The sequence below is a fragment of the Pollachius pollachius genome, assembly GCF_949987615.1.
Source record: "Pollachius pollachius genome assembly, chromosome: 8".
In the NCBI taxonomy this organism is placed as follows: domain Eukaryota; kingdom Metazoa; phylum Chordata; class Actinopteri; order Gadiformes; family Gadidae; genus Pollachius; species Pollachius pollachius.
In genome coordinates this window covers 25654622-25798800 of record NC_136941.1, presented here as the reverse complement: position 1 = coordinate 25798800, position 144179 = coordinate 25654622, and the positions used below count along the sequence as shown (strand labels likewise).

The 144179-nt window shown below is 43.5% G+C and overlaps 1 protein-coding gene across 1 annotated transcript; it reads right to left on the bottom strand.

Annotated features, from left to right (window-relative positions):
* Positions 1–36035: 36035 nt before the first annotated feature.
* On the bottom strand, positions 36036–136425 carry LOC307079018 (integrin alpha-3-like; the record flags this gene model as incomplete). The annotated part of the gene is made up of 27 exons (XM_079741070.1): positions 36036–36125; positions 36410–36532; positions 39838–39939; positions 51814–51927; positions 90473–90547; positions 91287–91463; positions 91531–91633; positions 91722–91796; positions 91979–92058; positions 92143–92211; positions 95305–95473; positions 98661–98758; positions 99380–99481; positions 104064–104209; positions 106095–106156; positions 106429–106506; positions 107863–107996; positions 112371–112459; positions 113418–113605; positions 113769–113913; positions 113999–114058; positions 116350–116442; positions 116619–116725; positions 117536–117672; positions 117761–117852; positions 120060–120187; positions 136220–136425. 27 exons carry the CDS (start codon positions 136423–136425, stop codon positions 36036–36038), a joined length of 3042 nt encoding a protein of 1013 aa, XP_079597196.1.
* Between the last annotated feature and the right edge of the window lie 7754 nt (positions 136426–144179).

The window sequence follows — 144179 nt, the reverse complement described above, 5'->3', positions numbered from 1 at the left end:
CATAAGCTGTAATTACGGTACATAGCCACTAGGAAGCAGGATCCGACATAAGTTGCAATAACTATTCCAGCCACAGAGGGCAGCGCCTTTAGACAGGTGAGGAGGGCGAAAGAAATACGTCATATAGGCCACGCCTACTCGGTATTAAAGCAGGAACTGAAGCCAACGAGATCAGAAACATCCGGCAGTCCATAGGCTAATTGGCTCCTTGAAACTTTGTGGCGGGCGGCATTGGGCCTGTAATAACCCCGCTTTTTTCCACCACCGCCCCAGGAAACGATAGCTTCCTCTTCACCACTCGACGTTTCAGTGGGCGCCCCACTTCAGGTTCCTCTGAGTAGGAGTCCTCCAGCTCCAGGGAGGCCATGTCCTCATCACTGGGAGGGTCTCGCTGTGAAGCAGGTGACGTGGGTGTGGGCGGGGTCCCGGTGTTGAGGTCCTCGTCACAGGGAGGGTCTCGCTGTGCGGCAGGTGTGGGGGGGGTCCCGGTGTTGAGGTCCTCCTCGATAGTCGAGTCTCGCTGTGCACTGGGTGACCTTGGTGTGGGCGGGGTCTCCGTGTCATAGCTGTCATCGTAGGATGGCTCTCGTTCCTCCACACTGCTGGAGTCCTCTTCCTCTCTGGTGTCAGCGTCCTCCATTAGCGCCTTCATTCTTAGACCCCTCACCTGAAACAGTTCCGTCACATTCGGGACAGGGCAGTAAAACCGGTCAGCAGTCGCTACGTCGTGGCACACTGAGCTTGCCACCCTGGTGCGCTCCTCTTGTGTCAGGTGTTTTTTTGCCTTGGAAGAGGACATAAAAGTTGGTGTTGAATTTCAGACAACTTTGGTGTAAGTTATGTCCACTTTCACACTCAAGCCTGATGGTGGAGAATGCAATGCAGGGTTCCACACTTACCTGACTGCTGACACTGGATCGCACCATGTTAAAGTTGATGCTGCCATTCATGCCAGCATTAACCCAAGCACCAAGGAGCAGACGACTCAGTTTTGAATGTTGCTGCCCATCATGCCTGTGGATGAGGTAAGGCGAGTCCTTGTGGAGGCAGTTGGATATGTCCATCAGACGTCTCAGCCAACCGTACTCCTCAAAGAGAGCCATCTGGGCATGCCCAAAGCTTCTTTGAGTCTTATGCTGAAAGACAAAATAAACATATGGTAGTCAAACACACACTTGAAAACAAGCAAGAAAAACAACCATCTGACATGTAACTCACCCTCACTACATATCCTTCTCCCTCGTGTTCTGCCTCCAGGACCTCCTTCTTCTTCAAAGAATTGAACACCACTGGCCGGTGTCCAGTTAGAATGGCCAGGTAGCCAGTAAGGTAGCCCTGGACCAGGTCAAGGTCCAGCGATGTGGCCTTTTTTTCCAGTCGATCTAATAAGAGGAAAAATAGAAACCCTAAATGGGGCACCATCTGTTCATGGTCCTTCAGAGGACTTCTCCTCATTTTCCCTAGTATGTTTCCTTATTGCCTGCTATAAGGAAACATACTGGGGAACATGGTATGTTTCCTTATTGCCTGCTATAGGGGTTGAAGTCGGGGTATCGTATCTGAATATTGTACTGAACTGTGAGCATGTAAAGCTCTTTTAAACTGTAAAAAGGGATTCAAGGCTATAAATAAGCTTGTACCAGAACTTGAATTGAACTATATTGAAACCTAAACAAGGCAAACCAAATGAGAATATGTGTGCGGCTTACTTACTGAGCAATTTGGGGATCTTTCGCTTCGCCTTCTCTAAGAAGCGGTTTTCCTCCCCGGCACTCAGCACGTTCTCTGGACACACGAAATGATAAAAATAAAATACATATTTATATTTCTGTAATAACAATAAGTCACATATGGAGGCTGACATCTTTAGACTGGCTCCAGTTTCTATTGAGTCCTAGTCCCACAACTCTCTCCATATTGAACACACTTCCAATTTTTGACCTCCCTTCCTTTTGGAAGCGGGACAAAAAGGGTATGGTTAAGGAAACCATGGGACCAAAGTAGTTTAGTGAGGCACACACTTCAAAATCATTAAAATTACTTTAAAAACAAAGATTAAAAAAATGGAACTTACGACTCTTCTTCTCCTTTATTGTTTGGCGGTGGCTCACCACGTCCCGCAGAATGTCGCTCTGGAGGGCTTTGATGGTCTGCTGTATCTGCCCCGTCTGCACCCCAGTGATTTCGCTTGTTGAGCCATGGAAGAGCTCCACATGCTTAATGAACCCCTTCACATTGCACATCATATTCTTAATGGTCGCCACTTGATAGTTTGCTCTTTTCAGCACAAGTGGCCACCTGCAGAAAGAACAGTTATAAACAGTTGTAAACAAACATTACTTAGCATTTTCTTTGAAAATATATATATTTTAAAATTTTAATCAATGGGGTGCTCCGAAGTAATGTTACTTACTCTTGCAACTTCTTCAGGTTAAAGAGGAACCTCATCCCCCTCTTGGCTGGTGCCCCCTTCTGCATGTATGTACAAAAACGTTGGGCATGGCTTCGCACGGTCCTGGCGTTTTCCTTGTCCTTTTTCCCTGTCTTGCACCCCAGGAAAGCCCGCTGGTACATCAGCAGTGCATTTCCTGTATGGAAACATGTCCCAGTTAATGTTGAGACCAGAATCCCTGTACTGCAGTCCAAGGGGGCCTTCCAAGAACACACACACTCTTTGCAATAAAAACAAAATAGATACTAGCAATTACCGAGAGCAGTCTTCTTCAGCATGGGCGATCTCTGGGTTTGCTTGAATTTCTTTCCAGGGCTGGGGCTGGCAAGGGTGGCTGAAGAGGAGCCCTGTGCTGTTCCTGTCCTGTTATACAGCTGCAGGGACACCGTGGCCTGCAGCTGACTAACTGATAACTCCAGCCCTTCCACTCTCTTCTCCAGTGCACTGCATGACATGCAGGAGTAGACTGGATGGATAGGCATGGGGGCAGGTGTGGATGGCGAGGAAGCCAGGAATCCAGTGGCAACTGGTCCTGGAGAAGGTGGGGGAGGAGCAATGGAGAGCGCTTGGGGGTTGAGCGGGGTTGGTTGCAGGCCAACGGAGAATGGTCTGACTGGGTCGACAATGTAGAAGGAGGTGCGGGAAAAGAAAATGTCTTGGGGGTTGAGTGGGATTGGGGGGAAAGCATCGCGGGAGAGGGAGACTGGAGTTCAGTTGGGGTGGCTGGATCAACTGAAGGCCCAGGTTGGACTTCTGCCTCCTCCTCAATTGCTGAAGCCAGTTGTTGCTGTGGGTCATTGATGTAGCAATACATTTAGTGGAGGTCGCCTGATGGGCATTTGCATTTTCACAGATATCATATACCATGCGCTCAGGACATGAGTGATTAATGCAGAACAAATTCTAAAAAAATTCTAAATCACCACTGACTTTTAAATCCAACCTGGACACCATGGGGAAAGTTGGGCTTGTTGCCCTCAGCTCCCCAAGCTTCACCACAACAAGCTTCTGCTTTGAGAGCATCATCTACTCTTTGACCTCCTGCAAGGTAATGAATACAAATATTGAATCAATTATAATGCAATTATAAACACAATGCAGAGACAGTTGCAAAAGTATAACAAAAGTTTTTATTCTATATCTTTTTCTTATTTCACTGTTTTATATTTGTGCATTTTATAAGAAGCTCTTTTCTTGATAATCACGGGTTATTGAACAAATTGAAAGTCTAGAAGTTTCGATATTTAAATGCAGTGTGTCCTGGGATCCCCTCACCCGTGATTTTATCATTTCAATTCAGACATTTCCATTCTGTTCTGCTGTGTCATGGATTTTTGTGGATCAATAAAGGTTACATATTATTTTAAAATGTCACTTCAAATGTCAGTCTCTTTCCTTTAATGGGTGTTAATGAAAAGCAAATCAACAGACAGACTTATTTTAAAGAGGTGTTTACACTTATTTCATTTAAGAAAATTATTTTGAATCAGTAGCCCTACATATAGTATCTCATATCGTGTACATATATCATTCAATATGGTTGTATGGAAGAGGGCGTTCAACTATAAACAAATTATAAATCAACTGGACAAAATGGACGCCACTTGATGCAGAGTAAGATAGCATTTTTTTTTTCTCCTCATTCCCATTAGCTCAGCACACGGGACACCTTCCAACTTCCGACTTCCAAATCTACATATGTTGAATGGTGAGACTAATTCTTGAGTAAGCGAATCAACTAAACTATAAACGAATTATGAATAAACTACAATTACACAAAATGGCTGCCATAAAGGCATCTGTTTTATGTCAAAATCAAAGCATTGTGACAAACACACCAAAATCTACAGGGTTTTATGTGTATTCTGTATATAATATATGTTGAGATGAATGAGATCATAATTGTTCCTAATTAAAAATGTCACTTCAAATGTCAGTCTCTTTCCTTTCATGGGCGTTAATGAAAAGCAAATCAACAGACATAGGCTTATGTTAAAGAGGTGTTAATACTTATTTCATTTAAGAAAATTATTTTGAATCAGTATCCCTACATATAGTATCTCATATCGTATATATATCATACAATATGGTTGTATGGAAGAGGGTGTTCAACAAATTGAGTTAACTCACATCTGGAGGAAGTTGGTGGAGGTACGCCAGGTGTTTGTCCAGGCGGGACAAGCCCACCTTGTCGCAAACATGGCAGTTTAATTGACCTGTAACACTAAAATGAACATGAACAGCTTCCATCAAGGCCTTGGCTGGGGATAGGGTTAGGAATAATTACATCTGAAACTAGAGAATGCATTTCTTGCAGACAATGCAGTGAGTGCTGTAGTGGAAAGTAAGGTTAGATAAAGAAAAAGAAAGATAGAAAGAAAGAAAGAAAAACAATAGTTGAGCACTGCTTGCAACACCCAACTATGACTTTGACTCACCGCCCACTGGACCAGTTGAGGAGCAGGGTTTTTTCCTGAACGTTGCTCACTTTATGAACTCCGATTAGGTGTTGGCTCAGGCGGGAAATTAACTTCCCGCAAATTGGGCACTCTGAAGTCACTTTTTTTTCTCGATGACTGAGGAGATGGACAGATGATGGACAACAATAAAATAGAAGTAAACATTCAAACAAATTACAAATGCTTCTCAATATGAGGTGAAGATGGTATTCCTATGGGAAGCCGACAGAAGAGCACATACCATCATGATGGTCCGCTGGGGTTAATAACAATGTTGTGCAGCTCTCACTTTTATAGCAGCGAGGGTCTGCCCAAATCGACACCAACTTCTAACTTCCAAATCTATATATGTTCAATAGTGGACTCTGACAAAAAATCCAACTTTCAAATCGACACATGTTCAATGGTGAGACTAATTCTTTAGTAAACGACTGATCCGCTGTTTGACCGTAGAAGTTTCGGAGGTGTTACGTATTTTAAGCACATAAGCTGCCCCCACATAGCCACAAGGGGAGCAGGACCAACATATAAGCTGCAATAACTACTCCAGCCACAGATGGCAGCACCTTTAGACTGTTGAGGAAGCCAGAGCCAATACGTCACAGGCCACGCCTACTTCACAATCATAAATGACATGTAGACGGATTCCGCTATTTGTTGGGATGTTTTATTTTTTAAGGTGTCAGTGATCACTCCGGCGTATGTCGGGTTTACATCCATACCGTTCTTTTTCATTAATGTGATCAGTGATTTAAATTTGGTGAACGGTAACTCTTCCTTTGCGATGTTATAAGCAGTGTTAAACTTGATCATGATTTCTGAATGCTCACTTGTTCGATTTGTGGCTGCCTGGCGCTGAAAAGCTGCGGGGGGAGAGGAGCTGCTTTGCCAGTGACACACCTGTCACGGCACAAGATATGCTTTCTGGACTTGTTGTGCTTTTTTAGTGTTTCAATCCTGAATGTGGTCGACGAAACAGCAAAATCACTTGAGCCAGACCCAGGCATGCTTTTGCTGCACTCCCTGCAATAAATGCAATGCATCGATTCGTTCTCTTTGTCATAGCGGAGCCATGTAAAGAGCCCGAGCCATTCCTTTCTAAACGCATAGGTTCTTTTTTTTCATGTTGTGAGTATTTTCTGGGTCTGTCTCTGACTCTGAAGACATGTCCACGGAAGATGGTAGGCTTACATGAGGATTAGGAGCGGAGGCAGGTGTAGTGTTACGTATTTTAAGCACATGGGCTACCGTACATAGCCACTAGGAAGTAGGATCGAACACATAAGCTGCCCATACATAGCCACTAGGAATTAGGATCGAGCACATAAACCGTAATTACCATACATAGCCACTAGGAAGCAGGATCGAACACATTGGACTACTTTCTTAAAGAACGCGGCAGTAGCTACTGGGCTGAGAGATGCCGATGTTGTGGGGTCTTCGCTGGGCATTTCAACCTCGAGGACAGGTGCAGGTGAAAGGGGCACTGCAGCATTTTTTTGGAAGAAAAATGAATCAATTGTTCTCAGTGTGTAAGCTATAACTGATTTAGGCTATCCGCTCGTTTTTTTTTGTAGGCTTGCTTGACTTCAAGGAACGTGGTGTAGCCAGGGCCGGCCCAAGCCTCCATGGGGCCCTAAGCGAAATTTGATTTTGGGGCCCTCTATTACTGCCAATAATAATGATTATTGATCCTTCACACACCTACTATAAACGTATTCTACTCCGTCATTACGAATACACTTGTAAAACTAAATGTGAAAACTTTTTGTTGTAGTTAGATTGTAATCAACAGTGATTAATGCAATGGAAGCAGACACAAGATTTGCAAACTTACAGAAAAATCTTTCAATTAATATTTGGCAAAGTCAGCAACTCCCCCTACTGGCCACACAGAGAATCAATACATAAAACCTCAAAGAGCATGTTTTACCCATCTATGGTAGCAAATTCAGCTACAAGAGCAGCCTGGGGTTGATTAACACTTAATATTCAAAGTGATATAGTACTAAGTGGGATACTGAATGTCATCTAGGTCAATTAAAAGTAACAAAATAAACTAATCCGTTACTGTGAACACAATCTGCTTTATTATTATTATTATTTTAAATAAACTGCAACACAATATACAAAAACAGACAGTATTAAATAAAATAAAAATACAACAACAAATACTTAAATAATGATGAAAATCAACAGGCACCTAAAACAAGGTAACACACAAATGGTTGATAAATAAAATATTAAGTTGAGTTAGGTCTGACAACTATGTAAAAATGTGCAAAATCTTTGGTAAAAATAGGGAGGGAAATACAAAATACACTCCTTAGAACCTGTGTTTCCTGGCCTTTCTGGAGGCAAAGTCATTTATGACATCACAGTAAGAAATCCGATGGCCAACTTTGTTGTTTATACTCATCACTGCCAGTCCACTCAGTCTTGTGCCATGGATGATCTCAAGTAGTTCTTGATTAACTTGAGTTTGGAAAAGCTCCGCTCTGCAGACGCAACAGTAACAGGGAGAGTGCAGGCTATCCGTAGAGCTACCCAAAGATTTGGGTACAACTCACAGATCTCATTTTGAGAGAGGTAAGTGAGCAGCTCAAATGGGGTCATCTGTGCTTTGGGGAGTTCTGGAAGGCTCTCCATCTCTGTAGCCAGTGCACTCCCATCAATATCAGCCTGTTCCCCTAAGGTGAGTTTGTCTCCAAGAAGTTTACACTGATCACTCCTTGTCTGTGCATCAAGCTGGCCAAAGTTGAGAAGCACTCCAAAATGGCTTCTGACCTCCCCTAGGGACTGAAAGCGGTCCTCTAAAGACTGGCTGCTACAGTCTACTGTAGCATTAAAAAAGGACACTTCCAGCCTCTTCATTGCATCAGCTTGTGGCTCATCAGGCATCTCATAGGCAAAGTGCCTATTTGTGGTTCGCAACCTCTTCTGCGTCAGTGTTCACTTGTTCACACATGTCTTTTGCTGAGACCTGTGCATCTTTAAAACCAGTTGCCCTGTAACGGATTCAATTTTGTTTGTTTTTCTGAATGAGGCTCACTGCAACATCAATCTGCATGTTGGGCGACTGAAGTAGTTTGCTTGTGGTGTTAATCTGGGAGAGAATGTCATGCCAAACCACGCAGCAAATTTGAAATCTGAATGATCCGATTTCTTCAGTAAAGAGTCAGTAGTTTTTTCCCTGACTTCAAGCAAAGCTTCTCTCACCTTGTCTGCTTGGTAGCGTAATGGTTCTATACTTTTAATCTGGCCCTCCCATCGTGTTTCACTCCAGGACTTGAGTGTGATGTTCACATGCTTCAAGATGGCCCACCTTTGAGGGGAACCTGAGAAGAGTTTGTAGATTTTTTCCACATTTCCAAAAAAACAAGTGGCATCCACGGACACTTTGGCAGCATCTGAAACCACAAGATTTAAGGTATGGGCTCCACAAGGCACATAAAAAGCACGTGGATTTTTTTTAAAAAGCCTAGCCTGCACATCTTTATTTGCCCCTTTCATGTTTGCACCGTTGTCATATGATTGTCCCCTACAGTCCTCAAAGGGGATGTTCAATTCTTCAAGCCTCTGAAGAATTAGTTCAGACAAGCCTTGACCTGTAGATTCAGGAGCTACAAGAAACCCCAAGAAGTGTTCCTTTATCTCTGGTGTTTTGACAAGACTTAGAGTGCGGACAACAACAGACATCTGTTCTTGATGACTTACATCTGGGGTGCAATCCAATATTATTGCATAATATTTAGATTCCTTGATTTCTGAAACCATTGTGTCCAGTATTTTATCAATTACACAGGTTATCAACTCATTTTGAATTGTTTTCCCCAAATATGTGATATGCTCAGCTCCACTGTCAATTCGTCTCACGTGATCTTTCAACACTGGATCAAATGTAGCCATGAGTTCCACTTCTTTTAGAAAGTTCCCATTGTTGGCCTGATGTAATGTGTCTACAGATCCTCTGAGTGCCAGGTTCCTTTCTGCCAATGACTGGATAATGCTGATTAGACGTGTGAGGACATCTCTCCAGCGATTCTTTTCTGCCTCTAAGAGGCCCATTTCTGTTTCATCGATAGTTTTCCCCTTTGAAAGACGCAAGGCAAATTCCTTCCATTTAACCAGGTTGTTACAGTGATCTCCACTGTTTTCATGCTGTTTCAACAGTGCACCTATGTTGACCCAATCCTGCTGTCCCTCAGTTGCCAGTTTTATGGACTTTTTTGAAAACAATTTGCAGCAAAAGCAATAGACCGCATCTTTACTTTTTGAATATGCCGCTTGACTTTTTCCCCATTTACTAGTTGTCTGTATGTGTAATGATGGTGGAAGCTTCGGCCATCGTGTCTCTTCGGGAATGTGAATGTGTCCTTTATAGGCAGTGGCCCTCTTAATACCTGTTCAGTCCTTTCTGAGTCCGTCAGGAAAGAGGGACACTCAGCTGGGTCCACTGGAGGAGCTGCTGCAAACTGGATGCTGAAGAAGACACATCAATCTCCATGACCAAAGATGAAGGACCTATAGGGAAATTAAAATAATATTTTTGGACAAAATTATTAATATCAGAATATTCTGCAGTACACTGAGCAATTATAAAGGCTGTTTTGTTAACTTACCAGGTACAGCTGAGGTTGCAGAGAGGACAGTGGGTACAGTGGATGTAGCAGAGGATAGATATGGACCTGGGATGAAAAACATGTCCCTTGTCATTTGATTATATATTATATCTTATGTTATAAAAATATTAATCTCAGTATGGTCTGCAGTGCACTGAGCATCAAATGCTGTTTTGTTAACTTACCAGGTACAGCTGAGGTTGCAGAGAGGACAGTGGGTACAGTGGATGTAGCAGAGGATGGAGATGGATCTGAGATGAAAAAAATGTCCCTTGTCATATGATTATATCTTATATTATTACATCTTAATGAGATAATTTGACTAGAAATTAAATATATATGGTGACAGTTTTTCGATTACCTGATTCATCAGCCTGGGCTGATCCTGAGGAGGTGGATTGCTCCTGGGCTGAGTCACTGCCTCCTCCAAAATACTTTAACAGTGCTCCTGGGGAAGTTTCATATAACGTATCAGCAAAACAGGGAGTTGATGTAAAAGGAATATATTTATTTACTCACATAAATTACTGTGCTCTGCAGCAAACAATTGCAAACAACATACCTCGAACTATAAGTTAACTAAATTAATTCATTAATGCAAAACCATATTGCTAGCAATCGCACCGCGTTTGTAATTAACGTTAGTTATTAAACATTTATTATCAGAAACGTTGTTTTGAAAAAGCGACCCAGAATAATATATATACACTGAGAATTAACTTATCAAAGTATTACACAAACACAAAAACGTTAGCTTGAATAGTAAGCTAAGCTATCTAACCTACCCACAAGAGAGAAGTAGTAAGACATTTTGAACTAATGTTAGCTAGCAAATTTGCTATTATAGGCTAACGTATTTGAAACGAAATGTCAACAATAATTAGGGACTTTCCTAATTTCATGGAACTTTTCAAATTCTCCTTGACACCAAATGTTACATTACCGAGACATACCTTTATCTTGTCGTTTTTTCTCCTCTTCATCTTTCTTCTTTTTTCTCTTTTCTGCCCCTGAGGGGTAAGTCCTTTTTTGCGACATCTTTCACCTGCTCCTAGATGCTGAGCGCGCACCGCACGGTTGGGTGCACTGCACACGTTACTAGCGGAGGTCAAATGTCAAGCAGCGAGGCAGTAGGAAACTACACTGTGCTTGATATCATGTTAACATGATACTGTTGGTTTTTTTGTACAAGAACGGTCATTTGATAATATATGTATCATCATCACACACACGTGAAAAAAAAAAGCTTTTTTATTTTTTTAGTTAGTTGCTCTTGGGGGCCCCCTAGTGGTCACGGGGCCCTAAGCAGCTGCTTATTTCACTCATGCCTTGGGCCGGCCCTGGGTGTAGGTGTACATAGGCTACAGCGCGGGGTCTCCCGTCTGCACTCTAAGCGGATAGGCTCCTTAAGCATGCCATAAAAATACAGCCACAGGCTGACCAAAAAATCAATAATTTGGGGCAAACACGTTAAAAAAAAAAATATATATATTTATACCAGATACATTTTCTGTCGCACCGGCCAAAATAAAATATTTGGTCACACTACCCCGAATTCTAGGCGCATATGCACCCAAAATAGGCACACTCTGGAGCCCTGTTTAGTAACGCATTTAGGCTAATAGTCATTCAGTGCCAAACCTTTAAATGTCACGGCTTGGTACACAGGAAACTAGGGTGACTCAAGTGCGAAGCAAAAACAGGATTAGTGTAAGGTATTTATTCCTCATTAATAAAGTTCCAAAAGCTCAGAAGATCCAAAACACAAAGGCCAAGTAATCCAAAAGGCAAAAACACAAAAAAACTCAGTCCAACAATCCAAAAGGGCAAAAACACAATCAAAGTAGATCCAAAGGGTAATCCAAAACTCAGAGTATGGGAACAGTCCAGGGTCAAACAACAAGAAATCCAAAACGTAGAGCTCAAGACCAAGGTCTACTCACATGGGTTCAGTGAAGACTCAACAGAGACAGAGTGAAAGAACCAGGCTTAAGTACTGTGAGACAAACACGGCGGAACCAATCACATGACTAATTAACAGGGCCAGGTGAGTCTGCTTAACAATCGACATTAGGTGGAAACAACACAGAGAACAGAAAGACAGAATTGGCGCCATCTAGTGGTCTAAGACACAATAGTCCAACATTATGACATTAAAAAGTAATGATAATAAATAGGCAAGTTATTTAGTACATTCAAAGTCCTTTTTTTTTGTAAAGTGTCAAACCTGTAACAAGTGGGACCAATTTCTCCAATACATATGCATGAAAAGTGTCGAACCCTTACAATTTAAATCAAGTCAATCAATAATACATTGACATTAAGTTAAGTGTCAAATCCGTGAAAAGTAGGACCATTGTCCGCTATACATAAAATAAATCACATTGTGTGTGTGTGAGAGATGTGCTTTGAGTCTGTAAGAGGACAGAGAGATTCATCACTTTAGCATGAATCACTCTGCATCTTCATCACTTTGGCCAGCATTGTTGTCAGTGTGTGGAGATATGGGAGAACACATACAAAACAAATACACATCCAATTTTCCTCCTGCAAAAAAGAGCTATGCGAATTCTACATAAAACTGCTTACAGAGAACCAACAAATCCATTATTTGTTGAACTAAAAACTCTTAAATTTCCAGATTTGATTGACAAACTATTCAATCAAATCTGGAAATTTGATTGGGGGGCGGGTTGGGTTATGTTGCGTAGGGGTTGCCAATTTGTTGATATTTTCATATAGTGTTGTGCATGTATTCATTTAAAATAACTAGTTCCAGTTATTTATGAACAGTGAAGGTAACAAACTTAAAAAAGAGCGTGAACTTGAACAAGTAAAAAATGAACAACTATGAACATAAATATATTGAACTAAACTTGAAGTAACATCTATCAAGTGTAAACATGCACAACACAAAATGTCAGTAAGGGAACTTCGCCGTGGATCTTTGGAGGATGGGAAGTAACGTTTGAATTAATTTGAAAGCGCAACAAGGTGATCGCGCACCAGCTGCGAGAGAATGGGCCCTGCCTCAGTCTCTCCAAAAATCCCCACTAATGTTTGGAACATATTGAATACTCCCCTGTCCACTCGTCGTTCCCTGAAAAATTAAGCTTGGCTTTAAATGCAGCAACTTTATCTGCCAGTTTAAAGACAGTCGTCATTCTCCCCTGGAGTGTCAGGTTGAGCTCATTAAGCAATCCGAATATGTCACACAGGTAAGCCAGTTTGGACATCCAGTGCTCATCACTAAAATGTGCTGCCAATGGTGACTTTTTTTCTGTAAGAAACCTCTGCAGTGGCTCTCGCAACTCAAACACTCTGGCCAATGACCTGCCCCTTGAGGGCAGGTCATTGGCCAGAGTGTTTGAGTTGCGAGAGCCACTGCAGAGGTTTCTTACGTTTCTTACGTTTGTGCTCTGTGTCCATTTCTTCACAGAGCTGCTCAAATAAACGAGAGTTGAGTGTGTGCTTTTATGCGGTTGATTATTTTAACTACAACGAGCCCACACAGTTTGTGGGCTCGCAGTCAGGTGCAACCTCTCTAACCCTTGCAGTGAAACCGGACAGCCGTCCAGTCATGGCTGCTGCCCCATCAGTGCAAACGCCAATACAGAAAGACCAGACTAATTTTCCTGACACATAACCATCCAAAGCCCGGAATAATTCTGCAGCTGTGGTGTCCGTTGGAAGTGACAGCACACACAACAAATCCTCCAGCACATCGTCTTCAAAACTGTACCGTACAAAAACAAGCAGAATTGCCCTGTTTTCCACATCAGTGGACTCATTGACCTGGATCGCATACCACGGTGAACCATTCACCCTCTCCAACAACTGTGCTTCAATATCCTCTGCTATATCATCAATTCGTCTATGGACGGTGCTGGCTGAAAGAGGTACCGAGCCTATCTTTTTTGCTGCAGCCTCCCCAAGGAGTTCATTGCACATGTCTTTTGCAGCAGGCAGAATTAGCTCTTCCCCAATAGTAAAGGGCTTCTTACACTTAGCAATGCGACTAGCCACTAAGTATGAAGCTTTTAGCGCAGCCACGTTCACAGATGTGGTTGTTTTAAGCACTATTTTTTGTGATTCTTGCTCATGTTTTTTACGCTCGAAGAAGTCAAGGGGTTTGTCTTTAAGTGTAGGATGCTTGGATTCTAAATGTCGAATAAGCTTTGACGGTTTCATAGCTTCATTCGACAACGTATTGCCACATACCACACATAACGGACTTGGTGCATGTGACTCACCGGTCTCTATAAACCCATATTTTAGGTACGACTCGTCATACTTTCGATTGAAAGACCCTTTCTTTTTCTTTGTGGTTTCTTGCTCATTATCGTCAGTGGGTCTTTTTCCCCCGCTACCCCTTCCAAAGAAACTTTCTAAACACGTCTGTTTTGAGTAGCTCATTTTCGCAGTTTAGCTAACTTAGTGTGACACTACTGTTGAACTGAACAAGTGAAGTGAGCTTAGGCTGCACAACCGCTGAAGCCAATCCGTGTTGAGGGCGGGACAGACAGTTAAGCCTAAGAAAAGAAGTTAAGACCTTGCCAAAAATGCAAACATGTTATATGCAATCTAACAACTGCATATAGACTTATGGCATGTAAAAGAGTGACAGTATTGCGAAGTAAATTGAGTTTATTAAGTATGCATGCATTTTGCATTTATTTTTTTTACTCATGTCGTAGCCTACGAATCTACGGCCCGGTTAGGAATGTCCCGCGGCCCGGTATCGGGCCACGGTCCGGTGGTTGGGGACCGCTGACCTACAAAACTAATCCTATAGTAATGAAAGCCCCCCCCCCCCCCCCCCTTGTACATTAGATTATTATTCATAGATTAGAAAACAAAAGGAGATTGTTAATACTTACCTAAAGAGCGGAATAACATGGGAAGGAATGAAACTTTTTTTTTACAGGAAGTGCGTAATTTTTGCGCATTTAGTACCCCGAGTCGATCTGGCAGCCGAGTCAATCCGGTGCCCACACCGGTAAAGGTTTTGTGCGGCACTTTACAGAGTGCAACTACAGCCGCTATGACTGGCTAACGGCTAGCACCGTTCAGAACAACCTGCTTTACGCGGCGTGTTTGCTGTTCAACATCAGTGAGGGGACATGGAACAGCGCCGGATTTAGCAGTCCTAACAGCTTCACCAAGGCAGCTTTAAAACATCAGGTCATGGGTGATGGGTGAGTTTTACTTTGCACTGTGTAGGAGCGATAATTCTGTTTCTAACGCATTTTTTGTACCGCTGGCAGATCCGCAGCTTGTGCGCTTTGCGGCGAGGGGAGGAGGGGCCGCCAACCGGCCCCTCCTTCCTGCGGGCAACGTTCCACAGGGTGGTCCTGGGAACCTTCCCGGCGTCCTCCGGTGACTGTTGGCTGCTGAGCCACTCGCGAGCCGTGGGGCCCCCAGGGCCCGCCTCCGTGTCGCAGTACACACTGTTTTTGTACAGCGCGTGCCGCACGTGGGGCAGGGGTCCCCCGGCTGGCATTGGGGCTTCCCCATGTGCTTCTCGAGCACCCGGGTGTCCTGCCTCAAGCGTGCTTTAATGCCGCACAGGGTGACCCTGTGCGGCGTCCACCTGTGCTTCCTCTTCCTCTTCCTCTGATGGAGGAGGAGGAGCAGCAGAAGCAGTGCTGTCGGACTCTGAACACAAGGCAATATAGAACACTTTTAGTCTAGGTCTGTCTGCTACACACACACAGACACACACACGCACACACAGATTGAAAACAATTTAGCAAGATAGATACACACCTTGTGGCTCCACGGCCTCTGGCTCAAGGTGCTCTACGAGGGTGCTGGTGTTCCGAGTGGCTTCCATCGCAGTGTGGTGTAGAGACATTTCCCAGCCCTATTTGAACCTTGAAAGGGAAGGGGGTGGACCTTCACCTTCACCTGTGCACACCTCTGGGAGACTTTCCCGAGGCCAGCTGCCCCGATCTTTTGTCTTAGCTTGATGAGTCATCCTGATGGACAAAAGAGTCCAAGTTGGAGGTGTGAAATGAACTCGGGGGTGGTGGGCTCTCGCGCTCTCTGCGCTTCAGTTGTATGATCCACTGCTCCAGTGTTTCCCACGTCGGACCGGGCGTCCCTCATCTTCTCCTTGCTCCTCTGGATGTGCAAAACAAGAAATAAAAACAATGCATTATTTATCATGACAAAGATATTAACCCTGACGACAATCAGTGCTGCGAGCCAAAGTATATGGACTTGCCACATGGGCATGGTCCGCAGATCATGTTGGTGAGAGAGCTGGATCCGGGTGCTCTCGTAGCTTGATGGGCCATGATGACAGGTGTGTGTGTTTTTTATGTATTGCTTGTTTATTATTCAAATAAATAAATTGCTTGTTTATTATTCAAATAAAGGTTGAAAGAACAAAAAATGTGTTATTATTCTTGTTGTTGGACTTGTTGCTTAAAATAAAAAGAAGGGACAAGCGTGTGTAATACAAAACGATTTATTTATAAAAAAATACAACACAAACAACCGTCAGGAGGGGGGGTGCCCGAGAAAAAGCTCAGGGTGATGGCGGGGGGGGGCGCCTCGCGGTCTCTGTTTATTTTTTCTCGGCGCCACTCCTCCACCGTTCCCCCATCGGCCTGGGCGCAAAAGGACTCCCGCTTGTAGCGGCTGTGGCCGTACTCCCTGGTCCTGGGCTGGCCACAGCGGCTGCAGTTACATGAGGAGACCTTCTTAAGGGGCTTGAGGTAGAGCCCTAGCTCCCGGGCACGACGCTCCTTCTCTGCCTGGACCCTGTGCCTCCAGGCAGTGAAGCGGGACATGGCTCGAGGAGCGCCAACGGCTGGAGCGGCGGCAGGATTGTGACTTCCGTCAGCAACACGCAAGCTCTGTGTTCGCCAATCTACTTATCGAGTCTTAAAAACAAAATGGCGTCGACGGGTGATCTACTGATGGTATTGTGTGTATAAAATGTCATTTTTAATAAACAATCTGTACACTTACAAAGTTTTCAATGCCTTGTTTTATATGTTAAGACAATTATTTTACTACCAAAGAAGTGTTGGGCTACTTCTAGCCTTTTAAGTGGTTTAAAATAGCGATTTAGTTTTTACCATAACCATTGCACCCTTCGTTCCAAGTTTATAGCGTTTTGATAGAATCGGCTAAAATCAGCCAACTGAAGAAAGCGTCTATATGCGTTTTTTGTGCTCCAAATCGAACGTTTCAACTCGTTATCATACAAAACATATCCCAAATCCATTTTACACCGGAATTACCCTTTAATATATTCAGATGAATAAGGGCAGGCTACTGTATGTGAAAATAACATCCTTGCAAACTTGAAACCTTACGAATGACTAATTTCTTATTTGTAACAACTTATCTTAAAGGGATACACAGAAATGTGTCACATTATCACTTTTTCAGCTGTGTTTTGTGTTCCTTCAAAAAAAAAATCCCCAAGAAAGTATAACAAATAATAACAATAATAATAAAAAAGTGTCCCATTACATGTGCAACCCTACTCAGTGAACTTTTTCCACTCTGCCATAGCCTTTTTGTAGGAAGAAGTCGTATCACAGTCGTGGATGGCGTCCAAGAGGACTTCGGTCTGCAGCACAGACAGGAGTGTTGCGATGCATTTAGGATACGTGAGATGAAAGGCATAATAACATGCCATGGGATACATCACACAGTCATAGATGTCCGCTTTTGTGAAGGCTAGAACAGGCATTGTTCCAATGGCCAGGATGCAGTTCGTTTCGCAGACAATGACGACAGGGCTGGAGAGCGGTCTGGTCTGAAGAAAGGTGTTGGGGTCTTCTGTAGACTGACAAACACACAAAGAGGAAATATGCTCACCATTATACTCTTTGTATCATACGGTAAAATAATTTTAAAATTCTTATATAGATGCACAATTTTCTTACCTCAAGGACGTGAAGAATAGCCTCACTAGCATGTCCTAACCTCTTGGGTGGAACCACAGGTGATGGGAACATGTCTGGCAAAGCCTTCAGCATGTTGAGTGACTGCTTTGCTGTTAAAAACAAAAATAGTCTCCTTGTTTTCCTGCAGCCAGTTATTAAACAAACATTAATACTTTTATGGAATTATCCATTATCAGTCAGTATTAATTTAACCTTTATTTATACTCAGAGAGAGATCAAATGAGAGGTGACCCTCATTTGCAATGATGTAGAGTCATTCACCTTTGTCCAGCAGTGGAGGCCTCATGACTCTTTTGAACACTCCATTAAACTGAGCCTTTGCATAAAAGACCCCCCACCGGGTCTTCATTTCAGTCATGAAGTGGGAGTTCCCTCGATTGAGGATCCGCTGGAGTTCATCCATTAGCTAACACACAGACAGACATAAGATAAAGAAATATTACAAATTATAATAAAAATCTGTCTATAAAACTTTCTATGACAGTGAAAATATGGGGACCAAAACTAAAAAATGTAATTGACAAATAGGTAAAAAAACATTATAGAATCTGTCCAGACTGAGTTCTGTAAGAACAACCTGAAGGAACCAAAACATCAAACCGCTTAGCTAAACCCCCTGATATAAAAAGCATGTACCAAGGACTGTCATTGACAGAGCTGGCTTCAAAGCAGAGACTATGCTCATAAATCATAATATACATATGTAAATCTAGGCACAATTTTTTATCTGATTCCATATTGTCACACTATTTGCGATTTGGTCTAGTGTTAACCAGGCTTAAGAATATAGGGCTTTATACATTCAATAGATTTGCTTACATGATCCAGTTCTCTGAAGCAGGGATAAGCTTGAAGGATCTTGGTAGGCCTGTCCTGCTCCTTAGAGACATCAGAGTCAATGAAGGCCCGCCTTGCTTGGAATTCAAGGTCCAGGAGCTGAGAAACATCCTTCTTGTTGGGTCTGGCCTTGGTTTTGTACATCGCCTGTAAACTTTTATAATGTCTTGCCTGGTTCTGTAGGCTCTCAGTAGTTTCTGATGCTAGAAATCATAAACCTCACCAATTAACATGTAAATGTAGACCACTATTACCATTTCTAGACATTACAGTTTAAATGGGGTATTAACAAACAAACACCCATAGTGATTAAAATAGGACAATAACATATGAGTAATCCAGAACAAAAAGGGTTCAAAACAGCATGATGACATTGTAGAATATTCCTAAAAATATGGAATTGTCCCTTGTTAAATATATTATAAGAAGTGGCATTAATACTGAAACACAATCCACTGTTTCAATTTGTGTACTTACAATGCAACTGTTCAAACTCTTGGGAGCTGGAACTGGATGGTGGTGATCTCGTCAAGATCAAAGATGAGGAGGTGGACTCGTCAGTGTCGGTGGACATCTCCTGGCTTCCTTGAAAGCAAAGGCTCCGTGGCCTCTTTCTTGAAGGAGTCGCCCCCTGCTTCTTTTTGGGGGTTGTCACATTCTGGACCCTTTTCAAAAGCTGTTTCTTCACAGATTCCTGACAAGACAGACACACAACAGATTGTGTAATAAATCACATTAAACAAAGTCGTGTCCGGAAATTAAGCCAAACCAGCAGATGCACGTTGCCTACATTGAACTAGATGAAACACCTCCCATTTTAATTGCAAAATGTTTGTAATTTGACTGCCATGCAGTGGAAAACAATGTTGCATCTTACCCACATGTTGAGATACCTGAATAGTGACTTACCCACTCAGCTCCAGTGATCGCAGATCTGTCCCGAAGCATTGGGTAGTAGTCAATGAGACGCTTAGCCATTACAGTGAGTTCACGGCTGCATGGATACTCAAAGCCATCACCTGCTGCTCTCTTAATAGAAATCATGCTTGTTACTGTATTCCTGATTAATCGACAGCGAAGCTCTTTGGAAAGCATATATTCTGCCTCTTCTCCAGTACGCTGTTTTTCAAAAAATGTGCTTCTTGCTTGCTCCAATTCTGTGTCTGTGTAAATAACATACTGTGGGCTGACAAGCTGTACAATTCTGCTTGCACCATGTTGGGGTCTTGGGCTTGGAGAGCAGAGGGAGGTGGAGGGAGAGGGAAAGGAAACTGATGAGGTGGGAGTGGGACTGAAATCACTGGTCCCAGAGGAGGTGCCTGATGCGCACAAGTCTGATTCCTGACCCTGTATAAAAGATACATTTATTTAATGGTAATAATATGGCAAAGAACAGTTCACTGTGACAACAACCAAACAACAACAAAAAACTCTCAATTGTTAAAACCATCATTACCTTATCTTCATCATGAACGAGTCTCCAAATGGTTCTTCTTCTTAAGAAGTGCTCTGGCCCAGGAAAGAGATCACGCAAGTCCTCCTTAGAGAGGCTGGGCAGCATGTTTAACTTGTTAGCTGCCTCAATGTTGGCATAAAACATATTCGTTACTTACCCGGTAGCGCAGTGCTAGGGTGAGAGTCGGATCCGGAGGATGAAGCAACGGAGCCGGCGCAGCGCGTCAAAGACGGGGCACGCTGTTATCTGTACACCATGACCCCGGAGATGTTTAATCATGTTGGTTGTACACCCTCCTTTGCACGATATAATCGTTTTGCAAGTGTTGCACCGAGCCGACTTGTCATTTGTTTTATTAAAGTTAAGCCACACTTTCGAGCGCCGCCACACAGTTTCCATGTTTACGCGAGCATAAACAGTTTCGCGGCTTCTCCGGAAGCTTCTTCTTTGTTAGTTTTCGGCGGCTTCTTCTTCCGGTCGGCGGACTGGGCATCGAAACTAGGAATCGAAATTTAAAAATTTGAACGATTCCGGGAGAACCGGAATGTTAGTCCCGGTTCCAATCGATGCTCGATGGCCAACCCTAATGACAACACAGTAACTCTAGCTGACTCTCAAGCAAAATAAAAATAATCGCAAACCTAAATTAGTTAGGCTGAGGTTAGTAAACGCAAGTGATGCTGATGCTGTTGAGTCTCACAGCTGTGCCAGAGCGTTCACAGTTGCTAGGGAAACCACCTACCGTCGCCGCCTGTTGCAGCAGTGTGAACTGCCTGGTTTTTAGAACGTCTCAGTCCGTCTCGTCGCGAGTTGCAAGCAGTTGCGAGGCAAATCTTTGGTCTGAACTGGGCTTAACACCACGCGCCTTGGACTGGTGGTAATTAAAGCGCTGCCGCACCCGCCCAATCACCGGCTCTTTATATGGAGTCAACAGACATATGGGCGTCTGGAGGCAGGGGTACCCACCATCACCTAAAAGCATGTAACCCGGCGGTGGATACCTGGCAGTCAAATAAAAATAACGTGTCATGGACAGACCCTGGGTAGCCTACAAAAATGTCTAAAAGTTTCCCCTTTGCATCGCATATGGCCTGCATGTTAATTGAAAAGAAGTTCTTGTAATTGAGATAGTCTAGGCGATGTAGTTGTGGTGGCTTGATCCGAATATGAGTTCCATCTATCGCCCGACGACATTTGCAAAAGCAGGGGTCCCTGATAGATCATCAAACCCTTGCCCTACTGCTCGCAGCTCCTCATAGGCCTGTGGGAAGGAGATCACCAAATTGTTCCAGATACTCTGTGCCAGCCGGTGTATAACTCTGTGCACAGTTGCCTTCAGCACACTGAACACACTGGATACCACCCGCTATGACAGTCCGTGGGCAAGCCAATATGTGTAGATAAGGACCTCAAGTTGATTCCCCCCAACCATGATGTTGCCCCCTGTCCAGGAGCCTCTGCAGGCTGTTCATGGCACGTCTGGACAGGCGAAAGTCTTGCCACAGTTCAGCCCCCTCATCGCGCCTTATCCGCAGGATGGGCAGTCGCATCCACCCTGCAGTACATAGGCGGACGATCCGCCTGGAGAAACAAAAAGACTGATGTTCAAACTGGTGTCAAGATGATGCCTCATGAAACGTCAAAGCCTCTCAGCCAGATGAACCACCAAATTGGTTTGATCAAATCATTTGGCTAAGATTTTAAGTAGTCCTATCGCGCAACAGCGCAACCTAATTTCGCCTATGAATCCTACTCGATACGGAGCTTCGCTGGGGAGGAGCTGTTGCGTTCTTGAAGAAAGTAGTCCAATTCGGATCGCTTTTAACTCACTTTATTTGTTGAAGTATTTCGGTATGGTAACTATGAAGCAAAAGGAGGGGAATGGTATAGACACGCATGTGAGCGACAAACAGCAGGCCTCTGTACCTAACTCCCTAGTATGGACTGCCGGATGTTTCTGATCTTGTTGGCTCCAGGCCCTGCTTTAATACCGAGTAGGCGTGGCCTATGTGTCGTATTGGCTCCGCCTTCCTCACCTGTCTAAATGTGCTGCCATCTGTGGCTGGTGTAGTTATTGCAGCTTATATGTCGGGTCCTGCCCCCCTTGTGGCTATGTATAGTAATTACAGCTTATGTGTTCGATCCTACTTCCTAGTGGCTATGCATGGTAGCCCATGTGCTTAAAATACGTAACAGCCGACGTACTCGACACACGCCCCGATGCCTCGACGCAAACCATTACATCATGTTACGTATTTTAGGAACACAAGCTGTATTTCCCTCACTTAACCAATAGGGGGTAGGACCAAATATATAAGCCGTAAATACTACACATAGCCACAAGGGAAAGCAGGACATTACTGAAGGCTACAATAGATACTTTAGCCACAGAGGGCAGCATCACAGACCAGGCGAGGAAAACCGAGGATTACGTCACACCGGTTTCTCTCCGAGTCTTCCGGTCCTCGCTGAGTCCATAAAGAAGACCACCTGGCCACGAAACCTTTAGAACTCTCCCGGCAGCGATTACCATACGTGGGTTTGTGGTTAGGATCAGCTAGGAGAACACTCTCGCACGTGCTAAGGCACATCTCCAATCTCTCTTTACTTCAGAGCATCAGTTTACCATACCGAAAATACTTTATACAAATAAAGTCTCGTTAAAGCTATTCCTTTGGATTCGACCCCTCTTTCCAAGAAAAACATTACAATCACTATTTCAAACCACTTGATGATAACATTTCCTAACTCGCCCGGTACTGACAAAAATAAATTAACGCATACATGGTTAAAAAACAGATCGTAGCTACAAACGCATACGAAAGCTAGCATACATTTCCAGGTGAGCCGGCTGGCTAACTGATATTTCATACAATGAAAAAATAAAGAAGTTATACGTACCATCATTTGATTAGTCAGCAGACATATGCGTCGGTGATACAGTCGTCACCTCCGGTGTCTTTGTTTCGCAGCAGACAGGCGTGAAAACAGAAAAATGGCCCAGGCAACCGACATCATAACCGGTGAGGACGGCATCATGAATCAATAATTAATGCGACTCAATTGCCGCCTTTGTGAGGGGTCTGTGCGCATGGAACTCCACTGTAGACATACATCAAGGTATTGTAATGTTCTGTTACGTAGTTGGATGTTTTATGTGTTTTTCCCTCTGAACACCCACTGATCGTAACTAATACGAATTAACGTTTTAACATTGTTTAGGATCTTCATGCTGTTCCACCGGCACATTTTGCATCGGTTTTTGTCTACTTTTAATAAAGAAACCAAATGCAATATGTTCTAGTTGCCTCAGGGGCGCTGCCAGGAATTTTGGGCCCTATGAAAGATTCTAATTTTGGACACGGTGGAAAGGCCACTTTCACACAGATAGGTTGTGCTGAATGGTAGGAGCGTTTTGACTGCAAGAGTCGCGAGGGATGGATACTCACTCATCACCTCGCTGCACCATTAGTGGGAAAGGGCTACCTTGCCAAATCTCTTTTTTTCATCGTCTGGTCACATGACAGCTCCACCAGCTGATGCTCTTCGTTGCTCGGCAACGTGATGCTTTCCATGTCGATGTGGAAGGGGTCGCATATCCAAGCATCATTATCTCTGTATTTCTCAGGGAAGTAGTGGTCAACAAACCGAGCTTGAAGTTTAGTAAGATGCGGACTGAGGGTTTTTTTCAAGTCACTTGACCGCGGTGTCCAGCTGCTGTACTTCATGGCAAGCATTGGGAAACATGTCCAGTCTGTCTTTGAATAAATGATTTACCCACAGTGTGATTTTTTTTCTTGAACGTAGCGATTTTGTCGGACTGTTCAAAAACATTGTGTCTTCTTCCTTGCATAGACACGTTTAACGCGTTGAGGTGCTCAAACACATCAGCAAGATATGCAACTCGTGCCAGCCAGATTTCGTTGTCAAACAGTTCAGCATATGGGGAGTTTTTCTCTGAGAGGAAGGTGGCGATTTCTGTTTTAAGTTCATAAAAACGTGACAACACCTTACCCCGCGATAACCAGCGGACTTCTAAGTGATACAACACTTGCATGTGCTCGGGGCCCAAATCTTTACACAGCTTTGAGAAGCAGCGGCTGTTTTTTGCACTCTGTTTTATGTGGTTCACCACTTTGATTACATCTTTTTATTACATCTAATTACGGCTTATGTGTTCGATCCTACTTCCTAGTGGCTATGTGTGGGCAACTTATGTGTTCGATCCTACTTCCTAGTGGCTATGTGTGGGCAGCTTATGTGTTCGATCCTACTTCCTAGTGGCTATGTATGGTAATTACAGTTTATGTGTTCGATCCTACTTCCTAGTGGCTATGTGTGGGTAGCTTATGTGCTTAAAATACGTAACACTTTTGCAATATTGGGTTATCATGTTTACAAGTCATTCAACTCAACTAGTTATATTTATATTAGATGTGTATTTGTTTGTTTTTTATCATACTGTATATATTGTTCATATGTTCTGAAGGGAAAAACGGTCTGTCTAGTTACTGGACCAGATGAAATGAGACGGAGAGGTAATAAAGTCTGTCGGCACGAGGACCTTGGATTTATTAAGTAAAGTGGCAACGGTTATACAGAGTCATAAGCGTGAGAAATCGAATATGTCTAAGTCCCTAATCAGCGCTGATGGTTCGTCCGGAGCTTCGCCTCCGTGGAAGGTCTGCTTCGGAAGAAGGTGAAGAGTCTCAGAGTGATACAGTCTTATGCTGTATCTCCTCGTGATGAGGTGTGTGCGTTTGAGAAGTGTGTGGTTCTGTGTGTTTTTACTTGACCTTGGCTCCCAGGCACTAGTGTATGCATGTATATCTTCTTGTGTTCCTCCTCACGGGGGAGAGCTTCAGAGCATCACCTGTTGTGGTCCTCCCGTTCTTGAGGATGACTGGTGCATTGTCTGAGTGTCTACCATCTGCCGGGAGGAGATATGGGGCCCTGGCTCCGGCCCTGACCTGACTATATTCTCATGTATGTGTTATGTGTTAAAAGTTGACTATATTATAAGGTGACTGCCATGTGATGTGCTCATTAAGCTAGGGTAGGAGTTAGCTATATTTATAATGTACATGTGATGTGCTCAGCAGGTTATTTTGCCCAACATATCCCCCTCAAGTCGTCGCAAGACGACTTTTACTCATTAGGGGTACGAGGGGTAGGACTCCAGCGCGGGACTACCATCATAACATTATTAAACAATAACAATATAAATGCAACAATCACACAAATACACTAACGATCACAGGAAAGAAATGTAACCACGAAACGTGTCCCTAAATAATAGCGAAGATATGAGGCAGATAACGAATGGCAATCCCCCTCAACCCATCCCTAGAGGACCACACACTAAGGATGTGAGGAGGAGTTGACTGGTCGTGTTACAACAAACAATCACACGCATGGGGCATCCAGGGTAGGCCCGGGGCACGGGAACAACTGAAACCATGGAGTAGTCCTGAGCGTCATCATGGGCAGGTGGTCGCAAGGCGCCACCTGAGCATTAGACCCTTTTATTCAACTGCGCTCAGGACCTCATCTGATAAACGGGCAATCAAGGCCCCTGGAATCTCGCCCGTGTGAATCCCCGAGCTCCATCTAGTGGGACAGCGATATAAACAACAACATTTACGTTCCCGGCGTCGGTTGCGTAGACGCGGGCATAGATATGGGAGCGGCTAAAAACAGTGAAGCGTACAGAAGCGAATACAGCCAGGGGTGCCCTCAAGCCTTAAGGGAGCGGGCCGCAGCCCCTGGTACCGGAACGCAGATCCCTGGTCCGGGCGTCGTGGGTGCTTCAGGTGGGAGGGGGGTGATGCCGTTGGCGGGGACGGGAATGGGGCAGCCCACCTGGAGAGGTTACTAGCACGTCACAGGCGGGGGGGGGGGGAAGAGGGAAGGGGTGTTGCGGTGGGGTGTCAGCCGACGGTGATGGAAACAGGACGCCGGGGCCGTGCATCTGGAGAGGCCACTCGCACTCACGGGTAGATGTCCGGCTCGGCGGGGACACAGTCATCGGCGGGGGCTGGGAGTGTCTCTTCGGAGGCGTAGGTTGGGAGTGTGTAGGGGAGCTCGTCCTCAAAGTCAGAGGCTGCAGGGCGAGGGAGGGTCCCTTGGAGGTCTGGTCGTGCTCGGAGTTCCGACAGGATGCGAGGCGCGCAGTTGTGGGGGGTGCCGTCTGTGTCTGCGGGATACTCTCCGGTCATATTTACTCCTTTTGTTGAGTAGCTCACCGAGGGATCTGTCAGGGCCTCGGTCAACCGGATCTGGGTAATGGCGGCCGACAGGGTGAAGAGTGAGCTCTCCACTGCAGCCTTGACTCCGTGGGTGGTGTGCACTACCGTGGGGTTGTTCATGGTGAGGAACTGTGTCTTCCGTAGGGCGATGGCGATGGCCATGAGATGTCTGGCACAGTGAGGGAGTCCTAGGCCCGGAGTGGGTAGGGCCGAGCTGTGATAGAGGAGGATCCTTCGGGTGCCGGGCTTTGCCTGCCAGAGGGTGGCCGCTACATTTCCGTTTCTCTGTGTGACGTCCAGATGGAAGGGGGCCGTATAGTCGGGGGCTTGGAGGGCGGCGGCTGAGTGGAGGGCCTGTTTCAGCTGATGGAAGGCGGTGTCTTTTCCTGAGTCCCACTCCAGCGGGGCCCGTAGGTTTCGGGCCCCGGCTGTGGTGACCATCTGGCGGAGTTCGGACGTTCGCTCTGTGAATTCCGGGAGGTACTGGCGGCTGTAGTTGCACAGGCCCAGGAAGGCCAACATTTGCCGAACCGTGGCGGGTTTTGGGTAATTCAGGATGGTTTCTCGGGTATCCTGGGTCATGTCTCTGGTATCTCCTCCGATCAGCCTCCCCAGGAATTTCACCCTGGGCCGGACAGCCTGTAGTTTGGGCCGCTTGACCTTGTACCCTGCTTTCCCTAGGGTTTCGAGCAGGGTCTTGGTAGCATCCACACAGGTTTGTCTGGTAGGCGCGGCGAGCAGGATGTCGTCTACATATTGAACCATAACCACTCCGTCGGGAAGTACAGTGTCCTTGAGGTCCTTCCGCACACAGTCGTTGAATATGGTGGGGGTCGATCGGTACCCCTGTGGCATTCGGGTGTAGGTGAGTTTTTCTCCCCTCCAGGTAAAAGAGAAGATGTCTTGTGAGTCTTTGTTCAGGGGGATGCAGAAGAAGGCGTTGGCCAGGTCTATTGCAGAGAACCAGAGGTGGTCGGGGTTAACCACGTGGAGCGCCACCTGCGGGTTTGGCACCCTCTCGGGGGGCCCTACCGTGGCGTCGTTTATTAGGCGGAGATCATGGGCCATCCTCCACGTGAGTCCGTCCGCCTTCTTCACTGGGAGAATCGGGGTGTTCCAAAGGGACTGAGAGGGCCGGAGCACTCCTACCTCTTTGAGTCCCTGTATGGTGGCAGTGATCCCTGCTTCTGCCTCGGGTCTGACCTTGTATTGGGGCTGATGAATCAGGGTTTGAGAGGTATTTGGATGTTGTGTTGGGGGGTAAACCCCATGTCGTAGGCGCCGGTGGCCCAGAGATTCTGAGGGAGGCCGTCTAGCATGATCTTTACGTCGGGGTCTTCGGCTTCCAGGGGGCTGGGGATGTCGACCTCCTCAGGGGCGAGCGGTCGGTCGCACTCCACTCGTTCTGCCACCCCCCAGGAGGCCGTTTGGGGGAAGGAGACCCGGATCAAGCCTTTGTCAGGGGCTAGGTGAATGTGTGGGTTGTCGGTGGGGGCCCACTCTCGTACTTGAGTCGCTCGGCAGACCATGGGCCCCAGCTTCATAGCCGTGTAGTGCTTGGCTACTGCCAGGGTCACGTGTGGTCGGGACTCGGGTTTGAGGCGGTACCAATATTCTTGATCCGGGGTGAGAAGGGTGAGGGCCGCCACCCCCTCAGGTCCGATGAACATTGTTTCGTAGAGGCACTTCTGGCCGGTTCCCTCCATGGTGCGTCTCCATTGTTCGTCGTAGCTTTCGTCTGGGTCTCGAAGGACATTGAGGGTCGTGTGGAGGGGGTCGTGCGGTGGGTAGAAGTCCCCCTGTTGATGGATCCAGGGGGCCCACTCTCGGTATGTTTCTTCTAGGGGCTTGAGTCCGTCCGGGGTAGTCATGTTCCGGATCCAATATACGTCTGACGGGGGGCTTCGGGGCGGGGGTTCATGCACCAGCATCATCTGGAGCGGTTGGTCGGCTTCTGTCGTCATTGTAGTCCCTTCGGGGGAACAGCTGATGAGGCAGTTGATTTTGCTCAGGATGTCTCTACCCATGAGGTTGGTGGGACACTTGGGGGCATATAGGAGGGAGTGGTAGAAGGTTTGTCCCAGGATGGTGAGCGGCAAGGGGGTGGTGAAGGGGTTGGTCTTTTCTATTCCCGAGAACCCCATGGTAGTCAGGGTTCGAGTGGAGAGGGGCGGGATTTCATGGTTCAGGTCCCCGATGGTGGATACTGTGGCTCCGGTGTCGACCATGAAACGAATTGGTGTTTGGTTTACGAGTCCGTCCACCATTGGGGCTCCCGTTCCCAGGTTCACCACCTGGGTCCCTCTCGAGGCTCTCGGGTCCCGTCAATATTGGCCGTTGTATCCCGGGTCCTCCCAGAGAGGGTACATCGGGGTCCCGGGGTTTGAGGCATGTGTCGGTCCATTTCCAGGGTTACCGTGGGTCGGGCCGGGTTGCTGCTGATGATCCTGTTGGTCGTGTTGCATCGCTGGCTGTCCCGTTTGGGGGCACTCCTTCGCCCAGTGTCCCATGAGCCCACAAATGAAGCAGGGGTAGGACCGGGGGTTTGTGTTTGGGGTCCGGCCTCTTTGTTTCCATTTGAATCCGCCTCTTTGTTTGGACTGTTGGTTCTGGTACATCCCGGGTCCCGTCTGTGTTGCTGGGTTCGAGGGTGGGTGTGTGGGGTATGGATACGATGGGTACGGGTACGGCGGGGGCTGGGGCCCCCATGCTTGAGCGGGAGGGGCTTGCATCTGGGTCGGAGGGGGTCCGCTGGGCTGTACCAAGGGGTTGGGGGCAGGCAGCGGGGCCGGAGGCGTGGCCACTTCGAGGGGCATGATCTCGGAGGCGTGGTGTTTGTTGGACTCCTTCTTGTCCCGGTTGTGTTCCTGGGTTGCTTTCTTCACGTCCATGCGCAAGAGTCGTTTCCTCAGGTCGCGGTCTTCTTTGACGTCCTCGTCCTCCCGTTCTTGCTCCAGGTTCACGTGGTGTGTAATGGCCTCCTCCCAGTCCATGGCGTTCATTCTTCCGAGTCCAATCACTGTTTTGAGGCCTTCGCGGGTCTTGGTGCAGAGACCCGTCTCAACCGCGATCCGGAACATGGCCTCGGTGGCGGCGGAGGCTCCTGGTCGGGTTCCGAATCCGTCTTTCCATCGTTCAGTGGCTCTTGTGAGGTATTCGCCCGCTGATTCACTGGGTTTTCTTTTCAGGCCGGTCATGCATGCTGCTGAGTTCTGAGGGGGATATAGGCCCCTCAGGGCCTCCCACCATATGGGGCGGAAGGGGTCGAAAGGGGAGTCGTCCGGCTCTCTGGTGGTTCTGGCTGTGGTTTCCACGTCGTTGACTGCCCGGGGTCCTTCTCCTCTCATGAGGACCGCTCGGATGTCCCCCATGGTGAGCCGGTCAGCTGTGGTCAGTCGCTCGAGGTTTCTGATCCACTTGCCCGCCCCCTGTTTGATCGGGGGAAGGTCTTCCACTACTCCCTTGAGGTCGCGGTGGGTCCAGGGAACGTACATCGCTCGTCCTTTAGGGGTGTCCATTAGCGGGAACATCAGTTCTGGGCCCTCATCCAGGTCGCGGTTCGTCCGGCGGCCGAGGGCTTGGCTCCGTTGTGTCGGGGGGCCAGCTTGTGGAGTGCTGGTGATGGCCAGGGTCGCGATCGGGGTTGCGGTACTTCGGGCTTGTGATCTGCCCGGGCCAATTGTAATGTGGATTGCGCCTCTTCCCCACCTCTGATCTCTGCCTTCGCTCCTTTCCCGCAGCTGTCGAGACAGGAGATGGACTTCTGTCTCGATGCCGAGGGACATTTTTTCCAGCGCTTCTTCTTTCCATCTCGTTCCCACTGGGTCCCACTCCACGGTGTCTGCGTCTTCTTCATCTCTTTCGTCTCTTTCCTCGTGTCTTCCGTGTCTCCCCTGGGGAATCCCGGAGTGTCTTCTCATTTCTGTTGTTGCTACTGTCACTTCCGTTTCTTCTTCTTTAGACGATAGGTTGATCAGGAAGGAGGCCAAGTCCAATGTGTTGGCGCCAGGTACGCCGATCCGCGTACGCATCCTTTCTGCTTCCGGTTGGGCTTCCCCTGGTGTTGGTGGCCTGGTTTCGGGGGCCTGGGCTTGGCTGTAGCTGGAGGAGGGGGGTGTCCAGTTCTCGGTGCTGGATGGTTCTTGCCCCAATGGCCCGGCCCTTCCTGGTATCATTGGGCATGGGGAGGGAGCTGTTGTCAGCTTCGGGCTTTCCTTGCTTTGTGGGTGGTTTGTCCTTGTGAAGTGGACTCCTTCTTTGGCTCGTTCCGGTTCCGGGGGGGAGGGTCTTTGCCAGGTCACCGTGACCGGGGACTGAGATGTGGCGTGGGTTATTTCGATAACTGGGCACATGAGATGGGGGAACCCGGGGACCTGGAAGTCGGTCGGGGCATAGGGGAGGGAGTGGTTGTACGGAGGTGGGCGGGCCTGCTCATCGGCCTTCGGTAGGGAGGGATAAGGTGAAGCTGTCAGGCTCGGTTGGGTAGGGGTTACTTGGTCCGTTAGGAAGGGATTCCTGGAGGAGGGGGCTGGTTTTAGGGTGTGGGGCGGGAGGCAAGAGGCCAATGCTTTTAATACTAAGATTCTCTTTTGTCTTTTCCGGTCTTGGGTTTCGAGTGCATCCGTTCGTCCCGTCTTGGCTCCTGCGTTGTCGCGACGGACCTTTGCCCGCTCATACTGGCTGCCAATGTGCGCGTGTATGGCGGCCCGGCCGGTCTGGTCGAGGGGTCCCATTCGGATCACGCCCTCTTTCTGCCAGGTTTTAATGTAGACATCACATCGGTTCTCCCATTTCTTCCGGTCTTGGCCTTTCAATATTTTCCCCGGTTCAGCGTTGAGGCACAACCAGCCCAGCGCTCTGGTCCGTTGCTCGTCCGACATGGTGGGTGTGTTCGCCGTTCCTTAGCAGCCTGGTGTGGGGGTGGTCGGGGTCGTGGACGCCTTTGCACTGGAGGCCGGGTGCGGGGAGGTTTGTCTTTTTATCTTTATTAGTAACCCGGATAATTCTTCTAGCAGGGGGTGATCGAGAGTCGGGGTTGGATTGGTATTGATGTTGTCCAGTGGGGGGCGCTGTAGTTGGGGAAGGGTAAGGTTGGAGTTGTCCAGCAGGGGGCGCTGTAGTTGGGGGAAGGGTAATGTTGGAGTGGTCCAGCAGGGGGCAGTCTAGTTGGGGAAGGGTAGAGTTGGAGTTGTCCAGTGGGGGGCGCTGTGGCTGGGGAAGGGTAAGGTTGGAGTGGTCCAGCAGGGGGCAGTCTAGTTGGGGAAGGGTAAGGTTGGAGTGGTCCGGCAGGGGGCGCTGTAGTTGGGGAAGGGTAGAGTTGGAGTTGTCCAGTGGGGGGCGCTGTAGTTGGGGAAGGGTAGAGTTGGAGTTGTCCAGTGGGGGGCGCTGTGGCTGGGGAAGGGTAAGGTTGGAGTGGTCCGGCAGGGGGCAGTCTAGTTGGGGAAGGGTAGAGTTGGAGTTGTCCAGTGGGGGGCGCTGTAGTTGGGGAAGGGTAGAGTTGGAGTGGTCCAGCAGGGGGCAGTCTAGTTGGGGAAGGGTAGAGTTGGAGTTGTCCAGTGGGGGGCGCTGTAGTTGGGGAAGGGTAGAGTTGGAGTGGTCCAGCAGGGGGCAGTCTAGTTGGGGAAGGGTAAGGTTGGAGTGGTCCAGTAGGGGGCGCGGTAGTTGGGGAAGGGTAGAGTTGGAGTTGTCCAGTGGGGGGCGCGGTGGTTGGGGAAGGGTAAGGTTGGAGTGGTCCAGTGGGGGGCGCGGTGGTTGGGGAAGGGTAAGGTTGGAGTTGTCCAGTGGGGGGCGCGGTGGTTGGGGAAGGGTAAGGTTGGAGTTGTCCAGTGGGGGGCGCTGTGGTTGGGGAAGGGTAAGGTTGGAGTGGTCCAGTAGGGGGCAGTCTAGTTGGGGAAGGGTAAGGTTGGAGTGGCTCAACTTTTGGCGGAGGGGGAGGTGTGGCTTCGGACTGAGCGAGGGAACTCAAAAAATGGCGGCCCTGATGCTATAACTCTGTGTGGCCTGTCTAACACACAAGAGCGGATGAGAGACTAGGGGGTAACTTTTGTCACTCTTGGAGGAGGAGAACGAGAAAAAGGAGGAAAAAACAGGGGGGAGGGAAGCAAAAAACAACAACAGGGCCTATAGACGTTATTCAATACATCCAGATATTCTTTATAGCCAATAATCGTTATCTATCTTTATTGATTAATCTGCGTCAATCAGACTAAACCGTCAACCAACGCGGCAAAGAGATGTTGTTTAGTATTGTGGTTTATCTATGCGACAGGTCCGGCAGTAATTCAAAGAAACACAGTAAAAGAGATATCATTTATCCTTGTCAACTTGTCTAGGTCTAGTTTTAATGGTTCAAACAGTAAATTGAAGTGACACAGTAAAAAAGGTTATTTATCATTGTCAATTTATCTATTTCCGCAGGTTACGCCATAGAGCAACGCAATACGTCAGAGAGACATTTATTCATTATTATCAATCTATCTATTCCTACATTTACCCGTTTTAACGGACAAAGATAGAGCGGATCACGCATACACACCCACTGATTCACTCACAGATTCCCTCTTTCTCGCAGACGCACACAGAAACATATCGACAGACTTCTCATTCTGTGTCCCGCACCCACAATCATCAGACACAGCAGAATAGCGTTAAGCATAGCAAAGCAAGCAAGCGTTGCACACATAGCCGGGTTATCACTAATTGATTTATTTCCATATTTTAGCCGGCCCAAAAATACGCTCGCTCTCTTTCTTTCTCTCTCTCTGGGCCTCTTACACACACACACACACACACAGCCACTCCGTCTCTCTCTCTTATTCTCGCGCATACACACACTGTCTCTCGTTCACTCGCGCATACACACGCTGTTTCCTTTGCAAAGGGACTTTAACCCTGATAAAGGACTCTAACCTTCTCACCACATAGAATTATTTAATACACATCATTTATTATTCCCTCTGGGTTCCGAACCCGGGTTTTATGGGGAAATGCTGGGGTGCAGTCCTATTAGTCCCCACGAGATATCCCGTAGCGAACCGTTCTCACAGTCTCATCTCCTAATGTGGTTCCTATATAACTATGCAGAGTTTGGATTTTATCAACAGGTTCTGCCTACCTTTTGTTGGGCGATCGCGAGGTGAGACTGCAGGAATCGGTCCAGTGCTCCGGGGTCCCGAGGCCGTGCCGCTCTCCGTCTCTCGTTTCCCAGTTGCGGTCCAATTCAGAAAAAATCACGTCGGGGTCACCAAATTGAAGGGAAAAACGGTCTGTCTAGTTACTAGACCAGATGAAATGAGACGGAGAGGTAATAAAGTCTGTCGGCACGAGGACCTTGGATTTATTAAGTAAAGTGGCAACGGTTATACAGAGTCATAAGCGTGAGAAATCGAATATGTCTAAGTCCCTAATCAGCGCTGATGGTTCGTCCGGAGCTTCGCCTCCGTGGAAGGTCTGCTTCGGAAGAAGGTGAAGAGTCTCAGAGTGATACAGTCTTATGCTGTATCTCCTCGTGATGAGGTGTGTGCGTTTGAGAAGTGTGTGGTTCTGTGTGTTTTTACTTGACCTTGGCTCCCAGGCACTAGTGTATGCATGTATATCTTCTTGTGTTCCTCCTCACGGGGGAGAGCTTCAGAGCATCACCTGTTGTGGTCCTCCCGTTCTTGAGGATGACTGGTGCATTGTCTGAGTGTCTACCATCTGCCGGGAGGAGATATGGGGCCCTGGCTCCGGCCCTGACCTGACTATATTCTCATGTATGTGTTATGTGTTAAAAGTTGACTATATTATAAGGTGACTGCCATGTGATGTGCTCATTAAGCTAGGGTAGGAGTTAGCTATATTTATAATGTACATGTGATGTGCTCAGCAGGTTATTTTGCCCAACAGTTCCTTTTCCTCTTTTTTATGCACCAGCTCTCCCAAATTTCTCTGTACCCTTACCTGTACTTAGAAAGATCATTCATTCAGGCTATAACATATTAATTTACTTTATATTTTATTCAATAAAAGTTTTTGTATCATTAAGGATAAATTGGTTATTACGAATGTTTGGGAGTAGTTCCTCCACGGCATATTTCAGCTCTCTGCAGCCATCGAGATGGCGCTTGGTAGGATTAATGGCGCTGATCCTAAAGTTCTAGAGAGAGACAGTGCGAGCCATCATGTTTTGTGCTGCATTTCTAGGTATTCTGCTAACTTGTCAAGTTATCGAGTAAAAACTACTGATGGATTTAATGATTATTTTCCTTGATTCAGTTCACGTCGGTCAGTTCGCCAAGAAGAATCGTTCAGAATCATTCATTCGTTCAGTCGAGTTTCCGGTAGTGGTGAATTTAATCATGGAATGCACTAGTGATGGGTCGTTTGCGAACAAATCAGTCCGAATGAACGAATCTTTAACAAGAACGAACCAAACTGATTCTTCTCTCTCATTCGTTCTCAGAGTCGACTCCTCCCAGACCCACTAGTCGCTGACTCGCTGACAGTTCGTTCACTCACTGTGTGAGTGGTGAGGAGGGACCGACTGAGAGACGTCACGACTCACGAGAGCCAGCCAATCGTATGCTGTTCTAGGACTGAGTCTAGGACGCTCTTGTCTAATTTTAGCCAATGAGAGACAGAAATCAACCGTTTTCTTGGGAAAAAAAACAAATGGGCTTAGTGAGCGACAGTACGATAATACGATTAAATATCAGTGAAGTGGTAAATGCATGTTGTCTTTGTATTTTCTGTGTCATGCCAGATTAATTAATTATTTGAATGTCTCGTCAATCTGTCTCGTTCTTTCATAGATCGTTCGGCCGCACGCGACCCGGGACCCCAACCTCGGTGGATCTTGATCGATTCTTGAGGGGGGGGGGCATCTTCACAATAGGGTTAAAGGACAAATCCATTGTAAAATAGATCTGGGATATGTTTGGTATGATAACGAGTTAGAATGTTCGTTTTGGAGCAAAAAAGCGCAGATAGGCGCATTCTTCAGGTGTCTGTTTTGAGCCGATTCTATCAAAACGCTATGAACTTGGAACGATAGGGGCATGTGTTATGATAAAAAATAAATAGCTATTTTAAACCACTTAAAAGGCTAGAAGTAGCCCGATATTTCTTTGGTAGTATAATAAGGGTCTTAACATATAGAACGAGGCATTGATAACTTTGTTAGTGTACAGATTGTTTATTAAAAAGGACATTTTATACACACAATACCATCAGTAGTTCATCCGTCGACTCCATCTTGTTTTTAAGATTCGATAAGTAGATTGACGAACACAGAGACTGTGCCATCCTTCAACAACACGCAAGCTCTGTGTTCGCCATCTATCCAGCACAGATCTAGGTGGACACGCCCACTAGTGATGTCATATGGGGCAGATTTTCAAAAAGGCTTGTAAGGCTAATCACACTTGGTGGAATAATATGTCCCCTTTAAATGTCGTTCTGTGTAGCATGAAAAGTCTGAGAAACGTTTACATTTCATTCTGTGTAGCACGAAAGTCGACAATCGATGGGGGACACGATTCGATAGATAGATTTTCGTGACCTTGAGCACAAACATGCATGATACTGGGTTGTAACTGCAGGACTCTGCACAGACAGTGCAGGCACATAAAAGGACAAGGAGTTCAATTGAGGGATTTTTTGGTGACAGAGTTACTGTTACCCTGAAATGCAAATCACAACGAAAATAATAGGGAATCAAATGAACATAAGTGAAAACATATTGACAAAGGAGGACTTGGGCTTGGGTTCAAGTGGTTGGTAAACATTTATATAACATTTATTTGGTCTCTACACACACAGCACCACACTACACACACACACACACAAAATGACACACACACAGCACAACACTAAAAACACACGCACAGTAACATTTGCAGCACAACACTAAACACAACACACAAAGCCCAACCCTGCAAACAAACTCCAAAACACACACATGACCGTACTATTGAAACACAAGGTAGTAGTTGGTCAGGTGGTTAGTTGGTCAGGTGACCGGGTGGTCGGGTGACCGGGTTGTCACTATAGTTTAATCCTCCCCCACCTCCGTCGTCGTCAGCCTCCCCTGGTGGAGGGATACACCCCTCCACGGCTCTGCCTTCGGCACGAAGAAACCCCACTGAAGACACACGCACACACAGACACACACACAGTTCACAGGTATGTCATATTGTGATCTTGTCTTGGACAACATGCATATAGTTCGACATGCATAGGGAAAGTTGCTGATGCTAGCTTGAGTAGCTTAATGCTTGTTTATGTTGCTATGTTTTAGCTAATTAAGTAATGCTCTTTTAGAATGCTAATGTGGGCATCTGTTGATAAAGCTAGCACAAGAAGCTAATGCTAGCTTATGTTGTGAAAGTTACCACAAGTTGAGAGTGTGTGTGTGTTTCCCCGTACCCTCCTCAGCACCAGACAAATTATGGACAGCAGGAAGAGTCCAGTCAGGATGGAGCAGATGAAGATCCACAAGGGAGGGCTGCTGCTTCCCCCACCCACGTCTGGGAGGAGGAGAACACACAGCTACACACACACAGGGGTCACCTGTCAATGTTTACCCTGTAGGGTCAGCGGTGACCATCAAGGTCAAAGGTCAGGCATCAACTGGAGGGTTAGAGGTCACATGGAGAGTAAAAGATCATGGGTCGCCTGGAGGGTTAAAGGTCAGGGGTCACCTAGAGGGTCTAAGGTTAGGGGTCACCAACAGGGTTAAAAGAGCCACTGTTTCAGATGGAATTTGACCACGATGTGATTTTAAAAAATGTGTTTGGGCCTTTTTTTGTTTGAGTGTGCACTTGCATGCAAACAAACACACACGTATAAACACACATACTATCCTCCATACACACACATTCTCTGTCTCTCTCCCATGAGGAGACACTTTCAATGTTTTTTTTGTGTGTGTGTATATGTACATGTAAGTGTATCTGTATGCATCTGATCTTCAAGGTCCTCATTTCTCATTAACGACCTAAGACCTCATCCTTAGTTACAGGGAAGGAGCCTGTGCGTCTATATGCGTGCAAATTTGTGTGCGAATGAGTGTGTGTGTGTGTGTGCGTGCACGCTTATGAGACATACGTGCGTGTTGGCGAGGTGTAAAAGGGCAGGATGCAGAACCAAGTGTGCCCAAGGAAGCTGCAATCAACTCCGGGCCAACCCAATCACATGATCAACCCAACGTCCTTCCGGTCCACGGAGCAGAACATCCCCCCTCCCCCCGTCTCCTCTCCCCCCCCCAGCCCACGGTAAGCGTGTCCTGGTCTTCCAGCGACGCAGACGAAGGACACGTTCAGGGTACCTGGGAGCGAATGCCGGTTTACACTCCCCAACCCCTTTGGTTCCTTCTCGCTTCGCTCTGTCAACGTGACTGGGACATGGAAGAGTTTGTTTGTTCAGCTTTTGTCTGTGTATATTTGTCCAAGTTTGTGTGTGTTCTTCTGTGTGTGTGTGTGTGTGATAGTCTATGGTATGTTTTATTCTGTATGGGAATGTTGGTCTCTGAGTGTGTGTGTGCGTCTATGGTAATATGAATGTCTGTTTGCACAAGTCTATGTGTGCATCTGTGTATGGCTGCGATCGTGCGCATGTTTGTATGGCTGTGTGAGTGTTCTCGGCACAGAGAAGGAAGAGACAGACGCGCCGAAACTCTCCCGGGCAAGAGGGCCCACTCACTGCAGCTCTGACTGACAGCTTGATGTTAATGTGTGAGATGGGAGAGCCAGGCAGACAAAGACGGAGTGGGGGGAGAGAGAGAGAGAGAGAGAGAGAGAGAGAGAGTGAGAGAGAGAGAGAGAGGGGGGAGAGAGAGTGAGAGAGAGACAGTGAGAGAGAGTGAGAGAGAGAGAGTGAGAGGGGGGAGAGAGAGAGAGCGAGAGAGGCAAAGAGATCAGATCATGCCGGATCCACCCAAACTGAGCAATAATCGACTCGCAGGACAAAGGACGCGTGGGCCCACCTGTGTGAGATACAAAGACGCCAGCACCCGTCTCTGTGAGATGAAACAGAGGTGACAGTGAGAAAAAATACCTGAAATATACCCCTATGTTCTGTCTGTATATATTACTTGCAATTTTTGAAATAGCCCGATACCAAATATATATGAAACGGCTCTCAAAAGAAAATGTTTCTTAAATTGTACAATATAGGCCTATAGGTCTAACGCCAAATAACTGCGTTCTTGTGTCTGAGACGCATTGCTATGCACGCAGAGCGTTCCTATAACTAAAAAGGCATAATTAAAAATGGTAATGAAGGTTTAGATAGAAGCGCAATGCAGTTGATCTTAGTTTCACGAAACCCTATACCGGCCTGGCCAATACTTAAGGATGATTTTGATAAAGAACTTAGTGTCGCTGTCTTTGCCGTTAAGTGATACGGTATGTTCCTGTCAGTGGAGGGCCCCCCACTGGATAAGTTTGATGCCGAAGCTTCAGTTCACAGGTGGTGGACAACCTGCCAAAGACAGCGTCGGCCAAGGTTCAACTCCTGGGATTTTAGGCAGGGCTCAGAGAATGAAATGGAAATTTGAAGCCCTAGTCCAATTCACATTCTTAAAATGCTTAATGTCAAGGCTTGATACATATTCGTTAATGAATGCCTATTATTATTATTTATATATATATATATATATATAAATATGACACCAACAGCGCTTAACGGGTTTCCGTTTACCGTCCCCGACAGACCCTAGCTGCCCTTTCTGTTACATACATAAAAATATTGTGTCTCGGTTAGAATAACCCACGAGACCACCACACCACAAAGGATCAAATTAGTTAATTCCACATCACAACTGAAGAAAATACAACACAAAGCAACAAAAACATCAACCGCAACAACAACAAAAAAACAAAACAGTACTAATCCCCTCTTTCTCTGGCCGCGGGGCAGTAGCGCAGCGTGTGCGTGTCGTCTCCCGTCGCGCTACACACGGGACAGGTGTAGCGTCGGAGCACGGGACAGGCCAGCCTCCCCCTTCGGGACCTCAGCGTGTGCGACTCAAACACAAACTTTTTATGTACCGTTGTTGCATTACTATTATGATCATTCGGACATTAAATACATCGCTGCTCTGATGGAGCTTCACCCTCCACACACACAGTTGTGTTATACAAGCAGTGTCCGAAAAGCCCAACTGCCTCGCGGACAACCGCAGTCCACCCCTCCCCTGCTGAACACGTCCACACAAACCGTGCTGCCGGGCCCCTTGGCTCACAAAGAGAACGCCACCTGCCTCTTCAGTAGAACGGAACTTTCACATAGTTTTATGGGGAGAATGGAAGAAAAACACGATTTTACCCCTTCTCTCTCTAAATTGTGGACTTTAGTGTGTGGCATCCCGCCGCGGGTCCGAGGATACGCAGTAGACGGGGTATACCATCGCCAGCCTCCAGCCGGCGACAGAGAGCACCACGTCTCTCCCCACAATCAGCACGATCGGGGACACCTGGCTGGAGGCAGGGAAAGGACCAGGAGCCGGCATAAGAGGAGCACCAGTCCGGGCGAACGAGGAGGAGTGACACGGAGGGAGTACGCACCACAGGGAAGCGACACGGAGGGATTCCGCACCACGCCGGCGATCTAGAGGCTCACGGAGGCCCTAGCACGAGGATACAGACTATCGATTCTTGTGAAATAAACGCCGACTGCGGCTTTAACCCCTGCTTACCGTGTGATTCCTACCGGGTACCTGACACTCGGGGAGACGGGCTGCCACAAGTGATAAAATGGCATTGATTTTGTGATGAAAATCATATAAGTATACAAATGACCATGTGTAAAAGAAGACAAAGTGGCTTGGGTGTCCTGGCCCTTTAAGGGATCACCTGCAGCGTCTGGGGGCTCATCCTGATGGCTGATGGTTCTTCTGTCTGAAGCTTCAAAGTTGCCCGACCTTTGACCTTTACACTCTGTGCATCACTGTAGTCCTACGTTCACACACACACACACACACACACACACAAACAAGTTTCCAAGTTTCAAAATATTATACACATATATACAGTGTGAATCTATCATACTTTCCAGTTCAGACTTGAAAATATAAACGTTAACCCTTTATCAATACTTACCTCACTAAAATTAGTTTATGTAACACTGAATCTTGGGAATTTGGATAGAACATGTCCCACTAAGAAAAGTGCTAATTCTGTTGGAAATGAATAACATTTTCATGAATAAAAAGAATCAAGGTTATAATCAGGAGGTCCTTTGCGCAAATTATTTATTATTTTATAGGTTTATTTTTAATTTGTATCAATTTAATGATCAAATGCTGGCCCATTGCCTACAAAATCAGTTGTCCTCAGCTAGGATAATCATATTCAACTTGATTAAAAAAACTAAAAGTAATAATTTAATTTAATAATATCTTAACCACATGAAAGAGTACATTGGAATATGTATTAAAAACTACAAAAAGTGAGTTTGGAACAATATTCACTATTATTTGTGGTTGCTCAAAATGTGTTCCACATATAAGTCACCACCATCAGATATTTATAAAGAGCAATAATATTCAGGCAACCTCAAGGTCAAGGTCATTCCTGAGGACCCCCTTTTCAAACCTTCAGCTCTACTGCATGCTTCAAGATCACTCAAGCTCCTGTAAGTTTGCTATTTTCTCTTAAACTTGTTCATATTTTTGGACACTGCTACTGTCGCAACCATAACATGTCAACACTGTCTCTTGTCTAAAAAATATTAGATTAGATTATGACAAATGTATTCTCTTAAAGAAGAGGTCTGAAGTAGCTAGCAACAGAGGGGAAACAAGATGGCTAATGTGAAGAACTCTTGCATATCATTTGAAAAAGTAGGTTTTCGTCACCACCGTCAGACGTCACAACCGTCAGGTTTTCTGTCTGACGGTGGGGACGTACAGTCTGACGGTGTTGACAAAAACCTCCAAATGGTCAACGGATGCAAGAATATAATTGTTTATCACAATAAATACCAATATGACCTGTAATGTTTCATTAACCACTGTAATATTTTTATTTATGTAATCCCCCCTATATTTCTTTCTTGAACAAGCGGGATAATAGACTTCACGCCATTAGACTATCCTTAATTAACGCAGTTAATGCACTCCGTTGCATGTCGTGGCCGCATTACAACCTTGAACGTGCGTTAACTTTGGATAGTCTAATGGTGTGTCGTCCATTATCCCTTACTTATACCATGTTCATTTGGCTTACGTGATTTGGGATGCACATACGGTAGTGCACCTACTACCGACCTACATAGCACATCATACAATATCCCTTGTAGGCTATGCATCTCCAATGACTAAAGCCAGATGAAAATGGCATGACAACATTAAACAAAATCTAACATTCACTGTAATTCTCCCCAATTCACTACACTCAACTTTGACTTTATGTATTTTAGGAAGTTATGGCTAGGCATCAGCTATCTGTGGATGAGAGAAGGAGAAAAAACAGAATATCAAAAGAAGCGGAGAGAGAAAATACACAGTGAGGCAGAGTTAAAGAAGGTATACCTCAGAACAGAAAGGCAAAGATGGAAGAAGAGGGTGAAGGAAGGGAAGATAAAACATATCAATGACTTGAATGAAAGGGACAAGAGAAGTCAGAAAGGCTTGGAAACATAAACAACAAGTATGAAGAGAAGTAAGAGAAAGGGCTCAGAACACCCAGAAACTCCCCCAGACCGTCCAGTGGATCAGGCCTTACACGAGCCCGCTCGCAGCAGGCAGGCCATAGCAGGAGAAAGGGAGAGAAGTAAAACAAGAGCAAGATACTCTAGAGAGATGAAAGCTTTAAGAAATAAACTTGAAAAGGTAACAAAGGATCGGGACAAACTGAAAAAGCGAAGGGCACGAGAAAAAGCTACGAATAAAAAAACACAAGAATCAACAAGAAAAAAAACAGCAGCTGCTGCGGGGAAGCCAACTCAAAAACAACTCGGTCAAGAAAACTCTGCTGTTCCACAACGCACTCATTCAAGAATTGAAACAAACATGTCTGCCAACAAGAACAAGAACTTGACTCTGTCAGGAAAGGTTCTGAAAAAATATCGGCTAATTCACCAGACAAGGCAATTTGGTGTTGATTATAACGCACTGTGGCAGAGGAGGTTTACTGACAAAAAACCTGCATACATTCAAACAATTACCTGTTATATTAACAATTACTCTGAAGGTTCAGGATTTCTGCCATAATTCAGCACAAATGACAACTGACAGACAGGACACACTCACACGCAAGAAAATAAAGCATCAGAGAATGATTCTGACTGATACAGTATTGAACCTTCACAAGGAGTTCACCAAGAAGGAACCAAGAGTGAAGCTCAGGTATTCATCCTCCTGTGCCTTACGTCCATTCTCTGTCACAGCAGCAACACCGTCGGATCGTAAGACATGCCAATAGCAGTACCATGAAAATGCTAAGCTGATGCTTAAAGTCCTAAGAGAAAATGGTGTCGTCAAGTCCAGCAAACTGGAGGATAGTTTTGACAAGCGAGGCATGTCTTCTGCGCTCCTGCACCCGGTGTCTCCACAAACATACACTTCCCACACCACAGCAAGACCAGACCAATGTTGAATGGCAGCAACGGGAACGAGTTAAGGATCAAACAGCAGATGGGCTCCACTTGAACACAAGACTTGTGACGCACAGTGGCACGCTCGGAGAGCTTGTCCAGCGATATGAAGACAAACTGAAGACAGAAACAACAACACACGTGTGCTCAGTTCAGAACCAGGCCAGAGAGTACAGGAGCATGATTGAGAAGTGCAATGATAGCACAGTTATTGTGCATGTAGACTTTTCTGAGGCATGGAAATGTAAGTATAGTTCTGAGGAACAGTCATGCCATTTTGGTCAGAACCTCCCACAGCTCAACCTGCACACTGGCATGTACTATACAAAAGAACAGAAGACCGGCTTTTGCACTGTATCAGAATCCAAGCGACAAGATGGGTCTGCCGTTTGGACTCACATGGAACCAGTCCTGACAGATATTCGTTTTAAGTTTCCAGAAGTTGATACTATTCACTTTTGGTCAGATGGCCCCAGCAAGCAATACAACTCTAGGTTTCAAGAGAACAACCTGGAACTTCTTCCCCACCTCACATGGGAAGGGAGCCCCAGACGGCATTGGAGGAACTGTGAAAAGGTCTGCAGACAGCCTTACACTGCGGGGGAATGACATTGTGAATGGGAATGTCTTCCATGAGATGGTTGGCAGAAGCCTCTGCTGCACTCAGCTCTATATCATTACTGAAGCTGACATGCAGCCATATGATGCACTCCTTTCTCAACCACTACAACCTGTACCTGCAACAAGGAAACTCCATCAGATCACACCGACACACCGAAACGACTCTGAGATCCATTGCAGATCACTGTCCTGTTTCTGCAGTGAGCCACAGATGTGCGAGTGTTTCAGCCCAACAATATTCCAGTTGACTGCCAACACACCCAGGGTGCAGGTTGAGGATGATGGTCCTATACCAATGCAAAAGAGGAAAGGTCCTTTGGCAATGTTGATGGAGGAAATGGAACGGGAGGAAGGTGAGCAGGAGGAAATGGAACGGGAGGAAGGTGAGCAGGAGGAAATGGAATGGGAGGAAAGTGAGCTAGAGCCAATAGAGCAAGAACCACTGACCAAGAGTGGTCCTGATGGGACTGTGACAGATCTATCTGCTGATGTAGTTCATTGCGGAGATTGGCTTGCAGTCATTTATGACCAGAACTGGTGGTTAGCAAAGGCTGTCACTGTAGATACTCATCATCAAGATGTGGAAGTGGAGTTTTTTCACCCTCATGGGCCCAACACACAATTCTATCCAAAAGGAGGTGGAAATGATATGTGCTTCATACCATTTGACCATATTCTGGTCAAACTTGTGGAACAGTCATTACCAGGTCATGCAAGCAGGACGAGGGAGATATACAACCTGTCTGCTCAAGTCATGGACTTCATAGAGGAGAAACATATACACCATATACTTCCTGATAAAGCTGAATGAGTGGTGGAGTTCACATTTGAATTATTATTATTTTTGTGCCAGATGTGTTTTGTGGTATTTACATAGAATGCTTTCTGTATTTTGAAACAGTTCAGTTATTCAATTATATTATACAGTTTATAGTCTAGTATACAGAAGAATATTATCTCTATTATTTTATGGCCGGGGGTAACTACATGTAAGTTAAATATGAGGTCAGCGGAATTCTATCTTATTGCTACTGGTAATGATTTATTTTTTTACTTATGATGATTATTAAGGGGTACTTTTATTAATGATAGCCTATTGCTAATTGAACCTATATGTTTCTTATTGAATGTTTGCCACAGTGCTCACAATTGTTATTGTTATGTTCTTCACGTCCAATATACAGTTTACAGAAGATCATAATTTATTATTTTATGAGTAGGGGGCACTAGATGACAGTTTAAGATGATGTCAGTGATGCATTATACATTATTCCTACTGGTAATGACTTTATTTTTTACTATGATTTGATATTTGGTGACATGGGGATGGGGTACTTTTAATGATGTTGCTTAATTGTACCTTATATTCCTTGAAAAATGTTTATCACGGGCTTCCGGTTTGGCGATGATGCGATAGGCAGCAGTAAAGTAGAGCTCCCGGTCAAAATTAGTAAAAAACTGTGTAAAACTCCTCAAATTATCTGAATAGGACATGGATAAGAATACAAGGGGTCAAGAGAAAGACAAAAGGCTTAATATGCCAAAACCCGAATCACAAAGTAAGAAAAAGATGACGACGATGTCAAAGGAAACCAACGAGGGCCTTGTGCTAACAGCCAGCGCTGACAATGACGAGCAACCTAGCTGGGTGGCTGCGTTTCAAACAAGCATGCAGACCACCCTGGCTTGTATGCAAGTTAAAATTGACGCTGGCAGGCAAAATATGGAAACCAAACTGGACAAGATAAGTAAGCAAATGGATGATGCTCTGAAAGGAGTTTGAGACGAGATGGCAAGATTGAGAGAAGAAATGGGTCAAATCAGAACGGAGACGACGCGGAGCCTGGAGAGCTGCAGGGAGGAAACGAGCGGCAGAATCGCACGTGTTGAGGTGGATATTCGTGATCAACGGAAAGACATGGGATTGGTAGAGGAACGTGTGGGAGAGACAGAAGAATGGAACACCGAGGCTCAGGACGTTATCACAACTCTGATTGAACAACAGTCCAAACTTCAGGAAAAACTGACTGACCTCGAAGGACGATCCAGAAGAAACAACATCCGTGTTTGGGGTGTGAAAGAAGGGCTTGAGGGGGCCTCGACCAAAAAATACATTGACGAGCTAATTCACAAGGAGCTAGATGTACCTGTTGGTGAGGAGCTTCAGATCCAAAGAGCACACAGGGCTCCAGCCCCCAGACCAGCTGAAAACAAACCAGCCAGAGCAATCATTGTGAACTTTCTGAGCTTTGATGACAAAGAGAGCATCCTCAAGACGGCGTGGAAGAAGAACGTGCAGGTGTCCGGGCAACGAGTCACATTCGATCATGATTATTCTGCGGAGATTGCAGCCAAGCGTCGGGACTACGCTGGTCTTAAAAGGATTCTCAAGGAAAAAGGTCTCCGGTTCCAATCACCCATGGCCACGCTGAGGATCCACTGGGGCGACGGAACCAAGATCTACAACAACCCACAGGAGGCTGCCAGGGCGATGCGACAGAAAGGGTTGGAGGTACCAGTTCGGAGAGAGGAAAGACCTACGCTGCTGCAGAGAGCCGAGGCAATACGCAAGTGGACCAGGGTCGGGAGACGAGAGCGCGGAGATCCCCCCAGTACGCGAACAACGAGGGACCCGAACTGAGGATAATCAATGAGTGACGGGATGGGAGCGAGTCCTATTGCTTACCATCCCCGACTTGAGGCTTCTATGGGTGAGCAGGAAATTGACTATAAATCGCAAGTGCACATTCTATTTTGTAGGATAACATATATAAAGGACACCAAGCGATTAACACAAAGGTAAATTGACCTACGACCGAGTGCAAGGGATATCTTCTTATAGATGACCTCAATGTTATTTGATCTGGCTTTGTTGGCCATAAGGTTCAGACTATTTGATAAATTTGACTCCGAAACAAGTTTTGACCGGGAGTTACGGAGTTTAATAATGTTGGACAATCTTAGTGAGCTTGGGAGACCCATAGCATTGGACGTCTTCGCCACTAGGGGGGGCCCATCCACTAGGGATGGATTTACCCCCTGCCCTCCAACAGGGAGAAGAGGAATAGTTTACCAATCCTCGTTTAACTTGGGAGACCGAACCATGTTCTTTTGCTTTTGGTTTGGTTTTTGTTTGTTGAGTTTAGCGGTTGCTGCTGATTTATTATTTGTGACTCTTGACATGTGGGGAGCTGATGAAGGACACTCTGAGAAACTGTACAATGGATAGGGGTTTGCAAATGGTGTCTTTGAATGTTAATGGAATGAACAACCCAGTCAAAAGAGCCAAGGTGTTAGCAAAATTTAGGAAGGAGGGGACCGTGGTCATATTTCTGCAAGAAACTCACTTGTCGTCCCAAGAGCATGACAAATTAAAACGGTTTGGATATGATAATACATTCTACAGCTCATTCAAACAGACCAATAGGAGAGGAGTGGCCACCCTAATCAAGAATTCTGTGAAATTTGACTTAACTAAGGAGATAAGTGATAAGGAGGGGAGGTATGTGATGGTTAAAGGGAAGATGGAAGGGCAAATGGTCACGTTACTCAATATCTATGCACCACCGGATAGTGATAGAAAATTCTTTAAGACTATATTTGATATCATAGCGGAGGAATCAGAAGGTACTCTTATCTGCGCAGGGGACTTCAATGTGACACTCGATCACAAATTAGACACCACTAGTACCAACAGGAGCAGGGCACGTATCAGTAGGTATGTAAACCTACAACTGTCAGAACTAGGAATTGTGGATGTGTGGAGAGATATGCATTTACTAGACAGGGATTACACCCATTACTCGCACAGATATTCGACCTACTCCAGGATTGATTACTTTTTTATGACGACAGGGGACCGACACAGGGTGGAGGACTGCAGAATAGGGGTAACGGACCTATCCGATCATAGTGCTATATACCTGACGGTGGACTTGAACAGCAGGAGGAGAAAGACTGAGTGGAGAATGAATGTAGGACTATTAAACAATAAGGATTTGGTAGAAGGGATAAGGCGAGATATAACTAGATACAGAGAGGAGAATGATAATGGGGAAGTGGACCCGACTATTTTGTGCGATGCACTAAAGTCAGTAATAAGAGGGAAGTTAATAGCACAAACATCTCTCCTCAAACGAACCAGACTGGAGCTCTATCAAAACTTAATCGGACAACTTAAAAAACTGGAAAAACATCACCAAGAACTGAAAACCATCGAGACGCTAAAGAGGGTTAAGGAAGTCAGAGGAAAGATCGATCAGATACTATTGACAGAAGTAGAGAAGAAGGCCAGATTTGTGAAGCAGTCTTATTATGAGGGAGGGCCGAAGGCAAGTAAATTATTAGCCAGAAGAATAAAGATGCAACAAAAGATAAACACTGTACACAAAATTAGGGATCCCACGACTGATGAGCTAGTAAGAGAACCAGAGGACATAGAGAGGGTGTTTGTCGATTACTATAAAGCGTTATACACACAACCCACAGCAGCAGAGCCAGATAGGATGAAGGATTTTTTAGAAGGACTGGAACTGCCATCAATAGGAAGAATACGGAATGACCTCCTGACCTCAGCTATAACAGAAGAGGAATTAGAGGAAGCAATAGGTAGAATGAAAAATGGCAAGACAGCAGGTAGCGATGGATTTCCATCAGAGTTCTATAAGGTATTCAGACAGGAGCTGAACCCAATATTGATGGCATCATTAAGGTATACGATGAAGGAGGGCAAAATTCCCCCCTCTTGGAAAGAAGCTAACATTACCACGATCCTAAAAGAAGGGAAGGACAAAGACCTATTCAGTAGTTTCAGACCAATATCCATACTTAATGTAGATTATAAAATATACACCTCAATACTGTCAAAGAGGTTTGGGACATTCATGCCCGATGTGGTCGATGAGGGTCAGACTGGATTTATAAGAGGAAGGCAAGCACAGGACAACATAAGGAAGGCTATTCACATTGTGGATGAGACGCAGAGGAGCGGAGAGAGTGCGGTCCTGGTGAGTTTAGATGCTGAAAAGGCCTTTGACTGTGTAAACTGGACATACCTTTTCATCGTGTTAGAAAAGTTAGGATTCAATGATAGTTCAGTTAAATGCATCAAAGCATTGTACCAGGAACCGACCGCAAGAGTGAGGGTGAATGGGAGTCTATCGGATAGGTTTATATTAGGTCGATCGACTCGACAGGGCTGCTGCTTATCACCCACTCTCTTCGCTATCTTCATGGAGCCCTTGGCCCAAGCAATTAGACAACACCAAGACATCAGGGGAGTAGAGATAAGAGGGACAGAGCATAAATTGGGTCTATTTGCGGACGACCTGCTGGTATACATAACGCAACCAGACGTAAGTTTTCCGGCTTTGATGGGCTTACTACAGGAATATGGATACTATTCAGGGTATAAAATTAATGTGACGAAGACACAGATCTTGACGTTAAATTACTCACCTCCGAAAAGGCTCAAAGAAAGTTTCAAAATCAGATGGGACTCAGACGAAATGAAATACCTGGGGGTATACATCACGAAAGGAATAGACAAATTATACAACGCAAATTATTTACGCACCAACCAAGAAATAAACAAGGATCTGAGGAGGTGGTCACTTATCAACCTAGATTTTAGCTCAAGGATAGAAGTGGTCAAAATGAACATGCTGCCAAGACTGCTGTATCTATTCCAGTCTCTACCTATACAGATACCACAAAATCAATTCAGGGAGTGGGATAAATTGATATCTTGTTTTATTTGGGGAGGGAAAAGACCAAGGGTTAGATTTACAACTATGCAGTTGCCCAAAGAGAGGGGGGGATTGGCAGTGACCAATCTCGAGGACTATTATTATGCAGCGCAGCTCAGGGCGGTGATATGTTGGTGCGATTCACATTATGAAGCCAGTTGGAGGTTCATAGAAACGGGAGGGCTAACAGGGAGGGAGGGCCTTCAGATCCAGACAATGTTAGGGGATAGGGAACGTTTTAGGACACAGGGGAAATTATTGGATACAATCACTAGATTCACTTTAGACATCTGGAACACTGTAATTAAGAGGTATAAACTGGAAAAGGAAACCAAGGTTCTTAGATGGCTGGCTCATGACAGTAGGTTTCAACCAGGGAAAGATGATTGGAATTTTAAGAGATGGGAGGTTAGGGGTATCACGGCAATATGTACTATAATGGATAAAGGGGTGATACAAACTTTCCAGTGTCTTAAGGACAAGTTTGATTTGGGGGGCAGAGACTATTATAGATATATACAGGTGAAAGATTATTATGATAAGGAAATAAAAATAGACAAATCTGTAGGACGGAACCCGCTGATTCAATTGGTGATTAATGCATACGAAGGGAGGAAAGTGAGGGCCATTTCAGCTTTATACCAAGCACTGCATGAAAACAGGGGAAACTCAACAAATTATATCAAGGATAAGTGGGATAGAGAATTGGAGATAGAGATGACCGAGGAGGAATGGGAAAATGTATGTAGGATTCAGCACTCGGCCACGGCTTCGAGGTTGTGGAGGGAGTTTGGTTGGAAGAATGTCATCCGGTTCTTCATAACACCAAAAGTGAAGGGGATGTATACACCAGAACATAATGACTGCTGGAGACAGTGTGGCCAGGTTGGGGCTGACCATACGCACATATTTTGGAAATGCCCCAAGTTGAAGGTGTACTGGGAAGAAATATGGGGGATATTGAAGAAGATCCTGGGTTATGGAGTGCCTATGACTGGATTGGTGCTGTATTTGGGGAATCTGACGGAGATGAACGTACAAGCTGGAGATCTTTATTTGGTCAAAATCTTGCTTGTCGCTAGTCGGAAAGCTATAACTAGAGCATGGTACAAGGTTGAGCCACCTACAAAAGAACAGTGGTTGAGTGTAGTAGAGGAAATATATGATATGGAAAGGTTCACGTTTATACTGAGAGTGCAAGGGGGGAAACTTGACTCGAGATGGGTGAAATGGATTGAGTATAAGAGAGAGGAACAAATGTAACGTTTATAGGACACCGCACGACCATGAAGCCTGCAAGAGATGTTATGTAAATAAGGAGTAGCTCACATGTCACACTGTCATTTTTTCATTTTTTTTTATTATTTTATTTTTTATTTATATTATTATTTCTGTTTAGTTATTCCGTTTTCTGTATTATTCAATGGAACTGTGATTATCTGTAATTTGCAAAAATGCCAATAAAAATTTAAGTAAAAAAAAAAAAAAAAAAAAATGTTTATCACAGTGCTCAGGGTTAATATTTTTTGGACCAAAAGTTAAATAAAGTTGTTTAGCAAGAAGCCATTGACTGGAGTGGTATACATTTTGGAATTGTATGTTGTAATGAGGCCACTGTCACCGCCGTCAGATTAGTGTCACCACCGTCAGTTCTAAAGTCACCACCGTCAGAGGGAGCTGTATTTGTTTTAAATGAATATGCTTACAAATGTTTATTCAGTGCTGTTGACTTAAAGTAATAGTCTCTTTTAAAACAAAAATATGATAGTTAAATAAAAAAACATCACTTTTTCTGTTTAGACTTAAAGTAAACGTAGTGTGATGTTAGATCTTTTAAAGGAGTACAAGTGAAACAGTATAAAAAATGAACTAAAGTGAATATTCATCATTTAACAGCATATATGTGTACTAAGAATGCCAGATAATGATTTAAAAACTGTAAATACATTTTAGACCAAATAAATAAGAAATTATTTGCTTTTTATTGTGTCTGACGGTGTCGACAAAAACAAAATAGTAACTGGAAAACGCCCATTTCATGAAAAAAATACAAAATGGGGAGGTTGTACCGGTACATTGCTGAACAGTCAAGACCTTGGTCTATAATGATATACCTTCAGATTTTGTAGTTTAACTCACTTTTTATTTTCAAAATCAAAACCTGTTTTATCCATATTCCCAAGAATCAGTGGTAAACCAAAAGGAAAGGGGGACAGTTGCTTCATTTTGTTTACATGCAATAGGTTGAAATAATAAATGAATATGTAACTTACTTGCTCCTTTTAAGTATAACAGTGCTTTGGGAGTCCAATTCCTCCACTAAAAAGGGTGGAAATGCTTTTAAAAAAAAATCGATTTATTTTCTACAAGTAGTTTAGGTGCGCGAATGCTGCCGAGAGAGGTAGCCTATTTGATAGATTTGATAGAATAATCTAATCACATTGTGATAAAAATATGATAAACAATGCCATTGGTCTAGATGCACAGAGGTGCAAACTAGAGTTGAATTTTCTTGCACCAATGAAAATCTGTCTCTGCTTGAAAGACAGCAAAATGTTTGCGAGCTCACATAGAGTTCATGGTTACCGGCGCCCTTGACGTGAAGGAAGGCTTTCTCTCGAATGACAAATAACAAGCCTAGCTCAAATAATTTCAGACGTTCAGATGCATTTAAATGTTTGCTGGTAGTGGCAAATACGGTCTATCACACAATTAAAGAGGGATTTTTTTTTGTTGGTTTGTAATGGTGGATTCATAAACCATTATGGCGCCTCAGCGCCCTCCATTGACCCACCGCCACTGTATATGTATATCTATATATATATTGTGTACAGTGTGCAGTGTGTGTGTGTCTGTGTGTGTTACCTCCAGAAGTGTAGGGCTCCAGATGTTGGCTGTGAGGCTGAGAGAGGAAGTCGTCTTTATGTTGGAGAGACGACAGGTGAAGACCACACAGCGAGCACTACCGTCCTCACAATCCTACAGACAGACACACAAACACACATATATAGGGACACCGTCTGGTTGTTTTTAAAGTGAGGGAGGAAGCACGCTTTGTTGCCATTGGTCTGCTTACACTGTTGGTGGCATATGGTGGCATAAGTATGTGAGACTCAAGTTGTTTCAGGGTATTTTGGTGATCTACAAAATAGCAGGGAGGGGTAATTATGTGAATTTATACTAATCCACCAGTGGCAGCATTGTATTTTGAAAGCTGGTGGGCCGCATGTCTTTAAAATGGACTACAAGGGCAGAAGGAAAGAATGCATAGCCAATTAGTCAAATCAGGCCTACTCTTTGTAAAACTAAATAAAAAAAATCTGGGCATATCATTTGGCCTATTTTTGCCCTCAATGATTGAAGCTATTGGTTGTAATTTGGCTATGTTTATTTTCAGCTACAATTGTTTTAAGAAAAATGAAGACACAAGAACAAAAGTGATGCCATTGCAAATGCATCGTGCTCTGAATCATTTACTAACATCCTTTCCACAATATCAAACAGAGCAGAGTAACAATCAAGTTAAAGAACCAAACTATTTCCATGGGCTGTAAGCCTAACATTGTTTCAGGCACATGTGGGTGTTAATGGATGTTTCAGAATGTTGGTCATGGTGTTAAGCCAAATAAGATTGAGGGACTTCATTTATTGATCAAGTCAATCCTCCCCGCTGTTTGTGTTACATGCATGCTACCACCATACATTTGTAGTGATAAATCATGCTGATACTGATGGTTATCTAGCTTATTTTTTTAAAATCTGCCCATTTTCATCTCCTTCATTGCCTGCTCCCACTTATTTGTTATAGCATGATGGCCAAGCCAGCTAGTGATACAATACAAATTGGGGAAAGCTTTTGAAATTTGACATAATCACGATACTTAGCATGCTGGCAACTATTGCTAACTCCAAGCTCCCTGGTTTAACTCCTAGCATTTCACCTGCAGCGTCTTGCGTTGATGCTCGGAATCTGAATATATCCGTTATTTGCAAGCATTTCAATACATCCCCCTCCAGTGCTTTTTTCTTTTTAATTCTCCTTTCTCGTTTTTCTATCCATCACTTTCAACACAATGTTCCAAGATAATCTGTATCCTCTCTACGAGCCTGCACGAGAGTTCAAGGTGATGATAGCTGGTACGTCATTAGCTTTCTGACAAATTGCAATTCAAGGCCCACCTGTGCTTTGCCACTTGGGGAGGGGCCGCTCATTTACTCCCCTCTGTACATATAGACTTTGTTGCGAAGTTAATAGTTTGTCAGTGATTGTATGTATTTGTATGTGGGAGACCGTCAGTGAGAGGTTGCGGACGCACAGCTCAGGCTTGCCGGATAATATTGTTATCCCGCAGTAATCAGCCCGGCGGCCCCCAAACGTTAATGGCCCATCGTGGATTCTCCCGACACTCACGATTACCACTCCGCCACTGGTTCTCGCTATCGTTCAGATGATCGGAACTTCTTGCTTTGTGTCTCTAAGACCGAGCGGGTTGGCTCTAGTAGCCTACACTTGATGGGATGAACCCCTCCCTCCGGGATGCTTCACAGCCAGTGCTCCTGCTTATTGGTTCAAAGCGCAGCCAGTGCTATAGCCTATTCGTGAATAGATTTTGGCGCAATTCAGACCCCTTAGCTAGTCACACCTACTCAGTGGAGGAATTCCCTCCTCTCCTGCATTAAACCCCATGTTATTCACCGGCCGCCAACACTGCCGGGGACATGAATGGGAGTCAGTAGGAGGCTGATGGAGGAAAGTCTTCAGGCAGTAATTTTCAATAGCGATAGGGGGTACTGTCATCTTTACCCAAGGAATATTGTTAGAGTGAAACGCATAAGCATGGGCGGAGGGGCATGCTCCGAGCCCTGTCCCTTTGTTCTTCATCAACGCCTCAGAAGGTCCTGGGTTGACCGGTGTGCACTCAGACAGACATCCCTCTGTAGTCAATGACATCAGTCTATTTCTCAGTTCACTTAGATAATAAGCATAAGTATAAGTACGGTTTACTTTAAGTATAACTTATATAAGAATATAAGGAAAATATTGCTACAATGGAGCCAAATGTTAAACACTGTTGATATTACCTGGCCTTCCTTTGTCAAACAAATGCCTGCATGCTGCTGAACCCCTGACGTCTCATTTACGTATAAATGGCCCCTTATAGAGACACCTGCCCCACCCTTGTGGTTCCTCGTCTGTGGCTTTAGAATGTTTATTCTGTAGGCTTAAATATAGAGGTTTAAGTTAACTAATCCATACTCCGTTTAAAATCAGACAACACCAGCTTTATTATTGTAGGGACCTACGAAAAAGCCAGTCAGATGAATACTTATTTATTTATTTCATATGCGGATAAATACCGTTTAATAAATAAATAGTGTGTTTTATTTAATTTGTGAATAAAGAGAAATAAACTGCTTGACCGTTACTCCTTTGTTTTGTGGTGGCTTGTTAGGCATTTTCGATGTGGTTAAGCGAAGTAAGGTAAACCAATACGATTTATGTACTGCTGCACTCTTAGCCAATCAGAGACGGGCTTGTTAAAAAGCACTAACTCGAGCATGAGGTCGAGGAGGTGATGCGTTCAACGAGTGCGTGAGCTTAACGAAAAGGAGTGATATTTGTAGACGGAATACATAGTATTTGATACTAGTATTTTATTGAGTGTTGGCACGGGTATCCTCTGGCTGAGAAACGTTGTGTGCCACTGGAAGTTCGTGACTTTCTACTCCACCGGAGAGGAAAATACTTTGGCGGCGTTGGTTAGCTGCTCCGGCTAACCAAGGAGGGACTCTGCTACCGGACCTGCGTTGCACACTGGATTATCATTTTTTTTTCCATCTCGCCTTCATCGTTCGGTTGTTAACCAAGCTCGTTGACTCTGCCGTGCTGCTCGTTCATTCCTGTGGATACGTGAGTAACGGAGGACGGAGGGTGTGTTGCTCCTTAAAGCAACTAAGGATTGGTTTCCTCCATGTGCACCAACTTATGGGCCCCGACGGTTAGAAACCCAAGCGCTTGGTAGTAGATACATTTAAAAAGGTCGAACCGGTTCACAGCAGGCAAATCATTTCATGTTATTTGTGTTCATATTTTATTGTGGTTTAAAATACAGTTCCATTTACGTGCATTTTGTTATTTTGTTCAAGGGGTTTCTAGTACATGAGTACTGACTTTGATATAGGACAAATAAATGTATATTTGTTCTATCTTTATGTGTTTGTCCTGGAAGGTTCATTTAATAACATCTATTGGTAAACAGGAGATTTAGCTAATTCAACATCAACTGCTAAGCATTCAGGATCCTGTTCGTTAACACAGTTAACGAATTAACCTTAAATAATAATTACACTTCCAGCGCCAGGAAGGGGTGATATATATATATATATATATATATATATATATATATATATATATATATATATATAGTGGTGGGTAGTGTTGGTGCCATTTTGCCATATTGTAATTTAGACTTAGATATTATTAGAGATGCTTAGGACATTGGTTGCTATAGAGGGCGCTGTTATGCCGTAGCATTGAGGGAGAGTAAAACTGTTTTTCTTTTTATGGCAGGGGTGCCCAACCTTTTTTGACCCAAGATCTACTTTTCAAGTAGTCAACCTCCCGAGATCTACCAGTCTAGTGTCAACATTGCAAACCCACACACATCGTTCCCAGCCTGCAGTAACTAACCTCACAACACTTTTTCTTGTTGTCACACAACCACTAGACATCACATCACAAACCATCCCTCTCTCAAACACACACACAGACAAATTCCTCTCACAGTTGCCAGTTTGGATAGTGTGCTGTAGCGCTCTCTCTCTCTCTCTCTCTCTCTCTCTCTCTCTCTCTCTCTCAACACACACATGCCAATCTGCATGATGAGCAATAGCCATAACCAGGGGCGTAGGAGTGAGTTTAACATTGGGGGGGACACATATCGGAAACCTGACAGATCCGGTATCATTTTTAGGTGGGACAAATGCGCCTGTCTCTGATATTGGAGGGGACACGTCCCCCCCGGTTCCTACGCCCTTGGCCATAACTGACCTTAATATGAACAGTATATGACAAAACAGAAAAATAACCAGATACAAAACAGGTAGATCTCTTGAGTTAGAAAAAAGGAAATCACTTCCTACCTTAATGGGAGACCTGGCATTGGGAGGAGGAGGCTAACTTCTCGTAGTCAGGAGTGTAGGAGCTGGTTGCAAGGCGTAGGCAGGCTGCAAGATGGTCATCTGTCATTGTTGATCTGTTCTTGGACTTGATGATTTTCATGTGCGAGAAAGCAGACTCGCACAAATAAGTTGATCCAAAAAGAGCTGTCAGGTTCAAGGCACATCTTCTGAGATTGGGATACTTCTCCTCCACCAGTAGTTTCCAGAACACTGCATGCTCTCCTGGTTGAGCGGATGTTGATCTGGCTTTGATCTCAATGTCATTTTGCAATTTCAGAATCTCATCCTCAAGAGCGGAGCTATCTAAGTCGAAGTGATTTGTGATTTGTGTGATTTGACTTTGGCGGCAATGTGATTTGACTTTGGCGGCAATGTCACCAACATCAATACTTGCAGAGAATGGATAACACAAATAGCTGGCTACAGGCTCGATGGATGCAAAGTCAGTAAAACGCCTCTCAAACTCTGACGAGATGCTCTGAACACGCTCCTCATAACGTGCACGGTCAAGCTGTGTCACACCTTTACCCTGACGTTGTAGTTCTGCTTGCATGTGAGGGAAGTTGCGCAGGTTACCACGCTGCAGCCTGCTTGACATCAGCTGTAGCTTGCTTTTAAACGTGTTTACTGAACTCATCATGTTGATTACATCTTTACCCTTACCCTGCAGCTCTAAATTCAATTCATTAAGCTCGCAAGTGAGATCAGTGAGGAAAGATAAATCTAAAAGCTACTGGTGGTCCTCTAGCTTTGTTTGGTAATCCACATGTGTTGAAAGCTTCAGGAAGTCCTTGATTTCAGGCAACAGCTCTGTGAATCTGGCCAAAAATTTTCCTCTACTTAACCACCTAACATCCGTGTGGAGCAGCAGGTCTGTGTGCTCAGCACCATTCTCCTCCGAGTGAGCACGGAAAAGCCTTCTCTGCAGACTCCTGGCCCGAACTGAACACACAATTTTCATTGCAATATCCATCACTTCTTTTATATTTAAAATCTTTCCACACAACGCTTGCTGGTGAATTATACAGTGATAATTCAGGATATCTGGGAAAGATTCACTTTCTTTGCACAGTGCAATGAACCCACTGGTGCGGCCCATCATAGCAGGCGCCCCATCAGTTGTGATGGAGATCAGCTTGAAGAGCGTCAGTTTGTTCTCGTTAACGAATCCCATGAAAGCATTAAAGATATCCTCACCTCTGGTGTGTGCTTTTAATGGCAAAATGGTGAGTAGCTCTTCCTTGGTGCTCATGTCTTCAAAAACCATCCTGATGAAAACACACAATTGTGCCACATCCACCATATCAGTCGACTCGTCAAATTGGAGGGAAAAGCACACACACAAGTCAATGTCCTTCCTTAGCTGCTCCGCTACATCCACCGCCATTCCCCCACATCGCCTTGTGGTAGTATTGCGGGAGATTTGCACTTCTTTAATGGCCTTCACGATCTCTGCTTTATTTTTAAAGTCTTCAAAAAGGCTATCCGCTGCTTCGAGAAAGGCTTCCTTCGCAATATCGCCGTCTTTGAATGGCTTCTTGTGTTTAGCAAGGACGTGACTGACGCGATAGGAAGCAACAGTTGCGGCCTTATTAGCCTGGGTCTTTGGTTTGGTGAAAATTGACTGCTGTGCTGCAAGCTGTGCTTTCAAATCCCGCACTTTTGTGGCACGTAAAGGCGTTTCTGCAGGGAAATCCCTCTCGTACCTCCCGTGTACTGTTTTAAAATGCCGCTCCAGATTCCCTTTCTTTGCCAACGCCACCGTTGCATTGCAGGTCAACAAACAGGCTTTGAATGAGAATAAACAAAAGAATAATCTTCCTCCCACTCAGGGTGAAAATGGTAGGTTTTAGCTCGTTTTCCCTCAGCCATGTCAACGTTTGGGAGTGCGTGACTACTGTTGACAGCGCATGTCATGCGGGAACATAGGACCCTTTTTTTTCTTTTTTTTTTAAGTCCTATGTTCCCCTTTTTTCCCAAAAAGGGTCCTATGTTCCCCGCAATCTATCAATCTTTAAAAAATATTTAAACTTTGACGCAACATTCGCGTGATGACAGCCAATCAGCGTTCAACAGCATGGCCACTGAGTGACATGTGTAACGTAACAGCCAATCAGCGTTCAACCGGCCAACTCAGTGCAGTGCAGTCCGAGGTGAACTGCAGCATGGAGGAGAAAGTGATTGTTGCCGTTTGCGACTCCCGGAGCTCTATATATAACATAATATAATATAATTGTATATATAATATCACGGCCAAAAGCTCAGTGCGCCTCCGGATGGCCGTAGAGCGGCGAGCTCTCGTTTTTTTTTTCTAAAAAAAAAAAATATATATATATTTTTCTTCACCCTTCACGGTCGACTTGGGATCTGTCGGCGGTCTACTGGTAGACCGCGATCGACTGGTTGGGCACTACTGTTTTATGGCATTCAGTAAAGACGGAGCGAACACACTGTTTTTTCCACCGTCTTTTCAACAGTAAACACGCGTAGATCTCGTTCTTTCTGTCAAAGAGTGGTTAATCGACTGAATATGTTTAGAGCAATTTACAAATGCACAAGAAGGGAGTTTTAGCCACTACATTAAGTAGAAAAAACAGTTCACCGAGGGCGAGAGAACATCGTTGGAAGCCGAGGGAAGATGTGCCACGCTGGACGAGACCGGATTAAGCTAGCCAGCCAGCTAATGAAGTAGCTAGCTGTGGGAACCACGCAGTACACCCGACTGGAATTCCAAACGACTTTTCAATGATGGATGAGTACACAAAGAACAAAGATTTATTACTGGATAAGCTACAGCTGCATATTTGATGTCCATGACGAAATAAGGATAATTCATTGTAATCAACATAGCCAAGATGTGCGTATAGCCAGTAGTCACAAAGGACATTTTTGAGAAAACTGCTATTGCTAGTTATAGTCATATTAGCCCATAAGAAGCTCGAGTTTGACTCTGGAAATAAAGACAGCCCTGGAATCTTTCTTTTGAAGACATCTGCATGTTTTGAGATTAAAGGACTGTTGATCTGGATTTCAGAAGTTTGCAAGAGTTTGCTATAACAAGAGACTTAGCTAACATTAACAGCCAAATGAAATGTCGGATTTGGATGAAACCAAAATGGAAGGCAATGTCGAGCTAGACATTAAAAGAAAGATCAAAGGCCCTAGAAAATAAACTTGATGACAAGATGAAACTCAGGAAACGTGTATTAGCACGCCTTGTATCCAAAAAAGAGGAAATAGAAAACCTCATGAAAAATGATTCCAATGCACTTCTAGTAGAAAAGGAACATCTTATTGATTACTCAAATTTCCTGAATGATTTTACTGAAGTGAACTATGGAGTTAGTATGCTGTTATCAGACGATGAAAGGGAAACTGACCAGCAGTATTGGAGTGAGCCAAATCTTACATTGTATGAGAACTTTTTGACCAAACTGGAGCAGTGGATAATAGAAGCAAGACGACACGCTGTGGTCGCTAACGAACAGGCTGCTACTGAACAGGTGACTCCAAAGGATGGCACGAAGACACTGCAAGGTGGATCCAGACGACAGTGCATCCGCAGTACTAGAAGAATGTAGGTCATTCAAAGCACAAAGTGTACGCAGCAGACACTCAAATGTATCCAAAGCGTCATCTCATGCATCGTGTCTGCGTAGAAAAGAGGAAGCAATACCGTGCAGCCCTACTCGCACGCGCAGCCGCGCTTAATAAGAAACAGGCACTGCAGTTGGAAGAGGCTCAACTGGAAGCACAGCTGAAAGTCAAGAAGATTCAGTTGAAGGCTCAAATGGAGGAGCTAGACGTTGAAACTGCGATCGCAGAGTCCACAGCAAAGCTACTAATTCTGGAAGAATACGATAATACAGATAACATGGACGACGACGGGATGAATTCCTACCTTGACAAGAAAATGCCGACAGCAGCAACCATTGAACATCATACTCCAGCTATCAAACCAAAATTGACAAGCAGTTTGAGAGTTATCCAAGACAACAGTGCTTCTCACAGGCCAACTAGACACACGTCTTATGTGCAAACTCGGCGAAGTGATACTGAACCAGAGGGATATCACAGAGATGTTAGTCACACAACAGAGATTAGCCAACCTACCTCAACGAGAAGTCCCTGAATTCAGTGGTGATCCTTTCGAGTTCCTGCCATTCCTGAAGGCCTTTGAGCACATCATCCACAGTCGTACAGACAACGATGAAGACCGCTTGTACTATCTAGAGCAATTCACCAGCGGTGAACCAAGAGAACTTGTGAGAAGTTACCAGCACATGAGCGCACGACGAGGCTACAATGAAGCAAGAAAGCTCTTGACCTATCACTATGGCAATGAGCAGAAAATAGCTGCAGCCTACGTGGATAAGGCTGTCAAATGGCCTCAAATTAAAGCAGAAGATGCCAAGTCACTTCACAGCTTCTCCATCTATCTCACCGGATGTAACAATGTCATGGAGGACATGGAGTACCTCGAGGAGATGAACAGCCCGAGCAACCTTCGGATCGTCGTGTCAAAGTTGCCCTTCAGACTTCGTGAAAGATGGAGAGTTATAGCTTTCGACATACAAGAAAGAGAAGGGAGAAGAGCAAAGTTCTCTGATCTCGTGACGTACATCAACAGACAAACTAAGATAGCTTTAGATCCACTGTTCGGTGATTTCAAAGAGTCCTTTGAAGTGAAAGAAAAGAGCAAGTCAAACACTAGATTTGCCAAGGGAGGCGGACCGAGAAGAACTACTGGCTGTGCCACAAGTGTTAGGCCAGATGAAGGGGTTGCCTCAGAACTTGGAAAGAACAAGCAGACAAGCAACGCGTTTCAAGAGCCGTGTCTGACCCAAGGGCACATGGTAAAAGACTAAAAAGAGAGCCACATGTGAAATCTGCAGCAAGAACCACCCAAGCCTGCTTCACAGCAAAAGGGACGAAAACACTGACCAAGAGAACGCCAGGCCTGAGAAAGTTCAAGGCTCCACCAGCGGACACTCAACTCCACAAGAAGATGCGTCAGCCAAGAGTGAAGTCACGGCAGTGACTGTATCCTGTCTATCGTGCCCGTGCGCATCAAATCCAAGAGAAGCAACACGACAATAGAGACGTACGCGTTCATGGACTCAGGAAGTTCCGCTACGTTTTGCTGTGAAAGGTTGATGAGACGGCTTGGTGTCCATGGTAAGAAGACTCAAGTGCTACTCCGTACTATGGGCCAGGAGAAGCCCGTGTCCTGCTACGTGCTCTCAGATCTAGAAGTGTGCGGTCTGACAGAGAACAAGTACATAAGCCTGCCAGACGTCTACACCCACACAGACATACATGTAACAAAAGACAATGTTCCTGTTGAGAACGACTTGGAAAGATGGCCATATCTACGGAAAGAAGTACGGCTACCACAGATCGACGCAGATGTTGAGATATTGATCGGAGTGAACGCTCACTCTGCAATGGAGCCGTGGAAGATAATCCACAGCCAAGACGACGGGCCTTGTGCGGTAAAGACGACCCTCGGTTGGGTAGTTAATGGCCCTCTCAAGAAAGGTGACGATCACCACAAGTCAAGCCTCAGTCAAAGGGCTTCAGTCAACAGACTCTCAGTCAGCGGCATGGACAGCATGCTGCTGCAGCAATACAATTACGACTTTCCGGAGCAAGCCTGTGAAGAGAAGTCAGAAATGTCACGAGAGGACATTCAGTTCATGAAGTCTGTGACTGAGACAACCAAGAAAGTCAACGGGAACTACAGCATTGGGATGCCTCTCAGAAACAAAAATGTGGTGATGCCAAACAACAAATGTGTTGCTGAGCAACGGGTGTCAAACCTGAAAAGGAAACTCGCCAAGAACTCTAGTTTCCACGATGACTACAAGACCTTCATGTCAGACCTGCTGAACAAAGGCTACGCAGTGGAAGTTCCTGAAGACGAGCGCAACCGCAACGACGGCAGAGTATGATACATCCCCCATCACGGCGTGACCCATCCACAAAAGGGAAAGCTGCGGGTTGTTTTCGATTGTGCTGCTTCGTTTCAAGGGAAGTCACTGAACGAGGAACTGTTACAGGGTCCGGACCTCACTAATGGTCTGGTAGGAGTCCTGACGAGGTTTCGACACGAACACATCGCACCCATCTCCGACATTGAAGCGATGTACCATCAAGCAAGAGTCCCTGATGAGGACACAGATCTGCTACGATTCCTCTGGTGGCCACAGAGAGATCTGAGTCAGCCTCCGCGCGAGTACAAGATGGTGGTCCACTTGTTTGGGGCCAAGTCGAGCCCAAGCTGCGCCAACTACGCTTTAAGACGGACTGCAGAGGATGGAAAAGACAGGTCATCACCTGAAGCAGTAACTACAGTCCTAGAGCACTTCTACGTCGATGACTGCCTGGTCTCAACGTCCGACGAGAAGAAAGCTATTACCTTAACCAAGGACCTCGTTGCACTGTGTGAGAGTGGAGGATTCCGCTTGACCAAGTGGTCAAGTAACAGCCGCAAAGTGCTGTCATCACTTCCCGAACAAGAGAGAGCAAAGGAGATCAAAAATCTAGACCTGGACAGGGATGAACTACCCATGGAAAGGGCCCTTGGAGTGGACTGGTGCATAGAATCAGATTCTTTCAAGTTCCGTATTCACGTGAAAAGCATGCCCATCACCAGACGAGGTATCCTCTCTGTCGTAAGCTCAGTATACGACCCCGTTGGATTCCTGTCTCCGTTCATTCTTCTCGCAAAGACCATCGTCCAGAGTCTCTGTCGAATGAAACTTACCTGGGATGAAGAGATTCCAGAAGATGTGGCAAACAGTTGGTTCGCCTGGCTGTCTGATCTGAGCCAGTTCGCTAGCTTTTCTGTCAGGAGGTGCATCAAGCCAGAGGGATTTGGTCCAGTAACGTCAGCACAACTGCATCATTTCTCAGACGCTAGCGAGAAGGGCTACGGCGTCGTCACGCACCTCCGCATCGAGAACAGCCACGGTCGAGTTCATTGCTCGTTTCTTCTCGGAAAAGCCAGAGTGACGCCGCTTAAACCAGTCACAGTCCCACGCCTCACCGCGGCTACCATTGCGGTGAAAATGGATAAGATCATGAAGCGAGAGCTTCGGATGGACCTCAAAGAGTCTGTGCTATGGACAGATAGCACCACCGTCCTTCGATACATCGACAATGACGGCGCTCGTTTTAAAACATTTGTTGCGAACAGAGTTTCGACAATCAGAGAGAACACAAGGCCAGCACAATGGAAGTATGTCAACACGACTTCCACCCAGCTGATCACGCATCAAGAGGATTGAATGCAGAGCAATTCATAAAGTGTCAGAACTGGATCGAAGGTCCTGACTTCCTAGCCAAGAGTGAGTCTCACTGGCCTGTCCTATCAGAGTTCTCAAGAGAGATAAGTGAAGACGATGCTGATGTGAAGCGTACGACCAGTGTGAACATCATCAAGACTGTCGACTCAAGCACAGACCCTCTCTTCAAGCTGACTCATCACTACTCCGACTGGCACAGTCTGAAGAAGGTGGTCGCCTGGATGTTGAGGCTGAAGGAGCTGCTTCGAAGTCTGTGCGTAACAAGGAAGACGTTTGAGTCGCAAGCCCAGTCTTCAGAAAGTCAAGTTGTGAAAATCAAGACAGTTGAGAACCACATGCAGAAATGGAGAGCCATCCTGAAAGGAACCCGTTTGACTGTCAAGGACATCAGAAGAGCAGAAACTGTGATCATTCAGTTCAGCCAAAGTCACACCTTCCGTGAGGAGCTTCGCGCTCTGCAGAAAGGTGAAAAGATCAAGAGAAGTAGTTCTATCATGAAACTGGATCCCTTCCTCCAAGATGGGGTTCTCCGGGTTGCACCGGGCAGCCTTGCCAGAACACACAAAGCATCCAGCTATCCTGGCCAAGGATCACCACATCACTACCCTGATCATCAGGATATCGGACATGGAGGGAGAAACCATACCCTTGCTCAGCTGAGACAAAGGGTCTGGATATGCAAAGGAAATGCAGCGGTGAGAAGTGTGCTTTCAAAGTGTGTGAAATGCCGGAAGTATCAAGCTGCTGTGAGTGAACAGAAGATGGCGAATCTACCACCTGATCGTCTACTGCCTGATCAACCACCGTTCACTAACGTCGGTGTAGACTATTTCGGCACCTTTGAAGCAAAGCGAGGACGTGTGCAAGTCAAGCGTTATGGAGTCTTGTTTACTTGCCTTACAGTCAGAGCAGTCCACATAGAAATCTCGCACTCTCTTGACACCGACTCATGTATAAACGCAGTGAGACGTTTCATAGCCAGAAGAGGACAAGTGGAGGTTTTGAGATCCGATAATGGAACGAACCCGGTAGCTACAGAACATGAGATCCGCCGGGCGATGAAAGAATGGAACCAGTCCCAGATCTCTGAGGCTCTACTGCTAAGAGGAGTCATTTGGATCTTCAACCCGCCTGCCGGGTCGCATCACGGTGGTATCTGGGAGCGACAGATAAGAACAGTCCGGAAGATACTTACCAACCTTCTGAAGCTCCAGTCACTGGATGATGAATGTCTGCAAACTGTGATGTGTGAAGTAGAAGCAGTGATCAACAGCAGACCCCTTACCAAGTCATCTGATGATGTGGACGACCTCGAGCCACTGACGCCGAATCATCTTCTTCTGCTCAAGGGAAAACCAGCACTCCCTCCAGGTGTGTTTCAGAAGGAGGATCTATATTCAAAACGAAGATGGAGGCAGGTGCAGTATATCTCTGACATCTTCTGGAAGCGCTGGTCCAGAGAATACTTGCCCCTACTGCAAGAAAGGCAGAAGTGGCTGGAGAAGAGGAGAAATGTGAAAGTGGGAGACATCGTACTAATCGTGGACGAGAGGGCTCCAAGAGGGTCCTGGTTAATGGGAAAAGTGGAGAAGACAATCCCCGATGCCAAAGGGTTTGTCCGTCGGGTCCTTGTCAAAACAAAGACCAGCACCTTAGAGAGACCCATAGATTAGTTGCGTCTCCTGCTCGAGATGGAAAAATCTCATGGACAATAAAGGAAATTATTATTTAGAACTTTATTGTTTTCCATAGTTGCCCATCTTGTGGGCGTCACCTAGATTGGTCAAAGTTGTTTATGTTGTTTTAGACCTATGAAAGAGGACAGAAGGAATTAGAATATGCAAAATTATTCTTTAGTTTTAGATAGGTAATTGTCATCCCCATGATGAGCAATTAGGGGCCGGAAAGGTTAGTGCCATTTTGCCATATTGTAATTTAGACTTAGATATTATTAGAGATGCATAGGACATTGGTTGCTATAGAGGGCGCTGTTATGCCGTAGCATTGAGGGAAAGTAAAACTGTTGTTTCTTTTTATGGCATTCAGTAAAGACGGAGCGAACGCACTGTTTTTTTCCACCGTCGTTTCAACAGTAAACACCCGTAGATCTCGTTCTTTCTGTCAAAGAGTGGTTAATCGACTGAATATGTTTAGAGCAATTTACAAATGCACAAGAAGCGAGTTTTAGCCACTACAGGTAGTAATACGTGACAAGTAACGCAAATGAGTAAAAAAACGTTTCTTTTTTAAGTGTATAATTTTACTCATACTCAAGTAAATATTTGATTTAGAATTGCACTCTTTACAATTATAATTATATTTTCCATTGTGCCTTCATTAAAATTAGTATTTTGATGGAGAGCTCTCTAAAGGTACGGGCTTCAAGGCTCAAGTTGTGGACCCAGCCGCCTGTTCAGGGGCCCTGGGCCCCCCACGAAGCACCCAGGGGCCCCTGGCCCCCAGCTATGGGGGAGCTACACAAACACACACACACGCACAAGCGCGCGCACACACACACACACACACGTGCATTCAGACACGCATACACACAAATACATAGACACACACTCATTCACACACACACTAGACTGTACTCCCCCCCCCTGTGGTGTCGCGCTACTCACAGCATCCTATAGATCACATCAGCCCCTGGTGGCTGTTTAACCGGCACACTGACGCATTAGGAGAAGAACACCTTCAGGTTAAGCCTTGTGTGGCTTTGTGTGCGTTTAGTGACGAGCGTTACGCTGCTAGCTGACTTTCTCGGAAGTGTGTTTGGCAAATGCAGTTCTTATTAAAATGCTTTGGCTACATTGAAATGATCTTTGGTTAGCAGAGCTAACATTAGTAGCGTCCCATATTAGGTGAAACACACTACAAGAAGATGAAAAATTAAGATTCATTGTAAAACAATGCAAAAATGATTAATGCTGATGCTAAAATAGTTCTGGTCTAGTACTCTTTGCTATCATCAGAGTATAATACCATTTTGTAGTTATTCTCAACATTCAGCCATAATAGCACCCCTCACTGAAATATTGTCATCTTGTCATAATGTAGTAAGTAGGGCTGGGAATCGATCCGAATTTCCTGGATCGATCCGATTCCGATTAATATGGTCACGATCCGATTCGATTCGATATCGATCTATTTACAGACATAATGCAAATAAATACTGTCCCATAGACAAAACAGCTCCATGTATCTGTGTACATGTAAGAGGGACACAGAGAGAGAAGAGTCAAGAATCAAGTATTTATTTTAGACAAAAATCCAAGTATTATTTGAAATTTAAGTAACATATCCATGACCAGAACTAAACAACAATGACCAAATAAAATATAAATAAATTAAAATGAAGTGGCCCTCTATATTAGAAAACTACAAAGAATGCCATACAGGTAGAGAGAGAGAGAGAGAGAGAGAGAGAGAGAGAGAGAGAGAGAGAGAGACCTGGCTTGGGCTGAATGTATGTAAAAGTGTGCTAGATGGTAATAACATAGGCCTACCCATGGCAGGAGTAAAACAATAGACAGGAACTAACCAACCAGCTCAGCCACAAGAACAAAGTGAAAAAATTATGCCTGACTGAGGAGAGTCCTAGTCTTCAGGAATTGTGTAATTTTTCTGGAGAAAAAGGAGCTGGTCAACATGCTGTGGAGTGAGGCAGCTCCTTTGAGCACTAACAATGTCTCCAGCTGTTGAGAAAACTCGTTCAGATGGGACACTGGTCCCAGGTATGCAAAGATATTGCTTTGCAAGGCCTGCCAAAAGAGGGAAATCCTCTGCATGCACCTGCCACCATGTCAGTGGATTTTGTGAAAGAGGAATAGCTGGCACTTTCCTGTAGGTGACGATCTCTTCCTCTGCCCTTTCAGTTGTTGTTTTCTTCTATAGTGGAGTTGGTGGTGTGTACGCCGACCCCAGTAAAGCCATCAGAGCAGAGTCTTTGGGCCTCTTTGGTTGAGTTGGTGCAGGTGCAGGTGCAGCCACATCCATTGAACCATGGGTGTTCTCTTGCTCTGGTGTAGTGTTCTGATGCAGAATAATATTACCAAAGAAAATAATACACAAATTAACCTGAATTCAGTCTTTTGCAGCTCAATTAAGAAAAAATAGTCTAAATATTCAAATGGTCAAACTATATAATCTGCAAACTTACATCGGTTGATGGGTTTGGATGAGCAGCTTCAGAGGTCAATTTCAAGAAGACAGCATCACGTGCCTCATCAGACAGGAACGGTAGGGTCTTGAAACGTGGATCCAAGGATGATGCTACACACAAGGTCTCCTTCAGGCCTTCATATCTATATAGAGGAACATATATCACTTTAGATAGATAGCAGGGTAGGTCTACAGTAAATGCAGGAACAGTCATGCAAACACTATTATGAATAGTACAGTTTTAAAAAATCACTGCTCTATTCTATGAGAAGATGAGAACAAAATCAGACAAATCTATTTAAAAACTAGATATGCATTTCAGTGCTGCGTACTGCTACACAGCCATGTTAAATGAACATACCTTGAACTCAAGTTCTGGTGGACAGCAGTTTTGAGCTCCTTAATGATGGACGTGTCTTCGGCAGTGCATGCCATCTGATTAAGCAGTTGAAATTGCAGCGGGGCAACCATTGACATGGTAGGGGACTCCTCAGAGATGGCTAAGGTGGCGGTCTTCATTGGTCCGAGGCATCTAACCACGTCCTCTGCAGTGGTGATGTCCGTCTCAGTCAACGTGCAGAGGTCATTCTCCCTCCTGCGGACGTCGGGGGACAGCAGCGCTGCTGAGATGGCTGGCTGCTGCTCGAGGAAACGGCCCAGCATATCCAGCGAGCTGTTCCACCGGGTCGTGACATCCATCACGAATTTATGTTGCGGCAGTTGAAGTAGCTGTTGCTTATCTTTCAGTGAGTGGCTCGCAGTGGGACTTCGGTGGAAGAACCCAACAATCCGCCGTACCCGCCCCAGTAAGCGTGCGATAGCAGGAGTTTTTAGTCCTACTTGGGATGCCAGGTTGAGGAAGTGGGCGAAACAGCCCATGTGAAAACGACCCATCAAATGCACCGCTTTCACGATGTTGGCTGCATTATCCATAACAAGAGCGGGGTTTTTGTCGGAAATTCCCCACTCTTCTATGGCTTCAGCGAGCAGGTCTGCGAGATTGCTTGCAGTGTGGCTCGTTTCAACTGCTCTGGTCTGAAGGACGCTAGCGGCTAGTCTCCACTCCTCGTTGATGTGATGGCAAGTGATTGTCAGGTAGGACACAGTATTTCTCGAGGTCCAGCAGTCACATGTCAACGCCACCCTCGGCAGATTTCAGTGAATGCACAAGGGCATCTTTTGTTTTCGCATACATTCATGGAATCACCGTTTCGCTCAGATGTTTGCGACTGGGCAGGACATAGCGTGGTTCAAGCCTCTTGATCAGTAGTTTAAATCCAGCATTTTCCACTACGCTGTAGGGTCGGAGGTCTTTACTTATAAATATTCCGACACCCTCGGTTATGCTCAAGGCACGCGTAGAATTCGAGGGAAACTTAACCCCAAATGCCTTTTCCAGTGCTGTGTGGTTCGCGGCAGATTTAGCTAGGTCGCCGTGGTGCCTGGATAACTGGTTGCGGAGATTTGTGGTATTGCCACTATATTTTACCTCTGTCTGACACAGTTTGCACACTGCTTTTGTTCTGTCTAGTTCGTCTTTGTCCTCGTAACATCTGAATCCGAAGTTTTGCCAAACATCAGCCTTCATTCCAGAAGGTGATTTTAGTGGTGCCGCTTCAGCCATCTCGCTAGCTTAAGTTTCGGTTTCGTTTAGCCGGCACTCGCTTTTTATAGTGTGCCTTGCGCGTCAAAGAAAATAGTGCCTTTAGTCACCTGGAAAAGATCGATCCAGACATTTTTGGATCTATATCGTGCTTTTTGAGCGTGAATCGATATCGGATCGATTTTTTTGAACACAGCCCTAGTAGTAAGTCTCCCTTATTTGGCAAAAATAAATACAATTTAATACAGATATTTGCTTATTTATTTTTATGTTGAAATTGTTTCCATTTATTGTGATATGTATTTTGATGTATCGTAAAAATAATAATGTAAATATGCTTAATAATAACACTGAACTCCCGATTACATTTTTATTTACTGAAAATATTGTATCTTGTATTTTCTCTATTTAATTGCAATATACTACAACGAAAGGTATTCTTTGTCGACAAACGGAAGTGTAAAATGTGAACATGGTGGTAGCATACTGTTTGAACTCAACCCATTCCCATCAGTGTTAAGTTGGTACATCGGTGATGTATTTTCAGGCTAGCATGCTTGGGAACGCATTTGTTCAGGTAGTTTGGATAACCAAGACTGTAGACTGCGTTTGTAAACAACCCAAAGATTTTTGATGGGTTGAGATCTGGGCTTTCTGTTATGGAACCACTTTTAACACCGTTACCTGAGTTACCAATGAGATGAGATGAACTTTCTTTCAAGAGCACGGCTTTGACCAGCCAAAGAAGATATCACCAATTCTTCTGTGTTGCCTACAATATGCCCAGTCCCACAAGGCAGCCGCTTCCATGCCTTACTGTCTTTCTTTTTAGCCATGATATATGCTATGGTTTGTACCACAGGAAACCGCAGGCCACAAAACCAAAGCCTGGTGGCTTTAGTTTTGTGGCCCCAACCTTTCAGATGGGGCCCGAACGAGTGATGAGACGGCTTTGCTACCAACTGAAATGTTCTGGATTCAAATCCCAACGTCCACATCCTAACCTGTAGGCATCTTTGAGCCAGATGACCTAACAGAGAGGGCAGGGCCTGAACACCAGATTTATGATTATGACTGTATATACCACAGACAAATAAAGTGGTATTGTTAACTATTACAGATGCATGTGTTACTGTTTAAATGAATATTGCTATTACAAGGCGATGAATGGACAGTAAAGCCTTGATCATTCAACCCAATTCCTTCTAAACCTATCGTATTTATTAGAGTATTAGACCGTGGGCTTCATCCAGGGCAACACACACACACACACACATTCTTGTCTTTCCCAATGTGGGGTCCACACATTTTTCACCCAATTGTGGGGTCCACCCTTTCCAGTGCTCCTACAGCTCTGTAAAAAATCAGGGAAGCTAAAAAAAAAATTGTTTTAATTACCAGCACTTCAAAAGATTTCCAAGCTTTTTTCCAAAAAGTTTTTTGGCCAATTATGGGGTCCGGTTTCTAGCACAAAGACCTTGTGAGGTCCAATTGTATACACACATATTTCTAGCAGAGAGACCTTGTGAGGTCCACTTGTACACACATATTTCTAGTCTTTATATCTTCACGAGGCTCAAAGAAACTAACAGAAGACAATAGTAATTTCCATTGTTTCAACTTTATTATCAAAGAATAACATTTATTTTTTAGTAGTCCACTCTCTTCAAACAGAACAGAACAAAAGGTGTAGAGCCTCAGAGTTGAAGCTAAGCAAATACTGACAGATACATAACAAGCTGCAGTGACTAGCAGAGCTGGAAACTATGAGAACCAGAAGAACATACAAAACCTGTACAATAGACAATTTGAACTGTGTTTTGAGAATAAAGTTTGGATAAACATGTCTCAAAAAAAACAAAAGGTTAAACGTTTTCCCACCACGACATTCAGGGGAAGGTGGACTGAAGTTTCCGTCTCATGGCAGAGATTCGATTTTTTATGAAATATTTGACGGCTTTCCAGTCTCTGGTTTCAAGGACTTCTGATTCTGCAGCAATGCAACTTTCACAGTCACGTTTACCTGGTACTTGGTTCCTTCTCATAAACTTCCCCAGATGCCTTTCCACTGCAGCACTTTCCTTTTGTGTCCAGCTTCTCTTTTGTACAGTTTTTTTGCCTAATGAGACAGAGTGCATTTTAATTATCAGATCATTACAGCAACATGTATGTTTTACTGGATTTAATGCTAATATACTGGTGAAGCAGCCACAGTGACTACAGGATCAACAACACAACTACTGCATGGAGATGGAAAGGAGTAAGGCAGATGGGGGTAGAAGGTTTGGCCGAATCAGTGAGATACAGCTATTTCAGAGGGGAGGAACATGGATCGTCCTGTGTGAATTCACCATACGAAAGTTCACATGAGACATTTACTTCGCCATTTCTATTCTGCACTGTAGTCTACACAATTGGTGCATTTATAGGGTTGCCTGATTCATATACAATCTGGTTTTACATAGGACAAATCGTACCCACTTAACTACATAAGGATGGAAGTACTCATCATTTTGTTATATTTTATTTGTTAATATGGGCCTGTTTTCGGTGTCTGCAATAAAGACTGGATTTAAATAAATGACTCAAATCATAGACAGAGATTAATGTAAATAATGACATTTAACAAATATTTGTCTCCTATCTGCAAACAAAAGTTAGCAATAGGGTTCCGCGATGTTTTGTGTGCATCTGAGGACAGTGAGCCATCCTTATTGAAAAGGTGATTAGGGACCTAAAGGATGAAAAAGGCGCAATGACCCACAATTGTATTCAAATTGTGTGCTCTGAACTCTTCTCTTTCTTGCAGACTCTCTTCCTTCCGCCTCTGTCTCACAGGCAACTAGGTGAAGACAATACTTGATTCAGTAAAGCTAAACAGATATTGATTTAAAATATTAAGCAGCTGTGAGTTGACTTTATTAGGATATTGATAATAGAGAACTTGTAACTTATTGAGCAGCACTGTCTCCGGATGATGTGCCATCCCATGTATGACTTAAAAGTCTAATCATTGTGTAATTTGAAGCATATACGGGAATGGTGCATGTCACAGTATATTAACATTCTGTTGCGTTCTTGAAGAAAGTAGTCTAATCCGGATCGCTTTTAACTCACTTTATTTGTTAAAGTATTTCGGTATGGTAACTGAAGCAAAAGGAGGGGAATTGTATGGACACGCGTGTGAGCGACAAACAGCAGGCCTCTGTACCTAACTTCCTAGTATGGACTGCCGGATGTTTCTGATCTCGTTGGCTTCAGTTCCTGCTTTAATACCGAGTAGGCGTGGCCTATATGACGCATTGGTTTCACCCTCCTCACCTGTCTAAAGGTGCTGCCATCTGTGGCTGGAGTAGTTATTGCAACTTATATGTCGGATCCTGCTTCCTAGTGGCTATGTATGGTAATTACAGCTTATGTGTTCGATCCTACTTCCTAGTGGCTATGTATGGTAATTACTGTTTATGTGTTCGATCCTACTTCCTAGTGGTTATGTGTGGTAATTACGGCTTATGTGTTCGATCATACTTCCTAGTGGCTATGTGTGAGTAGCTTATGTGTTTAAAATACGTAACAATTCCTTAAACTTTTTCTTCTACTTTAAGAAAGTGTATTGTGTAAACTAAAACTAAAACCTTTTTCTCTACTCTAGGCACAACACTTCTGTGAAATACAATAAAACCAAACCATGCAAAGTGAAAATAAAAACGGATTTAACGTGCAGTTAGAGTAAAGGCAGGGCAGGATGTATCTGTAAATCAACTATGACACAATTTTAAAAAATCAAGGGTCTTGGGACCCCTAACAAACTTTGTCTTGTTCGTTAAATAAGTGTTTGTCCAAAAGGTTGTTGTGTTCGTCTCATCCTCCTAAATCGGATTACAAGTTGTTGTGTTCTTGAAGAAAGTAGTCTAATCCGGATCGCTTTGAACTCACTTTATTTGTTAAAAGTATTTCGGTATGGTAACTATGAAGCAAAAGGAGGGGAATTGTATGGACACGCGTGTGAGCGACAAACAGCAGGCCTCTGTACCTAACTCCCTAGTATGGTCTGCCAGATGTTTCTGATCTCGTTGGCTTCATGCCCTGCTTTAATACCAAGTAGGCATGGCCTATATGACGCATTGGTTTCGCCCTCCTCACCTGTCTAAAGGTGCTGCCCTCTATGGCTGGAATAGTTATTGCAGCTCAAAATGTCGGGTCCTGCTTCCTAGTGGCTATGTGTAGTAATTCCAGCTTATGTGTTCGATCCTACTTCCTAGTGGCTATGTATGGTAATTACGGCCTATGTGTTCGATCCTACTTCCTAGTGGCTATGTATGGTAATTACGGCCTATGGGTTCGATCCTACTTCCTAGTGGCTATGTATGGTAATAATTGTTCTTATTCCGTTTTTTTTTTTGACAATCTTCAATATCAAATTATCTTAAGGGTTTAATAAAGCTGAATAAGAGAATAGAATCAATGGATCAATCAATAACTCAAAACCAAATAAGAACAATGAGATGCACATACCTTCCTTCTCCTGTGATCCGTCCATATCTTATTCTGAACACTCCATCTCCTGTGAACTCTTCTGCGAACACTCTATATCAACAGTCTCTAAAATGATAATTGACAGAAAATGTGTTATACATAATCTGTAATCGACCGCAAAAATCCTGATTGTGTAAAGCCTACTACAGTCACCACTGAATATGCAATAATGCGGCGCCTTAGTGCCAGAGATATAAAACTTGTGATGGAAATTTACTCCACATGCTTTGGAAAATCCTATCTGATCTTTTGAGTATTGGTAATTTGCATGAAAAACTCAAATATTTATTACTTGATGGTGCATCTGAGAAAATTAGTATTTTACAAAAATGGATTATGCACTCCATCCTTCCCATAGACACTGGCTAAATGAATTAATACCCTATACTAGTACACCTGGAAAAAAAATTATGAGCTTTGAGTGTGAGGAGGAATTACCATTCACATCAAGCTGGATCTCATCCAGACTCTTGCCCTTGTATTCTCCTAGCCTTCCCTGTTCTAATGCTTTGAGAACCCTGCTTATTTTGGCCAACTGTAGGGTACCCTCTGGAAGGCGGTAGTGCTGCCTGTGGACAGCAATGTTATGGCCAAGGAAATTCGCCAACTGGTCAAGTTCTGTTATTTTGAGATTGAGGACAGCTGAGAGAGTGGCAATGTGTCTTCTTAGCTTTGTTGAGGTAAGTACCTTGGGATTTCTGATGTCTTTACATTCATTCACAAACTGCCGAATGCAGTCTGATCCCTGGAGGTAGTTGATAGAATGCGGCAGGGCAAACAAGGAGTCATTTTCCTTCAGCACTCCACATTCTTCTCGCTTCTCTGTTAGTGTCAAGTGATTCTCTCATGAGTGGAGTTATAAGAATCTGTACTTTCCTTCCTCTCTTCCCTACTATGGACATGCGTAACAAATGTTTGCAAAGTTTCTGCTCAAGCGCTGTGAGGGCCAAATGAACATCTTCGTGTGTTTCTGATGTATCCTTGGATAAGTACACAGACAGAGGCATTCTGGATACCTCTCCTGCCCGACGGCGGTTGAAGAGGATAACCTGTGTCAGCGATACTTTAGCAAGCTTTTTCCATCTTGAAGGTGACAGGTTTTCTTTCAGGGCATTCAAGTCTTGTTGCTGTTTTTCAGACAAAAAAGAATGAAGATTTTTTACATCTTCTGGTTCTCCTATGGTAGGAGTTGAGGGGCGTTCCATTTGGTCCAGTCAAGCTGAGTTTTTGCTAGACCTCCAATATCAAATTTCCAGATTTCTTTGTATAGAGCTGCAAAGTCATCAGCAGCACAGCCTGTTTGTCATTTTCCTTTAATCCTTCAGATTTGAGATACATGGCTAAGGAATGTAAACTATGTCCAACCTTGCGAGCCAGTGATGGTATTTGATATTTTCCTGTTTCTTCATTCAATCCAGCAAGACATCCAGTAGCATTGACAACTAGATTATACTCCCCAGGTTTTATGAGGTCTCTTATAGTCTTTACAGGTTTACTTTTATTCACCTCTAGGAGCAATCTGCCAAGCTCTCGCAGTTTTTGGCGGACAAACTGGTGTTGGCTGATCACTTTCTCAACCTTCTTGAATAATCTGTAGCCATACTTCAGGAGGCAGGGATCTTTCTTGATTGCAACTGCAATGTTGTCTTGATTCATGTTCTTAGGAACTTCCAGTATGCATTGCTACATCCATGTGTAACAGGTTCAGCAAATGCACACAATGCTTGAACTCTTGATCTACCCTGTTTTGAGGGGTTACACTAGGGCTTGAATTGGCAGACTTGAAAATGTCGCCACATCACTTGTTTTGTGAACAATCCATAGCAGTACACACAATGAGCAAATTTTCCTCCTTCACTTTTTTTCGTTGGTTGCTTACGTGGGATAAGCTTGCCTCTTTTCTACTCCAAAACATCAATGTTATGTTCAAAATTCCCCTTATTTCGGATGTAATCTAACTGCCGCCTTCTTTCATTGGAGTTCTTTGGCAAACTACATGCCTTTGCTACATCTACTTTATCACTGTGCTTGCGCCACAAGTGTCTTGACATTTTCTGAACAACTTGTCCACAGTAAAAGCAGCTATGTTTCTTATTGTATTTCCTTGATCCATCCTCCCCTTTTAATACTGGGTTAACATAAACACTTGGCTCTTCTTCAAAGGCCAGTGGAACATTTGAATCCTTATTAGTATGTGTTTGCGCCGTTGTTTCCTCATTCTCATCAGCTATTGTTTCAAAGTTCTGTCTTGTGCTTTCGCTGGACCCAGAGCTTCTCTGGCTTGACGCTTACTTCTGCTCTGACTGGATGCAAAGACATTCCGACTGATGGACTCACTTCTGATTTTGACAGTGGATGTAACTTTGTTCTTTTCTTTATCTTTTATGGATGACTCTAAGCTGCAGTTGCTGTCTGTGCTGGCCTCATTTGGTTGTGGAATACACTCATCTCCAAAGCTTGTACTCTCTCTGGAGCCACAGTTGTTGTGGCTTGCATTCTTACTGCTCTGACTGGTGGACTTCTGCTTTTAACAGCAGTTGTGCAGCACTTTTGTTCTTGGCTTTAGCCTTCATAGATAATTCCAAGCCGTCAGTGTCTATCCTTTCCTCACTGGGGTGTGGAATATAGTCATCTTCACTCTCAACACTTGAGTCATCTGATCCAATAAGTGTCTTTTGAAGAAGAAAAAATCAAATCAAATTAACACAACCTCTGAATTTCTGTCTCCAATTGAAAAACTGACTACACTTTTCAAATATTTAATCGCATAGATCTAATGCATGGTCTATAAGCATGGTCTAGGCAGTAAACCTGGTGTTGAATTCAGTAATGGGACATTTCAAGGACGAAAATTATGGACAAAGGGACTTACAGGACAGCAGCGCTCTCTCCTTGGCCTATGGGCCGCCATTTCAATCTTGGGAGAATTGCACTCTGTGCTGTCATCAGTTAAATCATAGAGACTATTGGAAAAATCAGGTACTCTATCCTTCATCTGCAGAAAAGGAGTTTTGTCAAGGTTATCCTATTTTTTTAAATTAAAAGTTAGACGTGAGGGAAAATGTCACATCAACTATCTTATGTTATTCAGAGTTTCAGATGCCTACCAGAATACTTTTTGTCCTTCTCAGCTTTGGCACGAAATATGATTGCTCACTGGAATTAGTTTTTAGAGAATCAGGATCTTCATCAACTTTAGTTGAATCTGAATGGTACAGGGATCCTGAAGAATCTGATTCACTATCCAGCTGGTAATAAATGTATGTCAAAGTATTGTTATCCACTTTTCTTGACATCGTTTTGAAGAGATAAAAAGTGAAACACTTATGAATCATGTAATGGCATTCACAGTATCTATGGCGTACATGCATGTTTACTTTCCTTACCTTTTCTTGAGCAACTTCCATAGAATCATCACTGTCAGAATAATCCTCTAGGGAAGTTGCTTGGGAAGTAAACACCTGAACATACAGAAAATATTCAATTGGTGAGCAAACATGATGACTTGAAAATCCCCCAAGGAATGTAACGCAGTTTAAGGAAGCAGTGTCATCACTTCGCTATTACCTGTGTCCCAACATTAGCCACAAAATCTGACTCGTTAGGTGAAGTGTCTTCTGCAGCAGGGAGCTTCTTGGACTCTACTTCCACTGCAGGAGACTGAATGATTGGCACCTGGAATATGAGATAACACAACGTATTAAGAGGAAACCGATATAAAGCACTGTATTTTGATCGTTTTACAGTAAACACGTTAGTTCATGTGAAAATGGTTGCTTAACAGCACAGAACCTAAAACTAAGCACATGACATGATCCCACGTAGAGGTATCAGCATATCTCAGGACAAATACAAGAGGAGGCAGTGGATTATTTTCAAAATACCCTTGTCAATCTTGCACCTGCTCAGGAATCTTCAAAGTGCATCTCTAGAAACTTGAGTTTAGATGTTGACAGGTGTTTTCTTAATGAAGTAAGATCAATTTCATGTAGATACAAACGGGAGGGCCCCATAAGGCAAGACTAGAAAAGAGTGTGTAACACTGGCCTCCTGACAGGGAACTTGAAAGACAGATTTCAGTTTCAGGGGGCACACAAGGACAAAACAAGAAATGTACGAGTGTGTGATGTTATACTGCCCCTGTACTATCCCCCAGTTAGTATTTCTGACTGGAATACTTTTGTAAAATGAGATGTCAACATCCTCCTGAATTGTTAATTGAACCGAACAATCAGAGGTTAGATTGCATAAGGCAATTACTCCACGTGTAATCATGGGAAGAAAATAGTTAATAATAAAGCCTAGTATTACCGGTATGGTAACATCTCTTTTTGAACATGCATGTGACAACTTGTTCCCCCCATCCATTCATTTCAGAATTGAGAAAACACAACAGGCAATGCTAAACTGACAGATAAATATGTCTCTAGGAATGAAATATTAAGTTATTGGCAATTTTTTTGCAAAATATATTAAAATCAAGATGCTTAATATAACCAACTTACCTTATTACGCCACGGCCACTTCGAATCTCCATAGCTGTAATCAATTTCCGTTCCTATTTCTACTTTCTTCACAGCAAATAGGCATAAGTGGGGCCTGTTGTTTACTGCGATTTGTTTAATGGTGCAATTTGGAGATTTTTTGTTGTCATTGACTAATCTTCCCAGCGATCCATCTTCTTTGGATGCGTCAATACTGAAAGATGTGAGAAAATTACCTGTTAAAAGAATTTTCTAAATCTTCATTAGAAGAGACATTTAAACATCATAGTACACTAAATAACATTATTAAATGTGATGGGAAACTGTCCTAACACAGAAAAATGTACTATATTAGCCCCAAAATGTCAAGTTACAAAAAAAAACAAATGGGTGGCAGGGGTGTTAAGCCCCCTTAGGTTTTGTAAGTATCTGTGCTGTCTTCGTATTGCAAATCGCAATAAGTGTTGGGTCAGGTTCTGCAAACTTAACTAAATAAACTTTAAATGTGACACAAAGCATGGTAGGTTATTATCCAATGTCAAGAACAAATTTAAAAAATCAATAATTAATTAAACATTCAGTGATACTGAGATCAGCAATCGGTGAGCAGTAATTGGCCCGAAAAACCCTAATTGAAACACAGCTACTTTTTGCTGCTTTATTGAACAACTTTCCAAAAAAGTATTTTAGGGTCTGAATTAAAAATGTTTATATCTACAAATTGCACATTTTCGGAATGCTCACCAATAGCGATGTTTCTGCCATTCAAACTCAAAAAGAAATGTACTCTCTGTCTCTGAGTATTGCCTCGACTGGTATTCCTCCACCAATATAAGGTTAGGGTTAGGTTGGTTCGATGGGCTGGGTAGCAAAAACTCCTCTTCCTATAAGTACATAAATTACTAGATTCATCCACATCTCTAATAAATGAATAACCATAAATAATAACCACTTACAATAAAATATTATAAACTTTTAACCACAGCTGGTTATATTGGATTCAACAAAAACAGCAGCTAAATAACAGCTTTTAACCACAAATATTAAGCAAGTTATTTTTTTATATGTGTATGTGAAAGAGCAGTACTGAGAAATGAACTGGTGTAATATGATCTGCTGCCTTGTACCTTTTTCGCTATCAATGTATTTTCCTTCAATTCCTGGCTTGTCCTTTGAGAGCAGAATGAATGATCTTGCTTCCTCAACAGGCTTTATTATTTTTTTCCAGGTTGACATCATGGCTCCCTGAAAGTGATTTGGACATCATAAACCTTACACAGTTACCCAACGTGCAAGAACAGCATCCCTATTGACTGACTCATGATTTGTTTGGAGTAGTTACCAGAACCACAGTAGCTATCCAAAAAGGAAAAAAAATAAAATGGTTCAAAAACTGACTGATCTTCAACATTCCAGGGCTTGATGCTTCCAGTGTAGCCATAAAGATCCATGTGTAACATTGTTACGGGTCCTGCCTCCTTGTTCCTGGTAGGAGGAGACCGGGCGTTACCTTGCAGTGACTAATTGAAAAGGCCGGCCCTCCCAAGTATATAAGCCTGCCTACTTCTAAGATGGCTGTCTCTCTTTTTCTCTCACACCCTCGACATGGCAGACGCTGGCTGGTCGCACTTTTTCTTTTGTTAAACCAGAACCCATTTGTTCAAGTCCGTATGTATTATTGTTGATCTTGGATCTTTCATTTTATGGTGGGAGCGGTTGCTTTCTTTTCTGTTTTTGTGGCAACCCTCTCATTCTGTTAACTAAACCGGTATATGGAAAATAAATAAACCAAAACGTTTTCTTTCCAGAAAATCTGTTTCTTTGAGTTATGTTAGTTGTTCACACAATTTTAATGTGGGCTCGTAACATAAATGGGGGCTTGTCCGGGATATGAACATGTTTTGCGTGTTTATCCCAAGGATTGCGCATCTAAATTGTCTTTTTGTTTTGGGAAACGTTTTTACTGCGTCCGCGCTTTTGTTTACCCTTTTGACGCGTTATGGGGATTGCGTTTTTGACCCAGTATTTCGATTTTTCCCAGTGTGCCAGGCTACCAGCACTGTCTTTAATTTTTCTCGCTTTTTGTGAATTTTTTACCGGTTTTGTCTGCTGCTTCTTTGGCTGTTTTTTCGCCATGTTCGATTTAAACAAGTTTATTAAATCTCCCACTCCCGACGCCTTCTCTGCCGCGACGCGCGATGATCTGGTGAGAGTTGCCGGTCATTATAAAATAGAGGTACGGGGTAGTCCATCTAAAGCAGAGCTGTTAGAAAGTCTTACGGAAGCTTTGGGCCGTCTTGGTATATTTACATTCGGAGACAAGGTGCCACCCGTAACACCCCCGACTGCTCCTGATCCTCCAATCACACCTATGATCACCAAAGCAGCACTCGAGCTCCGTCGATTGGAGTTACGAGAAAAGGAGATTGAATGGGAGCGAGAAAGGACGCGTCTCGAAGCAGACAGACAGACGGTTCGAGATCGTGAGAAGAGAGACCATGAGCTTAGACTGCGAGCGTGAATCTGGCATTTCAAGCCATAATTTTGATGTCACTCGTAATATAAGACTTGTCCCACCATTTAATGAGAAGGATGTGGACAAGTTCTTTGCTCATTTTGAGAGAGTCGCTACGGTTTTGAAATGGCCACGGGATGTGTGGTCCATGACGTTGCAGTGCGTTTTTGTGGGAAAAGCGCAGCAGGCTTACTCCTCCCTGTCGTTGGAGGATGCTGCTGATTACGGGAAAGTAAAACAATCAGTCTTACGCGTTTATTCACTTGTTCCTGAAGCGTACAGACAGAAGTTTCGCAATTACCAGAAGCCTGAGTCGCTCACGCACGTTGAGTTCATGCGGGAGAAAGAGTTGTTGTTTGATCGTTGGCTTAGCTCACAGAATATAACAACATTTGAGGACCTTTGTGATACATAATTCTAGAGGACTTTAAAAACTGTCTCCCGAAAAGTGTTGCCACGTTCGTCAGTGAGCACAAAGATTTGACGGCGTCTAGCGCAGCGGTGCTGGATGACGATTACGTGCTGGCGCATAGGGACGCGAGCTCTGGTCGTGAACTTTCAGCAGAACCGCAACCGCAACTATAGTTTAAGAGGTTCTCCTCCTGCTGAAGCAGTAAGCACTCCAACTTCGGAGCATAAAGGAGTGACTAACCCTAAAGATTATGTCCCAGTCTGTGGATATTGTAAAAAGCGTGGCTATTTAACTCCCGACTGTTTTTTACTAAAACGTAAAAACAAGTCTAACTCCACGGCTTCATCCAGGACTGAATCTGGTTTGGGTTTATGTGTTTCGACACTTCCTTTGACGTCTCGGAAAGACGAGATTATTTGTCAGGCTTTTGCACCATTTATTATGGACGGTTTTGTCACTTTGCTCGAAGAGCCTAATGCACGCATTCCTATTAAAATACTTTGCGACACGGCTGCGTCGCAGAGTTTCATTTTAGAGAATGCCCTGCCTTTCAGTGAAAAGTCCCACGTTGGTGCGAGTGTCTTAGTCAAGGGTTTTGATATGGGATTTGTGAATGTGCCACTACATGAGATTTCACTCTTCTGACTTGGTCACGGGCACTGTAAAAGTGGGCGTACGTCCCTCTCTCCCTATTGCAAATGTATCGTTTTTGCTTGGGAATGATTTGGCAGGTGGGAAGGTATTTCCTAACCCTGTGGTAACCCATAATCCTGTTGTGACTTCGGCTTCTAAAAGTGAATGTCCTGACGATGTGGCTGTGAAATACCCTGAGGGTTTTCACGCCACTGTTGTTACGCGTGCCATGGCGAAAATAGCCAAAGAGACCCCTGTTCGTGAATGCAGTGATGAGTTTTCTGATCTCTATGATACTTTTTTTGCTCATCCCACGTCGTCTGCTAGTGGTAAAACGTCTGTGAAGTCGGCCCCACTATCTGCGGTTCCTTGCGTTTCTAAATTGTCTCCCAGTCGCGAACAACTTATGTGCGGACAAAAAAACGATCCCTCTCTCTCTACACTATTGGCGGAGGCTGTCTCTGAGAAAGACATTGAGTCTGTGCCTCATGGTTATTTTATTCGTGAGGGGATCTTGTTGCGAAAATGGAGGCCCCTTGTGGCTTCTGCTGCGGATGAGTGGCGTGTGCTGAATCATTGTCATTCCGATGCCGTATCGAAATGAAATCTTACGCCTTGCTCATGATCACCATTTCGCAGGTCATTTAGGTATCAATAAAACATCCGATCGCATTTTGCGCTATTTCTTTTGGCCCGGTCTCAAGAGTGACGTTGCGAGACACTGCAAAACATGTCACATATGCCAAGTTACGGGAAAGCCTAATCAGCTGATTCCTCCAGCGCCGCTACAGCCGATACCCGTCACGTCGGAACCGTTTGAACAGGTCATCCTAGACTGTGTGGGTTCGTTGCCGCGGACTAAGTCCGGAAAGGAGTATCTGCTCACAATTATGTGCAAGCTGACACGTTTCCCAGAGGCTATTCCACTCCGAAGAATCACCGCAGCTGCCGTTATTAAGGTTCTCGTGAGGTTTTTCTCTCTCTTTGGCCTCCCGAAAATAGTGCAAACAGATCAGGGCACTAATTTAATGTCCAACGTGTTTAAACAGGCTATGGAACAGCTAGGCATTAAACACACAACGTCCAGCTGTTATCATCCCCAGACACAAGGCGCACTCGAGCGTTTCCACCAAACGTTAAAATCAATGCTCCGCGCATTCTGTATCGAGTTTGAGCGTGACTGGGACGAAGGTATTCCGTTTGCCTTGTTCGCTGTGCGTGAAGTAGTGCAGGAGTCCTTGGGGTTTAGTCCCTCCGAGCTTGTCTTCGGGCATACGGTACGCGGCCCGTTAAAAATGCTCAGTGACTCCATGTTGACCACGAACACATCACCTCCTCCCCGCAGTCGGTCTGACTATGTGTCTAAACTTCGTTTAAGGCTCCATCGAGCTTGCGAGCTGGCTAAAGAAAACCTTGGTGTTACTCAGAAACGAATGAAACAGCGTTACGACCAAAAAGCTGTCCGCCGGGTATTTAAACCTGGTGATAAAGTGATGATGTTTCTTCAAATTCTCGGCTCCGCGCTTCAACCACGCTATACCGGTCCCTATCTTGTAGAAAGACGTGTCGGAGATGTGAACTACGTCATGGCTACCCCTGACCGGAGAAAGCGATCTTGTTTATGCCATATCGATATGCTTAAACGCTACTGTGAGCGGGATCACTCTGACATTAAACCTCCCGCCTGCATTAAAAGCTCGCCCGCTTCAAACTTTACTGTCCCTTTTGTTCTTGCGGTAGATGCAAGTGATCTAGGAGCCGGTGCAGTACTTATGCAGGGTGGTAATGACGGACTGGAACATCCCGTTTGTTTTTTTTCTAGAAAGTTTAGCTGCCATCAACGCGCTTATTCCACTATAGAAAAAGAGGCCCTTATTCCACTATAGAAAAAGAGGCCCTTATTCCACTATAGAAAAAGAGGCCCTTATTCCACTATAGAAAAAGAGGCCCTTATTCCACCATAGAAAAAGAGGCCCTTATTCCACTATAGAAAAAGAGGCCCTTATTCCACTATAGAAAAAGAGGCCCTTATTCCACTATAGAAAAAGAGGCCCTTGCCCTCGTGTTGGCGCTCCAGCACTTTGAAGTTTACGTTGGTGGTGCAGCGCATCTGGTTTATACAGATCACAACCCGCCATCTTTCCTGGACCGGATGCGCAATCACACCCAACGGCTAATGCGCTGGTGCTTAATATTGCAAGCTTTCAATATTAACATCCAACACATCCGTGGTCGCGAAAATGTCGTGGCAGATGTGCTTTCACGTTCATAGGTCTTGTAGGCCTATTGAAAAATTTGTGTAAATAAATTGGATGATTTTCTTTTTTTTTCTTTTCTTTCCTCATTCATCCACTGATGTAAATATTACCTGTAACATGTTATTTTTTGTGAAAATTTGAAAAATTCTACCCCAATTTATTTCTTTAAGAGTGGGGGTATTACGGGTGCTGCCTCCTTGTTCCTGGTAGGAGGAGACTGGGCGTTACCTTGCAGTGACTAATTGAAAAGGCCGGCCCTCCCAAGTATATAAGCCTGCCTACTTCTAAGATGGCTGTCTCTCTTTTTCTCTCACACCCTCGACATGGCAGACGCTGGCTGGTCACACTTTCTTTTGTTAAACCAGAACCCATTTGTTCAAGTCTGTATGTATTATTGTTGATCTTGGATCTTTTATTTTATGGTGGGAGCGGTTGCTTTCTTTTCTGTTTTTGTGACAACCCTCTCATTCTGTTAACTAAACCGATATATGGAAAAGAAATAAACCAAAACGTTTTCTTTCCAGAAAATCAGTTTCTTTGAGTTATTATGTTAGTTGTTCACATGATTTTAATTTGGGCTCATAACAAACATGTACATGGTTTATCTCTAAACACAACAGCCAAAATATAATAGTTGTAGGATAAAGTCAAGAAGTTGACACACTGACTTGTTATTTTATCACTATTTAAATAATTCAAATTCATAATAGACTTGTTATGTGTATATTATGTATAATATGTGACTATAACCTCAAAGTCTAGCCCAATGATTCTGGTAACTTGTAGACAGAAAATTGTAAAAGCAAGGATAAATATTAATTTATCTGTTCTACATAATAAACGGATACAGATAACGTTATCTGGCTCCTTTAACATTTCTGAGTAAATCCTCTTACCTTTCTAGCATGTGTGCATGTCGTCTTTCTTTTATATTTCACTGAATTGACACAACTACTGCTTATGTTTACATTGCACTCAGGCCTAAAATGACCGCCACGTCCCACAATGCATTGCGGCGGAACACCGCTACTGAGTGCTCCAACATGCTAACAGGATAACAAACAACACGGCTTTAACCGAGTGTCAAGTTGTAGATAACGTTATGTTAGTGAGCTATTTAGCTAGTGCACGGCAGCTAACAGCGGCCTTACCACCATGGACACGCCCGATCTCGTCTGATCTCGGAAGCTAAGCATGGTCGGGCCTGGTTGGTACTTGGATAGGAGACCGCCTGGGAATACCAGGTGCTGTAAGTGGTGTCGGCTGGTGGCCAGTAGGTGGCACTCTTCCCTCTGGCCCCTTCACTCATCACTCCCGATGCCCCAGTGCAGTGACGGGGACACTGTGCTGTGGAAGGCGCCGTCCTTCGGAGGAGACGTCAAACCGAGGTCCTGACTCACTGAGGTCATAAAAGATCCCAGGGAACTTATCTCAAAGAGGAGGGGTTTCCCCGGTGTCCTGGCCCAACCAGGCTCATTCAATCTGGGCCCCTAATCATCCTCCTGTATAATCGGCTGACTCATTGATTCCCTCACTCTCCACCTCCAGCTGGTGTGTGGTGAGCGTTCTGGCGCAGATTGGCTGCCGTGCGTCACCCAAGTGGGTGTTACACACTAGTGGTGGTTAGTGAGGTCCCCCCTTCACTGTAAAAGCGTCTTTGAGTGTCTAGAAAAGCGCTATATAAATTCAATCCATTATTATTACTATTAATATCAAATGCACTATTTAGCAACAAGCACTCTAGCTAATGTTAGCCAACTAGCTATTGGTGTAAAACAGCATTGTATTACATTTGCTTACATTATATGTACAGTAATATCACTGGATATTTTCTGACTCATTTTGACTTAATCAAATGAATAACACCTACCTGTTGTCCATATCTTTCCAAGAAATATAAAAGCAGCCAGACCACTAGTGAGAGTGGGTCGAGGAATCCCGGAGTACTTCGCTTATTGTGGATCCACTCCACTCACACTTTGTGGGGTAGTATCAGTATTGGTGATTTGTTGGTTTGTGAGATATAGACGTACCCTCATCTGTACCATGTGAAAGAGTGTGTTCTCCAAAGCAGGAGAAGTTGTTTATTAAAGGAGAAATTTTCTGAACCCCAGCATAGTGGAAAATGTTTTGTTTCTAAATACAAATTTTTAAGTTGCACAAGCACATTCACTGCTCCTTACTTTGTTATAACACTGCGACAGTTTGAAAAGAATGGTTCCCTCTGTGCGAAATACGGGGGGGTCCGGGGGGGCTTGATCCCCCCGATTGACCCATGAGCCCCCCTGAAAGCCTCAAAAGCAAATTTGAGGGGGGTCTCAAATTTTGTCCAAAAAAAATAAAAAAATTTTTTTATATATATATTAATGGTCACTTTAATGTTTTATGCTCACGATGTATTCAGAATTCAAAACATTTATTCACAACTAATGTGCTATTTCTTTGCCAAGCGGAGCCAGCCAGTCCTGTGCTCTATGCAAATTAGCCATGCGCGCCAAACAGAATAAAGACTTCTGTTGAGTTACACTAAAAATGGCTAGCAAGCGAAAGCGCGTGAATGTATCACTCACACACTTTGGATTCACATCCAAAAAAATGGCACTCAGAGATAAAGAGGAGCCTAAAGACGATGCTGGTACAGCTAGCACAGTGGCAAGAACAGAGGATCCTCTCCCACCCGGCTTCCCAGAAGGAGAACAACGTGAAGTTGAGGCTAAGTGCTCCAAAGACGCAGCAGGTGCTGCGGTAATTTTACGTACTACTGCTGCTAGCACAAGTGACTTGCCGGCTGGTTGGACACTGAAGCAGGTGGGCGAATGGAAAGATCGCAACACTTGGCTTGACATTAAGGCAGGAAAATTGGGGTGGTTAGCCTGTAGAATTGCAAAAACGTTGCAACTCAGAAAAGGGACCGGGTGTACACCTCGCAGAAGAATGGATCAACGGTGATGTTACGATCTCTGAAGCAAACAGGCTACGGAAGAAAATATACAAACACAGGGACAGCCAGGCCCACACAAGGTCAGTAGAAATAGCGCAGATGAAAGGGAAAGACACCCTCCCGAACACGTTCATTGACATACAATCCGAGTTACTCAAGACAACCACAGTCTCGTTCAGAACAGCTTACACCATGGCAAAAGAAAGGCTATCCTACAAAAAGCTCAACCCACTAATGACAATGCAGGAGCTAAATGGAGCCGAAGTTGGTAATATCCACAAATCTGACCATGCATGCGCAGAAATAATCAGTCACGTTGCCAAGGAAATGCGCCGCAAATTTGTCTGCAGTGTGAAAGAAATGGATTCACGGGTGTCAATCACAATTAACGAAAGCACCATTCATGGCAGGGCCTATCTAATACTCTAGGTAAGATGTGATGTCAGCGGCAAGGGGAATGTAGAGAATGTTTTCCTGGATCTAGTGGAACTTACAGATGGGGTCGATGCTGAATCCATTTTTAACTCGATGATGGCGAGTCTACTTAAAGCGGGAATGGATGATGAATTTTTGAAGACGCACCTGATAAGCATTGCCACCGATGGAGCTGCGGTGCTGACAGGAAAAGCCAGTGGGCTTGTCGTTAGACTCAAGGAAAAGTTTTCGAACGTGCAGTCTGTTCACTGCCTGGCGCATAGATTAGAACTGGCTGTCAAAGATGCTCTTAAAGAAGTGGCTGGCACTAATCAGTTTGAGTTCTTTATTTCAAAGTTATACTCCCTTTACAATCAGTCAACCAGGAACGCCAGATTGCTTAGAGAAGCAGCGGCCGAGCTCGACATGGAAATACTGAAAATAGGTCAAATATTCTCCATCAGATGGGTTGCCAGTAGCTTTAAAACAGTTAAGGCAGTATGGAAAGATTTCCCCGCACTAGCACACCATTTCAAAACAGCCATTGAGGACACATCACGCAATGATCTTGAAAGGCAAAAATATAAGGGACTTCTGAAGCACCTTGCTAACTCAGGATTTGTGGAAGATTTGGCTGCCATGAAAGACATCCTGTGTGAACTCCAGGGCCTGTCTCTCAAGCTGCAGAAAAGAGAAATGTCACTTGTGGATTCAAGTCTCGCCATCGAACAAACTATTAATGTTTTGGCGACCATGAAGACATCTGGTGGGGGGAAATCAACCAAGAAGGCCGAACAGTCCGTCTCATCTGGCCTTTTTAAGGGCGCGGAGCTGAGTGAAGGCAGGGCGAAAATAAACAGGTCTCGGTTTTATGAATCAGTGATTGCGTCTCTAACTAAGCGAGTCAAATTTGGTCATGATGCTCAAAGCTCTTGACAAGCGTTTTTGGCCAAGAGAGCAGGAGGACCTGCTTTTGCATGGCGAACCAGAAGTAGACAGCCTGGCGAAAGCACTTGGATTACCAACCAGGGAGGCCGTGGAGCAGTTTCGAGACTGGAAATTACAGGGCACTGCACCGGGGAAAACATTGGAAAGTATGCGCATAGCAAGTCGCACGTATCTCCCCACGTCAGCTGAGTGCGAACGAGGCTTTTCCGCAGTTAATAACACGGACCACCAGACGCGCAACAGGTTGCGCGAAGACAGCCTGTCTTCACTCCTGTTTGTGGACCTCAACGGACCTCCTCTGGACAAATTCGACCCAGTTCCGTTTGTCAGAAGCTGGATTAAAGCAGGACATCGCCTGTCTTCTTCCTGGAAACCTGGATGGCAACCACAAGAAGTTGAGCCAAGGCATCTTTGGTCTATTTTAACTTAAGGTAAGAAAGAGAGAGAGAGAGAGAGAGAGCGCGAGCGAGCGAGCACCCGCCGTGGTGCTTTTTGTGGGCTGTCTGTCAGCATCCGCCGTGGTGCTTTTTTCAATTTTAGCGATGGGCCTGTTTGCACGGTTAGACGAATGTGCTTTGTGTAGGCCTACGTATGTGTTCAATGACGTATCTGTCTGATCATATTTGCTGTAGATGGATGGTTAAATAATGTCACACTATCGGTCATACACTGCAGGCTCTCATTTGCAAGTGCACGGATTGCGTGCCAGTCTCCGATTTATTCAGCTGCATTTATTCAGTTGATTGCTCTGTAAGTGCGCCAGATTGTTGCCAAATATTGTCGTGTCTGCATTTTAATGCACTACTTTGCCTCTTGTTATAAAACAACGTGTATCCAAACAACTTTAGCCAATGCAACCTCCTATGTCAGTGTTGCAATGAATACTATGTCGGATTATCAAAAAGTGTTAGTGTGTGATGTCATGTAGGCTATAGACTGATTGTCTTGGCTCGCATTCATACAATATTGTAATGATAGGCCTACTGCATACTGACAACATTTAGATCGGTATTGGGACCCCCCCGAATATGGACGGGTATTTCGCACACTGGGTTCCCTTCATTATGTGTTATTCAAATTTGACATAAAATATTTATTAGATCCCTATGTATTGTCATGTTTCATACCCATAATAATACACTTAACAAAATATACATTTCATTCATATGAATGAATACATGAGCAATACATAAAATGTATTTATTAAGATGTATTGATTTATTTACTTGTCGGTCTTGTCAGTCTTGCCATGTCTGGACTGTTGCAGGGCAGTAGCCTATTGAGTGTATTACAAATTGATAGAATGACCTTTAATATATCTGACTATTTAATACTGGCTTCAAAAAGTTTCACCACGCCATCACTATCAGACCACCTTCTTCTTCTGTAGGGTTTATTGGCGGTTGGCAAACCAACTTGGACTGGAGTGTGAACACGAGATAATTGCGGAAAAAAAGGAACAAATAAAAGTAAATACATTTTAAAAATTTAAAAACTCGATTATTTTTTCTATATCAATTTGTCTTCGGAACTTAATACTATTATGATATGCTTTGCCTGCTGTTTTCCCCAAAAGCCCTGACAGTGAAAGTTGTTGTGTTTTGCCAATAAACCCTACATTAGAACTGAAGAAGAACTTTTACACACATACCTAGTTTTCGACACTTTGTGGGCCCCTCCTTCCGGTGTGTGTGTGGAGTGTGTAAGTGTATCGGTTGCAATACTGGGGTCCGGTAAAGGGGGTGATAGTGAGCACACACACTTTTACACAGATACCTAGTTTTTGTCACTTTGTGAGCCAAATGAAAAAAAAGCAAGAGGTCCTGAGCACAGATAAATAAAGATCGATGTGGGGCCCACCATTTTGGGCCCCATGACGTTTCGGGGACACACCGTTGGTGGGCTCCCATAGCCTGGGCCCCATGTAGTGATAATTGCAAGTGCGCACACACACACACACACACACGCACACACACACAGACACACACACACATAAACACAGCGGGCATTAACATCCTCACACACACACACACACACACACACACACACACACATATATATATGCTCACTGTGCACTGCATTTGTTAGATTCCTAAACAAACACACACACACATTGCTACTTACCAGTGTGTAGGATTTTTTTGTCGGTTTCAAATCTTCTCTTTCATGATCAACACTCCTCTTCCTCACTCCCCCGCTCTAAGACAGACAGACGGACAGGAAATTGACAGTTTGTTTTGAATAAATGTTTCTCATACTTCAGTCACAAATGGGCATCATACAGCTGCTGGACCTCCACCACCATCAACATGCATTAATTGTAGAGCTACGTTAAAACATTGATTCGCTTTTGCTCCCACGACAACAACACTGACGGGCCGGCAGACCATCTGTTAATAGCCCCTGCTCTCTGGGCTCACATTGAATCATAAAATGACGATGTGCGGGATAAAGGACTGCTTTTGGCTTTTTCACACAGAGAAGAACGGTGGTTCTTCTCTTCCTTTATCGAAGTCAGTAAGTTCCTTATTTGACTTAATCTAAGTCATTAACTTACCTTACTTTATTAAGGCCGTAAGGTTTATCTTTAGCTAAGTCAGTGATGCCCTTATCTTTATTCAAATCAGTAAGGCTTCTCTTTATCTAAGACACTAAGGCCCTTATCTTTATCAAGTCAGAAAGGCTTCCCTTTATCTAAGGCATCATGTCCCTTCTCTTTATCTAAGTCAGTTAGGCTTCTCTTACTTTATATAAGTCAGCTTGGATTCTCGTTATCTAAGTCAGAAAGGCTTCTCATTATCTAAGTCAGTTACACATCTCTTACTTTATCTAAATCAGTAATGCTTTATCTCATTATCTCGTTCCCTATCTGGTGGAGTTGGGGCTAGGTCTAGGGTCAGTTGATTTGTTATTGTTTAGGTGTGGTTGCTTTAGTTACGGTGAGGTTGAGGGGGTTGACAATGTTTCCGGGCGTGGCACAGCGGTGCTCCGGGCTGCCGTCCAGGTTGATCTCCGTCAGGTAGAGCAGCCATTTCCCCCCGGTGGACTCCAGTGGCCAACTGACCTCCAGCTGTAGGTGCCCCAGGGGGCCGAGTGGCTTGCCGATGACGTCGACCTATGACAACACAGTTACTACACAACCTGACTGGTTTCCATGAAAATTTGGCTTTTTCCTTGACCACCTGCAGGGTGAAGATCAGAGGGCTACCGATGTCCCTGGTCCTCCTCACAGCGGACTCCCCGATCAAATGACCACCAAACTGGCTGCTGATAGGCTGGCTGCTTCTATTGAATCAACCAGTCCACAATCACACACACACTTTAATTGCTCTGTTTGAGTGTGTTGCATGCGTGTTCGCGTGCATGTTCATACAGGAAGAAGTTGGTCTCCAGTATAAATTCCAGCAGAAGAGCAAGAGAGACGGACACTGGGGTCTGGTCACTCAGTCTGCAGACAGGTAGGGAGACAGACAGGCAGAAAGACAGGTTGAGAGACATACAGATGATTGTTGGTGATATAATAGTGTATTTGTGTGTGTGTTTCATATGCAGTGAGCTACAGGTATGAGTGTGTGTTTGTGTGAGTAGTAAGTTGTGAGGTGTTTGTGTGTGTGTATCTGTGCTTCGTACGTAGTGAGTTGCAGGTGTGTGTGTGATTCTCTTTTGTCCAAATACTCGTCTTGTGTCTCCAACAGTAACAGAATCTCTGTCTGATGAGCAGAGAGATCAGAAATCAATAATCAATAATGGCTGTTCTATGTCAGGTTACGATCAATCAATCACATGTTGCTCACCTCCTGGGAGCTGATGAATGGATCTCCTAGTTCACACCGCAGCCCACCTTGATCAGTACACACTACACCCTGTAACACACCGGGCGGCCAATTGCATTTCGTATCAGACATCCCACAGAGTACTTTGAATGCTCAAGGGGTCTCCGTAGTTACGGAGTCAGATTACGGATTACGGAGTCGGAGTAGTATACTTTGGCCTTAACTCTCTGAACTCTCTTTGGCCTTACCACCTAATCCTAACCCTCATTTTTCAACACTGAATGCTAACTCTCACTCTCTCACACCTCATCCTAACCCTGACAGTTTTATACCTAATCCTAATCCTAAAACTCGTCCACACAGAGCCGAAATGGGCGGAAACGATACGGTTTTGGTTTATGCGGTTCAGGAATATCTCCGTAAAGACGGAGTCATTGCTAAACCGCATCGAGCTGTAGAAACGCTGTAGTCAATATTCAAGGCGCTGGTTCTCCACAGAGAAAAGTGGAGTGCATCAAGCACGCCCCATACAGCCTGCGCGCTGTATACAAACATTCAGTCACAAGGAGATTCAACCTTTTAAATTGAGCAGAAATGTGCGGTTTCGCGCACTGGATTCGCCGGCTCCGTCTGGACGGTCGGCCGGAACGCACAAGACTTATGCAGTTTCACCAAAAAATCGGCTCTGTGTGGACGGGGCCTCAATCTCTAACCCTAACTCTCTAACACCTAACCCTAACCCTCTAACACCTAACCCTAACCCAAACTCTCCAACACCTAGCCCTTACACTCTTACAACTAATCCTAACACTAAATCTCTAACCTTTCGTCGTTCTGAAACACCAAACCCTAATTCTCTAACATCCTAATCCTAACCCTAACACTTTTATACCTAATCCTAACCGTAACTCTCTTATGGCTGGTTCAGACTACACGATTTCAACCCTGATTTTTTGCCCCGATTCGTTCGTCGCAGACAAATTTGCGAGTCGTACACGATTTTGAAAACTCGGCCGGGAGACAAGGTGTTGTAATGGGACATGCTTGCAGTCTGCGATTTTTTTGTCTGCGACGTTCGGAAACCCCAAGACGAAAGTTTGCAAGACAGAATTTTTGGGGAATCACGTGAATTATCCATTGTTGACTTTGAGGGAATCCCGCGAACAGCCGGAGCTCACGGGCAGTGTATCCTAACTAGTAAAGAACTAACTAGTAAAGTAAAGACTAGTAGAGATGTGTGGTTGGCGGTCATACCCGCGGACACCGTGGATAATCCATGGGTTAGGTGGATTGCGTGAAAAAATTGAATACTTGGAGGAGTTGTGGGCGGGTCGCGGATGAAAAAAATTAATAAATAATAAGTAGGTTAACATATTAACTAGGAAAACGGCAAACTGACAAATTATATTTTTCTATAATCTCCCTCCTTCTGAAATCTCCGCCTAGTGTTCTCCGCTGGATTTCCATAAGCATTCCACTCTGCGATCATCCCTGCTGCATATGCCCTCACACATTGTTGAAATCATATGCTGGATGCTTTATTCTTTTAATGTGGCTTTTAGTTAATGATCGGGCTATAATAAGACCACGTTGGCTATGTTCGCTGACAACAGGGACATTTCATAGTGGTTGGACATTTTAGCAAGCCGACAGGCTTTTGTCGGGGCGCGGAACACGCAACTCAAAATCGGGATAACTTTACAGCTCATCTGTGCATCTCTAACTAGACTTCACTGCACTACGCAGAGGACCACCATCTTAATGCCTAGTATAGGAACTTGGGATCCATTGTTATTTACACTTTGTTGCTTCAATGATGCTGCGTGTATTGTGAACGACACAAAGTAAGGCCCTGTCCACACTAACCCGGGTAAATCTACAAACGCATAAATATTTATCTGTTTAGCCCTTCCGTCCACATTAAAATGGCAAATTCCGACACTGAAAACAATGCTTTTCAAAAACGATCGCTGAGGTGGATAAATGTGAAAACGCTGGGTTTGTGTTGTAGTGTGGTCTGTGGCAGCCCGTTTCCCCGAGTGTCAGGTGCCCGGTAAGAATAGCGCGGAAAGCAAGGGTGAAAGCCGTTGTCGGCGTTTATTCAAAGCAGTTCAACAAAACAAGAACGGTAATAGCGAGCTAGGGTCTCCGCGAGCCTCGCAGTCTCTGGGGCCTCCGTGGGCGCCTCCGTGTCGTTCTTATCCCTGCTCTCCTCGAGTCAGTCCTCCGCTCCCTTTTTAGAGGTCTGCCCCCACGTGTCCTCCCTCCGGCCAGGTGTCCCTCATCCGGCTGATGGGGGTGAGGGGTGTGTTGCTCTCTGCCGCCGGCTGGTGGATGGCGGTGGTACACGCCCTCCACCACAAACCCCCGGACCCTCCTGGTGGGGGTCGGGATGCCACAGGTCAAGGTAGAGGGAGGCTTTCAGAAACGATGACGTTCGGTTGCCATGACACTGTGATGATGCTGCCACAAGCTTGCGCTCAAGAGCGAGACGCTCATCAAAAAATGGCGATGTGAAAGAGAAATGATTTCTCTGTGCACTGTACTCATGTATCTTCAGTTACAACTCAACATACTGCCTCATACATTTTTAGAAAAGCCTTTGGCTAAACTGCTATTTTAAATGATTATTTTTTCTGTTATTTATTTATTTTTAATCTAGTTAGTCTTTTATGGTTTATTTATCTTTTAATGTGCATTGTAGCACTTTGAGGTCATTGAGTTGATGTAAAGTGTGTTATAAATAAAATGTATTATTATTATTATGCGTATTTGTTACCCCAACGCCGAAGGCGAGCTCTACTTGCTGTGCTGGGAAAACAATCTGAAAACGATATGAAAACGATGGTGTGGACGGAGATTGTTTTCATTGCGAATGTGCGTTTTTATATTTACCTGCGTTAGTGTGTACAGGGCCTAAAGATTCTAGAGCATCGCACCCTCGAATCTTGTAGTGTGGCCAGTCTTCCGACGAGACAAGGCCCGATTTCCTGGCTCTGTGATCGCATAGTGTGGAATGTTAAATCGTGGAGGAATGTCTGAGAGTCGTGTAGTTTGAACCAGCCATCAACCTAACTCTCAACCATCAACTCTAACTATCTTATACCTAATCCTAACCCTTACTCTCTGACCCTATCTCTCAAACACCTTACCCCAACTAACGAAGTGAGGTTGACCTCTCACCTTGCTACGGACTCCAACGTATCCGAGTGACGGAGGGATGCTGATGTTAAGCGTTGTCAAGTAAGCATCCTCTGCTAACTGCCTTGGAGAGGGGCAGTTGGTAACCTTGACAACAAGGAACACCCTCCTATTGCTGCTGTTGTAACGGAACACCTGGAAACCCGTGTGACTTCACAGACACATACACACACACACACAAACACACGCACAAAAAACACTATTTATCTATACATATATAAATATATATTAATATATTTATATATGTGTGTGTTTATATATGTGTATGTGTGTGTGTATATATATATATACATTATTTATATATGTGTGTGTCTATATATTTATTTGTGTGTGTACATATGTATGTGTGTCTTTATATCTGTATATTTGTGTGTATATATTAGGGATGGGCATTTGAAGGCATATCAACATTTGAATATTGGATAAAAACAAATTAACCGAAAAAAGAAAAGAGTAACCGATTACCGAACTACGGTAACCGGTAAAAAAAAAAAGTGTAGCGCACTCATAATTTAGCCTGAAGTTCTTCCGTGATCTGGCCTTCAAACAAACAAAAACAAAAACAAATTGAAACAAATGTATTCGTTTTCCATCTATTAATCAAATAAATAAGGAAATCAAATCCAATTTGTTCAATTTATTGAGCATTTTAGAAGGAAAAAAACACTTGAAATCAGTATGTTGAATCGAAACGAGTTGAAACGAAACCATCATTTTTGACAAGAATATGAATGAACAGTATTGCATACTTAAGGCACTAACTGAAATAAGATTAAAGTAAATTTAAGGCACAAACTGAATAGATTCAAGTAACTGAAGCACAACAGCAAAAAGTATTGGTGGGCTTGGATATCAACAGCGCATGGGCCCGCCTCGCATTACGCATGATGCGCATATAACAACATCAACAAAAATATATTGTGTGTAATACAGAAATACAGTATGTCTAAAACATTTCCAGTTAACAACACATAAGCCCACCTACTGCCACCTACTACTATCACTCATTCTTGTTGAAATAAAAGAGCATATCTACGAGCTCGGGGGATAGGCGTGTGCGGAGGCGGTTTACAATCAAGCCCACCGTGGAAAAGACTCTCCGCTGGAACGGAGGTTGCCGGTATAGCCAAGTATTCAAGTATTAAATGGCATTAGTATACACGTTTAATGAACAATATGTAATTAATATAGCTAATGAATATATTTAATTTACCAAGTATTCCAAGTATTAAATGGCATTAGTATACACGTTTAATGAACAATATGTAATTAATATAGCTAATGAATATATTTAATTTACTTTGGGCAAAAATTTAAAAAAATCCGCTACAGCTAAAGTTGAATTCCCACGTCATTTCGAATAATCGAATATTTGAATAACCGTGCCCATCCCTAGTTTATATCTGTATGTGTGTGTGTGTTTATATGTGTATATATATTCTATTGTTGATACATGTGTTTATATGTGTACATTTGTTTGTGTATATATACATGTGTATATGTGTCTTTATATATGTATATTTGTGTGTATATATGTATGTGTGTGTTTATATGTGTATATATAATATATTATTGATATATATGTGTGTTTATATCTGTTTATTTGTGTGTATATATATGTGTGTGTTTATCTATGTATGTTTTGTGGCAGACAGCAGGGAGGGTGAGGGGAATAGTTCTTGAAAGGAGGTCATTTGCAGCCCGCTGGCTTCACCCGAGCCTTAAATGGACTTCCTCCAAGAGGCCAGGCCGATGATGGTTGTGCAGGTCGTGCTCGGGGTTAAAAGGGAGCGCATGTTGCCAAAAGGGCTGCTAGCAAACTACAGACAGCATATTATAGGATCTTCTGGAAGTACTTCACCGCCGACAATAGAGAGAGCGGCCGATTAGCCTTTTATTGACCTCACCCAGAACCAACGCTCTGGATGAGAACCCTTCTTATGAAGGCCCTTAGATACTGGACCAACTGACTGATTAAGGATTCTGCTTTGGATAAGGTATTGGTAGGGTTGAGTATCGTTTGGGTTTTATCCGATACTGGTGCCTACTTGGTACTTTTCAAACGGTTCCGGTGCCAAAAAGGTTCTCGAACCGGTACTTAGAAAAACTAAACCGCACACACTTGCATACATGCACGAGTTGTTACGAGTTTTACATTAAACAGAAAGTCAGCGGACACTGAGTTGAATGGCAACGGTGTTTGCTAGCCTACTTGATATGCAAGATTTATGGTTGGCATTAAATTACTCGACTTAACCGAAGAGGAAAGGCTGCAGTGAGTGCTATGACTGATGAATATATTTAAAAAAAATAAAAATTACAAATAATATTAATTAGCCTACTCGCTGAAAGCAGGCAGGCACGCAGCTATGCTGCTCGCGTTTACACTTGCGTGCATGGTGCAACATAACTGCCAAAGTCATATTAAGTAATATAACGCAGGTGCGCAAGGCAGCCACAGGAGACGCCAACATTGTTTTCAACCGCTCGGTGCTGCGCCGTATTAATTCCCTAGTTTTGAAAAGAAAATAGAGTATTTGAAGCGGATAAGCAACTCTGTTTTTGATTTGTTTATTTGGTTTTGAACAGATAGTTTTGGATGCATGCATCGGCTTTGAGTTTGTTTGTTACTTTGAAATTACATTTGCTCGCAACACACACACACACACACGTTCATTCATTCACGCACCCACCCACTACAACCTGCCGATCTTCAATCAAAACAACATCAAGTAAGTGATGCCGCAGCGCGTTGACAAGTCCGTCCCGAGGCGCCCATAGGCTTTATGGTTTATATGTTTGCAAGCCGTGAAACACTCTTTTACCAGTTGGCCTGAAATACCACGCCTCGCAATCATGGACCTATAAAGAAAGTCGCAGTCGTAGTCGTACCATGCGTGTTTAGCGCAACATTGAAAAGGGTCCCGTCTGAAACAGTGTCGCGCAGCGCTGCGTTCCGAACGTTGTGTAATGAAATACACCGGTGTGGTATATAAAAAAATAATATCCTAACGAAAATACACACCGTTGTTCGGTGTGAACCGGTATACCGCCCAGCACGAACGCAAGTTGACGCCGCAACACCATGGGGGCGGGGCAGGGGGCGTTAAAAAAAGGCAGGCACCGTTATGAGGCACCGAAATGTGTGTTCTTATTCGATCTCGTTACAACCGTTTACGTCGGAACCGGTTCCCTACTGGAACCGAGTTTCGGTGCTTAACCCTAGGCATTGGCCTCCCCTCCCGGATGTAAATAACCCTGATAAAGGAGCATTGACTTTAAACAATCCAACGAGCATTCTACAGTTTGTATACATATTTGTGAACAGGAATAGTTACTTTCGGAGAGGAAGTAGTTCCTGATTGGTGAACTGAGCGCTCATTTGGAGGTTGCTTTGGCAACGGTGATCTGAGCCGCAAGACTTCAAGATGTGGACCTGCCAAGAGACAGACAGGTAGGGAGAGACCGACAAACGGACAGAGAGACGAATAGGGACAGAGAGAAAGACAAGTAGAGATATAAAGAGAAAGAGATAGACCAATGGGTAGAGAGAAACAAAAAGATGGACAGAGCTAAAGACAGATCGAAAGATAGAGAGCAACAGAAGGGAAGAGAGCCAGACAGCTAGAGAGAAACAGACAGACAGGTAGAGTGTGACTAGCAGGTTGAGAGAGAAAACATGTTGAAACAGACAGACAGGTAAAGAGACACCAGTAGGTTGAGAGACAGACATCTAGAAACAGACAGACAGTTAGAGAAATACAGCAGGTTGAGAGAGACACATGTAGAAACAGACAACAGACAGACAGGTAGAGAGAGACCAGCAGGTTTAAAAAAACAAACATGTAGGAACACAGACAGGTAGAGAGATACAGCAGGTTGAGAGAGACAGACGTGTAGAAACAGACAACAGACAGGTAGAGAGAGACCAGCGGGTTGAGAAACAAACATGTAGAAACACAGACAGGTAGAGAGAGACAGACATGTAGAAACAGACAACAGACAGACAGGTAGAGAGACACAGCAGGTTGAGAGAGACAGACATGTAGAGACAGACCTGTCTGTGGGTGTTCGGGGGAGTCTCCAGCAGGAGACCAGGGTCTGCTAAAGAGGCGTTGAGACTGAGGACCACCGGAGACACATACTCCTGGATAGGCTTCTACATATAAATATACATTATATATACATTGATGTACATTATGTAATCATTCCCCGATAGACACCAACAAAGACACATGCTCCTGGATAGGATTCTATATGTACATTATATACAATATTAGATACATTATATATGAATTATATATGCATGTGTAACGGATTAAAGAATGCATTTTATATTTTGTGGTTAGGGGAGTTTTATTTCACCAAAATCTTGTATTGTTTGTGGTAATTTATAGGTATTGGGAGATGTGTTAATTGTAAAGGTGCGCCCTCTGTTGGATAGTGGTGGCGATAGTGGTGGATAGTATGTGTTCGATTTTCGCGTTCCTTTTTCAGTTTGCATTCCACTTGATTGAGAGAGGTACGTGTCCACAGCAATGCAATGTGAACTTGAAATATACCTGTTCTAACTTTAGTTTTAGTGCATATGGTAACTTGTATATGTATTTCAGGATGAGTGCACTTAAATTTAGTCATGTTTTGTCGAGAACATTTATGTTTTGTGAGCTTTAGATTGTTAACATAGCTAACCTCGTGGTTTGCGCTCGCCATTTTATCTTCGTGTAGTATAGCCCAAATGTTTCAGTTGTCCTTTTTCTTATGTTAGCCTGGTACATTCCGTGAAGATAGAGTCCTGAATCTTTGCTCTCATTGAACTTGTACAGAATAAAGTGCCATAAATAAATGATGTCAGCGTCCTGTCGTGAGTGCACCGGAACACAACGCAGTAGCTGGCGAGGTGCAGGCAGAGCCGGCTACACATGCTTATATTTATTATATATACATTATATATAAATAATTCAATTGACTATTTATATTATGGTAGGGATAATGCCTGACGAGGTGACCATAATCAGGCATTAATGGACGACGAGGAGGCCTTAGAACCGTCCGACGTGCAGCAGAGGTCGGTTGCCTCCGCCAAGGCCATTAACTCCTGATTATGGACACCTTCAAGGGCATTATCCCGCTTATACCACGGTCACTTACCAAAGAAAATAAATCAAGACCATTTATATTTTCATGCGTTTTACAATCAAAATATAAAGTATTTCACAAGCTAGCCAGTTTCCCTGGTAAAGCCTGAGGGTCTGACTAATACCTGGAACAATCATTACCCTCCCGTAAGGTTCTTATGCAACGGAAACATTGTTCATTCCTCCAGTAAATAGGACGGACCTTAGATACGACTTTGCAACGGGAGATATTCTGGTCCGCTCAGCTATGAGCAGGACAGCTAATGTTATGCTAGCAAGATTCAAAGTTAATAACACTGAGTATGGTTGATAAACAGTAAATATAATTTGACAGTATGTTTAACAACAAGACTAGCTAGCTAACCACCCATGTTATTGTCCCAAATCAATATCAAGATTTTCACGAACAAATGATCGGCCGGGTGTAACGTTACTGTCGGCCACGGCATGAAGCAGCGAGTTGAACAGCGAACGGTATGTGAGATGATCGCTTATGTGATACAAAGTCTCAGTAAGTTTAGAGGGGAAGTGTACTTCTTGCAGCTTGTGTGTAACAGTTGCCAACCTGTGATGTTCAGAAGATAAAGCACTGTGGGACTGAAGATCTACACTCAGTGTTGGAAATAAAATATCCCGTTTTTTTTTCATGGGGATTTAATTTAATTCTAATGTCGTTATATTTTGCCTATAATGTTAAAACGTATAACATTTTGGTTCACCTATTACGTAATGAAGCAAGCATAATCATTTTCGCCTTACGTTATGAAGGCAAGCAGAATAATCGTATTATAAGCTGTTTTCACACATGTCCTCCGCATTTTTGCCGCATTTGTATATCAGGAGATTTGACCCTGAGGGTGATTCACACTTGAAGATGTATATGCAGATCTACATGTCCTTCAGACATCAATAGTTTCAACGGGGAGTTTAGGAGGCTGAGCTTGCAAGAAATGGGATATGACGTAGGGTCTAAGATCGCAAGAGGCGGGATTAGTGCAGCCACTGTCACTGTAGTTTGTTTTGGTTTGAACACAGACAGCTACGAGGCAGAACGGGCAGAACTCATCGTGATCATCTTAAATGTTCCTGCAACGAAGCATCATATATTCCGTTGCATCCACCACATCCGAAACATCGATCGATGAAAGATTGGAGCATGAGTTAGAGACAAATAGAAGAAACAACGAAGAAGAAACGCAGACGAAGAAAGGCGTTGCAAACGACTGCTTTACGGGAAAAAGAGAGCGTCTTGTTTTGCTCCATTTCACATATAACAAGCACTGGGACAAATGTAGTTGATTTCTGTTTAACTGAGAAAGCAGGGAGTCGAAGGACCCTTTAATGAGTAGTTAATAATTAATAATAAAAAAAACATTTTCTATATACGCATGCAGCTGTGAACTCATGTATTGTAAGTTATTGTGTGATGTGTGCTTTTAGGGTTATGATAAGACCTATCTTTTAGCGTTCACCATGAATGACTAATTTAAACATTTTAAACCATTCAGCGAGCAAAAGGTAACAGACTGATTATCATTTAGGGGGCCACTCAATGACATGGAATGCAGACCGTAACGTCATCAAAACACAAGCTCAAGTGGTGTGAGAAATACATGCTTTCTGCTCCTCATTCAAATATAAGGTAATTTACACTTCCTATGGAGAAAATACTACCTCAGGTGTAGTATCATTCAGGAGAACTTTCAGTGTACAAATGTCAGGATATGTTGTTCACACATAAGGCCTATCAGGAGAATAGCAGGAGAATATCAGGGCTTACACGTGTGTCTGAAAGCAGCTAGAGCATTAGATTACATATAAAATTTACATTTACATTTAGGGCATTTAGCAGACGCTTTTATGCAAAGCGACTTACAATAAGTACATTTGTCAAAAGAAGTGCAAGTACTAACAATCGCTAGGCTAACCCATTCCCCGTGTACAGCAATGATAGCAGCTATTGCAGATGCTACACAATTAAGAACTATGAATAAGTGCAAAGTAGATTAAGTGCGTACAATAAGTGTGTACATTAAGTGCCAGGACATACAACATACAATGGTGGCTGGAAGGGGCTGGGTAGCTATGCAGAGTCGAAGTGAACTCTGAACAGGTGAGTTTTGAGTCTTTTGCGGAAGCTGGTGAGCGACTCTGTGATCCTGACATCGGCAGGGAGCTCGTTCCACCACTGAGGTACCAAAACAGAGAAATGTAGCTCCACCCAGCAATCAAGCCTATTGTTGTCGCCTTGTGACTGAAACTAGCCTCAACAACCTCTTACTAAAAACAACGACAGCAGCCAAAACCAACACAGTGGCAGTAGGGTTAAAGTTAGTACAACCAATTGCAATGCTAAACAATATAGAGTTCTTAGTTTCAAGACTCACCTACAGCCAGATATGAGACAACCTTCTTAAAGACAAATATAAATGAGTCAATTTATGCGTTACAGGGGTAATTGTTGTAAAAAAAGTGTGGAAAGTGTAGTATACTATGCATGCAAATCAATTATTCAATAGCTTTTACTGTTATTCAGGGCTCAAAGTGCATTGACATTTTAAAAATGCATGGCAACTACTATTGGTTAGTTCGAAATGATAATAACCAACAGCTGAAAATTGTATTCATTTACAGAAGAACCTTAGTGAAATAAACTACGTGTAACAACAGCTAAGGCAGCAACCTACCTAACTAAAGTGAAATTAAACACAGGCTTGTGTTGGGGAGAGGGAAAAGGGGGGTTGTGAGGGATTGATTGAGGATTGTACATTGGCTACCTGACATGAGAGTGATGTTTTTTTACCAGAAGAATACATAATTGAGTTTAAACATCTCTTCGAGTGACCTGGTCAAGAAAGGCAGCAGTAGGTAGCCTACTCAGAAAACATTAGAAAAATAAAACAACTAAAATAGTCGGCAGGGGGGAGGGGGAATATCAATATTGCAAGACATTTTGGTAGGCTCAAGGAGGAGCGTAATATTAAGTTTGAGCAACAAAGTGTAGTCTTGTAGTGGATTCTATAAACATAATTCACCATACTTTGTTATTGACATGCTCGTGTAACTTGTTTGTTGAAATGCCGGTCAGCGCGATGTTTGAATTTAACATGACATTTTTATAATGTAAAATAAACGACCTGCCGTTGCGTTGTCGACTTGAGAAATCGTATCTTCACTTCTTTTATCGCAATTTCTACAGTCTACAGACAGAACATCTTACCTGGGGGAGTTTGTCGACGGCGGGGCCGTTATAACAGTCGGAAGGGGGAAGGATATCAGCAAGACACAAGGTGAGTAATGGCACAGGCAAAAAAATTATATTTTATAGACATAACGTCTCAGCGTGGAGAGTGTGTCGATGGCGGGGCTGTTGTCTCGATCTTGCCGTTGTCTTGAAACGTCTGCGTCCGCACGTGCGTGTGTGCGTCGTGTGTCTGCGTGTGAGTGAGCGCTGCTTAGCCAATGAGCATTTGACCAAGTGTGGAGGAGTAAATTGTCCGTCTGCTATTGTTTAATAGTAAGTTGAGCATGTGTTTAATAAGTGCACACTGTAGTCTAGTGAGTGTGTTTGCGTTTCTGTGTGTGTGTGTGTGTGTGTCTTACCACTACTCCCATTGTATAGTCCTGACAGCGGTAGCTAGGATGCGTTGCCAGGGTCAGGACCCCTGAGTATACATGATGTCCGTTCTCATGGAAACGCAGGCGGGGTTTGTGCTGTGTGATGTCAGCGATCACAGTGAAATTAAGTGCTGGAAAACATTCACACAACACACACACACACACACACATATATTAACTCATATATATTCATATATATTATCCCATATATATTACACTATAGGCTATATATATTATATATGAACTACCAGATAACCATGGAGGTGAACTACTGACCCCAGCTGCTGATTTGGTCAATCTGAAGGTAAGTTCATTCACCAGATGCAATTGCTTATTTGGACCAGGCTTTGTAGCGCCGATTGGCAACATCATTGATTGAAGTGGGCAAGGAAACATGTCCAAACAATCTTCTTCAGTGAGCAAGGAAACTTAGTTTATTAAAAAATGTTTTGGCCAGGTTTGTTAGGAACTTTGGATTTTGAGGAAGTTATTCATTAAAGGTGACATATTATACCACCAGGTGTGAGTGTGATCAGCCGTTACAAGACGTTTTAAAAATCTGCCTCTGACATCACAAGCTGGAGATTGACGAACACAGAGATTGTGACATCCGTCAACAACACGCAAGCTCTGTGTTCGGCAATCTACTTATCGAGTCTTAAAATCAAAATGGCGTCGACGGGTGATCTACTGACGGTATTGTGTGGATAAAATGTTGGAAATATTGTTTGATTAGCAGTAACTTAGCAGCAAATTGTCAGAACGTCGGTTGAAAATGAGCCGTGGCTCAACATGGAGCAAAGAGGAGACGGAATGTCTATTGGATATTTGGGAAGACGCCCACATAAAAAGTATGCTTGAAAACACACATAAAAATGCCGATGCATTTAAAACATATAGCACCAGGATGAGGGAGAAGGAGTTAGACCGGTCCGCAGATCAGTGATATCCATCCATGAGCGTTTACTTTCACTGGCGCTCCCCCCCCCCCCCCCCTTCTTTTTATTTCTTTACCGCTTTACCCTGCCCCAGACCTTTTTGTCCATGATTGAACGATCTTTGCACACATGTGGGTTTGTTGACAAATTCTGGGACTGTTGCAAAAATTGCAATGTGAAAAGGAACCGAACCAAACCATAAAAGAAACATTGTATTTTGGTCCGGACCAAAGAGAGCGAAGTAAAGGACTTTCCTGGTGTGAATGCGCCCTAATTGTAACAACAGCTAAGGCAGCAACCTTCGTTACTATAGTGAAATAAAGCACAGGCTTGTGTTGGGGAGGGGAGAGGGAGAAGGGGGGTGTGAGGGCAAGGTTGTTGATTGTACACTCGCTACCTGACGTGAGAGTTTAAGATGTTGTTTTTTTCACCAGAAGAATACGTCATTGAGATTCAACATCTACTTTTCAAGTGACCAAACACTAGAAAAATAAAACAACTAAAACAGTTGGCAGGGGGAATATCAATATCGCAAGATATTTCGGGAGGCTCAAGGAGTAGAGAAATATTAAGTTTGAGCAACAAAGTGTAAAGACATGTCCGGAGGCTCAAGGAGGAGAGTTAAATTACATTTTAGCAACCAAGTGTAGTCCTGTGGTGGACTCTAGACATAATTCACCATGCTGTGTTATTGACGTGTTTTCGTTTTGTGTTATAGGGACGCTGTCTCTTTAAGATCGTGCGACTTGTTTGTTGATATGCCGGTCGGCACGATGTTTGAATTTAACATACTTTATATGATAAAAATAAACAACATGCCATTGCGTTGTTGACGTGAGAAATTGTCTCTTCACTTCTTTTATCACAATATCTACAGTGTATAGACAGAACGTCTTACCTGGGTTTTTTTCGACGGCGGGGCCGTTAAAACAGTCGGAAGGGGGGAGAGGGTATATCAATATCGCAAGACATTGTGGTTTGCTCAAGGAGGTTAGAAATATTTAAAAATAAATAAAGTTGAGCAAAAATGATACTAATACTAATAATATAATGACTATAATGACATGACTTTACTTACTGATATTTTTCCCTTTCTTGATGCCTCGACTTACAATGGAAAAACACACCTTGATCTGTAATCTGGAAAAACAGACAGGTAGACAGAATGTACATCAGATGGCAGATCATCAGAAAGTTAGGCAGACAGACGGAAGGCAGGCAACCGTCCATTAGACAGACAGGTAGACAGTCAAGTAATCAAACAGACGGATTGACAGGTAAACAGACATAAATGATCAAACAGATGGATTAGCAGGCAGGCAGGCAGACAGACAGACAGACAGACAGGTCGACAGACAGAAGTCATCATCAGACGGATTAGCAGGCAGACAGACAGACAGACAGACAGGTACCCCTCATCCCAGGAGGCGGGGTCAAGGACTTCGGGAGTCACTGTGAGAGTTTGGTTCAGTTGAACGATCGTCCGCGCCCTGAAACCAACAATATGTCAATCATATGGCACCTAATCTCAGAAGAGAAGAAATATGGTCTTGTCAGCTTTCATTGGTTGAAAAAATGGGATTCTAGATAAACGTTGATTATAGCTCAGCATGGAGTCGATATAAACAAATGGTCGGATTAACATGGAGCAAATCGCGGCAAACTGATATGCAACCTATTTATTGGCAAAGCAATTAGTTATCACAGGAAATAAAAGCTCCACATGTTTTCTGACAGAGCTTCAACGTGAAGCGGATCTTACACCAGATGAGCCCCTGCCCACCACATCGGGCAAAGTCGCGTGGTTGAAAGACAGCAAAATGGGAAGATAAACTTTAAGGTCTTGGTCTGTGTTCATTAAAGTGGATCCCAATGGATGCTGCGATGCATGCCATGGTGTCAATTCTGACATGTTCACATTTTAAGCCTATCAAGTGTTACACAAGCAAGTCGAAAGAGCATCTAAAAACAGACTACCGCAAGAAGAACAGAAAATATAAAATAAAAATAAACGTTTAGAATTGGGTATTTCCTTTATAAATCCTTCAGCCAGAATGGGTTTTCTGCCAGACCCTAACCTGGACCCTAACCAGATAGTTTGAAACTGAAAAGAATAAGAGCAGTTAGTAAATAACACAGGACACAACCTCCTACGTTTGACCCATCCCTCCACCACGACTTCCTTCACAAAGATACTTTGTCTCTGTGAACGTATGACAAAGGAAACCAAAACTATAGTTATGTTTCATTCTCAATCGTTCAGTCAGTTCGTTTGGTGAAAGCTTTTTCAAGCTTCTGCTCTGTGTGGGGGTTAAATAGTGCAAAGAACAGAAGCTCTTCCACTCATTAGCACCCATCACACCTTACTCAAGGCAGAGAGGTGAGGATGACCTGACGTTCCTAAGCCAATGATGAACCAAAGTGACCCATTATATGTCATGGATGATGGGTAACGCAGCCCCTAATGGTCAAAGGACAACGCGGGTTTTGTTTCTACTTGCCAATAAACCCGATCGATACTACAGCTTTGTTGTTAACACGTAACCTTGCTTTACTTATAGACTACATGTGTGAATGGCCTGATAAATGTAGGCTGCTATTCAAGAAGGCATTATTGACAGTGAATATTTTCGTTTCACTTTCTGTTGTTGAATGTAGTCCAATAATAGATTAAAGAAAACTTTCTCCATATGAAAGGAACACCAGCGATTGCCCGACCAATTACAATCGGTTAGGACAAGATCATATGGACCAACCAATCGACTTACCGACCAGAAGGTCTGGGCACCTTAACATAGAGTCTAGATGAACAGATATATATGAGGAATATAATATACATTAAGGACCTTAATAAAGCCACAGTGTCGTCCAAGGAGCCGACGAGCAGGTCAGGGAAGAAGTTGTAGTCCACGTCCAAACCTCCCGACAGAGAGAAACCAAACGTCCTGAAGCCTGGGGAAACCTGACTACCCTGGATCACCTGGTACCACGAAATACACACGATACACAGTCTATACACACATCACACAAGATATACACACAATACCCAATATACACACACAATGCACAAAATATACACGCAATACCCTATATACACACCATACACAAGATATGCATACGATACACAAGATATACACAATACATTATATATATACCAAATACACAAAATATACACACAATACACAAGATATAAACTCAATACCCAATATCTACACACAACACCCAATACACAATACACAAGAAATACACAAAATACACAAGATAAACATACAATACGGCATATATACACCGAATACACAAGATATACACACCATACACAAGATATACATACAATATACAAGATATACACACAATACCCAATATATATACCCAATATATACACACAATACCCAATATATACACCAAATACACTGGACAACACTTGGATATTGAAACCATCCAATCTTAGATTTAGTTTAGAACTCTATCCTTGTAGCCGCTGAATAAGTGGTCAACACTTGGATATTTAGTCTATTCTATCTTAGATTTAGGCCCCGTTTACACGAGGACGCTTGTGGGTAAAAACGACAAAATATTTTATCGGAAGTGCCTTTCATTTAGACGGTGACAGCGTTTTTGGGGCTTAAAAACGCAAAAATCTGAAACCACCCTCCAGAGTGGAAAACTTGAATACGCTCCGCCGTAGCGTTTCCGTCTACACTGCCAAGACGCAAAACTCTGCTCAGATCTGCTCACGTCGCGTACGCGTTTACGTCGCATACAGCGCCAGTACAGGGAAATGAACAAACATGTTGGATTATTTCCATTCGTCGGACCGTCAAGCTGCTCTGGCAGCTCTAATCTAATCGAAATCCACACACTTTTGCGTCACCGTATGCACGCAGATTTCCTCCCGAAAACGCTCGTCTAAACGCGGAATAAAAAGTGAAGACGCGACACCACTTTTGCATCTTCTGTTCAGACCGTCATGTAAATGTAGCCTTAGTTTAGAACGTTATCCTTGTAGCCACTGAATAAGTGGTCAACACTTCGATATTGAGTCCATTTTAAATTAAGATTAGTTTAGTTTAGCGAAGATGTTCCTCATTTAATCTTGTTTATCTTACTTTTATCTTTTATCTTAATGGGCACTCTCTCAATCTATACTGTGTTTGTAAAAGATACTTTGTTTATTGGACCTTATAATATAATAAATAAATCTTCCTTTGAATATGTAATGTTCGTTTCCTTGAGTAAAGGGACATGAGCACCCCGTATTGCCTATTGAATTGCTATTACTATTACTGCTTGAGGACGTTTCTCCCTCAGCCTCCTACTGACGCCCATTCATTACCCCGGCAGTGTTGGCGGCCGGTGAACAACATGGGGTTTAATGCAAGAGAGGAGGAAATTGCTCAACTGAGTGGTGATGACTAGCTAAGGGGTCTGACTTGCGCCAAAATCTATTCACGAATAGGCTGGATGCCTGGCTGCGCTAATAACCAATTAGCAGGAGCCCTGGCTGTGGAGCAGCCCGGAGGGAGGGGTTATCCTCACCAGGCTACGAGAACCAACCCGCTCAGTCTTAGAGACACAAAGCAAGAAGTTCAGATAATTTGAACGATAGCGAGAACATAATGTTTGCAATTAAAATGCACAATGGAAACAGAGGAGATCTTTCATGTTTTATTACACAAAGCATTCCATTCATTGAGTTTGAGTGGCAAGTTAGCGACCAAAGAAAAAGGTAGACCACTTCCATATATCGAGATCACCAAAAGCAATGGCAAAGTCAGTGTCATGAGCAGTGATGGGAATAGCGGCGTTATAAATAACGGCGTTACTAACGGCGTTACTTTTTTAAGTAGCAAGTATTCTAATTGATTACTCTTCCAATCACTATAACGCCATTACCGTTACTACACAATAATTGTTCTTCCTTGGTTAGTTGGCACGTGACAATCACATTAATGATAACGATTGGCTGAGGTAGAGTAACATTTCATGGTAAGCCAATCAGAGGTAAAGTTGGGAAATTACGAACAGGTGTAATCGTGAAATGCACCTTGACAAAGTGCCTCTCCACATCGGTGTCAAGTAATTCAAACATCTTTCAACGTTGCATGCTTCCGTGCATTAACATGCACATGTATTTTGAGTTCCGTTAAAGAGGGTTGGAGGTGGGGTCCAAATTATTTGACAGATTTGAGCATTTAAAAATGAACTTGAAAATAACGCAATAGTAACCTCCCACAGTTACAGTTACAATTTGTAACTGAGTAACTAATTTAGTTACTTTTTGGGGGAAGTAACTAATAACTGTAACTAATTACTTTTTTTAAGTTACTTGCCACCAATAGTGCAATGGCAACCAATCGCGCAATCCTTCCTCCCTCACTTTAAAAAACACCAGCCGCCACCGATATACACATAACGCACATTATATACACATAACATGCATAGAATGCACAAAGCATACACAAAATACATACTGTAAAATATGCATTGAATATACAATATATACACATAAAATACACATAATACACGTTATATATAGAAAGACATTTAGTCTATTTTGTCTTTAATAATCAAATCGCTGTGTCAGGAAATAAACTTAAGCTTGCTGCATGGGAAAAAGTGACTGATTCAGTACATTTTGGTAAATTCAATACTTTGCGTGGCAATGTTCGTATGCACTACTAACGCAAAAGTCTGCGCGTATTAGGGTTGATAAATGAGGCCCGAGGTTCTAATGGTATGACACCAGACCGGCATTGTCTTGGTGAGGATGGTATAATAAACAGAATGGCATTGCCCAAGTTCAAATGGTATAACACCAGACCACTATTGTCATGGTGAAGATAGTATTATTAACCAACCCGGTATAACGTAAATCTATTGAATCCTGTCCCAGAGCACGATTGTGCGACTTTTTTTCGTGCTACACAGACGAAATATAAATCAATGCATTTTGAATGTGAGCGTTTCTCCACAACATTTATACCAATGTATAATACTATATTTAAGTATAAGTTAAAACATGAATCAAATTTTTCTGATTTTTGCAGCAGACCTCCTAAGAAACTGAAACTAACCACGTCCGTTAAACCCAGTCTTACACCAGAATGTAGTATAAATAAGTTGGTCCACAGTGGACAACGCAGTAGGTTTACAATAATGTTTCTAATTGTGACATGCCTACATTTGTTGGGCTTTTGGGTTTCTGTTACAATGTTCTAGTTAGAAGTGTGCCTTGTATTGTCATAATCTTCATCCAGTGATTGTATAGTTTTTTAGTCATTTGAACCGCTCATGGCGTTTTTCATGGTTATTTGGGTTTTGTGAGGGACTAGAGTCGGCTATATTCTGTTTAAGAAATAACCGTAAAGACATATTTGATGTATCACCTTAATAGTACACTTCAGTAATTTACTAATTTAAAGATAAATGATGAGGAAACCCCAGCGCACCTGTTGCCATAACAACGTTGTGTATTGCTGCTGAGCTGCCGTAGTATATATTGTGTATATATAAATTTCTAACTAGAACTCTTATCAAAACGCATTTTAATGCAGAACAATGTTAATATTGCATTTCCAACTGATAATCAAATGCATGTCGCCATGTTTGGTTTTCAGCGATAGCATCGTCCATAGCAACCAAAATAGCAACCTTGACGGTCACGTGACGTAGATGAAGGCCCTTTGAAAACAATAGGCCAAAAAAACGTAGGCGTGTCACATGTTTAGAGCCGTCATTGTAAAACTACTACGTTTTCCACTGTGAACCAATTTATACAACATTTTGGTGTGAGACTGGGTTTAAGGGACGTGGTTAGTTTGACGTAACCATGACTAGAGGGTGCACTGCGCATCCCCAAAATGTCTGACAATCATGCTCTGGGAGATGATTTAATAGATTCATTGTCGGGAGCATGAACACAAAATCGTGTGTTACCGGATGGATTAACAGACAGGTATTGTCCCGGTTCAGATGGTATGATCAAAGACCGGCATTTTCCTGGTGAAGATGGAATGATCACACTGGTAATGTCCCACAGACGATAGTATGATCAAACTAGTATTATCACAGATCCGATGGTATGATCACTAGTCCGGTAGTGTCCCAGTGAAAATGATAGGATTACCAGACTGGTATGGTCCTTTCAGAAATAAGGGGGCGATTTTTGGGTCTCTAAAAGTCATTGTAAGGCTATTGTAATGTTCGATAATAAAGTTTACACAACATTGTAATGCTGCTAGCTGCCCCCTATACTGTGTGTGTTTGTGTGTGTGTGTGTGTGTGTGTGTGTGTGTGTGTGTGTGTGTGTGTGTGTGTATGTGTGTGTGTGTGTGCATGTGTGTGTGTGTGTTACCTGGCTTGGTTCTTGGGAGATACCGGTGGAACTTCCTGTCCAGATATAAACACTTCCTGTTTGAAAAAAAGGTGCTCCGACAGCAAAGTCTGACACACACACACACACACACACACACACACACACACACACACACACACACACACACACACCTTTCTTAACTCTCAGATGCTAGTATAACTAATGTAGTGAGGTAGTATATCTAATGTAGTAAGATACTAAATGTAGAAGGGTAGTATATTTAATGTTATTAGAATACTTAATGTAGCATATTCTAAATGTATGCAGATACTTAAATTAGTACATCCTAAATCAAAATCTACATTTTATATCAAAATCAAAATCTAAATCCTAAATATTAATGGTAAATTGGCAGCTAAATCTTATACTTAAATCTTAATCCTGAATCGAATTGCTTAATGTTATATCTTAATCTAAATATAAATACAAATTCCTAATTACAGACAACATATATGCTTACTCTCATACACACTAATGGAACGCGCCGCTTACTAGTTAGTTCTGACTGGTCACATGCATGGGGCAGGATATGAGCGCCAGGAGAGCGGACCAGAGCAGTGTGAAATGAAGTGGCTGTCTCTGTAGAGCCAACCTGCAGAGCTGCTGTTAGCCCAGCAGCAACCACACGTTGCATGATACTTGCTAAATCGCAAGGATTCGCGTTTTGCCAGATTGAGATGGGTAAGATGTCAAATAGAGGGAACTGCTAACCGTGCACACATTTCCTGCCCAATGCACGGGATGCAACCCCCGACTTTAAATTTCAGTTCAGTTCATCTTTAAGCTTCTCAGACATTTGTAATGTAATGCCACCCACATTTCACACACAAATCATCTGTCATCATAATACTCAAACACTAGCTTAAAAAAGAATAGCACAAAGTTTAACTGAGCCGGTACCATGAAATGAAACCTCCCTCTCCTCCCTGAACTGTCAGCCAAAGACACATTGTTTGGATTGAAGCTAGGACAAGCGTTTGGAGACCAATGGAGCATACATCTCGATGAATATATTCCTACTCGTACCCTGGTAGCCATCCTGGTTGAGGTCTCCAGCACTGGCCAGAGACATCCCGAAGGCTGAGCTCCAGGGGCCGTGCAGGACCCACCGGAGCCTTAGCCAGCCCCCCTGGTTCATGTACACGTACACCGCTCCACCATGCCTCTGGTCAGGTTGGAAATAGAATGGTGCTCCCACCAGGAGGTCACTCCATCTAGGGAGGAGAGGTGAGGCGGAGGAGATAGGAGATGATGAAATGGGAGGTGGGGACAGAGAAGATTGATGTGTATATATATATATTTATTTATATATTTATAAACATATATGTATAGTAATTAATAGTAATGTGAGCTAGTTTGCATGTGTGTAGTTATCACCCATCATTATTGAGATCAGTAACAGCCAGAGCGTTTCCGTAGTAACTTCCCATCTGCTCCCCGTGCAGCGGATGGTTGACAACCAGGATGTGGTTTCTCCTGTCAGCCAGAAACACTGACCCTCTTAAATCATCACGAGGAGCCCCTGAACAAACACACGTCTGTCTGTCTCTCTGTGTCTGTCTGTCTGTCTGTCGGTCTGTCTCATCAATGGGGATTAACTGTATTACCTGTTACGATGGTTACAGCTTCTTTGCTCAGTAAATGTGTGGCAAGCGCCACAGAGTATCCTACACACATACACACACACATACACACACACACACACACACACACACACACACACACAGAGAAACTGTTTTGAGAAATAGTTATTTTCCGCATACTCATCGTCAAACGAGAAGCACCGTACCATTATGTTTTCTACCAGCCCAGTGCTCGATCCGACAGTTGAAGCATTTCACTGAGTTCCCCGTAATCAATGGAAGCAGATTAGAGAAGAACGTAAGTGATGACTATTACTATAGATCTATGAGACCGAGGGAGGAATGTCACCCCGGGCTTTACCTTGAATTATGCCATCATCTACCTATCCTAGAGACCATCAGTGATGACGCAATATTGAACGACCCTCACGCGATAGTGAACGATGCTCAGGCAATGTTCACCAACACCCGAGAATTTATTGTAACCGGCATGCCATGACTTCTAAAAACAATGATAACAACGTTGCTATGGCTGAAGCCAATCGTGCATGTGAATATTTGAAAGAGATGTATGAACAAAGAGTACAGAATTGAACGGTAAAAAACACGAACAGCTACTGATAGCTGGAAAAGGGGAACCAATAATCAGGCTGGTCACAATCACTTACAATAAAAATTAAAGGTGTAATAAAGAATGTATATGTAACTCATAAGAAAACACCCACTGTATGCATAAAATGGCATACGGGGAAGCAATCTGAGGCCCACAATACCAATATATTCCATATACAGGAAGAGGAAAGCAAACATTCCACTAACTGCGCACAGAGGCAAAGGGGAAGATGGCAATAGCAAATTAAATAGGGTTCATCTAAAGTCACCTCCTCCCCCCTTCTAACGCATGAGGGGGGGTATCCCACTATCCAAACCAACGGCGTACAGAAAGCTTACAGGGAGAATAAGTGAACCCAGTTGAAATTAATATAGGAAGAGATACCCAGTAATCACGCCCTCAAACCTTTCTTACCTGTATGAAACAAACAGTATGTTTATACAAAGAGCACTTGCGTGCCTGAAGCCGCAAGATACGGCATAATTGCTTAGCAGCAGGGTCAACCAATTAGGCTACCTGCTACATAAAGAAGAGGTTAACTGTTATTTTAATGCAGGTGAAAAACACGCTCACAAGCAAATTGTTATCGCAATAACGGAAGATAGAAAGTGTAAAAAACACATACAATCCTCAGGGACAAAAGGCACTCATCACAGTGATGGATTGTTGCACGTGGAGTCCCAAACATACGAATATACCTGCAGGTCTCGGGTGAGGCTAATAAAGCAAAGAGGAGGAGGCGTGGCCATCCGAGGGCTCTTATGGGTGACGGGCCTCCTAGGTACAGTCACATGACTTTGTTGACAATAGGTGTTGAGGATAGGTGATTGATGGCATCATTAAAAGGTAAAAACCGTGGTGACGCTCTGAATGAGGTCAAAATTGATTCTTTCATTTATTTTTTCCATTTTTCAAGAGGGGTTCAACAGGTAAGGGGAGTTCTGTTTTTGTTAGTTTCATGGATTTTGGTCACAGTTTTCGTGACCAATAATGCTCCAGGATCTAACAACTGCTCCCCATTCTCTACCATAACGCAGGGTAAGGGTTAGGTAAGTTAACGTTATGTAAAGATATGTAAGTTATGTAACGTTAAATATTGGATATTTGACAACTTTACTGTGGTCACTAGCACTACCTTCTCTTTAGACCAGCAATCACTGCAACAACTGATGTTGTCATCGTTGTGGTTGGCTGTGTACATAATAAAGTTGAATTGTAAAAGTACCGCTAACTAACACTGGTTATATTAATCATATGCCTGCGTCTCCAAAATGTGCAAAGATTTGAGCAATGGAGACTATGAGTATCTGGAAATAGCAATTAAGAATATTCATTTAAGACTTCTGAATAGCCAACACGTGGCCAACACGGAGCACGTGTTGGCCATGAGGCCACAAGACAGTTGGCCAGCTACAAAACCCTCTGTTACCTTTACTCAGTCTGTACTCCAAAGTCCACATGAATCACAATGCCCTCATTCTCCACCATATGTGTCAGTTGGATTGAGACGAGGTCAACCCGGTTCATACAGCAGGTGAACTGGATAATAAGGATTCTTCATGGTTAGACCCCCTGTCCTCCTTGGGAGGGTCATCTGGGCCCTCCTCACAGGTTATCAACAGACAGTGAGTCTGTTGATAACCTGGGAGGAGGGCCCAGATGAGGGTAAGACGGATGATATCCCACCCTGAGTCCAAACTATCTATGCAATGTTACTAATATATATTAAGGAGGTTTTTATAGTATATTATAGGTTTAGTACCGATGTAGGTGTGCCGTTTGTCCATGTTTGGAAAGGAGCTTTGTTCAGGATTGTAGAGAATCTCTGGATTCTCCCAGGATACATGGACATTACCTGGATATCACACATAGACACACACAAACACACATACAGACGCAGACAGACACACACACACACACCAACATACAACACACACACAGGTGGAACAAATATCATTAGGAGAGAAGTACAGATAGAATGAGAAGAGAAGACAGATCAAATGAGAAGAGAAGAAACAGAACATAACTGGCCTTGCCACACGTAGCTCCCTGGAGCCCCGACGAGAACTTCCGTCTGACTGATGTCAGCTGATATCCCCATGTTACACATCACCTCTTCAGAGACGTCGCCGTGATGGCTGGAACACACAAAATCTCAACTCATTGCCTTTTGACATAATTCAACCCAGATATAGACGCGTAAAAAATTCATGTTGGCATTATGTAAACTGAGTAGTGCGGCCTGGGAATTTACATCAGTACCCTGATGCAACCGGTATGCAAAAAGCCTTCACTAACCCTAAGTACCACCTATAAACCCAGATTAATACAATAAATACTCAATGTAAGTAAGATTAAAACCAGACTAAAACCTTAAATACCACATGTCAAATATTATCAAAACCAGGTTAAAACCGTAATTAACATGAAGAATCAGATCAAAACCAGATTAAGACCTTAAATAGCCTACCACATTTAATCAGATTAGAACCAGATTACACCATTAAATACCAAATGTATAATCATCTTGAACTTATATTAAAACCTTAAATACCACAGGTAAAATCAGTTAAAACAAGATTAAAACCTTAAATACAACATGTAGAACCAAATTAGAACCATAATAACCACATGTAGAACCAGATTCAAACCATATTGAAACCCTTTAATACCACATATAGAACCAGATTAAAACAATATTAAAACCTTTAATAACACATGTAGAACCAGAATAAAACCAGGTTCAAACCTTAACTACCTATGTTCAACTACCTGATGAAAACCTTCAATACCACATGTCGATGTAACACATGTAAATACCAAATCTAGGACCAGTTTGAAACAAGATTCAACCTTAAATACCACAATTAGAACAAGATTTAAACCTGAAATAACAAATGTAAAATAATATTAAAACCTTGTATACCACATTCAAAACCAAAGGTCACCTGCAGACTTGGTTTGGGTTCTGCCAGTGCATGTTGTTATGGTATTGTTGGAGGTCGTTGCCGCGGAGATAACACTTGCCAATCATATGTCTTAATTTAAAGGCCCCATAAAGTTTGACAAAGCGGTGTCCACATATCTGAGGGCAGAATCAGGAATTATTGGTTGGATAATTGTGACCCATGATTTGACAATTGATGAGCTGGTCCTTGATTGGATAGACTCACTAGGATTGGTCCAGCCGGCTGTTTCTGACTGGCTACTGACACACCAAGCCACATGTCCTCTATCAGGTCCTCAGCCTCATCCAGATCAGTATCTGGTGGAGTACAGCAACCATTTACTTTAACAAACTTAACATTATCATATTGACTATATCCAACTAAAATTCACCAAACTTTACTGTTTCAAAATTCACTATATCAAACTTTACTACATACCATTTACATTAAAAACTTTTCTGTATGGAACTTACATTTACCAAACGTTATTGTATCAAACTAACTTTGACCAAACTTGAATGTATCAAACTTTACTGTAGCAAACTTTACTGTATCAAAGTTTAACGTATCAAACTTACAACTACCAAACTTTACTGTAGCAAACATTACTGTATACAAATTCAATTTATTAATCTTTAATTTATAAATTTCTTCTCTATCAAACTTGACTGTATCAACTTTTCTGTATTCAACTTAGGTATACTAAGCCTACATTGCTAGACTAAGAAAGCACACCACATTACTCCAGTGCTAAAATTACTACAGGAAAAAAGTATCACAAATTTGTTGCGTTAAGTATAAAACACTTTTAGGATCCAAATCAATCTCTGATCTGCTTTTGTGTTATGAGCTCACTAGAGCTCTCAGGCCGTCCACTTCTCCAGGGTACCAACCAAGCATGCAGAAGCAGCTTTTGGTCTTAAGCACCACAGATCTGGAACAAACTTCTAGATCTATTGTAGCAGTTTGTTATTTCACCATCTTCACTAAACTAACCACACCGTCTTCACCAAGAGACACTCCACTAACACACTAACCATACCGTCTTCACCAAGAGACACTACACTAACACACTAACCACACCGTCTTCACCAAGAGACACTACACTAACACATTAACCAATCACATTACATCACACCAACCATTACACTAACACACTAACCACACCGTCTTCACCAAGAGACACTACACTAACACACTAACCACACCGTCTTCACGAGAGACACTACACTAACACACTAACCACACCGTCTTCACCGAGAGACACTACACTAACACACTAACCACACCGTCTTCACCGAGAGACACTACACTAACACACTTACCAATCACATTACATCACACCAACCATTACCACTAACACACTTACTGCTCCGTCTTTAACAATATACACTCCCCTACATCACTAGACACTCCCCTACATCACTAGACACTCCTCTACATCACTAGACACTCCCCTACATCACTAGACACTCCCCTACACCAATAGACACTCCCCTACACCAATAGACACTCCCTACATCACTAGACACTCCCCTACATCACTAGACACTCCCCTACACCAAAAGACACTCCTCTACATCACTAGACACTCCCCTACATCACTAGACACTCCCCTACATCACTAGACACTCCCCTACATCACTAGACACTCCCCTACATCACTAGACACTCCCCTACACCAAAAGACACTCCTCTACATCACTAGACACTCCCCTACATCACTAGACACTCCCCTACATCACTAGACACTCCCCTACATCACTAGACACTCCCCTACATCACTAGACACTCCCCTACATCACTAGACACTCCCCTACACCAATAGACACTCCCCTACACCAATAGACACTCCCCTACACCAAAAGACACTCCCCTACATCACTAGACACTCCCCTACATCAATAGACACTCCCCTACACCAATAGACACTCCCCTACATCAATAGACACTCCCCTACATCACTAGACACTCCCCTACACCAAAAGACACTCCTCTACATCACTAGACACTCCCCTACATCACTAGACACTCCCCTACATCACTAGACACTCCCCTACATCACTAGACACTCCCCTACATCACTAGACACTCCCCTACATCACTAGACACTCCCCTACACCAATAGACACTCCCCTACACCAATAGACACTCCCCTACACCAAAAGACACTCCCCTACATCACTAGACACTCCCCTACATCAATAGACACTCCCCTACACCAATAGACACTCCCCTACATCAATAGACACTCCCCTACATCACTAGACACTCCCCTACATCAATAGACACTCCCCTACACCAATAGACACTCCCCTACATCACTAGACACTCCCCAACGCTCTAGACACTCCTCTACATCACTAGACACTCCCCTACATCACTAGACACTCCCCTACATCACTAGACACTCTCCTACATCACTAGACACTCCCCTACATCACTAGACACTTCCCTACATCACTAGACACTCCCCTACATCACTAGACACTCCCCAAACGCCTGACATTAGGAGACTTGTTACCTGAGCCAAGCAGGGTGATTCTTGAGCAATCTGATTGGTCAGCAGTGATTGGACAGCTGTACACCCCTCCTGTGTGATTGGCTCTCACATAAGGCTCCGCCTTCTCCTTCGGGGCACCAACCAACATCCTGGAGATAAGATAATGACACCATCCAACATCCTGGAGATAAGATAATGACACCATCCAACATCCTGGAGATAAGATAATGACACCATCCAACATCCTGGAGATAAGATAGTGACACCATCCAACATCCTTGAGTTAAGATAGTGACCCCTACCAACATCATGGAGGTGAGATGGTTAAACCACCACACCCTCGAGATAAGGTGATTACACTACCAGTGGTGTATAGTAATGAAGTAAAAATACTTTGTTACTGTACTTAAGTAGTTTTTTCGTGATTTGTACTTTACTTGAGTATTTACATTCTAGCAACTTTCACTTTTACCTCGCTACTTCTCCTAAATGAATTGTACACTTTTGCTTCGATACATTTCCCCTTTGCATCTTTTTTGCTCGCTGCAAAATAAAAATACGATGAAATTAGAAATATCCCGACATTGGGACTTGGGAAGAGCAGGTTTGACCAATCAATGGAGGTCCTAGCTATATCTGTAAGGTTTATTGATATTGAAGTGCTCTCAACCAACCATGATTCAATTTCGTTTAGACTCACTGCAAGTAGAGAGTGTTGCCAGATTGGGCGGTTTTGGTCATGTTAGGCTGGAAAATTAGCATTGTAAATACAATTTTGGCTGGTTTTGAAAAAAACTGTCAGGATTTGTATAATGATTTTTATAAACATCAATCAATACCAATTGACGTGAGGTTGACGTTTCGATTTGACCCAATAATGTTAGTATTAAGGGGTGAGATGGGCCCCTGTCCAATAGTAATATGGGCCGAGTGACGGCCATCAGACTTGTCACTCAAACCTCCGCGCCAGTTGTAAGGAGATTTGATTCATGATGTATAAGTTGAGCTGGCGTTGATTGTCCATAGTTCCCTGCTTTATGTTGTAAAATTGTAAAATTAAGATCATTTTATGCATCACTATTTTGAGAGTGGTTTTGTTTTAGCTCATGTACCAATCATACACAGTAAATTTTGAAGTGTTAAAGAAACACTAAAAGAGTTAAATTTAACACCATTTCCGAGTGTATTTGGTCCCACTCAGAATTAGAGTTAAATTAACTATAACAAAGTGTTGCAATTTTAGAGATAAATTAACTCCAAATAGAGTTAGAGTTAGAGTTAAAGATTAACACTCATATACACTGTACAGTGTTATTTAAACTTACCACTAAAGGTTAAACAACTCTCTAGAGTGTTAATATTATTCCCAGCAGTGTTAATAACTCTTCTGTGATAACAAATCAACTCTGATGGTGTTATTTTGAATTTGAATGCTGATTAACACTGCATTGAGTTATTTGAAGTTAACACTGGGCAGTAAAATAACTCTGGCTAGTGTAACTTGCCAACACTACTGTGTTGGCAAGTTACTCTGGTGCAGTGAAAAAAAGTGAGTAAAGTAAAATAATGACACATTAACACTGCAGAGTGTCATTAAAACTTCTGAATGTGCTAATTCGAAATTAAAAAGACTAAATATTTATGAAAATAAGTAAAAATGACAAGTTATCAGAAAATAATGCAGTTAAACTTCTTTATTTTTAGTGCAAACTGTCAGGCTGACATGCTTGAATCTCATGGCGGAAACAAAGACATTTAAAATCATTGAGAGCTACATAAAATGGCAATATGGAAGAATGTACTTTGAGGAATCTGTCGTTCCACAACTCATTTGAACATCAAATGGTTTAAAGTGACATAGCTCATCAATGTGCAACACTTTTCGAACATTATCTGGATGCAGTCTGACCTTAAAGGCATGGTTATGATGTTCAAAACAAATGGTTTCAGTTAGTTTTCCACAGAGTAAAACATCTTCATCCTTCACAGCAATAGACTAACAAAACACATGCATCTCAAATGCTACCTCAGTACAGATTATGAAGTCACGGCGGTACTCTGTATCATGGTATTTAATCCATTCGGCAGAAAAAATACTGGTTGACAATTCAGCTCCAAATTTGGAAGCAATGTCTCGGCCGTTTTTGAGCTCTCTTAGTGTAAGCATTTTTCCTGGGCCAAAAGTTAGTCTTTCCTTGTTAAAGGATTCTCGATGGGTGTCATACAACTTTGGTGCTTTTTGGCTAATGTTTGTGTAATGTTTTTAAAGTTTTTTAGCTGTTTCTTAGAGAAATTATGTTTGGCTTCATAACGCATGCACCACATGTGCAGAATTGGGCCAATGGTCCTTATAATACGAGGGTAATGAATCATGAAATGATGCTTTGGTAGGAGATTGAGTTGAGGAAATAACTGCTTGAAGAGTTGATGATGTTCAATGATTAAGTGTTTGAGGTATATGGTCATGCCTTCTGAGAGGACAGGTGAAAAAACAATGTTAACAATCTGTAGAAGCAAAAGTAGAAGACGCCAATAAGCATCACCTGTCTGAAATAAATCACTAAATAGCAACGGCATGTTGCGCATTATACACCAGGATTGTATAGCATTCAGTCCCAAATCATTACTTCCATCAAGGATTTTTACTCTAGGTGGCTGATTTCGCTGTTGATTGTAACCATAATCAAAAGCGTGTATTCTACCAGCCAGTTGTTCGGCATTCAGGAAGTTGCCCTGAATGTACTGTAAAACAAGTTTGACCTCAAACTGAGCAACCCCTTCCAAGATATCATGCATTATATCTACAGAAAAGTTGTTTGATGTGTTAAAATACTGTAGTGTATTCAACAGACAAGTGCTTTTCACGCCATATGTCTGAGGTAGCGTTGGGTTAGTTTGTAAAGTTTGACAGTGCTGGGCGTGCATCTCAATGGTTCTTAATACAACTTCAGGATTATCTTCACAGAAGACAGTTTGAAAACAAGCTTTCTCAAGGAGACAGAAACGACAGCAATAGCGAGCACTAAATGATTCCACAAAGCCAAACAGACCATGCAAACCCAAATTATCCCCAGTGACATGGACAATGGTACCATGAATAACACTTTCAGACATGGAAATGTTAAGTCCCTCTGTCTCAAGTACTTTTATATCATTCACCAGTGGTTCCAGTATCAGATTAAAACCGTAATGTTTTATGTTCTGCGCGTGGAAAAGAGCACATAAATGAATATTAATCAAAGCCGAATTAAAGATTGGGGGAAAATTTCTCAAAGTAAAATATATAGCCCCTCATTTATGCATACCCTTTTTAGAGCCCAAGGGATTTGCCGTTTCAAAGTCGTCATAAAACAGTTGAATCTGAAGTGTGGGGACCTAGGATGGGAACATATGAAAACGTATCTGTTATAATGACCTGGTCATATGTCCCAGTAGATTTGTTTCTCCTGCTGTCAAATCTTGTGCCAAGCACCTTTCAACAGGTTCAACGTTTCCCCATTTCTCTTTGAAATGTTTGTTTCGTTTGGCTTCTGTATTTAAGCATGTGAAAGGATTTCCATTTTCCAACAGTTTGAAGGATTTCTCTATTTTATTCTTATGTTCAGTGCCCGGAGGAGATAAGCACTGTAAAGCTGCATCTTTAGCCTGATTATTAATCTCAAAAAAACACTTCTTCCATGGATGAGACAAAACTGTTTACAGTTGACTGACTTAATCCAGCTGCCTTGAGTTGTGCAACAGCAGAGGCACACATATCAAAAGTGCTCCTCTCGGCATTTCTCAAAGGTTCAGATGATGTTGGCGTCTCATCTACATTACTCTCCACAACCTCTCCTGCACTGTTTAAAGTAACATCAGTTTCAGCCTGCTGGTCTAAATACTCTGTGTGCTTGGTGTTAAATGCTTCCTAAAACCAGAAAAAGTACCGAACACAGATCCACATCCAGTCTAAACACATTTAAGATGGTTGCCATGTGTGTGCGATTCCTTCACGGAGGTGTCATCAAAGAGCGGAAGTCCGCAAAAGGAATATCAGAGAAAATTCTGGAGGTGCTTGAACCACTAGAATTGGATCCTGCTCTCTGTGTCGGGTTCTGTTTCGATGGAGCATCGGTCATGTCGGGGCACAGGGGAGGGGTTCAGGATATTTTGAAAGAAACATTTCCAAACGCCATCGATGTACACTGCAACTCGCACCGGCTTAACTTAGTGCTTTGCACCGCTGCTAAAGCGTCCGGACATGTGAGCACATTTTTTGACATTGTTAATCAAATACACAGCTTTTTTACCGAGGCCCACCGGCACTCTCGCTTGATGGAGATACAAAAGGAAATGCATCCCAACCGGCAGGCTATGGAGCTGGAGCGCTTGTGTGACACCAGGTGGAGTTCAAAATCGGGGTCAGTGCATAAGATATTGCATTTGCTTGATGTATTACTGGAGGCTCTGGCTGGCTTTTCCGAAACCAGTGGACAAACGAAAATAGAAGCAGCTCCTGCAGCAGATGCAAACGAAAAAGTTTGTTTTCATGCTTGTGTCTTTTTGCAAACGGTTTGAAAACAGCGATTTTGCCACCAAGGGCCTGCAGAGCTCAATATTTTGTGTGACAGACTGTATATTACTGATTGAAACACTGAAGGCTACATATGCAACTTTCCGCGAGGATTCGAAGGGTGACTTTGGTGACGTGCTCAAACTGACAGAAGAACTGATGGAAAAACATGAGATAACTAACTGGGACGTGGTTGCTTCTCGTGAACGCAAGCTGCCTTCAAAGTTTAACGAGTCTGTTGTCACCACAACGCTGGGAAAAACGTTGGCTGCCAAGAGCAATGAGGATTTAAGGGCGCTGTAGAACTGTATTCTTGACAGGCAGATAACAGAGTTAAACTGCCGCTTTATGGACGACACGTATGGATTAATGAGAGAAACGGCCTCTTTCGCACCTGGATCTGCCACTTTTGGTGAAAAAAACTCTTCTAAATGGTCCGTGTGCACTGTATGGCATTGAGATCGCAGGTGCTGAACATGCTGTATTCATTCAACACATCAGACGGAAAATGGATTGGGAAAACTTTCCTACATTAATGGAAGTACGGGACAGCTGCCCTGCTGACATTTTCCCGAACATGAACAGTGTTTTAAGGAGCATCATAACACTGCCTTCCACGTCCTGCAGCGTTGAGAGACTTTTCTCCGCAACAAACAGGATCCAAACGCGCTTGAGATCATCCATGCTGACTTGACGCCTTAACAACTTGACACTTTTGTCTTTTGAAAGACAACTCATTGACAGTTCGGATTATGATGACATAATCAACTTTTTCACTTGAAACCTAGGAGACTCTGCCTTGTGTAGAAGCTCCGGTTAGACCGGGTTTTGTATGCTGGCCCGACGTGGCATTATTGCTGTTTCTTAAAGTTTTTTCTGAATATTAATTCATTCGATTTGTTTGATCCATTTATATTCATGTAGGCCTATAGGTTGTAGTCACTATATAACGTGAGCTATGCAGTGTTGGATTTGTGTTTTTATTTTGTCATTATCCTACATCTGCCTATATGACATGAGTATAAGGCATATTAAAATACTACAGGTTTGCAAGTTCTCTCCACCTAATAATTTTATATAGGTAGGCTATATAAGACTCCGCCTTGTGTAGAAGCTCCGGTTAGACCGGGTTTGTGTATGCTGGCCCGCCGTGGCATTATTGCTGTTTCTGAAAGTTTTTTTCTGAATATTAATTAATTCGATTCGTTTGATCCATATTCATGTTCGGGTTGTAGTCACTATAACGTGAGCTATGCAGTGTTGGATGTATACATGTTTGTTTAATCTTTGAAAAAACCAAGAACCATCCAAATATTCCTAGGCCCACCCATAAATTACGTTCTGAATCCGCCACTGCACTGAGGTAGGGGAATAATGTCACAAATCCTCTGGCGTACATTTCTTTTAACTGTCTGGGAGGTGATGTTCTGCAAAATTAAAGAAGATTTGTTACTCATATTCCATAGATTCAACTTTAACCCAGAAAGCTAGATAAAGCACATGAGGTCTGACTAAAAACAATCAAATTAGCCATCCTTCTCGGTCAAGTCAGCTACCAGTATGTTTTCCTCCATTTTCCTCCTGGTATCGTCCACCAAGGACTTGGTTCGATTGTATTCTTGTAGTATACGTTACCCTCCAGGTTTTTGTGGAAAGGATGGACTCCACCAACTTAAAACACAATGCAAAACAATTTAGCAATGTAGGCAGTGTTCATTTCGTTAACGAAAAATATGACAAAAAATGTTTGTCAACAACCTTTTTTCCATGACTAATACGAGACGTTGACAAGCTAAAAATAGATTGTTGATAATAAAAACTAAGACGAAATGTAAGTTAGTTTTCGTTTATGAGAGGAGACAGGATGAAAATGTTGGTGGTGTGCTTTTGGACATTCAAAATGCATGATATTTCCCCCCAATTGTGCGTCTGTCAGTCAAAATTCATCACTGTCATTGGCTGAATTGGTTGAGGGATGTGCGCAGCTTGAACCCAAGCCAGGTGCTGCTGATGTCCCAATTTCAGAGTGACGGCGAGTTAATGACGACAACCACATGATGGCAAGTTCAGCACAAAAAGGGTTTCGGTCGGAAACAAAGATTAGATATTGTTACGTATTTTAAGCACATAAGCTGCCCCCACATAGCCACAAGGAAGCAGGATCGAACACACAAGCTGCATTACCTCCACATAGCCACAAGGAAGCAGGATCAAACATATAAGCTGTAATTACTATACATAGCCACAAGGGGAGCAGGACCAACATATAAGCTGCAATAACTACTCCAGCCACAGATGGCAGCACCTTTAGACAGGTGAGGAAGCCGGAGCCAATACGTCACATAGGCCACGCCTACTTCACATAGGCCACGCCTACTTGATACAAACGGGGAGCGGGAGTCAGATGAGGTCAGAGACATATGGCAGACCCGTTGAGAGCCCTGGGGAAAGCCCCCTGGGGCTGTAAGATAGCGCTGCAGTATTTCTCTCCACGCGTGTTAAATACAATTCCCTCCTTTTGCTTCATAGTTACCATACCGAAATACTTCAACAAATAAAGTGAGTTAAAAGCAACCCGGATTGAACTACATTCTTCAAGAACACGACAATATATGGACGCACTTTAGTTATAACTCAGCAGAAAGAAAAACTCAATGCACCGTACTAACGAGAGATGGAGAGATGCCCTGTGGCTTCAAGTTAGGTGGGAAGAACACAACCAACCTCAAGAGACACTTGAAGGTGCACCACCCTGCCATTTATGACAAGGTAAGTAAGCTAACTGTAATGTTAACATCACACAATCACATAATTTGAATCTTCAAAATCTAAAAAGATTCAAAGTAGGCTTTCTACCTGCATGTAAACCAGCATTGTATCGCATATCGGAGTTTGCGTTCTCCGTAAAACGGTCGTTCGCGATATGAAAAGGCCACCAATGTCAACCGTATGTTTTTTCATGTAATACCGTGTCGCGGTATAGCTGCGAGATTGCATGGTAAATACGCATTGTGGGGAGTCTGGTGAGTGACATTGTCATTAAAATGTTGCACTCAACTTAACACTGTATGCCCAGGCAGCCCACACCACACAAAATAATAAAAAATTGACACAACACCACTGAAATATGACTCCTAACTTGAAAATCAACAGTCCCCTCTCCCGTGGACTTTTGTCTGTAAACACTAACCAGCTCAGTGTTGCACTGTCCGTTACAACAACATTATGCACAAAGCAGCCAAGAAGAGAAAACGCTAGCAGAGATAAAAAGAGAAAGAATAGCGATTGAAACTAACTTACCTGTTGGAGGAGAGAAAAAGAGAAAAAAAACGATTGAAACTAGCTTACCTGTTGGAGCAGAAAGTGGTTCATCACGGGTCAGTAATTATGAATCCAGGCGAACAAGAAATTGCAGAAGGAGAGGACGCATCTCCGCTATTTAGGCCACCAAAACGGACCAGGTCGGCAGTGTGGGAATTTTTCGGCTATCCAAAGGATGAAGACGGCAAAATTCTTGAAGATGGAATGCCGACTTGCAAACGCTGCAAGAGAAAAGTGCCTTGCAAAGCGGCAAACACGTCCGACATGGCACATCATCTCCTCATCTCCGTGAGAAACATCCACAAGACCATGCCAAAACCGTCAAATCCACGGTAAGGTTGGCGTACATCCGTGACAGATGATATAAATATGTCCAATGATATAAATATAAATGATGATATGTTCACCATAACTTTAGGTTAGCTTGTGTTCTACCGGCATGTTGCACACAAGTAAGGAATCATTACTAGGTTGCACTTAGGTGACGTTGCCCACCTCCGATAGTGAGAGGGAGGGAGGGGTTAGAAGAGTGCACTGTAAAAACATAAAAATATCGTAATCCTTTTTTTATTTCATTAAGTCAGAATGTATTAAGATAAAAACAGTGTTAAATAAAAATAGATTTGATAGGGTAACAGGCCAACATAGATACATTGAAAATGATCACACTATTGTTAAGTGATTTTAATTTGAAAGATAATTTTAAAATGACAAGTGCCTAAATTAAGTTGCATAACCAAATTGAGCTAATATAGGCATACCTTGTTGAAATCTTATCTGTAATATGGGATTCTGTTTTGTTTTTCTATTAGGAGGAAGCAAGTCCTTCAAGTGCGCCATCAAGCAGCCAGCCTAATATAAAATAATCCTTTGCCAAGGGAGCAAAATAGGCTCCCAAATCAAGAGGCAAAGGAATTAGATGAAGCAGTGGCATTTTTTATTGCAAAGGACATGATGCCTTTCCAAGTGGTTGAAAAGCCTTTGATGCAGAAGATGGCCTCACGCTACAAGCTGCCAAGATGTCCTTTGTAAAAGAGTGAGCGGATGTTGAATAATCCAAAGTTGAAATCAGTATGGTCACTCTTGTGGGAGACAGCGCTAACTGTAGCCGACCTGGCTAGGTTGGCTAGCACACCATGGTCCACCCCTCTACTGGATATTCTCGGTTGACGGCGCGATGAAGACCAGAGGGAGTTGATTGTAGTGGAGTCATCGATGTTGAAGCTCCGTTGGGACCCACGGTGAAGATATCTCAGACAAGGTAAACGAGCGTAGTCCGGGCCAAGGTGCAGTGTTGATTGTAGTGGATTAAAGCGAAGTTTGCAAAGCTCAGCAGTCGAGTATTGAAGCAGGGCCGATGAGGAGTTTGTCAGAAAAAGCATGGCAGTCAATATGAGTGTAGCCCATTTGTTGATCCGAATTCTGGCTCACAGAACAGGGCTGAGTAGAAAGGTAGGTGTAGCCCCAGGTATGGGCGATCAAACAGTGTCAAACAGGTAAGCAGCTAGAGCCACATACAGAACTGATCAGATAGTATAACGTGATATCAGCATCAATGTATCAGCAGGGCAATAGACAGTAAAGGAATGACCGTCACACAAATCAAGTTTAGCTACAAGTTAGTTAAAAAGCCAGAGAGCAGCGGAAGCAAGTCACGCCAGCGTTCACTCAGCCAGCGAAGAAATGCTTCTGTGCCAACATTGATGAAACAAAGAAGGCCTGCATGGAGAAGCCATGAAGCTTCTTCCTCCAACAGCTGCACCTCCAGGGACAGAAGAAACATCTGTTCTGCTGCCTCCTACAACACCTTGTATGTACCACATTGTATCTTTGCTGCTTTTATGTAAAGCACTTTTATTGCATTCAATATGTGAAAATGTGCTGCTGCTGTATAAGTTAATCGTTCTTGCTTTGCTTGCTTGCTCCAGCAGCACAATCAGAAGGAGCTACAAACGGTGAGGGAAGAGGCAGCAAGAACACCTTGTCTGGGATCCTGAAGCACATTAAGTCAATTAGAGCAAGACAGGATGACAACATCGATGAGAGGGGACCCATGACATCTGAGCAGACGCTGAGGAATGAAATAACCCTGTACTTGTCCATGCCATCCATCGACGAAGCTGCTGATCCCTTGCAGTGGTGGACTTACAACCAACGGCAGCTTCCACTCCTAGCTAATGTGGTGAAAAGGTTATTCTATATCCCTGCAACAAGCGTGCCATCTGAGAGGGCATTCAGCACAAGTGGGCACATCCTCTCTCCCCAAAGGCCCCGACTCACAGTTTCAAATGCAAACATGCTGTCCTTCCTGCACAACAACCTGTCCAAACACTCCTCAGAGTAATCAATTCATTGGACCTTTAACTTTAATAAATACATTACTGGCCATTAACCAGATACTTTACAGTGTCACTAGTTCAGAGAGAAAGAGAACAGTGGGCTTTAAGCTGAGGGCAGACTAGAGTGAGTGTCACTTCAGCTGCTGCTTTAATTTTTTTTTTCTCAGGTAAAAAAGCAGTAGAGAAGCAGTATCTTTATTTGGCAATTAGTTGTTTGAATAATTGTTGTTAATGTTGTTAAATGTTTAAGTTGTTAATAAATATTTTCCTCCGGGGAAATTTCTTTTTTGTATGTCTTATTTTAATCAGCAGTGCTACATCTAATTGACAACTAAATGTTAATATCGTATCGTGATATTAATTTTGATATCGTTTCGTACTAAAAATGTCATATCGTTACATCTCTCATCGGTTTATGGCTTAATCCGATCTAGCTGTCCCATGTAAACGCAGTGACAAGGCAAGAGTAGCGGCATTGCACTTGGCTGTGCTGCTCCCGATAGCGGACAAAGAAAAAATGGCGGACTTACTGTGCGTTCACACCAAAAGCGAATTGACAAATGACTAGCTGACAAATGACCTTTTAGCAGACGCTTATATCCAAAGCGACTTACAATAAGTACATTTGTCATAAGAAGTGAAACAATATATCGCTGTCAGGGACAGTGATAATGACAGCTGTGTTTTCAGTTTTGTGTTCAATAGTTAATGAGTGCAACATCCATAGTGATTTTGTTACCAAGTGTTGCAATCTCTGCCTCCCCCTGGTGGCTTGTTGGGGAAAATATGTTTGTGTGGCACATGGGTGTGACGAAGTAGAACAGGTGTGTTGTGGGTAGGAAGAACGTGTGACCGCGTGCGAATCAGTTGGAGTCATTGAAGGAATAAAGCCGAGTTCATTTTTCGTGCAACCAACCAACGTCTCCCTGTTTATGCTTCGGCTATGTCAACCTGGACCACTAGACAAGCAAGTTACCTGCAACGAGCCAAGTAATTAGTACGAGACCATCTCGCTCCCAACTACGGTTCGGAGCGTGGAAGCGGAGGAGGTAACACAAGTGATGATAAGCGGGAGTATTTATAGAAAATATCGTACGTATTTAAGTAGTTCGTATTTAAGCGGGAATCATTTTCATTTGCTCTCCATACCGCCAATCTAACCAACCAATCACGTGTAGTCATGCTTTAAACAAAACATATTTTTGAAATCGTCACATAAACAAACTAATCAACTAGACGAGGGATAAATAACAAGGGATATATCTCTTGTCTTTTATCCCTCTATTCCCGCTATTCCCAACTATTCACGGAGCCTGAGGTGAATCATTTTAAATTAAATAGTCTAGATAGATAGCCTAGTCAACTCTTTATTAATACCAAACGACACAAATCGTCGGCAATTCATTTAGGTGATTCGTAGCAGTAGCCTACGAGACCACACAGAACACAGGAGACAAGTCTGACTGGACATAAATAAAATACATCACATTAAAACTAGACACCCGTTGATTGACTGACTGACTGACTGACTGACTGACTGACTGACATGTTCCATTATTTGCCTTGCGGAGCCAGTCCTGTGCGCATATGCAAATTAGCCATGTGCGCCAATGTCAATTTGTTTGAGTGAGCGACGAATGAGTGCAGATCATGATTTGCAGGTGCAGATCAGTAAAACATATTTTAACTAGCCTACTACAGCACGCAACGTTTTTTTGTTCTCGGTTGTAATTACATTTAAGGAGGTTTTTATATGTATGTATATATTGGAGGGGAATCACTGTCCTACTTGCTGTCGATGCACTTTATCCAACAAGCAAAACCGTCTCAGCAATATGGCCAAAGTGTATGGGAGTTCACTCTTTGATATGGCTGTCTGTACTAAAAGCATACGGCTCCTTTAAATGCGTCTGCACAATTGAATTGTACGTCATGAGCGACTTGAGCGACAAAAGCGAACAGTAATATTGGCAGCGATACTTTATGAGCGACCAAAGCATCTTTGCAGCGCAATTCGCTTGTGGTGTGAACGCACAGTTAGGCGCACGGAAAGTCAGCACCAGACAGTGACTTAAACTGAAGACAACCACTGTGGCGGCAAACCACGTTCTTTGACATGCAATAAGCCCCTTTCAAACAGCGTTTGAGTTAAACTCACGTATCTAGACCGAAAACACACTAAAACCTGCCAGGCATCAGAAAGAGAATGCCTACACTTTAAGAGGTGAAAGTAATTAACAGTAATTTATTTGGATAAGTTTCACAGTAACTTATAAATCCGAAATGAATTTACTTATTTTACATTAGAATTAGATCTAGGCTAGTAAGGCTACATAATTGTATTGCCCGCACAACTTGGTCCACTTCCCACATATGCAGTCTTTCCATTTTACCTAGTGGAGGCTACATTTATTGCAGGATAACCAGCACTGCACTTTTTATAAACCTTCATTAATGTTAAAGTAACCTCTTACCAACTAAATCTTGTTTTATGGTAGCTGGTTAGCAGTAAATAGCGAAACGAAGAAGCTAGGTACAGCTTATTTGTTCAGCTAGCCCCGACTGGATTTTCTATTTTTAAGACACAACCAACTGCAGTACACGGTACATGACAATAAGGCAGTTTAAAAACATTAGTTGTGTAGATATGCTAAATGTTTGGATGAATGAAAGAAGAGGAGACACTTACCAGACTTCCTTGACACAAAGAAACCTTTAGAAAATGGTGGAGTGAAGAGTCGGGCACGTTTTGAAATACTAAGCGTACTTTTTACACCCCGTCTTTTAACTACTGATGGCCAAAATAACCTAACAAACACACCACATATACAGTACAGATATAGGCACATGTTAAAGGGGACATCTCATACCACCAGGTGTGAGTGTGATTAGCCATTAAAGCAGGTTTGAAAATGTGCAGCATTGTGACATCACAGGTGGGCGTGTCCAACTAGATGTGTGCTGGATAGGTCAGTCTACCAGCCTACCCAGTAGACTAGCAAACACTGCTCATCTATCCGTCACACATCTAGGTGGACACGCCCACCTGTGATGTCACAATGCTGCACATTTTGAAAACGGCTTGTAATGGCTAATCACACTCACACCTGGTGGTATGATATGTCCCCTTTAAGGCCCATGGTGAAGACATGTCCCAATGTTAGGGGCCTTCAGATGCTCACACAATGCACACACTCATTCGAATCTATCTGCTGATAACACTCGGCCACAGCCCGGGGTGCTCAAGGCCAGGCAGGTGTTCTCGAGAAACCCCCACACCAGCCTTGACACACACAACTCGCAACACACAATTCGCTAGAAGAAAACACATAAGACTGATACACTCTGAAGGACATTACGCTCATTTGAAGCAGAACCTCTACGGAGGCGAAGCTCCGGACGACCTCAGCGCTGTTAGGGACTTAGACATTTTCGCTCGATCGATCTCTTACGCTCTGTAGCTCAGTATAACCTTTTTCACCTTACTAAATAAATCCGAGGCCCTTGTGCCGACAATTTTATCTCCTCTCCATCTCAGTTTATCTGTTTAAGTTCAAGGCAGACTATTTTTCCAAACACTACCGAAATTGACACCAACACTAGGGGGCATTCTACTCCAGCTGTTGTTAAATTAACTCAGAAAGAGCTCATGCACTTTGACACTGCATATTTAACACTGGGGAACTTACTGTGTACATTTTCTGTGGCTGTGTCCCTGCACACGGAGCGCACGTGTGTGTGTGTGTGTAACGTGAAAGTAATTAAGTCAATTAGGTTGCATTCAGGTGATAATTGTTATCACCGTTTTTACATTCATTAATGTAATCTCATTGAAGACCCATTTTCTGCTGCCGTCAATGTGTTCTTTACACAGACCTTGTGAGGTTTGTGTGTGTGAGAGAGATAGATGAGAGGTTTCTTGTTTACCACATCACGTCATATTTAATAATTATGTGTAGTTGTGCTGGAAATTCCCAATCCGATCTGGCAACACATCCTATCTACACAAATGATATGCCATATAAAATCTGAGACTCAAAGGAGTCAAAAGGTATAAGCCTCCATTTGTGCGCTTTAGATTAATTAGATGTGAAGGAATAAGTTCAATAACATACCTTTCTAATTTATTACCACACACACACACACACACACAAACACACACACACACACACACACACACACACACACACACACAGAAGCTCAGCTATTCTTTATTTTCTCTCAAATGTATTGACCCTGATCACGTTAGCTATTTGTTTAACACTTCACTTTATTTGTTTCCCACCATTTTAATTTTTTTAAACGGTTTGCATGTTTACATTGTTTACTCCATTTAGACTCTGTTCAAGTCCCCTCACTTAATTAAAGCCATTTTACATTTCTTTACGTCTTAAACTATGTGGTTTTACTAAAATATATTTTTTCTATGTCACTTTGATCTACATCACTCACCACATTTTCTACAGGAAATGCATTTTCTAGTTTGATTTGCAACTTGCCACTTGTTTCTTCACTGATGTTGATTCGCTGTTCGTACGCTAGGAATTGCAAATCGAGTAAAATTAGGCTCTTATTAGCTACCTGGAGAATGGGCAAGGGTAAGATATATTATTTGAAAACAGATACGCAGTTTCCCATTGTTAGAGACATTCGGAGCAGGGGTGCTATTCCAGCCGTGTATTTTGGAGTCTTCCTTTGGTTATATTAATTTCTTCAATTTGGACAGCATCCAATGGCCCTTTTTCTTTTGTAGTTTTGCCTCCTCCGTTTGTGTGTGTGTGTGTGTGTGTGTGTGTGTGTGTGTGTGTGTGTGTGTGTGTGTGTGTGTGAGCTTGGTTAACCAACGTCTGTGTTAATTAACAACTTTACTATACCAAAAATATCTGGTATTATGTTGCCTCCCCTTCCGCTAGTAACACCACCCAACACCCTGGAGATCAGATGATGACACCACCGAACACCCTGGAGATCAGATGATGACACCACCCAACACCCTGGAGATAAGATGATGACACCACCCAACACCCTGGAGATCAGATGATGACACCACCCAACACCCTGGAGATCAGATGATGACATCACCCAACACCCTGGAGATAAGATGATGACATCACCCAACACCCTGGAGATAAGATGACACCACCCAACACCCTGGAGATAAGATGACACCACCCAACACCCTGGAGATAAGATGACACCACCCAACACCCTGGAGATAAGATGATGACACCACCCAACACCCTGGAGATCAGATGATGACACCACCCAACACCCTGGAGATAAGATGATGACATCACCCAACACCCTGGAGATAAGATGACACCACCCAACACCCTGGAGATAAGATGACACCACCCAACATCCTGGAGATAAGATGACCAACCACATGGTCAACCTAATGAGTCCTCCCCATACTGAGACCTCCTCCCTGTTCACCTGGAATCATCATTACTCCGGACTGTCTACAGTCTCGTTAAGGTGACCTACAGGTCACCTTGGATAAAAGCCTCTGATGAATGGCTTACTGGAAAGGACATCACTCCCTCCTCTCTCCGTCCTCTATATGTCTCTCCTCTTTACCCCCGTCTTTCTCCTCCCCTCCCTCCTTCCTCTCTCACTCCCTCCTCGTTCCCCTCCGTTCCTCTCTTCGTCCTCCCTCCGTCCTCTCTCTCCGTCCTCCCTCTGTCCTCTGTAACTCTCTCCTCCCTCCCTCCTTTCTCCTCCGCCTCCCTCCTCCCCCTCCCTCTTCCTACAGAGGAGGTTAGGTTTTTACTGATTTAATTATCTGATACACACACACCAAAACACACACACACACGGTCGCATGTGCACACACAAAAATGATCTTGAGTAGGTACACAAAGACATGCATGAATGCGCGCATGCGGACAAAAAGACACGCACACACACACACACACACGCTGCCACACTCTCCGTGGCAACAGTTGTTCAAAGCGAGGTGTACTCACAGAAATCGGGTCCTGTGGAGCGTCTGCTGGTGGAGCGCCACAGACAGGCCGAACAGACTGCCGGGAGCCCCGTGCTTGACCAGCGGTGCCCGGGTGTCCAGGTACACCGCCCGGCCCTGGGGCCAGAGCCCCCACAGCACCACCCACCACACCCTCCACCCCGGAGCCCAGCGGAGCCGGAGGAACACGGCGGGATGAGAGAACATGGAGACAAACTCCGCGCTCGGGTCCCACGGCGTCCTTAGAAAAGAGAGGGAGGGACACGAGATAGAGAAGGACACAAGAGAAGGAGGGGCAAGAGAGAAGGACAAGTGAGAAGAACAAGAGAGAAGGACATGAGAGAGAAGGAAGGAGATGAATCCACAGGAAGGAGACTATCGCTGGAGACACGTTTGGCGAGACAAGAAACCGCGAAACGCTACTTTATGGTCAGCATGTCAACACACTCTTATATATCCCTACCATTCTGTCTCTCTCTCTCTTTATCACTCTCTGGCCCCTCCTTTCTCTCTCTCTCTCTCCCCACTCCTCTCTCCTTTTTCTCATTCATATTCTACAGCATCTCCCGTGTGTCTCAGCGACCTGAACCTGTCTCTCGGACTCTCTATCCTTCTACTTGTCTGCCTCTGTGCCTGTCTGTCTGCCTGTGTGCCTGTCTGTCTGTGTGCCTGTCTGTCTGCCTATAATAAAGTAATCATGGCGCCGCATGAGTGGCAGCCTGTTGCAACAGCTCAGTCCCTTTCTTTGTTTTTGCTAGTTCTAGTGTTCCTTAATGTTTTTTGTCGGATGAATGCGCCTGTCGGTACACAGTTTCTGAGGATGGTGCTAGGTACTTTTGGAACTTTGTAATGTTACGTCGGGAGACCCATTCAGTCATGGCTCCATTGTTTACACTCGCAAACAACTGGTAGCACTATGCTATACAACGGTGCTTCCCGTGGACAGACCGGCTATCCCCACGGAAAAGGGGCTGTAGAGCTGGAGTCAAGTGCCGGGGCAAAACCACCAATTCCTTCCGTCATCATGGGGAACGTGAGATCTCTCCCCAATAAAATGGAAGAGCTATCGGCACTAACCAGACTGCAGTGGAGATACCGGGAGGGTAGCCTTGTTTTCCTCACAGAAACATGGCTGAATGATCTCACCCTGGATTCGCATGTGACACTGGATGGTTTTAAACTCGTGAGAGCGGACAGGGGGGCAAAGGAGAGTGGTAAGAAGAAAGGAGGTGGACTGGCGATGTATGTAAATAACAGATGGTGTAACCCACATCACATCAGTATTGAGGAGCAACGTTGCACCCATAGAAATACTTGCGGTCAGCATCCGTCCTTTTTGTCTCCCTAGAGAATCTTCACATGTCACTGCCATTACCGTGTACATCCCCCCGTCGGCCGATGCTGCCTCTGCTTGCGAGCTTCTACTCAATATTGTATCACAGTTACAGACATCCAACTCCCAAGCCCTCTTTCTCATTTCTGGGGAGTTTAACCACGCCCCATTGTCTTCCACTCTCCCCACATTCACCCAATATGTCAACTGTAACACCAGAGACAATAAAACTTTGGATTTGTTTTATGCTAATATCAAAGATGCATATAAATCAATACCCCTACCCCCATTTGGCCGTTCTGATCATAATCTGGTCCACTTGACCCCTGGTTAAATACCCCTAGTAAATAGACAACCACCAACTAAGAAGTATATAAGGAAATGGTCTTATGAGGCAAGCATGGGTCTCAAGGACTGTTTTGACAGTACAGATTGGGAAGTACTGTACAGTCCTAACAGGGAAGATGTAGAAAGTATGACTACTTGTGTCACAGATTACATTAATTTCTGTGTGAATAACACTGTACCTGTAAAGAGGGTACGGTGTTTTTTCCGAATAATAAACCCTGGGTGACCCCTGACCTGAAAACCTTGCTGAATCTGAAAAAAAGTTTTTTTGCATCTGGGGATAAAGAGGGGTTGAGGAGAGTCTTTTGAGGTATATCACTCAGGTATGCTGAAGTATGCACCGAGAAGGCTCCACTTCAGCTATGACACCACGCTGGCCCGCACACAACTGGCAGTCATGGATCACAACGCAAATGTGGGCAGGCCACAGGCTAAAACAGCAGAAGGTAAAGAGAGGTCTGCTTCTTTAAATCTGTCATAAATACATTTTCTAATACTTGAAAGATAATTTTGTTGTCAGCTTTGTGGATTATCATCAACATTCTAGCACCATATAGTCCATAATTGTACCATTTATGAGCCAACAACCCAGCATTTCCGGCAAGGCCTGATGGAGAGAGCTTTGCAGAAGAGGGATGAGCACAATGTTGGGCAATGGCCCCGACCTCCACCTCGCCAAAAAAGACTGCTTGTAAACATTGCCCCGTTGACAAGGCCTGATAAGTCTGAGCTCATTGCAAAGTCTACTTCCCGGTTCAAGGATCCTTGAAGCTTGACAGCAATTATTTGTTTACATTCACATGTTTTACATGTACAGATTCTTTTTGTATATAATAAAATTATTTAAAAAAAAAAAGGAACATAGTTGTCACACACTCAATTTCTGGTCTTGCTTATTTGATAACGGCAACGTTTTGTATTTAGTATGTTAACAAACTAGTTATTTAAAAAACTTGGTTGCCGCACACTCAATCTCTGTGGTCTTGTTTGTTTGATAAGGCCGAAATATTGGCGCTAAACAAGACCAAAGACATTGAGTGTGTGGTGATGAAATCTAATCGTTAATTTACCTTTCCAGCACCTCTGAGATTGTGATTTATATTCCTTATTTACACAATGAACAAGTTCTTGAAATACAAATTACTTTTTTGAGGTTTTTTATTATTTTATGTAGGTATTATACAAATATCTGCATGAGCATTAGACTGTGATAAAAATGTCCATTATTCACATGAAACTCACATAATTGTCATATCAAAATGGTCAGAATATTCTGTCAATGTCTTCTGCCTCCTTGAAACCATGGTACTCTCCAGTGAGGGAGGGGTACTTCTTCCTAATGGCTTTCAACACAAAGCTGGGCAGCACTCTCCTTTCCCTGCGGCCAAGGCGCTCTCCGCTAAGGGCCCACTCCGAGACTATGCGATAGGCAACCGGTCTGCATTGACTGGGGGTGGGTTGGAAAGGGGAAGGGAGACAAAAGCAACGGTCAGAAATAGGCCACTGTGGTCATGTAGGCAACTCTAACACATTGGCTTGGTCTACGTAGCATACAAACACGCGTTACCGTTCATGGCACTGTATTTACCAAAGAATGTGTCTGCCATCATAACATCCTTGGATAAAAATGCAAAAAGTGAGCGCTAGCAGTAGTACTACTCTACCACTACAAAATGAGCTATGATGAAAAACTAGATCACCCATGCATATAACGGTATCAAACAACTTACTTGTTTGATAACTGTCCATCAGGTCCCTCCAGAATCGGTCGCCTCTTCCAATTTATTTTCGGGACACGGAAAAAAGTTTCCAGTACGGCGCGGTTGACGAGGGATGGGAAATCCTCCATAGCAGTCACACAGCGTGTTTCTGTATTCATTTCATCCAGGGCACGACAAAAAAGGTCACACTCCTGGCAGCATAAACATTCTGCTTCGGTGCCCATGGGCTCACAGTACCCACAGGCACACCAAAAAATCCCCGCACACCGAGAGTGGTCTTCTTCCGCCTCCTCCACTGGCTGTTCTCCCATTCTCCGACTCCTTTCATCCTGTTCCTGCAGCTCTTCCTCCGTGTATTCTGGCTCATATAGGTATGGGCTCCCATCGAAATCAAATAAAATGTCGGTTTGATTGAAATCCGTGTTAGATTCAGCCATTTCGGTTCCTATCTGTTGAATACGCCGTCTGCTATGCTCGGCCCCCAACCTTTAAATGTCCATGCCGCCAACGCTTCCCTGTAGTCACTTGCGTCAACAACGTGCCATGCTTGATTGTAGCGAACAAATATTTTGTAACTGTAACTTACATATCGTCACCCTCTTAAAGTAATGGCCTAAGTCATATTTTCAAGTTGTTCAGAAAACAGAAAAAACTGAACCATATATAGAGTATATGATATTTATGAATCATTTCAAACACAAAGGTTATGACAATAGATTACTATTGATATACAAATAATGATGTCAGTCAATTGTGTAACATAAGAGGATAAGATGACTTAGGCCAATTTATGAACATGCCTTTGTGATTTACTAAATTTTGAACCTGCCTTGGGCCGAATTAATTCTGGAATAAGTGAGGCAAAACAGTGCATTTATTTTTTTTCCCACTACTGTAACAGACCATGAGGAAGGGTAGGCCTATGCCACAAACATTTGAATATGCTAGTGGAGCACACATAGACTCAGAGGAGACAGAGGGAAGTTTGGCTGTGAATGACACTTTAATTCAGTAAAGCAAACTCAAACGTCACAACTGTAATAACTCTTAGCTAAACCAAACAAATGGCAGGAAAACTTTCCTCTGTGATAATATCAAATGATTTTTCAACTCTGTGCACAATAAAGCACAACTTAACAACTAAATATAATAATATAATAATAATAATATAATAATAATATAACTTAACGTTAATAACTTAACAAAACGCTGAGGAGGCATGTGCATCTCCTCACTTCTCCCTCCAGCTTATCTGAGCTGGGTTATTCTCACTTATTTTGACTGATGCCTATTGATGAGGCAAGTTGTCGAAGAAGGGATGACACTCGATCGGCATGACATGTTTCATTGACTGAAGGTCCTGGAATTTTCTCTCCTTGATTGGCAGAGCACATGGAAATACTCTTATCCATGCCATCGGCTCTTTTGGCACCTGTATCCTCTGTGGCAGTGCTTCCCATGCAGTGTTCTCTGAAAAGGATAGCTTGAAATGGACCTTGCCATCGCTGCTAAACTGAAGAGCCCGCAAATCATGCACAGTCGGATCTCCAGCTTTATTGCCTGGTCTGATGCTCAAGAAGTAAGAATCATTCATACTCAGGAATTCATCATGCTTGAGCACCTTCACATGGTAGGGTGATGGTCTGATTCTTGCAGTCTGGAGTATGATTACATACTCTCTGTGGGTGAAGATATCCACAACCATTTTGCGTTCAATGGTACTATGCATGCTGTCACACTCCATTTGTGTGTGCCCTGCAACAAGGTACTTCTGTGTTATTAGTACCCCGTGTTTCCTGGCAAGCTCAGAGTATGCATTTGCCACAGTTGCATTTCTGTTCTGATAACCACAGCCATCACTCCACACTATTATCTCCTTGATTTCTGGATGGTCTTTGATCACACCTTCAAAATGGCGATATTGTAGATGTGCGAAAACCTCGCTTTTCAGGCCACCCTCTGATTCGTCCCAAGTATAGCAGTAGCCTAGCCTAAAGTTATGGATCTGCAGTTTCGTTTTGTAATACATGCTGCTGGCTTGGGTTCTTGGAGACAGCAGCACGGCTTGCAAGTCCATTGTCCAAACAGACTTGTCATTGTTTGCAGAATCCTTGTCGCGGGATTTCTCTTGCCTCGCTTCATCTTTCTTGGCAACATGTGCATCATACTCAACCTTACTGATATTCCCATGCTTGAATGAAACACAAACATCACACTGATCTTTTCGCGGGATGAATACGGAATAGTTTTCTTCATGGAACACATCTGTGAAACGTCGTATCCCAACTGCCCTAACTTCAACAGTTGCAGCCGCCTGTTCATATTCCCTATGTAGTTGGGAGATGGTTGTGCCTGGGTGAAGGAACCTCTTGTTTTTGTAGGTTGCTGTGCTTCTGCAGTAGTGTGAATCAACAGTGGGCAGGTCCTTCAACCAGTCCTTAAGGAAATCTGTGACACAAGTTTCCAGCTTTGCATGCTTACCACTCTTAGGTCCGTATTTAGATGGCGGGGCTGCTGCTTGATCGTCGTGGTCGATGGTGCCTTCGTTCAGCCAGTGTGTAATGGTTCTTTCAGGGACACCAATTGTAGAGCAAAAGAGTGACTTGCACACCTTACAACTGCTTCCATCCTGAAGTTTCAGTTGGTAGGAAAATGATATACTGCGTTGGGATCCCTCAGCAACTTTCCTTTGCTTTATGTCAACCTTTGTGACCAAAGCAGTGATGTATAACTGATGTTCTTTCCAGGTGTTCATTGACCAAACTTTCTGAAATATCCACTGCCGCTGCTCTTCTGTAATGGATTGGCAGCCTCGAGTTGGGATTTTTTGACAGAACTTCGAGTTACAGGGAGGACCCATAGCCTTTGCACTTCGTTCTTTGCCACCTTTGAGGTTGTATGGCATTCCTTTGAGACGTTTCTCCTTGGATTCATTTTGCTTCCATGTTCCTGGACTGAGGCGTTTATTTCGTTTCCTTTGGACAGTATTGTTTAGGCTGTTTTCATTTTCAGGGGCAGAGGACTCATTACAGGATGGTTTATAGTCTGGATCGCCAATATCATCATCAGCAGATGAGTCTTCTTCAAGATGTGGACGTGTCTGCTCGACATCGTCAGCATCATCAATGGGAGTGAAAAGGGAAAAGGAGTCTGAAAAGGAGTCTTGGCCTGGTGCATTTTCCTCCATCTCAACGACGGTCTCATTTTCATATTCATTGGATGGGGCCTGATCAGTGTCAGAAGAATCAAGTTCATCTCCTACCAAAGAGGAGATTGTGTGTGGTTTTGTATTATATTTTAGGTAACACTTTACAATAAGGGTGCATTAATTAATGGTTATTTAATTCTTAATAAGCATTAATCAATGTTTAATTAATGCTTTATAAGCATCAACTTAGCATTAAAGTAAACTCGTTTTTTTTTGTTTTTTTTTAAACTTAGGCCTACTGTTTACTAAAATGCTGACTCAAATGCTAACTAAAAAGACTTAATAACCATGCAACATTCATAGCCTAGCCTTTATTATAGTAAACCTTATCACTTACCAGTATGGAACGAGTCCTGCATCATGGCAATAACTTCACTAGCTTGGTAGACTTTCTTTTTTTTGGAAGTGGCCGCCATCTTGAAACGCTCATAAAATTGCCTAAGTCACTCTTGTCTAGTGACTTAGGCAAAATAAATTGGCCTAATTCACACTCTTGACACAGGCCATTACACTAAACGGGTAGGATCACATGATCTGTTCAACTGAGGATGTTGGGGATCTTACCAGAGGTGGCTAGCATCACAAAGAGCTGATTTAGGCAAGAAAATCATTTTGGCAAAAAGGTGACTTAGGCCATTACTTTAAGAGGCTGACGATATGCAAGTCATTTAATTTACGTGTCAACACTTGCTGTATACTATTTATAAATATAAATTACATAAATTATAAATTCCAAAACTGTCCTCCTTGAACTGAACTCCGCCGCATTCGGCAATCGACTTGTGTGGACTTCCTGTAAACACGGACCTACCGGTAATGCTTGTTTTACTGTCTTTTTAAATAAACTCTGGGTTTGCAAACTGAGTTGTTGGTGCTTTGTTTGATGTGTAGGAACCCTAGTCATGCTACCGCAGAGGTTTGGTGCTATTTTTAACAATATTAGTTGTTTCAAAAATGCCGATTTAGAAGCGAAACTCAATGCCCCAAACCAATAACATGGACGCCAAACATTGCGCCCGGCAAACTATAATACTCGATTTTCAATTAAAAAGGTATCTGGAGGGCTTATTTGATGGGTTTTCATGCCAAAATAAAGACCCTGGCTTCAATTTGCGCCGGAATTACACTTTAATGGAGTTGTTTTCTGAAACGTTGAAATTACTTCGCATTCTAATCACCACGCCCATGACTACAGCTGAGTCAGAGCGATGCTTTTCAACGCTCAAATGAATTAAGAGATTCCTAAGAAATACTATGGCCCAGGACAGACTGAACGCATTGGCAATGCTGTCCATCGAAAAGTGACTTACACAGGACATACCTGATTTCAACCGAATTGTCATTGAGAAAT